The sequence below is a fragment of the Lygodium microphyllum genome, chromosome 3, assembly GCF_053477565.2.
Source record: "Lygodium microphyllum isolate KBCC chromosome 3, Lygodium_microphyllum_v1.1.10, whole genome shotgun sequence".
Lineage (NCBI taxonomy): Eukaryota > Viridiplantae > Streptophyta > Polypodiopsida > Schizaeales > Lygodiaceae > Lygodium > Lygodium microphyllum.
The window spans coordinates 78,912,887-79,057,065 of NC_141137.1; the positions used below are offsets into that span (position 1 = coordinate 78,912,887).

At 39.6% G+C, this 144,179-nt stretch overlaps 1 protein-coding gene across 2 annotated transcripts; it reads right to left on the reverse strand.

The window, feature by feature from the left end:
* Positions 1 to 5,348: 5,348 nt before the first annotated feature.
* On the reverse strand, positions 5,349 to 107,917 carry LOC148038540 (MADS-box protein GGM13-like). Of its 2 annotated transcripts, none has more exons than XM_087673251.1 (9): positions 106,466 to 107,917; positions 106,116 to 106,349; positions 85,473 to 85,632; positions 85,254 to 85,318; positions 85,032 to 85,131; positions 37,349 to 37,390; positions 37,219 to 37,260; positions 36,950 to 37,122; positions 5,349 to 6,234 (listed from the first exon to the last, which is right to left on the reverse strand). In XM_087673251.1, exons 2-9 carry the CDS (start codon positions 106,295 to 106,297, stop codon positions 6,006 to 6,008), a joined length of 993 nt encoding a protein of 330 aa, XP_087529377.1. In that variant the 5' UTR covers positions 106,298 to 106,349; positions 106,466 to 107,917; the 3' UTR covers positions 5,349 to 6,005. The 2 variants fall into 2 exon arrangements, with proteins under 2 accessions (XP_087529377.1, XP_087529372.1); XM_087673246.1 differs by having other exon boundaries at positions 5,354 to 6,240; positions 106,466 to 107,889.
* Between the last annotated feature and the right edge of the window lie 36,262 nt (positions 107,918 to 144,179).

Consider the following 144,179-nt stretch of genomic DNA (forward strand, 5'->3'; position numbering starts at 1 on the left):
CCTTACAAGCTCATCCATGTGCGCATTTGAGCATACCATCAATGATTGTCTTGTTATTCTAGTTGTCTAGAATACTCAAGTGCTACACATGAGTATTTGTGTTGTGGAAGCTTCAATTACCTTGGACTAAAAGGCATGTCCTTAAAAAACGTATTTGTTACCACTAGTGCAACCCCTTGCTAAAATTGCCTAATAGAACGTGGTGTGGATTACTCGCTACTTTCCACTTCCATCCATCATAGAATTCTCTCTCAGGTCCATCCTAAGCTAGTAGTGGCTCTCTTCTTGTGTGGTAGAGACCAAGCTCCCAAACATCTAGTTAGTAAACAAGTGTTAAGAGTATCAAATAGCCATAATTTTGTGTATGGTTCCTATGATTATTTGTGGTGCACATTGTCTTTACAATGTGCTAAGTGTTTTAAAGACTCATGCTAGCTTTGCCTCTGTTGCTTCTCACATGGAAAAATCTAGCCCTTTGAAGGTTGCACTTAGATATACACATGACCTAGCCATCTATATGGAGCTCCTATTAAAGCTAAATATTCATTCTAACCTACCCAAGCCTAGGTGATATCAAACACCATGACCTTAGTTTTACCAAGGTCTCTATTTGTGCAAAAGACATGTAAAGAACTTAGGTGCTATTGGCAACCTTCTGGTGAATTTCGGATGAGAACATGCTATCAGCATATAATAGGATATGTACGAACACTATATATGCCACATAGTGAAGGTAAGAATAGGAAACCTTCATTTACCCCATTACTTATTCACATTTTATGATATGCCTTTTCGTGCATGTACTTTTCCTATCACCAACTCTTAAAATGGCATATATGCTCCATTATATATCATCTGGTATTCCCATGTTCTAGTCTTGTCATAGGCCTTATCGGGGTATCATGTGAAAGGCTTAGGAAGTCTACAAAACAATAGTAGATCCTCTTACCTTGTGCACTTCTCTTATATGAGAGTTCTAAGTGTAAGTAGAAGATCCAAAATGGTGAAGACTCTCCTAAAGCTAGCTTGTCTTGGAGCTCTGTCTTTTTTTTCCTTTGCGCAAAGACAATAACGTTCTTGAATAGAGCCATAGATTTCTACAATAGATTTCCAATCATAATTGTTTGGTAGTTCATGAGAGAGAGAGAGAGAGGGGGGGGGGGGGGGGGGTAGGTAGTGGTAGTGGTGGCGGCAGCGGCCATTGGAAAAATGCATATGCTATGTATATTGCAAGCCACTTCACACAACCATTTCAATTGATAATTTTATAATTTTTATCAAACATTTGACATAGAGATTCAAAATAACCATGCCATGTAGGCATGGTGATAGGGTTAAGAGTGGCCTTAATTATATAATTATTTGGAATAGGTATAGGTGTGAACCATGGACAGAATATGATAGAAGATATGGATCTAGATATAAATACAAATAACTAGAGTTCTATATAGATTGAAAAAAAAACAATATTTTAGTGCACAATGATGATAATGCACTAGTACTAATTTCAACAAAAAAAGTACCAATAAAAACTAGTTATCTATACTTGTCCATGGAATCCCATGTAATATAATAATGATTATCAAACAACTCGTTATTCGTCATGGAAATGTAAGATAATGATGATTGTGAGATTAATGATGATGATCAACCTATGATGAAGATAATGACAACAACAATGCCACGTGTGGAACTGGATAACATTGTCCTATGGATTAAACACTAACCCTTTTGACACATTATTATTAGCTAGGAAAGGAGACAAAATGGTCAACTTGTATATCCTTAAGATGAATGGCTCGAGCTAACAAATGTGTGCAAAAGCACGAGTCCACATATATCATGTCACCATCCGAGTTAAGGACTTGAAAAATAGGTGGGAAAGCCCAAAACCTTTTCAATAATGTAATCTCGAATTTACAAAGTAGTCCAAGCATAAATCCCCTATGTTGATGAAAGCCAAGCTCTCTCTGAATTTGCATCTTAAAGGGATAAGAAGGTGGCTAGATGAAAGGGATCAGGATAAGCTAAGGTTTTACAGTCCGAATGAGATTGACGACAAGTGGCAGCCGGCTGATAAAGAGGAGTGGTTGGTGGAAACCATGAGAAGGAAGCAGGACGATTGGCCTTCTTCGGATAGATGCAAGCGTGTGACTTTGGCAACCCCCTCGAGGCTCGAGGTTGTTCAAAATGAGAAAGGGAAGAGAAAAGGGGATCGTGCCAAAACCAGGGATTTCCCTTTGAAACTATAGATAGATTATTGGGAGCGAATATCTCCAAGAACTTGGAAGAGGAGGGTTCGTATGGTGTGGAAGAGCACTCCCTCGTAAGGCAACTGAATATTCTGCTGTACAGAACCCTTGCGAGTAGATTTCCTACTCAGAAGTTGTGCATCTCCCCAATGGATGCTTCTGTGTAGCAGCGACGCGGAAACAAAATCTTCATCTCCTCTGGAGCTGCCATGAGGTTCGCCCAACTCAGGAGATGGGTTGAAGCCGCAAAGATTCATGGTGGCGCCAATGCCCAAACCACCCTTTTTTGGAAATTTAGGCAAGCTAAACCAAGGTTCTTCAGCACTGTGGAATGTAATGAAAGCAGCTATAATTGGGTGGAATAGGATGTTTTATCCACTGGGATAGTTCTAAATGTTAACAAGAGTTTCTGGTCACCCTAAAAGGGGTAGGAAAGAAGAATTGCCTATTTAAGGCAGGACAAGACTTACATCCCACTCCCTAGAGCTAGAGAGATGCAATTATTATCATTATTTCAGAACATATTACTGCATTATTCTAGAAAGGTTTAAATCCCTCTAAAATGTGCAATATATCTCTATACATAAGCATTTTGTTCTCATATTTTATATTATTGAAATTTTTTACTTTTATTATTGAAAATTTTTACCAAGATACCCCTGCTTTTTGATAAAATTCCCATCATACCCCTTACATTTGATCCAAACTCCCAATATAACGCCTCAAATTTTACCCAAATTCTCAATATGACTCACCATTACAAAAATTGTTTAATACATAATATTCTGAAAGTTATCATGAGGATGATTGTGCTTCATAATTATCCTAAATGAGATATACAAGCTTATTATTTATGGAGACAAATGCCACTATTCTTAGGCTCATTTGATGGCGATTAGTAAGAAACTCAAAGATAGGTCCTCTCTACAGGAATTAGCTGTCTAGGCAAATTTCAAATCAGTCTGAAAAATAATTAAAAAATCCAAGATGCCTTGGCAACTTTTGAGCTTTCACGAGTATTCTAGATATTGCCATAAATTATTGGATATTGTGGTAATTGTCGCTTTATATTACTATACTCATGCTCTCCCTCGATGGTTTGATAAGAAGAAAGATTTTGCGGCAAGCTTCAAAGAAGTTTCTAGGCACCCATCAAGCATCCCTCTCATTTTGTTCTCTCAATTTGTGAGCCCCACTTGTTTCTAGCTATTGTTTCTAGCTAGTCATAACCAAATCCTTAGAGGCCTACACTTATGTCGTTTAACAGGGGAAAAGCTATATGTGTTGTTTTAAGAAACACTTTAACAAACTTTTCATTGGGTAACTTGAACCAAGACCTATCTTCTGCAAACCCTTTCCCCACCGTCACAAGATGGAACAGAGAAATGTTCACAAAAAAACAGAGCTTTAGTGTCCATAAAACTTGTAAAATCTAGGAAAGAACTTACAAATTATCGAGGTTGAAGTTTTTTGTCTGGGCTCTAAAGCATGTGTTCAATGAACACACTAAATTAAAAAACCTCGTGAACAATCAAACATCGATCAATGTAAATGGTGGAGCAGAATGGCCTTTGTTACAAAAGGCACTTTCTGGAATGGAAGAAAGTAATTGATATATCTAGTAACCAATATATATGGTCTCCACATCAATCATCATCATAGATGTTGAATCCTATTTCATTTCGATCTATGTGAACAAGCTGGCACATTTCTAGATAGAGACAAAAGACTGACACTACCATTTGAATACTTTTATGATTTCGGTGCTGTGGCAAAACCCATGGAAGCCTGCTCATTAAAAGAACATGATTGATGTTTTAGCCGAACAGATAATCTCTCACCTAAAGCATGAACAAAAGCAAGTGTTTCTTGTTTATACACATGCATCGATCTCTTACTAAATCACAACAGAAGTTTTCATCACATGAACTTGCAAGAGCATCACCCCCTGCATGGTACATACGGTATATCCCATTCCATGGCATTGGCTGTGTTCTTGAAATAAATCTTATCAAGAGTGGATGTAAGATCAGCATGTTCCTGAAATAAATCTTACTGATAGTGGATGTAAGATGAGCATAGTGTGAAGGTGATAGGACGACAATCATTAAAAAGCTCATGCATTCCCTTTAACCAAGTCCCCCTTTTCCATAAGTTCGGCTATGATTGTGTTTACCACAATTTTCCATCCTGAAGAAATGTCTTCTTATAGTAGTAATCTGCATATGTCATGCAATTTCAGACTGCAAAAGGACTTCCTTTATCTAATCTCATTTTGGTAGCTTTTAACTCAATCAATGTAAATTCCAAGTCTAATGCTGCAACTACATTTGTCTGGCAGTAAATTCTTACCAAATACGGATTAAAGGGATACTCTCCACATACATATCCAGCTTCTTTGGCAGATGTCTTTCAGAAATTGCCCAGTATGGATTCATCATTACCATGTTCCAACATGTGACGTTCCATGGTTGTCTAATGACCAGCATTGCTACATGTGATTTTTGTATGGAAGAGTTTTGAAAGACATTTCAGAGAAATAGGCCATGTTCATTCTTGGTTTCAAACTTGCCCATTTTTACCATTTTGTGCACCTTCCTCCTAAGAAGTACAGGTTAAGCATAGCATCGTCAATCAGATTCAAGCTGCCACAGCAATCATTGCTGGCTGATTCCTGTAGCCACTATACCTGGGCCCACTACAGAACCAATAACACACGTGCATGTGCATCTGTACATGCAATAGAAGACAGATATACACGAGCAGGGCAAGTACAGGAAGCTGTTTATAGTAGTTTTTTGAGCAGCAAGACATATATGTCAATAAAGTGCAGGAAATGGTGAAGATACACATAGGACAGGCAAAAATAGTAGGCAAAAATGTCACAAGATTCACAAGACAAACCATGTTCAACAACTCCACAAGACAAACCATGTTCAACAACTCCACATCAATAGATCCAACCATACACCTACACACTTGCATATTCACAAACCTCAGAAATTACATGGAAAACTTGACAGGACAAACCATGTTCAACAACTCCACATCAATATATCCAACCATACACCTGCACACTTGCATATTCACAAACCTCAGAAATTACATGGAAAACTTTGACACATCGGAGTGTAGGTCTAAACAGACATTGAAGTTTAATATATCACATTAGAAGACTTGAAAGAGTTTCCTATGGCTTGATGGTATAAAAAACTTTGGGTCTGTAGAATTTGAACTATATTCTCTCTACAACAAGGATTGGGGTGACATCATAAATTTATTTCATCGGAGAATTCCAACCATTGAATACATGACTGTTTGGCAATTTTGAGCTCTAACCACAAGAAAAAACCCTATCTAAGTCAGCTGTGATAGCCATCCAAGGGGGAGTGAAATAGGGTTTAGTACCTTTCATCAAACTTGTGTTAGGCAAGGGCAAAGTGAAAGTGGTTATACCATTGAATACATGACTCTGCAATTTTGAGCTCCAACCACAAGAAAAAACCCTTTCTAAGTCAGCTGCAATAGCCATCCATGGGAGAGTGAAATAGGGTTTAGTACCTTTCATCAAACTTGTGTTAGGCAAGGACGAAGTGGAAGTGGTTACACCTATGACTGATAGAAGGAACTTGACATTATATGGAGTAAAACTAGGAAATCTCATGTGGAAAGGAAAGAAAAAATTCTAAAACTGATGAAGCTGATGAAAACAAGGTGCTGAGGTAAATGAGTAGGGGATACTCATGGAAGATATCATGAAATTGTTGTGGTAATGGTAGGTACAAATTTCCTTCTGCAAGGATGGCCGCCATCACTAATGGGGATCTCGTTATTGCTGTTATGGTTGTAATACTGACTGCCTCTCCTTGCAGTAGCTTCATTCACCTCCACGTTGTTGGCATGTGGCGATGATGACCTTCCACTACTGCTGCTGCTGCCTGTCGGGGGAGGCATTGGAGGTGGCGGGCAAAACTGTGGTTCACTGAACCTGCACTTCATTATATTCTGAAATATGATAATCTTAAAATGGACAAATGGAGAAAACACCAACAGAGTACCATTACTAGATAAACAAGCACTACAAAACAAATTTTCATGGAATAATTTCTGCCACATAACTGTATGGCACCAATCGATGAAAGACACACTCTTTTAGCCCTCTAAAACTTCAAGGCAACATTTACAAAGTGATCTTGAAGTAGAACACGGCTATAATATTAAGTGGCCTTCTACCAAAAGCCAGATCTCTTTTGAAGTTCCAATTCTGAATGTAACTGCGTCTTGCAAACCTTTTACAAAGAAAGCTGCTAGAGTAAGCCAGACAGGAGCAGCCCTAACTGTAAATGATCCTTGCCTAAACATGGGTCAATGTTCTTGACTTACAGCATATACACGTTGTTCTAGAACTATTTATGCATTTTTCAACATGTAATGAGACTGCAAATGCTTCTGATCTGAAAATAGACCAGTGTTCTTGACTAACATCTACAAATAAGGCTCTATGTGTCTGTACATGTAATGATCTGATGTCCCATAGTTGTCCTGGATACTCAAGCCAAGTAATGCAATTACTAACAAGAGGCATTTCAATAGGTTAAACTTCACAACTTGGTCAAACCTAATGTGGCATGTCTTGGACCCTCACACCTTGTGGGACCTCATCCAAGTGTTGGAACCCCAGCCTGGGACCCGATGGTCAATTATCGTTGCATTGGAAACCTAACTTGACCTACAATGGCCCTCATACAAGGTAGTCTGCTCTTGGAAGAGCAGAAACACCATAGCTATTATCAAGCTAATACAAGGTCTCATGCCCCATTTAACTCACACTCCTAGTCTCCCTTAAGGATAGACAGGATGTGACCTTGCATTCTCCTCCTTTTGGCCAAATCCACTTTTCCAACTAATGCATTGGTCCAAAGAATTGTGGAGTAGCGCCTCTCTCTATTCAAATGTCTGTGACATTGATCCAGATTCAAACTCTTACTCCTCCTACCACTTGAACATCTTTAGATTCTAGCAGCACACACTCTAGTTTGCATTCGCTTTTCCGCTGCACATTCCTATGCTTCCTAACCTACATCTTATGTCAGATGGGAGAGGATCGAGGTGCAGCTGAAGTGCAGTAGACAGTGTGAGAGTGAGAGACAGAGTTGAGCACGACACCCAATGCAATAGTACTGAATAGAGTGTAAGCTGAAAGTACAAATGATAACCCTTATACCTTAGAGTTATAAGGGGCTGTTCACACCCGAACACAGTAAGTGCCCGTAAGTGTGCACCACAAGCACATACAAAATAGTACACATAATCTGGGGCAAAAAACCTCTCCTACCGAGAGTAAAAAGTGCCCCAGTGTCCTAGTGATCACCCGCACACTCCCATATGAGCGTAGGCGTAAGTAAGGCGTGTGAGATACCCAACAAACCCCCCTGGAGTGAAGAGTGATCAAGTGTACAAGGATCATCCGCCACCAAAGGGCGTCAAATTCAAAGCATCGCGAAATGCTTCAAATTTGTCTCGTGGAAGAGCTTTGGTGAAGATGTCTGCCACATTGCTGGTGGTAGGACAGTAGACAAGGCTGATATCACCTGCATGTAGCCTCTCTCTGACAAAGTGGTAGTGAATCTCTATGTGTTTCGTGCGAGCATGAAACACAGGGTTCCGTGCCACTGCAATGGCACTCTGACTGTCAGTATATAAAGGAGTAGGCTCCGTAACAGATACATCCAAATCAGCAAGTAAGCGTCTAAGCCATACGCACTCAACTGCAGTAGTGAAGGCTGCCTTGTACTCAGCTTCACATGACGACGTGGCAACAGTGGATTGTTTCTTGCTAAGCCAAGAAATGCATGACGAGCCAAGAAAGAAACAATTGCCACTAGTGGAGTGACGAGTATCAAAATCACCAGCCCAATCAGAGTCACTGTAAGCATGTAACTGCAGTGGTCCCCCCTTGGCATAAAGCAATCCAAGAGCTCTAGTACCCTGCAAGTAACGAAACACACGCTTCACAGCTTGCCAATGCGACATACGAGGCTGATGCATGTACCTGCTCAAAACTGAAACGGCAAACTGTATGTCTGGCCGAGTGTGGCATAGATAGATGAGACATCCCACTGCTGGAGCATAAGTATGGATATCAAACAAATCACTGTCATCATGTAATGACAGTTTGAGCCCAGGTTCCATGGGTGTACAAACTGGCTTGCAATCCTGTAAGCCAAACTTCTCAAGAAGTTGCCCAATGTACCTTGACTGACATAATCCAATGCCTCTAGCATCATGTACAAACTGGATGCCCAAGTAATAGTGCAAAATACCCAAGTCAGACATGTCAAAAGTTTGCTGTAAATTATTTTTGAATGCTGAAATCTGATCAGCACGTGTTCCAGTGAGCAAAAGGTCGTCTACATATAGACACAAAATCAGCATGGATCCCCCCTCTTTATGTACATAAAGGGTAGACTCAGATGGGCTGTTTACAAACCCCTGACTAAGCAAGAAGGCATCTATCTTTGCGTACCAAGCTCGTGGAGCTTGTTTCAAACCATATAGAGCTTTTTTCAGCTTGCATACTAAATTTTCTGAGCCTTCAACTGCAAAACCAATGGGCTGCTGTACATACACTTCTTCCTGAAGTTCCCCATGTAAGAATGCAGTCTTTATATCCAGCTGATGCACTTTCCAACCAAAATGTGCAGCCAAGGCAATCATAGACCGAATGGTCGTCATACGGGAGGTAGGAGCAAAGGTCTCCTCATAGTCAATGCCCTTTTTCTGTGCGTAGCCTTTAGCTACCAGCCGTGCCTTGTACTTATCTATGGATCCATCTGCGTTCCTTTTCAATTTGTAGACCCATTTCGTACCAATGGCACGCTTGCCAACTGGCAAAGACACCAAATCCCAAGTATGATTCTTATGAATAGAATCCAATTCAGCTTGCATGGCTGCCATCCAATGCACACTATGTCGTGCATCCTCAAAACATTCAGGCTCCTCATTATCATGAGTACATGCTGCCATAACAAACTCCATGGAATGTGCTGAATCATGCAGTCGAGTTTGCCTTCGAGTACGACCAGCCAAGGGTGTTTCCAAATGACTATCTCTCATAGTCTGCGTGTACCATCTAGGCACCTGTCTTGCTTCCTGACTGTGTACAAGTTCCTGCTGAATTTCAGTTTCAGCAATGTGCTGATTTACTGCATGTTCCATAGGAGCAGCTGGCTGAACATTAGGTTCATTTGCTGAAGTACCAGCTGAATCACCAAATGTGATGGGCAGCAGCCCTTCAAAGACATCACGGGCAGCCTGATATGTATCAAAACCAGCCAAGGATAATTCTGATTTTTCATCAAATACAACATCCCTGCTGACAAAAACCTTCTTGGTCACGGGATCATAGAGTCTGTAGCCTTTGCTTTCGCTGCTATATCCCATAAAGATGCATTTTACAGCCTTGTTGTCCAACTTCTTTCGAAGTACCTGTGGAATATGGGCATATGCAAGACACCCAAAAGTACGGAAGTGGCCAACAGAAGGTTTGCGGCTGTGCCAAGCCTCAAAAGGTGTGACGGTTTTCAAGGCCTTGGTAGGGCATCTGTTCAAAATGTGGCAAGCGCACATGACGGCTTCCATCCAAAAACTATGAGGCAAACTCTTTGCCTTCAGCATACATCTGGCCATCTCCATGAGTGACCGATTTTTCCTCTCTGCTACCCCATTCTGCTGTGGAGTATATGCAGTAGTGCACTGATGGATAATGCCCTTCTTCTGCAAATAAGAATTCAGCATAGAGGACATGTATTCCCCCCCTCGGTCCGAACGGAGAGTCTTAATCTTGCAACCAGACAGAGTTTCCACAAGTGCACTGAAAGCCAAAAATGCATCATACACTTCTGACTTCTTTTTCAAGCAGTAGACCCAGCACAAACGTGTAAAGTCATCAATAAATGTTACAAAATAGTAACAACCACCCAATGACTGTGTCTGCATGGGCCCACAAACATCCGAATGCACAAGCTGCAATCTGGCTGTTGCTCTAAAAGCAACATCACGGGGAAAAGAGAAACGATGCATTTTGCCCAAAATGCAACCCTCGCATAAATGCTCAGGAGGTCTCTCCAAGAGAGGTAATCCATCCAACATCTGAGTACGCTGTAATAGCATCAAGCTGCCATAGTTTACATGCCCCAAACGAGCATGCCATAACTCTGCCTCTAACATAGCAGGAGTAAGAGTGGATGTCAAATATGCAGACTGATCTACCGAAAGAGCATCCAACTCATATAACCCATGACACAAAGAACCTGTCAAGACCAATGTCATGTGTTCCTTGTCACGGACCATGCAACGGTCATCATCAAAGGTGACCTGCAAACCACAACGTGCCATAGAAGAAATGGAAAGCAGATTCTTCTTAATGCCAGGCACATACAAAGCATCCTGTAGGCGGAGAATAGAGCCATCAATGGCTGTAAGCTGAATCTCCCCAATACCACGAACAGGGTATGATGCATTATTAGCACACTGAACAGACTTCCCAACGGGAGGTGCACCAAGAGAAGCAAACAAATCTCTACGAGATGTGATATGCCGTGAAGCACCACTGTCAAAGAACCAAGTGTCAGCATCTTCTGTAGAGCTAAATGCTCTATCAGCCCAAGAGACATCATAACTGCAAGTGTAAAAACAATAGTCCCTGTCTGCAACAAAGGACGCGGACTCACTAGCAGTGGAAGGAGCTGCAGAAACTGACATCCCTGACTCCTTCTTCTTCTCTTTGGCGATGCGCTTCCTGCACTCAGTGATGTAGTGGCCAGGCTTCTTGCAGTAATGGCATTTTCCTTTCTTGGCTTGCGTGCCCCCCTGTTTCTGACTTGTCTGTGAAGTGTTACTACTACCAGAACTCTGCGAAGCATTTTTCCCTTGGCTGTTTTTACCCTTCTGCCTTGACATAAAAGCCTGCTCAGAGGCTATACCATCCACACCACTGTTCCGTCTAGTTTGTTCCTCCTCTAGAAGCAAACTGACAAGCTGAATGAAAGTGATGGGCTCTTTCGAAATCCTCATAGTGAGGTTCAAGGCAGTATGAAAAGCCAAGTAAGAGGGAGGCAGTGAATTCAATGTCGTAGAAATCAGTTGCGCATCTGAGTAGTACTCGTCCACATTCATGAGTTGCTCCCGCAAGTCCTGAATTTTGTTGAGATAATCCTGTATAGAATCACCCTCATTCATCTTTAGAGTCTCTAGCTCTTTCTTCAAGAAAGAGATGCAAGTCTCATTCTTTCCTGCAAACATCTGCTCCAATATCAACCAAGCTTCTTGTGAAGAAGCTGCTGAGCGAATATGAGGAATGATAGAACGCTGAACTGCCAATGCAATCAGCGACATAGCCTGTGCATCCCGTGTATCCCAAGTTTTCTGAGCTGCAGTTCTTGGGGGAAGTGGCTGAGCGGGCTGAGGTGGAGGGGGCTGAGGTTGCCCTCTTGCACGTCCTCCTGGAGGAGGAGTAGCGGGAGCCACAACTCCCGGTCGTGCTTCCTCTCCACTGACATAATCCCACAAATTTTTTGCCACTAATACATTCTTCATCATGAAAGACCAAAGGGAATAATTGTTCCCGTCCAATCGGTCTTCCTTGGACACATAGGTGAATACATCTCCTCCCTGATTTGCCATTATTTCCCAAAAGGCAATAGAGCAATGTCAATGCAGTACGGGCTGGAAATCTGCAAATTTCCAGAAATTGCAGCAAACACAAGTCTGCAATTAATGTGCAAAGGGTACTCTGTCAAAAAAACTGTCACTGATGCACGCTTCCCAAGGTGCAATTAGTGCTCAGCAGCACTAGAACATCAAAAGCCCCAAAATTTTCTGCCCAAAATTTCTGTCACAAATGTCTGTTACAAAAGCCCCAAAATGTGCATTCAATGTGTCACAGACAGACACAGCATGTTTCCCAATGTGCAAACAGTGCAGTGCAACACTGTCATGAATAAATCCCCAAAATTTTGCCAAAATCTCTGTCAAAAACAGTCGGTCTGTGACTGTATCAGCAGTTTAAATGCATCTGTCCTCCAAATACACAAAAGCCCCAAAAATTTCTGACCATTCAGTCAGAAATTTGCATGAAATTTACTTTTCCAGTAGATCTGTGCCAACCGCGTGTGAACCGCCGCTTCCAGAATTTTATTCTGGGCTGGAATAACAATAATTTTGAAAATTTTACCTGGGCGTGAAGCACGTCGCGAGCTGCTGACGTGACACAGGCAGGCGGGCAGGCGGGAGCAGGTCGTCAGACGGGCTGACCAGTCGCGATGGGCAGGCGGGCTGCACGTGGTCAAAAACGGCGGGCAGGACTGTCGAAGACTGCGCTGTCGAACAGCGCGCGTGCTGACGTGACGTGTCGCTGGTCGCTGGTCGTCAGGCGGGCTGCGACTCTGACGCAGGTTGGAGAGCAGTTCGTGGTCACGAGCGCAGGGCAAGCTCGTTTGCAGGAAACGGGCCCTGGCGGATTGAGGCGGTGGTGCTGCTCGCGAGCTGCTGACGGACGACTACAACTGCAGACGTGGACGACTGTTGACGGGCAGGACTGAGCTGCAAGTGACGTGGCTGCTGACGAAGGTACAGGCTGCACGTGCTGTACCAGACAGGTACTGACGAGCTGTCAGTGCTGACGCAAGTCCTCGGGAACCGAACAGAGCTGCTGACCAGCTCTGATACCAAATGTCAAATGGGAGAGGATCGAGGTGCAGCTGAAGTGCAGTAGACAGTGTGAGAGTGAGAGACAGAGTTGAGCATGACACCCAATGCAATAGTACTGAATAGAGTGTAAGCTGAAAGTACAAATGATAACCCTTATACCTTAGAGTTATAAGGGGCTGTTCACACCCGAACACAGTAAGTGCCCGTAAGTGTGCACCACAAGCACATACAAAATAGTACACATAATCTGGGGGAAAAAACCTCTCCTACCGAGAGTAAAAAGTGCCCCAGTGTCCTAGTGATCACCCGCACACTCCCATATGAGCGTAGGCGTAAGTAAGGCGTGTGAGATACCCAACACTAATGTGGCATGTCTTGGACCCTCACACCTTGTGGGACCTCATCCAAGTGTTGGAACCCCAGCCTGGGACCCGATGGTCAATTATCGTTGCATTGGAAACCTAACTTGACCTACAATGGCCCTCATACAAGGTAGTCTGCTCTTGGAAGAGCAGAAACACCATAGCTATTATCAAGCTAATACAAGGTCTCATGCCCCATTTAACTCACACTCCTAGTCTCCCTTAAGGATAGACAGGATGTGACCTTGCATTCTCCTCCTTTTGGCCAAATCCACTTTTCCAACTAATGCATTGGTCCAAAGAATTGTGGAGTAGCGCCTCTCTCTATTCAAATGTCTGTGACATTGATCCAGATTCAAACTCTTACTCCTCCTACCACTTGAACATCTTTAGATTCTAGCAGCACACACTCTAGTTTGCATTCGCTTTTCCGCTGCACATTCCTATGCTTCCTAACCTACATCTTGAGGTTGCCTACCCTTGGTAGTAGGAAAACTTAATCTAAAACTGACAGCACCAAAAGTTTCTTCATTGAAGTAGAGGTAACCCCAAACTTCCCTAGGCCTTAGACCCTCCTATAAGTGAATATCGATCCTTACTTTGGGCTTAGACCTAGCGGCGAACATGGGGGATGACTAGGCCCCTTGCATCAAATGCTTGGATGCTACCTTCACCACATTTGTTAAAAGCTATGAACAGTTGGCTTTAGGCCTCCTCGACGAGTCGTTAGCAAGGGATGTACACTCCTTGCCTTGCACTCGGGAGGAATATGAATTCATGTTTGTCAAAATTCATGTGGTGGCTGAGGACTTGATTGCCAACATTTCTTGAGAGCAAGCTATCAAACAGAACTACACATAAGCCATGCCAGTACCTTCAGTGACATCGCATAATATTGTTATCCAGCAGATTTCAGCTGAAAACCATTGATATTTGATGTAAATGTATAGTCTTATATCCATGGTAAAAACTATACCAACTACAATGATCAATACATTGAATAGTGACCTTGTGGCAAACATATTATTAGCAAGTAGTGCCTTGGATGCAAGCTAAATACATCTGAGACGACCTATATATATGAGTTTTTCAACACTAGAGGAGTGGAAGTGCTACCTTCCCCTTGAGCATCAAGTGGTACTCTGGACCTCTCACTTTGCTGAACCTAAAGGCGCCTGATCTAAAGTCAACTCAAGCTGAAATGCATCAAGATAAAGTTGCAATAGGTGGGGATGGTCCACCAAGTCACCCTCTTGAATCCATTTCACATCCATCAGTGAATAATTCTGAAACTTCACCAAGTAGTGCTTTGATTGAATTTCATTAGATGCATCCTTTGGCACTTCTCTTAGTAGGCTCACATGAAAAGTATTATGTATCTTCCAATGTTGAGGTAATTTCAGCCTATATACAACATCATTTAGCTTTTCCAACACTTGGAAGGGCCCATAGTAGCATGCATTCAGCTTAGGACACCCTCTGTTGAGCTAAAATATGCATTACTTGCTGATTAGCCTCTTAAACAGCCCCAAAACACACTAAAAATGCTATTTTAGGGTAAAACGGGGAGCAGTTCGAGAGAGTTCAGTGGAAACCCTAAAACGGGGAGCAGTTCGAGAAAGTTTAGTGGAAACCCTAATTTTTGGGGCACCCTTCCACATCTATAAATAGACAGGCTGCCCCCATTCAACAATCATCCTTGTTTGCAGGTTACACCAGCCCACACACCCTCTGCTGCTGTTGGCGCCCAATTTCCAGCCTGCAGCCCACCTCCATCTGCTGTCTAGCCATCATCGATTGCAGCCACATCATCTTCAGCCTATCCATTGCTGTAGGCGACAGCTCTCAGCTGCTGGCGACTGCTCCAAACTGTCCTAGACTGCTATTCAGCCTGCTGTCCATCATCTCCAGGGTTAGCCAACCTGCGTTATGGCATTGCAGGCCCTGACACTCTCAAACATTGTTTCAGCCTGCTGTTTATAGCGGGCTGTGCACAGTTTCCAGCCCCCGATCGATCGTACACTGCTGCGTTTACCAATTTCCAGCCTCCAGACTGCTGCGTTTTGGTGACTAGCCTGCTACCATTCACTATTCAGCGCTCCTACACTCCAACTGGTGGTCACAGACTTGGGATCCGTCTTCGGTGGACGTCACACTCCGACATTGCTCTGCCTTTGAGCACATTGTACACTCTTACATTCATTTACAGCATTCATTCACTTCAGAGTTGTGTTCTCTCTCTCCCTTCTTCTGTTTGTGTTTGAGTTTTGAGTTTTGTGTTTAGGGTTTGAGTTTTTCCCTCTATGTCTGTGTCTGTGTCTTTGTGTTTCTATCGTGGTCGTACACTCTGTGTGTCCTCAGTGCAAACCCTAGCAGTCTTCTTAACACCCTCCACAATCAACACCTTTGAGTAGGTGGGCTCGAGGCACTTGTGTGCAAGCTAGTGTAATTGCATTTTGTTGAATTTGTGATCAGCTGAGTGCTACAGCAAGCATGTGTTTAGATAGTGAGATGGGATCAAGCAAGATGATGCCTCTCATTGTGAAAAAGTCAAGTGTTGGAAGCAATGGAATGCCTAATCTTCGACAAAGCACCCAGCATGGGCAGAAAGCTGAAAGAGGAAATTGGACAAGAGGTGGGTCCTTCTAGGGCTCTTAATACTGAGGGCCAGTAAGAGGGAGAGGAATTTAATGACCAATTTAAAGATTAGTTGAGCATAGTAACTAAAATATTTGTGCAATTGACAAAAGATCCTCAGCTTGTGTACTTTTTGAACCCCTTAAAACAGGGCAGCAAAGGCAAAAAGAGAATTACATCTTCGAGTGCTTCGAGATAGCAAGATGCACCAAAGAAAGAGCCAATGCAATAGCATGATGTTCCAAATGAGGATAATGAGCATAAGCAAAATGATGCGAGTGGGGCAATTGAAGCATATGCAAAGCCGACTTGAAGTGCCAATCCAATGCTTTTTGGACAACAAGGCATGCATGCTAATGTAAGTCAATGTACCTTGTTGGTGGTTCAGTTTTCCAAGCAATGGGTAGTAATGCTTCAGCCATGGGGATGCAAGAACTGAATGTGTTTGGTATGCAACCATCTATGCATTGGTATGTAGGGTCCAATGTATCTAGGTATGGCAAGTGGAATACAAAATCCTATGTATAGTATCGTTGGCATGATGCCTAGGGCACAAGGTGGGATGTTTGGCAATGCATATCCGTGTTTGGGACTCATGGTATTAATGCTAATCATCCATATGCTTTGTATAGTGTTGGTCATGTGGGAAATGTAGCCAACGTACCATTTTTGCCAACAATGTGAAAGGTCCAAGGATCTATGTGATCCAAAGGGAAAAAGGCATAGACTCACTATTCAATGTACTAATGACTACCAGTTGGAATGCAAATGTGTATGGCTTGCACCTAGGCTTTGAAATTGTACATTTGCAAGGCCACTAGTATATATGGAATTTATGGAATGTACATTTGGATATGATATACATTTGCAAGGCATGCATGAGACACATGCATAGTATGCAATGTACCTTTACACACGTGATGCAACAAAAGTACATTTGTATGATACATGTGGTTTGCAACAAGTAACATATGCCTTGCATTAGTATCATGTGGTACATCTTTACTATGAGACATTGGTAATGCACAATTTATGCATTACTTTGCCTTGGTGGTTAGAGCAGTGTTGGGATTTCACATGTGGATGCATGCCTTGTGGTTCTGATAGTGGTTATGATACATGAGTGTGGATTGTAACTAGTTTAAGTGGTTGGAATTTCAGACATGCAGAGGGCATGAGCATGGTTAAGGAAGAGGTACACATGTCTTTTGATAGTTATGCCAACATATACTTCTAGTAGTAGCAACATATACTTTTGATAAAAAAGTGCAATCAAGAGTAATTGCAAGGATTTCAAGGGTGACACTTTTGACAAATTGTAGTGTAATTGAGGTCAATTGCAAGGATTTCAAGGGGGTTCTACCATGAGGACGTGAAATTTTGATACTTTGCTTACCACTTGATCAAGTGTTAATCAAATGTACAAATGTGAGGTGCACATTTGTACATTTGATTATTTCTAGTAGTAGCAACATATACTTTTGATAAAAAAGTGCAATCAATAGTAATTGCAAGGATTTCAAGGGTGATACTTTTGACAAATTGTAGTGTAATTGAGGTCAATTGCAAGGATTTCAAGGGGGTTCTACCAGGAGGACATGAAATTTTAACACTTTGCTTACCACTTGATCAAGTGTTAATCAAATGTACAAATGTGAGGTGCACATGTGATGTGCAAGTTAGTTATTTCACAATGATGGAACAAGAACCCTTAGAAGTCAGTGGGGGTGTGAAGGAAAAAGGTTGTAATAAGTTATATTAGTCAAGTACTAGGTTGTACCTGGTGACAAAATTTTCCCTAAATCATTTTATTAGTCATTAATGTCAATGGTGACATTAAAAACTAGGCATTGATTAATTAATTAATTGCCAGTTTAAGGATTAATAAATGTTCAGGATTGCTTGGATGGCAAATTGGCCCAGCCAATTTAATTGTTGGTTGGTAAAATTATTGTTCTCACCAAGAATTAATAATTAAATTGATTTTTAGGATTAACATTCTAAAAATTAATTTAATTGGGCTGAAATTTTGCTCAAAATTGTAGGGAAAGGATCTTAGAGGTTGTTGGAGCCTCATTCCATCATTGTGGAGGTTAGGAGAGAAGGAGAGAGAGGGAAAGCTAAAACTTTACTTTTCCAGCCATTGGTGATTAGCCCAGCCATTGGAGGCTATGAAAGGGCTGACCCTAGTTGATTAGAAGGCCATCGGAGATACATGGCTGTCCTTGTAGGTTGTCTACAGGTAGGTGACAGAAAGTTTGGGGTCCACAAGGGCATGTGACTCCATGTGGGGCTCCTATTGATGATGGGCTGCAATCAATCAACCATTCACACAAGGTTATGAAATTTCTCTCTCCAGCTTTCTCTCTATTTTCTTAGATAATTCATAGCTTTGCTTGAGATCTCATGCAAATTCAGTCCCAAGAGGGTGCAATCAAAGAATTTCTACTACCAATGCCATAAATTAGGGTTTACCAGCCACCTTGGGAAGAGTGCTCTTTATTTAGGGCCTAGTAGTTGAAATCCAGCAACTGAAATATGGAGATTTCAGAGATTTCAAGAGGCCAACAAGCCAACAATAAAGTTTGGGGTAGAATTTATCACACAAGGGGTAGGCCAATTCCCCAAGCGAACCAAACGGCAAATTGGGTTGAGGGTTTGCTAGCTATTATGGACAACAATATGTATTAAAGATTGAAGGAGATCAACTATATCTCAGTGCACTTCAACCTTTAGCAATACAAGTTAAAGAAATACCAAAAGGGGCACAATTGGGAGGCCAACCAAGTGTCCAATGTCCAAGATTAAGTGGTAAGATTTGCATTTCCACTTTATGCGAGTTTAATGCTTGTTGTAATTAGTGTTAAATCAGGTTATCTACCACCCTATCCAAGAAGAAAGGCTAGTTTCGGTGTGTGCCTAATCAATATTTAATGTGCTAAGTCCTTTGAACGTGAAAGTTGTTAAACTTTCACTTACCCTTAATCTAGCATTAAATGTTTAATTCTTGCCTAGACCTCATAACACCACGGGTCATTTCAATGGTCCATTTAATGCTCTTTCCCAAAATTGATACCATGCACCAAGAAGTACATGTCCAACATAACTTATCAAAACTTTTGCCAATGTTGTCCAATGCATTTCTTAGGATTTGGATTGTCATCATACCTTAACTGACTTGCACTTTGGACCCATACTTCACTTATCTTCATAGGCTCGCCTCCTCCTTTTTCAATGTCAACACGATGGGATGAGAATGTTGCTTGATTCTCTCTCAACCATCACATGGTGAGAGGGGGCAGTATCATCCTCTCAATACTCACAAGATCTTGGTCATTATATTGATCTACTCACACCTTTGTGTCACCATTCCTTTGCATTGTCACCAAAATGAGTATAATCGGATCCAAGTCTAGGTTGTGGTCGCTAGGCGTGATCAGACTACACCAACTCTACGCGATAGTAGAGTCCTAACATGCTTAGATTTGACATAGTGATATGCTAACAATGCAGAGGTAAAAATCACAGCATATCGAAAAGAACCTACCTAATGACATTGTACAGAAAACAAATTGCTCATATATTCCAATAGCTTAGTTGATATAATTCATACAAGACATCACGATCTCTCATGGAGACAACAATGAGAAATGACAAGACTCAGACAATTCAATACATTCAAAGGTTTAACTACTTAGAAATACAATGCATAAGCTAGATGACCATGGCTGCAATCGTAGTGTGAGAATGAAGCTAACTATGAGTGTATGGAGTGTATATATGGGGGTAAATTGGCACTGTGCTCGTGCCAATAGATAACCAAGGATGCAATCCTTATCACTTCCTCTCTAACCCTTTTACAGCTTTTGTTGCCTAGGGTGCCTTTAAGTCCCTATGCCACTATCTTCGGCTAGACTTCCACCTTTCATTACTGCATCGTTGCCATTTATTCTTCAATGGCTCTAGTGTCTTCCGCAATGGGCGCATCCCAGGGTGCTGCTAATTGTGTTCGTGTTGGGGCTAGGCCGGGATTGTGTGTAGCCAATAGTGGCGGATCCGGAGAAAGGGGCAAAGCTAGAGGAGGAGGTGGCCAAGATTGGGCAAGGTGAGGATTGGGAGGTGCTGATGGTAGGGGCAAAGGCGGATTGTAGTTAAGATGGTGTTGCTAGAGTCAAAAGATCCATGCAATTCTGGTGCAGAGGCTAGGGAATATGGTGAAAGAAGAGTTCTACAGCCAGGATTTCTACATAGTAGGCACCCATCCAAATAGCTAATTGAAGTTTATTCCACTCCACTCATACCACTATGATCTGCTACTCCAATTTTCCAATCCGATCAGTTTGACGGGTAGCAACATCCTCAAGTGAGTAAATGCACATGATGCGCTTGGAAGATAGGGCCTCTACTTGTGTCAACCTACTTTTGAGTTGCTCCACCTCAAACTGCAGCTTGATGTCAAGGCGAGGTGCCATGATCTTGTGCTACTTCGGATCTTTTTGATCCAAAGCGGGCTTCTTTTGCACTAGGCCTTCGGTAAAGGATGCTCGAGCTCGAGTGCCAAAACCTATTGGGGCAGGAGGTGGTGGACTGGATTAAATGAAGAACCAACACCCCACTACATTATCCGGTCCAAGGTTTTTCAAGCAGATGGTGGGATGTGCTCCCACAGCTACTTTGCCTCCATGTTGGCATCAACCAGTAGTTGGAGATGATCATTCTGGAGCACTTCAACTTGTTCCGAGGTAATATCCCATTGTCACGCAAGAGTTTTTAAGTGTTCCACGAGCGAAAGCAATTTGGGGTCCTTAAGAGGAAGTGCCAGTTGAGAAGGCCAAGAGACTTGAGTAGGGCTTCTTTGCACTGCTTCATCATCACTAAGGGAAACAAGCTACTCTTTCATGGCTTCTTTCCTTTTGCCTCATAATGTTGGCATCGCAGTGGTGCTGCCTACTAGTGCCTTGGTTGTTCACAAGGCATGCTCTTTCCCCTCTTGATTTCGATCTCCGAGGATCAAGATAGACTTTAGGCCCATTCTACCATGAGTTGCAGTATCTGTGGCAACCGGATTGGGAGTCTGGAGTGCTGTTGCCTTGCCAAGCTTTGCAGGCACATCTTGGGGAACTTGTGCCTCTTGCTAGAGTTTAGCCGTCGAGCCTATCATGGGAGGAGATGGTAGGGGCTGAGGAAGAGGGAGGACCTATCCCAAGAGTAGTGGCCGTCGGCCTGGAAAGGGCAATCAGCATCACCTGTGTCGAAGACTAGGACTGTGCATCTGCATCTTGATCATCATTTTGAGGTGGCAGGGGTAGGATTTAGAAACACAGATGCATCAAGGCAGTTCCCCTAGAATCGTTGCACCACTTCATCCCACGCTTTACACACCTCTGCCTAGAGGGACTCTTGCAGAGTGATGGGGATGGAGTCGTCAACATTAGTGGCCACTGCCACTTGTCCGCATTGGAATATGGACTCCATTTGCACTCACACGACTTGTTTCCAAATGGAGTCTGCAAAGTCCATGTGAGCCTCCTAGCTCTTGGGTGTAAAACCCCTTAATCTCCGTGTGTATAAAGATATACGGGTGTGAACACACCCTTATTTGTACCCTAACATATAAATACATTTTATTCTTTGTGTACTGCTTGCTGGTACACTCATCTTGGGATTCTCTCACTCTCACTCTCACTCTCACTCTCAACACTGCTACTCCTCCATTTCTGTCTCACATTCCATTGCACACTCCTCCCAACAAACTGATATCAGAGCTACAGCAAGTGTGCATGCTTCCCTAAGGACAGTGTGAGTCAGTTCAGTGTGCGCATGCGAAGGAGTCAGCTCGTTCACTTTTTCAGTCAGTCAAGGGGTAGTAGGTGTTCGTCTTGACCAGGCCACAGGTCAGGTTGGTCAGTCGCAATTTCGCAGGCCAGCGTGGCAACAGGCATGGGCAACAAGTCAGCAGACGACACGTCAGTTTTGACCAAGCAAGGCAGGCAGCACGTCAGTTTTGACTAGACGACAGCATTTCCAGGCAGGTAACAGCCTAGCAGAGGCCAATTGACAGCAGGTGACTGCTGACAACAGGTCAACGGCTGCCTTTTCATCATGTTTCAAGCATTTTTTCATCAGTTTTTTTTTTTAAATTTTTGCAAACAGGACCCTTGCTCACTGACAGGGTTTTGCGCACGTAGGCACAATTCTCTAATTTTTGCAGATTTGTGCCCGAGAATTTGGGGCTTTTAGATTTTATGCTATTCATGCATAATAGTGACATTGGACCCAGAGATTGCAGAAATTGTGAACATTGGCCTTGAAAATTTTGGGGCTTTTAATGTACCAGTGAAATTTTTCTCAGTTGAGTCGAATTTACTAACATTGGTACACATTTGGACTCGGGAAATTTGGGGCTTTTGCAAAATTCTGCAAAATTTTGCTAAATTTTCCTGTTTTATGCTCTTGTGAACACATGTATTAATGCAATTGGAGCAGATTGGTCGGTGAAATTTTGGGGCTTTTACTGAAATTTGTGAATTTTGGCAATATTGATATGTGGAATGCACATTGGGGACATGGCTGAAGCAATCTTGGTGCTGTAAGGAGTGAAATTCGAGTTTATTATCTCCCACTTGTGAGACTTTGAAGAAATTGCAGAGAATTTTGGTGTTTTAGTGTATCAAAAGCACTTTTTTGCACATATGTATGCAGTACACATGTTCGGCAGTTCCATTAAGTTGATGTATTGCTGAATATTCACGGTGCAGCAGCCTCAGTGATCATTTGCAGATCTCGGATTGTTGCAAATGTATTTTTGGTGATATTGCTGAAGTGGGAGTCACCTTACAATTGTGTTTTTTTTTTTTGCAAGTAAAATGTGGCTGATTATATTACTCAAAAAAACTGATTATAACATAGTGCTCATGCTCAACAGACTAGCTGGAGCTGATGCAAAGTCACCAATACATCATGTATACAAGCCTCTCAATGCGGTCTCGAGAGGATGGGGGCAAGAAGCCATTTTGGGGCGGGGGGGGGGGGGGGGGGGGGGGTTTGGTATATCGCCAACTGGGCCTGCCTGCCTGCATCACAAAGAATAGACCCTGGCCACCCCAAGTGTACATGAAGTGACCTCGGACCTCGTGACGAGCCCTGGACTCGCCATGCACCTGGTCCCATCAGCCGCGGAGGGAGTGGATGATGGAGGTCTAGAGCTCTGCCAAGGTCGCATGTGCTGAAAGTCTCTCTCCGCCGAAAGCCTCCTGGCACCGCGCCTTCCAGATATGCCATCCAGTAGACTTCCTATGATCTCCCATACCTCGGAGTGGTCTACTATGGGCTCCAGTACCTGGCGGATAAGTAGAGCCTCCAAACCAACCACTGCGCACGACCCTGCCTCGATAATGAATATCGTATCCTACATCCCGGCCTCATACAAAAGGTGATGCCCTGGCTGACTGCCTGCCAACAGAAAGCTCCCCATGAGATACATCCAAGGCTGGGTGCTATACGGCGAAGGATGCGGCATGCTCCTCTCCACACGAGTTGTGCCTCCTCACATGACCAAAGGCAGTGCTTTGGGGTTTTCAGAGGCTGTTGTGTGCAGCGCTTACAATCTCCCTCCTCCTGCATCTGGGCAAGCCAACTTCCCACCGCCAAACCTCCATGTGCCACCAGCCATAAGAAGTACGACACCCTCCTCGGCCTCCAGCTATCCCATAGGCGGCGCCAGAAGGTCCGTCGTCGGAAGGGCTCCGTGATGCTATCCTCCGCCCAGTGCCTGCTACGTGACGGTATCCAATCCATATGCTCCTGCATCAGTACATGTCTGCCAATCCTGGTAGTGTACTCTAGGAACCTGGGTGGCTTCTTGGCGACCACAGAGCCTAGCCATAGCCACTCTCCTGGATCCCACTCTAGCTCATCAAGTGGTCTGCCCTTCCAAATCCAAAGGCACCACTCCCTGAGCTCCTTTCAAAAAACATAGGGATCCAGTCGCCATGTCTTCCCCTGAAGGCCCACCACCCAAATCCTCCTCCACGAAAGGGCAGCAATCCCCTCATCTTGCTGCACTCTCTCAAGGGCCAAATGTCCTCCCTCCTGAACGACGAAGAAAGTCCCCTGTGGGGCGCCACCCACTCTACCTGCCGTGAAAACCTAGTTGCCCATATCTCCCCGGGCTCTATCAGCTCTCGTATTGGGGGAGCAAGCCACTCCGGAGGTATTGTTGCGTCTATCTCCCTTCTCCTCAACTCCACTCCTCTCTAGTAGCCTAATACTCGCTGCAACACCTCCTCATCCGCCATCCTATACACCTCCTGCCATGTCTTGATGGTACGAGCCGGGCCCGCCTCCCACCCAGCCCACTAGATGTGGGGGCGTTCACCTGTCTGTGCCCCTTCTCGATCTTTGACTTGGGGATTCCAGATCACCGACTGACTGTCTATTTCCTCTTGGCAGCCTGGGGGGCTCTGGATTAGGGCCTTTCAGAGGCCCTTGCTCACGCGGAGTAAGCTGCGAAGGAAAGGTGATCTGGGAGGGGTGATCTAGGCAGACGTGAATATCCCTCAAGGACGGCCTCCACTCACCGCCAAGCCTTGGTCTACAGTCCTGAAGGCCCTCCTGCAGTAAGACCTTCCAGGTCTACCCACTTGGTGTGAGACCGCGGACAACTAGCTTGCCCAAGAGGGCCATACTTTGATACTCTGGGTCCATGATCCCAAGCCCTCTCTTTGACCTATGTCATATGATGGTTGCCCACGCCACCTTGGCCCTGGAATCCCTGGAACCATCAGACCCTGACCAAAGGAAATTCCGCACTAGGCGGCGAAGCCGCACTATACACGATGAGGAAAAGCACCAACACGCAGCGATGTACCAGGCCGTCGCTAGGAGGACTTGGTTAACCACCAGGGCTCGTCTAGCTAGTGAGAGCCGAATCGTGCTCCAGTAGGTTAGCTTCCTCCGAATAGAATCAAGGACACGAAGAAACTACTAGGCAAGAGTGATGTGGAGTCCCACCTGGAACCCTAGGTACCAGACGGTCCGCCCTCTGCTCACCCATCTAAATCCTAGGTGGATGCCCCACTCCGTGCTGGAGTCTAGGTCTGTGAGGAAACCAACCGACTTTCTCCACTTGATCTTCACTCCCGCTACAGAGCAGAACACGTCAAGAGCCAGCCTCACTCTCTCCAGCATCAACTCATCATCTTCTATATAGAGGGTTGTATCATTTGCGTACTCTGAGTCTAGCAACTCAGTCTCCTCTCTCACTGGAAGTCGGAGGCCGCGAAATCCACTCACACGTGACCTAAGGAAGTGAGGCATCGCCTCTGCAAAGAGTAGAAACAGATATGGGGCCAGGGGGCAGCCCTGTCGAACTGATCTCTCCAACCAAAACTTCTCCCCTCACCTTCCGCCTATGAGAACCCTGCTGGTGGCCGATCTCTATAGGGCGGAGACCCCACGAATCCAAGCCCGGGGGAGTCCCAACCTCACCATGGTGCCCTCTAGGAAATCCCAGTCCACCCTGTCATAAGCTTTCTCGAAATCCAAGAGTAGTATGACCAGTCTCTGCCCACTGTGTTGAGCCCACTCTGTCGCCTCAAACAAGGTAAATACATTGTCTAGTATGCTCCTATCCTAGACAAAGCCTTTGTGTGTGTCATGGATGATATCTGGAAGCACGAGGCGTAGTCGTCTACCAATCATCTTTGCCAGTGCCTTATAGGCCACTAACAATAAGGTGATCGGTCTCCACTGGGAGAGCTCCAACCGGTCTCCCCCTTTGGGGAGAAGACTGATGAGGCCTGCCAAGAGACTCCCTAGCATCTATTCTGAAGTGAAAATCTCCTGGAAGGCCCTCAGTAGGGGGTCCTTCACCACTTCCCGGTAGGTAGTGAAGAAGGCCTTAGAGAGGCCATCCTCCCCCATGCATTTTTGCCCATCCTATGTATGGAAAGCCTTCTCTAGTTCCTTCTCTGTGAAGGAGGCTAGGAGGGAGCGTTCCATCTCCTCTATGACCAGCGACGGGATGTGATCCCATACCTACTGTCTACATCTCTGTTCTCTAGCTAAAGCTATCTCCTACTGGAAAAGGCGCGTGTAATAGTCGGTGGAAATCTCCATCACCTCGTTTGGGCTAGTGTCACAAGACTGTGACAACTATTATCTTTTTGTTGATTTCTTTATTACATATTTTATTTGGTTTTTCTTTTTGGAAGGATTCCTCTTGAAATCTAAACGCCTGAGTTGCATGGCCAGTATGTGAAACGGACAGGAATGTTTAGTGAGTCAAGACTGGACAGTTAAGGTCCAGTACAAGTCTGGAAGAGACTGACGGCACTGTAGAGATTGACAAGCGTGGAAGAGACTTGTGAAAGTGTATATGGACAAGTGTATTGAAGAACTAGCCTGGAAGAGACTAGTTCAAAGTGAAGATAGACAAATCTCCAAGAGATTAGTCCATATGGGGTCATCAGTGGAGATTCACTTTCAGTTGAGCTACATTGCAAATTTGGATGTAGCCACAGTCTGCAAAGATGGTCAGAAGATTAGTGGGGATGCAATGGAAGCAACTCCTAAAATTTAGGGAATTACTATTGTTGGACCCCAGAATTTGTTCGCGTCATTATCTTCGTTTTTGCAGGAGGATTAATCCTCTGGTCTGTGCCGAGGTCAAATTTTGATCAGAGGATGGAGAATTTTAGACCAGAAGGCTAGAACGGGAAACACCTTCCAGTGCTGCCATTTGGCACAAATTTGTGCACTTACCTCTTTAAAGAGGGTTGACGTGCAGTTTTTTGGGTCTTTGGGGGCTCATTTGAAGAAGATGGAGGAACAGTTGCTGATGGAGAAGATTTGAGAGCTTGCCTACCTTGTCTATGATGCACAGAGGGTTGAGCTTGCTCCCTAGTCTCTCTCTCTCCCTGACAGTTTGGTTATGCTTCAGAATCAAAGGCCTTTCTGCTGATTTATGTACAGTTGTGTGGGAATATGCTGTTTTTGCATGAGGCAAGAGCCTCCTTTCTCCAGGAACAAGAGCAGTTGTTTGCTGCCTCCAGCAGGGACAGGTGAGGGTGGTAACCCCACCAGGTAAGTGTCTGAAACAGCACTAAATCAGTACAGATTCTGGACTGTTCAGAGGTTATTTCAGAGCCCAATTGATGTCAGAATCAAGGGGCACTTGGACAGATGATGTAGAACAGTACAGGGAACAATGAGCTGAAAACAGGTTTCAGAACAGGTCTGAACCAGTAATTACAGTGGGCTGAACAGTACAGGGAACAGTATGAGCTGAAAACAAGTTTCAGAACAGGTCTGAACCAGTAATTACAGCGGGCTAAAATGGTCATTTCTGCACTCCAACCAGAAGTTTCAGACTTGGGCACAGTTTCCCCTCCTGGTCAACTTGTTTTGGGTCAGTAATTGTACTGTTTTGCTGCCAAATTTCACCCAGAATAGGTGAAAGACAGCCCATTGTACTTTCTCTCTTTTTAAAAATAAAGAAATACCGCAAGGGGCGCCTGACTTAGGGGCCAATAGGGTGTCTATGTCACAACAGGAGCATTCTAGCTTCCTGTATGTCTTCTTGATTCTGTGTCTTTAAGTTCAGGTAAAGTGGGCGACGGTGAATTGGGTGAAAGCATTTATAAATTTTTGGTTGTACACTACCGCCCTTTCTAGTGAACAGGCTGGTTACATGGTTCCATTGCCGGGATCAAATCACTTTTTCCCTAAAGAGTGAGCCAGGGTTTGTTTGGGTGTAAGACACAGAATTGTGCATTATGGCTGATAGAAAGCAAGACACCAGAGAGGAAGCGTCTTCATCACAGGAGATCCCTGTTGTTCATGAGGTGGGAGAGTCTTCTAGACCTCCACAGTTTGTTACTCCTCCTGCTATGGTTGAGTCACAAGTTCTTACGGCTTCTTCTATGGATGAAGACATTTTCAAGACTCAGTTAGTTGCTGCTGTGAGTATGTTTACTCAAGTGATGCAGAATCCAAGGTTTTTGGCATTTTTGCAGCCCTCCTTTCCTTTACAGCAAGTTGGGCAATCTGCAAAGATTTCGGATCCAGTAGAGGTCCAGGATAAGAATAAGCATGCTGCAGATTCAGTGGAAACACCAAGGCAGCTTGCGGAGTCAATGGAGACTCCAAGTTTGGTTCCGACTGTCCAGGAACAGGTGGCGGAAACGCTAGTTACACAGGCATTGCCAGTTCAACTCGCCACTTTACAGCAGCCAAATGTTGGTTTAAATGGACAGGGAAATAGTTTTCAGGCTTTACCATAGGTTTTTCCACCGACTTCTGTACATCTTGGGTACTTTGGAGGTGGATCTGTATTTCAGAGTATGGCTGGTTATGCACCTGGAAACCAGATTTATATACCAGGAACAGTGTTTGGGGGTACACAGGGTTTTATGCCAAACCCCATGTATGGTAATATAGGCATGCATCCTGGATTTCAGGGTGTTCAGGGCAGTTTTGGCATGCCACAGGGCACTTTTGGTATGGCTGGTTATCAAAATCAGCAAGCAAGCATTGTGTCTACAAGCCCTGTAGTCAGTGGTCTAGCAACTCCCATGCCATCTGTTAGTGTTTCTATGTTACAGGCATATCCTACGGACCCTTTGATGGCTCATGAGAAGCCAAAGCCATACAAGGAAGGTGGTGCAGCCGTGCAGTTTGACATCTTTCGAGGATTTGAAGATAGGACTAAGGCTCTTTCTTTCTTACACCAGTTTGATGCCGCATTTGCAGGAGGGAACTTTACAGAGCCTTCTAAGGTCCGGAAAGCTGCCACTTTTCTTAAGGACAATGCTAGTCAGTGGTGGAGTACACTGTTGATGCAAGGACAGGCTCCTGCCACTTGGACTTACTTTAAGCAAGTATTTGCTTCTGCTTGGTTGAACAATGAATTTGAGATCGATGTTATGTCAACTTGGCACAATTTGGATGCATCTAAATGCAAGGATCTGGAAGACTATAACGAGAAGTTTTGGCAGGCTTTGCTTCCAGTCACTTCTTACAAGGTTGTGCCATTGACCGAGCATATAGAGGAATATTGCTGTGGGCTGCCTAAGGAACTCCGGAATTATTGTACAAAGACAAAGGTCACCACTTTGACTCAGTTAATTGAGAATGCCACCACAAGAAATGCATTATTGTTGGGACTGTCAAGTGGTTTTGGGGGCAGCATTAAACAGGACAAATCTGAGAAATTTTCAGCAAAGAAGCCATTTGGTAAACAGGTTTCTCAGATTTCTCAAAGCACAGGTAAACCTTGGCAGTTCAAGAAGAAGCCAGCCAAGTCCTTTGGACAGTAGTCAAAGGATCAAAAGAAACCTTTTGTGCGCAAGTCTCTTGAAGAGAGAAAGGCTTTAATGGCTGAGAGGAAGTGCTTTATCTGTTATCAGACTGGTCATATTGTGTCTAATTGTCCAAACAAGAATAAGAGATCAGCTGATGATGATAAAGAGGACAGGAAAGGAAAGAAGCCCAAACCTTCAGCAGGTTTAGTGCCAGATATGCTGGGAGACAAGCCACATTCGGATGCTAATGAGCTTTGCAGAGCTTGGGGTAAAGTTAGAGATCAACATGTACTCATTTTCTTTGATCCAGGAGCTAAGGCAAACTTTATCTCACCAGAGTTGGCTTCTACTTTGGGCATTAGAGCAGATGAGATGGGCTACACAGCAGAGGCAGGTTTGGCATGTCCTGGCCACTCAAAGTCTGTGACACCCATTCTTGGAAAGCTGCGTCTTCATATACAATCTTATGTTGATGCAGAAGAATTTTATATCATGCCACTTGAAGGCTATGATGTCTTGTTGGGAATGCCATGGATGTTCAGAAACCATGGTGTGTTGGATGCCTTTAACAAGACACTGACTTTGGAACATAGGGGAAACACTCATGTGCTTGATGTGAAGCTTAAAGGAGAGTTTGTACCTGTTGTATTGGCTTTTGCCATTACATCTATAATAAAGAATCATCTTTCTGCGTACTTGATTTTTGCACGTGATGTCAAGGATAATGATGAGTCAAAATTCTCTATGTTAAATAGAGACAGGTCTACTTTCTTGTATCAGTTCAATGATTGTTTTTGTGACTCATAACCATCACAGTTGCCACCAGAGAGGTCTGAAGATCATGCGATAGATTTGGTGCCAGGCAGTAGCCCACCAAATAGACCTCCGTATAGGGTTAGTGCAGCCCAATAGAAACAGATATTGAGCCAGGTGAATGAGCTGTTAGAGAAAGGGCTGATTCAGCCAAGTTCATCTCCCTTTTGCTCACCAGTGCTCTTAGTGCAGTAGAAGGATGGCTCTTGGCGCATGTGCATAGATTATCGAGCGTTGAACAAGAGTACCATCAAGAACAGGTTCCCCATTCCAAGAATTGACGACATCCTTGACCGTTTGGAAGGAGCATCAATTTTCAGCAGGATAGATTTGAAGAGTGGATACCATCAGATCAGGATTAAGCGAGAGGATGTGCATAAGACTACATTTAGGACCACGTTTGGTCTCTATGAGTTCTTGGTAATGCCATTTGGACTTACTAATGCTCTTGCTACGTTTAATCGAATGATGAACAGGATTTTTTGTCCATACAGGCAGTTTGTTGGTACATCCTTTGATGATATGCTTGTCTTTTCAAAGAATGAACAGGAGCATAGAGAACACTTGAAAGCAGTCTTTGATGAGCTTCGCAGTAATAGGTTGCTTATCAATGGCAAGAAGAGTGAGTTCTTCTTGGAAGAAATCCAGTTTCTGGGACACATAGTGTCAAAGGATGGTGTTCGAATGGATCCTGCTAAGGTTGAAGCAATTAGAACATGGCAAGATTTGAAGGCTGTCCATGATGTTAGAAGCTTCTTGGGTTTGTGTTCTTACTACAGGAGGTTCATTCGCAATTTTGCAGAGATTGCTTCACCTTTACATGCTTTACAGAAGAAAGGAGTCTCTTTCCAGTGGACACAGAAAGAGATTTCAGCTTTTAATCTTCTTAAAGAAAAGATGACTTCTAGTCTAGTGATCATTCTGCCAGATCTTAGGAAGTCATTTGTTGTCCAATGTGATGCCTGTGGCAATAGCATTGGTGCAGTGTCTTGCAAGGGTCAGAGAAGACTATGCAGGTCTATGAGAAAGAATTGTTGGCTATGATTCATGAGCTTTCTTGTTGGAAACACTACCTACTTGGGACAGATTTTGTTGTCCAGACAGATCATCAGACATTGCGTTATTTCTTAACTCAGACTAAGCTGTCAGAAAAGCATATGCGTTGGGCAAACTTTTTGTCAATGTTCCATTTTCAGATTGTGCATGTGGAAGGCAAAAAGAATGTTGTGGCTAATGCTTTGTCAAGGAAGCCACAAATTTCAACTATGTCAATTCCTTATCATCATGAGTTTGATGATATGAAGGAACAGTATGCTGATGATGAAGATTTTGCAAGGATCTTTGATCAGCTTGTTAATAGACAACATCATGAGCATTATCTTCTCAAGGATAGTTTCATGTTGATACATGGTAGACTATGTGTGACTATGCCATTGAGACGGAAAGTTATGACAGAGAGTCACTCTCCACCGTATGCAGGGCATCGTGGTATTGATGCAACAGTCAAAGCAATAGAGACATTCTTTTATTGGCCTACTTTGAGAAGAGACGTGGATACTTTTGTGCGGCAGTGTTTGGTTTGCCAGAAGGTCAAGTTTGACAAGAAAAAAAGCACCAAGGCTTTTACAGCCATTGCCTATTCCAGATAAACCATGGGAAAGCATAGCTATGGATTTTATCTTTGATCTTCCAAGGACACAGACAGGAAATGATGGGATATGGACTATTATTTGCAGGTTTAGCATACAGGCTCATTTCATTCCTGCCAGGAAGAAGATAAAACTAGATCAGATGGCACGTTTGTTTATGTGCAATGGCTTCAAGTATCATGGTATGCCACAGTCTATTGTCAGTGACCGTGATCCACGGATGACAAGTCTATTCTGGAGAGGCATCTTTGAGAACATAGGCACAACGCTTAAGTTCTCATCGTCATTTCATCCACAGACCGATGGACAATCAGAAGAGGCAAATTCTACTGTCTTGGATTTGCTTAAATGCTATGTGTCAGAGCACAAGTCAAAGTGGGAGCAGTATTTGCCTTTGGTCGAGTATGCATACAATAATACTGTGCATTCGTCAACAGGCAAAGCTCCTTTTGAAATTGTTGAAGGTGGTAAAAAGGTTCCTCCCATTTTGCATACAAAGGATAAGATCTTTCAGGCAGATCAGTATGTGCAGAGTATGGATGAAATGTATCACAAAGTTAAGCATGCCCTTGAAAGGACTCAAGCCAAGCAAAAGAAAGCTGTTGATCATCACCGTCGTGAATTGTTGTTTTCACTTGGTGATTGGGTACTGTTGCGGTTTGAAAAGGCACGCTTAAAGAAGCGGAAAGGCAAGGAAAGTCTTTTCACTAAGCTTAGTATGGGATACTATGGGCCTTTTCAAGTAACAGAGAAGATTAGTGATGTCAGCTATAGGCTGAAATTGCCTGACAATTGGAAGATTCATAATGCTTTCCATGTAAGTCTTCTTAGACCCTATGTGGGTGATGTGCCAGAAGATATGCCACTTGAGGAACAGCCCGAAGTTGAGGAACTTGATGAAATTCTTGTTCCAGAACAGGTATTGGCACACAAGGAAAGGAAAGTGAAAGGCAAGGTTGCTAGAAGGTATTGGGTTAAGTTCAAGAACTATCTAGCTATAGATGCTAAGTGGATGGACGAAGGTGAACTTGCAGAGTCACCTAATGTGTTGGAACTTTACCTTGAAGCATTTTGCTTGCAACCTACCTTGACCCCTTGTATTTCTAAGCTGAAATAGATTGTCAAAGTGACAATTGCTCAAGAAAGAAATTATGTACAGAAACAGATTTTGTACAGGTTAACACTTATTGTGTCCATATGGTTTTCTCAGTGCTAAAGAAGTAAGTATTGCTTGCAAGAATACAGTTTTTACTTCTATTGAATTGAATACATGTTGTAACAATGGTTACTCGATCGGGCATGTATTCTGTGAATTGACTCAGTGGGGATATCATTTTGATGTACCGGCCACTAGATCTCTAGTCAAGGTGATGTGGAGTCATCAAATGAGAATCTGCCACTATGGGGATATCATTGTAGTGTACCGGCCACTATATCTGGAAACAGTGATGTGGAGTCACATGATGATAGTCTGCCATGTTTCACAGTTAGAACATACATGTATTAACAGTGTGTTCAGTTCACAATGTTGACTGATAGCATGTATGTGTTGTACATATGCTGCCAAGTGTAAGTTCATTGGGTTAGCTGGAAGCATGCATGACATTCATGCAAACGAGGATGTTTGCGATTTCGAGAGGGAGGTATGTCAGAAGACTGTGACAACTAGAGATCGGTGCAAAATTTGACCTCGGCACAGACCAGAGAATTAATCCTCGTGCAAAAACGAAGATAATGACACGAACAGATTCTGGGGTCCAAAAATAGTAACTCCCTAAATTTTAGGAGCTGCTTCCATTGCATCCCCACTAGTCTTCTGACCATCTTTGCACACTATGGCTACATCTAAATTTGCAATGTAGCTCAACTGAAAGTGAATTTCCACTGATGACCCCACATGGACTAATCTCTTGGAGATTTGTCCATCTTCACTTTGAACTAGTCTCTTCTAGGCTAGTTCTTCAACACACTTGTCCATATACACTTTCACAAGTCTCTTCCAGGCTTGTCAATCTACAGTGCCATCAGTCTCTTCCAGACTTGTACTGGACCTTAACTATCCAGTCTTGACTCACTGGACATTCCTGTCCGTTTCACATACTGGCCATGCAACTCAGGCGTTTAGATTTCAAGAGGGATCCTTCCAAAAAGAAAAACCAAATAAAGTAGTAATAAAGAAATCAGCAAAAAGGTAATAGTTGTCACAGTCTTGTGACATAAACTCTACTTGTGTTGAGATATGTTAAGTGCACTTATTCATTTGGCTTACATTACGATAATGGTTTACTTTTCTAAGGATACACTAACTCTAATTTGGGCACGAGATCCTAACACCCAACATTCCCATGGTGGTTACATCTTCTCCCTAGGCATGCCTCCCATTGTATGGTCTATTCACAAATAAGAGATAGTAGTTGCCTCCACTGTTGAGACTGAGCATTAGGCTCTTTATGATAGCACCACACATGCCATCTAAGGAGCTTCCAAGCAGAGCTACGGTTTCAATGTAGCATATCAACTATTGTCTTCTACAACAACCAAAGTGCGATTGCACTAGCTGATAACTCCTTCATCCATTTGAGGACCAAGTATGGTGGTGTGCACTATCATTTGATTAGCGAGTAGGTCAAGATAGGCACCATCCACCTGGAGTTTGTGCCTTCATTAAACAACTTTGTCAATATTTTGATGAAGTTGTAGCACTTCTTCCAAAGATTGTCGTGGATTCTCACCTCTCCCTTCTATTTCAGCCTGATGGGGGTGGCGAGAGGGGATCCCCATAGCTTTCCCTTCCACCACCCAATGGTGAGAGGGGGCGGCTTCTTCTCTTCGTGCATTTAGGATTTTGGTCACCATTCCTTTAGTGATATTTGCACTTTGTATTAAACAACTTTGTCAATATTTTGATGAAGTTGTAGCACTTCTTCCAAAGATTATCGTGGATTCTCACCTCTCCCTTCTATTTCAGCCTGATGGGGGTGGCGAGAGGGGATCCCCATAGCTTTCCCTTCCACCACCCAATGGTGAGAGGGGGCGGCTTCTTCTCTTCGTGCATTTAGGATTTTGGTCACCATTCCTTTAGTGATATTTGCACTTTGTATTGTCATCAGTTTTGTACTTTGTATCATCATCCATTTGCACCTCAATGATCATGATTGTAAAAGGATGCTTGTGATATGTGAGTGATTCCCTTTCAAGGACACTATCCAAGTAGCACCATTGCATAGCATTGTGCTTGAGCATGGCACTTTGCATTACCCCATGCATTGGCAATCTTTTTTTGTGAACATGCATTTATGTATATTTACCTCTTTTTCTTCATTAGAGAGAGGTTGACTTGGATCCACCATACTTATGGCAGCTCGCATGGTAATCTCTATGGTAATTCCTCCTATGGTAGCATATGGCACACACCTCTATATTTTCCTCGTCACAAACACCCTAGAAAAGTGTTGGGATAGTCTTTTATTTTGTGATGCTAGGTCACACCATCCTTATTTTCCACCATGGACACAGTTTTTTTTTTAAAAGTTCAACACACTTTCATCACCTTTGTAGGTCCTAGTAGTGCCATTGGGCAGCCAACATGCACCCCTTGTCCAATGCCTTGGCCTCTCTGGGGTGGCCCTCTGGGCTCCCAAGGTAAGATAACCATCACCTCTATAGTCTTGGTAGGCCACTCAGCAACCAACATGTACCCTTCACCTGACGCCCTAGTTGCTTTAGAGTGGGACACCTCACAATACTATGGGCTAAGCTATGCTTTGTTATCCCTCCTTGGGATCCAGTTTTGGGCCTGAAAGGGCATGCTAACCTAAAAAGGTGCATTACAAACTGAAAACCTTAATTAGCTCCCTAAAACAGCCTCAAATTACCAAACTTTATTTCAAAAATTACCAAAGTTTGTGTGTCCTATAAGCCAACACCCAAACTTCCACATCTATAAATAGAAGGCTGCTTGGCCACTTCAGTCTATCCTTGCTTTGTAGATTGTTGGCACCCAGTCTCCATTATTGTCTACACCCCTCCCTTGGCAGATACTCCAGTATGTGGTGGAGCCTTCATTAGCCTGTGGTGCCCTTCCTGGCAGATGTTCCCTTCTCCACTCTGTTCAGGTTCTGTCCAGACCTGCATTTGCTGCAGCCAGTACCTGTCCTGTTTGTTTAGCTTGCACTATAACATCACCAGAAAGTTGACAAAAGCTGCAGCAGATTTCTGTGTTTACTGCAGCCTGCTGCTGCTCAGCATATTCAGCCCCTCCAGGGGCAGTCACTACCTGTCCACCTTGCATTTTCAGCTGCTTCCCTGGCATTTTACCTCTCTGCAGGCTGCCTTGCTGCCCCAGTCTCCGTCAGACAGTCAGATCTGCACTTGCAGCTGCCGATTGCTTTCAAAGGCTGCCCACTACATTTCAAGATCTATTCAGAGTATGATACTCTCTAATTCATCTCTGCCCCAATCCATTCTGAGATATAGAGGCTTGAGATTTTATATTTACTCTTGTACAGTGAGTTTACAACATTTAGCATTCGTTCACCTTTGCCTAGTCATACTCATTCAAGCTCTCATAGTGTGTATCATGCCTAGATTCATATGCAATGGTTGTTCCTATGTGATTGCTATGTAATCTTAGTAGATGCTATAAAATGAGGAAGGGTGAATACAAGTAGCCCCTGTGCATATGGAAGAGCTACACCAATAAGAGCACTGGACTGAAAAGGACAGGACAGAGATTTCACTAAGGAGACAGAAGAGAGATGATGGTGGCTGGAGAAGATGGCTGCATGGACCAGACAGGAAATGCAGAAGAATAGAAACACCTACTGCGGAGATCTGAAACCTCTACCTCACGTGCCTAGGATGGACACTGCTGTAATACACAAACGACTGACAGACAAAGACAGTGCCAGAGCTCCAATCATCCTTGTCATACTCTGGGTGCATACGCACGCACGCATGTGCGCGCACACACACACACAAGAAACAAGATGCCTGCTAACAGGCAAAGGGGATGCAATGAAACCATTAACACTATAAGTAGAATTTCATTACCCAGTACCACTAAAAGCATAAAATTCCAGTCAATCTCAAGCTCTAATGTTCTGTAGTAGCACTACAATCACAATCGTCCAGCGAATCTTAAGTTCCAATGTTCTGCTCTGATATTTCACACTTTAGGAGGTCGTCGAATGTTGAAGAAACTTATGCGAAGTAATATTTACCCTAATTGTAAGGTTGTCGATGCTGCAACATTGGCCGAGTGACGCAAGTTTGGCTGGCTAGGTTGCACTGCAAAAGGCCTGACAGAAGCAAGGGGTATTGTCATGTCAATATCCCTAGGGGGTTTCTCTTGTCTTGGAACTGTGGCATCCATGCTTTTCTGGAGCTCAGCAATCTGCCAATCCAAAATTTTGCAAACCATGCTTTTTCACAGAAGATGAAGAGGAATAGGAACAGACCAGCACACCCAGATTAATAAATCAATCCTCACCTGCTTCATCAACTTCCTGTTTTCCTCTCGCAAATTCTGTTCCTGCAAGTCAAATACGAGGAAGGATGATATCACGATCGGCGGTCCTGAGCTTAGCCATGCATTCTGAAAATCACTGCATGTTGATTACCTTCCGGTCTAATTCCTGAATCTGCTCCATCAGCAACTCATCCTGCGAGCAAAGCGAAGGTTACCCACGTCGTAAACAATCAACTCGTGTCATGCATGCAAAGGGTACAAGCACTACTTACGCAGTTTAGAATTGAGTCCAACACTAATACAAGTTCAACCATGTTAAGAGGGTAATCACCAACACTAACACGAGTTCACAACTATGTTAATAGAGGCTACTCCTAAGGTGTAGCTAGCTAATGCACCTCAAACCCAACAATGCTATACCTATTAAATACCCCATGAAATGATACATCTGCATAAATGTAAGCCTTCTCCATGGTTGGTTTTAGTTTGGTTTTTGCACTACAAAATCTTAGAAGTTGAAATGGTTGTGTTGTCATTGATCGCTTGACTTTGAAATTTCTTCGGCTAATTTCACATGGTTGAATATGTACCATCTTTGACAATGGCTTAAAAAGAATCAAATGACCAATCAAGGCATGATGGCCACACTTAAGAGGTGGTGAAGGAGAAGATAATCATGGTATTAGAATCGTGTGCCCAAACACAACCCATAAAATGCTGGTTTTTTTAAGTGTTACAATCATTATGTCTTACCTAATCAAGAACTGCAACACTCTTTTTTCCTTATGAGTAGGTGCTACACTTAAGTGGCTGCAATACAAGTATATGCTTAGGTTCCTATAGAAGTGGCTCTTAAATAAGCACACACATTTCTTTCATTGACTACAAAATTAAGTATACCTAATTCCACTTCAACAATTATCACAAACATGTTACCTATGTGCAATAATTAAGAAGCCTTGCACAATACATGAATTCATGCATGAGCATAGTGCTTTTTCAAAGGAGATTACCTCAATGCCCTACTAGTACTTATAAAAACCTCTAGCATATGAATGCAAAAAATAATGTGTCCTATTCTAAGTCTTTCTGGGAAGTGCATAGATATTTGAAAATATTGTAGCTTTGTGGCATTTGGCTCATCTGTCACACTACTTTTGTGGATGCAAGTTGTGCCATAAGACCGTTCATCTTGGAAATGAACGCTCCAAGGTCATCTCCTTGCTTATAGTCAACACTAAAGAATTCTATTTTGAGAGGGATCTTGAAGTGCTTGCCCCTTGCTTCGAATAGCTTCTCTAGCTTGTCCAACGTGGTGTTGTATGTGGTAAATTGATCTACATGATGAATAAGTGGCTCATTAAGATGTAGAATGATGATAGACTAGGCCTTCTCATCATCTTTCATCTCCACTAATCTAGATGGATCAATGGCTCATGTGCCTATGACAATAGACTAATAGCCATTTTCTGTCATCCTACTCTTGATAAGCACTTGCAATGGATGTAAGTGATCACCATTGAACTTATTGTTTGTTGGCTTAAACTTATCCTCTTGAGGAAGGTCTTACTGATTGCAATAAGTAATGGCAATATCTGTCAAGATTGTGGGAGAGAAGGAAGGAGTCTCACTTGAAGCTTTCTTGCTTGCACAGTGGGGGAATACACACAAGGGTGGAGGCTGAAAACAGTTTTCCTCTTCTTAGTTGTGTAAGCCAAAAGAACTCAAGTACAAAGAAATAGAAGAACCCTATGTATGGGTCTCAAACCAAACTCAACTAACTAAGGTGGCATACTAACTGAGCCACGAACTAGAGTAGATAAGAATAGCTATCATGTAGCTATTATTCATGGGCGGTGTACCAACCGCGTTTGCAACTGACAAGTCGGTGACATAAATACACAACAGTCACCCTGGCGTATCACGAGTGGAGCTCGATATCTCAACACTCCCCCTCGAGCTCAATCCCAATTCCTGCACACCAAGCAGGTCTCTGAACTTGCGCAGCTTCTCTGCGCCCAATGCCTTCGTGAATATGTCAGCTACCTGATCCTCTGTGCTGACATAAACTAGATCAATAAGGCCTAGTAAAACCCTCTCTCGCACATAGTGATAATGCACCTCAATGTGCTTTGTTCTAGCATGATAGACTGGGTTATTTGCCAAGTGTATACTACTCATGTTGTCACAATAAATGACAACTGGCCCATCTGTAGACTAATGCATATCATAAAGTAGCTTATGCAACCAAGCTACCTCACATGCAGCCATTGCCGCACCCCTGTACTCAGCCTCTGTGCTCGACAAGGCAACTGTAGGCTGTTTCTTGCTGCTCCAAGTGACTGCAGCACTCCCAAAAGAGAACACATATCCACTGGTAGATCGTCTATCAGAAATACTACCAGCCCAATCAGCATCAGTGTATCCATGCAACCGTATCTGAACCCCAATCTCATAAAATAGTCCATACTGCAATGTGGACTTCACATACTTGAGTATGCGTCTAGCCGCATCCAAATGTGGTTTCCTTGGAGCCTGCATAAACTAACTTACCAATCCAACAACATAGCTCAAATCTGGCCTGGTAATAGTCATATAAATCAAACTTCCTACTATGCATCTGTACATAGTAGGGTCTTCTAGAAGCTCACGTGCCTCTGTGCTCAGCTTCACATTCTGCTCCAAAGGAACTGAAATAGGCTTACAGCCTGTCATCCCATATTTGGACAACATGTCCAATCCATACTGCCTCTGAAAGAGCTGTATCCCACTTGGTGATCTAATCATCTCAATGCCCAAGAAATAACGCAGCTCTCCCAAATCCTTCATCTCAAACTTCTGCTTCAATAGCATTTTCACATGAAGGATATCTTCATCACTGTCACTTGTCATAATCAAATCATCAACATAAATGACAAGTAGCATAATACATTTCTCTGTTTTTCTCACATAAAGTGAGAAATCTGCCTTGGAAATCTGAAAGCCAATAGTGACAAGATACTGTCCTATCTTGTCAGACCATGCTCTAGGTGCTTGCTTCAAGCCATACAAGGCTTTCTTCAACCTACAAACAAACTCAGGATGAACAGCATGCACATAACCTGGTGGCTGCTCCATATAGACCTCTTCTTGCAAATCACCATACAAGAAGGCATTCTTTACATCCATTTGATGTAAAGACCATCCCTTTGATGCAGCCATAGCAATGACTGCTCTTACGGTTGCCATCCTTGCAACCGGACTGAATATTTCTTCATAGTCAATGCCATATGTTTGTGTATACCCCTTGACTACTAATCTTGCCTTGTATCTGTTCACAAAACCATCTGCATTGTGCTTCACCTTATAAACCCACTTACAGCCAATTGCATTTTTACCTTTAGGCAAAGGTATCGATTTCCATGTAGCATTTGCTTCCAAGGCATCCATTTCTTCATCCATGGCTTTCTCCCATTTTTCTTTTCCCATGGCTTGCTCAAAAGAAGTGGGTCCTGGTTCCTGTATCACTTTGACCATATATGCATAGTGAATGGCTGTAAATCCATCATATTTCAGCCTATCCACAGGATACCTAGCTCTCGTAGACCTGCGCAAAGTAGGTTCACTCCCAGGTGCTCTCAAAACATCCCTGGTCTTCCTTACTCCAGGTGTAACAATAGAAGGAATACCCAACTCATCATCAATGCTCTGTTCTGAGCCACTGGATTCACCATCCACATAAGAGTGACCTCCATTCACATCAAACATGGGCTGATCTACCTTCTCTTTTCCTTTTCGTGATACCTGCATACCACTATCTGCATTACTTTGAGAAGATTCTCCTGATCTCAATCTGCCTATGTCCATGGCGAAGAATGTGAACCACTGCTAGAGGACGCTCTAGGTCCACTAATATTTTGTGACTGCTGCTGTGAATTCTGTGCAGCATTACCATTTTGTGCATCTACATCATCAATCACATTTACTGGTTTATACCAGCTACTCATCTCATCAAAAACAACATCTCTGCTCACTGTAAACTTACGAGTAGAAGGGTTATAGCATCTATACCCTTTTTGCTGCAGAGAGTATTCAATAAAGATGCACTTCTCAGCTTTTGGATCTCCATTGGGTCATTCCATGTATACCTCTCCTCTGGAGTCATTCCATGTATTGCTGCAGTGGGAGTCCTGTTCATTATGTAGACTGCTGTAGCAACTGCTTTAGCCCAATAAAAATCTGGCAAGTCTTTTTCATTGAGCATGGTACGAGATACCTCTCCAATATGCCTGTTCTTCCTTTCTGCAATTCCATTTTGTTGTGGGATATGACTGCATGAATATTGCTGCTTTATGCCATGCTCCTGCAGGAACCTTACAAACTCATTTGAGAGGTACTCTCCCCCTCCATCTGACCTTAGGCATTTTATTTGCAGGCCTGTTTCTTTTTCAACCATAGCTTAAGGGTTTTGAAATGCCCAAAAACTTTACTTTTCTTTTTCATAAAATACACCCAAACTTTTCTGCTATAGTCATCAATAAAAGTGACAAAATAATGACAGCCTCCAAGATATGCAGCTTTAGTAGTCCACATATCAGAGTGGATTAATTCCAATGGCTTCTCACTCTCTTGAACATGTCTAGGAAATGGTTTCCTTGCCTATTTTCCAAACTGACAGGCTTCACATACCTTATGCATTTCTGCAACCTTGAATTTGGGCAATCCTGCAACAATGTTTTGGGCCTGCATTGATTTAAGTCACTGTACATTAACATGACCAATGCGTTTATGCCAGATATCAATATCTGCAACTACACCGGTCCCATGTGCAAACATTGCTGCACTCAATTCAGGCGTGTCTGCATCCAATGTAAACATTCTGCCCTTCTTCTTTCCTTTTGCTATCAAGCGACCTTTATTTTTCATATCCTCAACAAAGCATCCATGAGGATTAAATCTGACCTGCAAGCCCTGCTCAACCATTTGACCAACAGAAACCAGATTCTTGGTGATATTCGGGACATGAAATACATCGGACAGGTATTTCTTTTTCCCATCCTGCATAGACAAAGGAATTTTTCCAATCTGCACAATAGGATGTGCAGTATCATCACCAGTCTCCACAAATCCTGGTTTTTCCATTTTTCTTGCATCCTCCATCCATTCTGCATGACCTGTCATGTGGTTTGATGCACCTGAGTCAACATACCATACATCATTGCTTTCTTCTACACTTGTCACAGAATTGTTCATGTGCTGCACCATAAACAAGTGCTCATTTCTGTCATCACCCTATCTACTAAAAGATGCATAATTCCCTTGTTGCAGTTTTCCATTCATGATGTCATTCTGCTTTTTATAGCAGTCTTTAGCCATACGACCCATTTTACCACAGAAGTAGCATTCAACATTACTGTTTGCATTTTGGCCTCTTTGCCATCCACCACGACCTCTTTGGCTCCCCCTGCCTCTAGAGTTACCACGTCCTCCTCCATAGGACTGGTTTTCTTGAGTTTGCTGCATATTCTGATTTCTACCACGGCCTCCAAATCGGCCTCCTCTACCTCTACCTCTACCTCTTCCAGCATTTGAGTAGAAGACAGCTTCGTTTGAAGTTCCTCCTGAAGAAGATGCACCACCATTTCTCTGCTCCTCAGAGATTAGAAGAGCAATCAACTCCTCAAAGTCAGGAAATCTTTCACGAACTGAAATGGATGTTCGAAACTGTGCATAATCCTTTCCTAGACCATTCAAGGTCACAGAAACTAAATCATCATCTTCCACTGGCGACCCAATGGAAGCAAGTACATCTGCAATCTTCTTCACCTTCATGTGGTAGTCATTGATGCTCATATTTTCTCTCTGCACATTATGCAACTCTTGCTTGAGCTGCATTTTCCTGGCTTGCGTATTTGTGCTATACATTTTTTACAAAGTATCCCATGCCTCCTTTGGCATACTTGCATCTTGAATATGCACAATCATAGAGTCTGAAATGCTGATAGACAGCCAGTACATAACTTTCCTGGCTCTCTCATGCCATGCTTTAAATGCCTGTATTTGATGTTGATTGGGAACATCAGGAAGAACTGATTCTTCTTCATTTCCTGCAACAAATTCCCAATATCCTTTTCCCTTGAGAAAATTCGTCATTCTAAACTTCCATGCTTTGAAGTTGTTCTTGTCAAGCTTTTCAGTGACAATCTGTGAAAGAGAATCAGACGCCATTACAGAACACTGCAAAAAATCTTGTCACTGCAAAAAACACAGCTTCACCCTCACAAGGGCAAATCTGCAAAACTGGCGAAAGTGGTATTTGACCACACAGTCACTTCCTAGTGACGATTTTGCATAAACAGGAACCAAGGATGATTCTGTAACTCCCAATGTCTCTGTGCACAAGCATACGATGCAATTTCTACAGTAACTTTTCAACGACCTGTAGAACAGTGGCTGCACAGCATAAAACTGGGCCTTTTCCTGGGTGCGTGCAGAAAACTTCCGCCTCCAAAACAAGCCCCGAAATGGCCTCAAATCAAAAAAACAAGGTCGCCGAGGGCTAAAGCCCTCGCCCGCAGCATATACTGCCCTCTTGCTTCACCGCGAAGGGCATCTCAACCTGAGACAATGCACTCCTGCACTTTCCGGCTGTGCTACCTGCAGAGATCTGCTCCCAAAACAAAAAATGAAAGCAACATTGCTCCTCTTACCAGAACATCGCGAGCTTGGCTTGCTTTCTTGAGCTCCTTACCACAAACAAGGCTCTGATACCATGTCAAGATTGTGGGAGAGAAGGAAGGAGTCTCACTTGAAGCTTTCTTACTTGCACAATGGGGGAATACACACAAGGGTGGAGGCTGAAAACAGTTTTCCTCTTCTTAGTTGTATAAGCCAAAAGAACTCAAGTACAAAGAAATAGAAGAACCCTATGTATGGGTCTCAAACCAAACTCAACTAACTAAGGTGGCATACTAACTGAGCCACGAACTAGAGTAGATAAGGATAGCTATCATGTAGCTATTATTCATGGGCGGTGTACCAACTGCGTCTGCAACTGACAAGTTGGTGACATAAATACACAACGGTCACCCTGGCGTATCACGAGTGGAGCTCGATATCTCAACAATATCTAGTCCGCTTGCAAGAGAGACCCAAGTGGAAGCAATAAGAAAACTAACCAAGCTAATACATTGATAGTTTATATGATGAAAACATAATGATGTATAAAAATAATGGCAAATGATGCTATTGGTTCAAGACGTGGGAGACAATAAACTTAAACCATATACATGACTCGTACAGGTAGAGCCAAGGTAACAATGGAAATGATAATTATGGATTAAGTTAGAACATAATACAAGGGCCTAAAGTAGGTTCAAAGTATGCCAATTTCTAAGCAAAACCACCAAAGTATACAAGGACCTAAAGTAGGCTCAAAGTATGTTGATTTTTCAACCAGACCAACAAATAAAGGGCTTGACAAATAATACTGCAAAATACAATACTTGATAAAGCTATGATTCATCTACAATGAGCTCATATAGATATGGAGAAAGGCAAGATCCACTTCAAATGTTGCACTTAAACTATGTGTCCATCGTTAATGTGGATATAGATCTCCTCCTGAGTGCGAAGGAGCACTCTCTTGCTTAGTCAACCTTTTAAAGAGTGTGGAAGCACACCTTTATAGCTAATAAGCACACTAAACTAGCTAAAGAATGCTTGTTAGGAAAGAGAGAGTTAAAGAAGTTTGTGGTGAGACTAATGTGATTCTCTTTGATCCCAAAAATCTCTCCATGGTAAGCCTCCAAGTTTGGATGAGATCCTCAAGGAACCAATATAAGTGATTAGTTGCACTAATGGAAAGATTATTGTTAAAAGATTCAAGAGCTTCAATGGAGCATTAATGGCAACTCTTCAGAATTATTAGAGGTCAAGAGGAACAAGGAGAGTCTATGGAGAGACATGAGAGTACATGTCGATCCACCTAGATCGAGGACCATAATAGACTTCTTCGATTCCAACACTCCAATTAATTGCATATCTAACAATGCCATATCAATTATGCAATCAAACATGACATATAGGAGTCACTACGACCAAGCAAATCAACTTATGCAAATTAGCGACTTGTGGCCACTAGGACTTTACCCTAGAAGCTCATATCTTTATCATATTAGAGCCACTACCACTCATTGCCACAAGATATGCATGACTCTCTTTAGTGATCTATCCATCTTTGGTCACCCCATGAGGCAAATCCTCAATCGTAAGAGAGCAAAGTTGGCCCATTGATCAATACCATTTCATTTGCTTGCTAATCAACATTGTACATATTGTTTTCATTTTACAATGTTTTCCATGCCTCGGTCGTAGGATGTTACACTTGTAGTTCATATAACTATGAGTTTCACTAGTTAATGTATCCTCATTTTATTTTATTGCCTCTCACTGATTGGACAATACTAGTAGTTTTTTTCATTGTTTGGGTCTCATAAGCCATTTTGGTCTCTCTAGAGACCTTAATATGTCTTTCTCTCTCTCCCTCTCCATGCACACACCCACCCCGCCCCCCCCCCCCCCCCCCCCACCCATCTCTCTCATTCCACTTCTTTTATCTTCTTCTCTCTTACACCCTCATGCATCACCATCCCTCTCCATTATTGCATGTAATAAGAATCAAGCATTGCCATCCCTCCATTTTTTGCCTTTCTTACAACTCAAGAGTGATTTCCATAGTGATTTGCAATGCTTGAATGAAACTTTATCAAACCGTTTATGCCCAATTTAAAATGGTTTAATGTCTAGCATGAATAGTTGAATTTTAAATGAAATGATCATGCTCATCTTAATTTTAAGTTAAAATACTTTAAACGTACTTCCTTTTGAAGATTCAAAAGTTTGCATTCAATTTATTTTTAAAGCTATACAAGTCTATTGATGCCCCCTTTCTCTTTACCCTACATCTATATTTTAAGACTTTTGATGTAAGCAAGCCCAACTAACTCTTAATGCAAGTAGCTTTTACCCCTACAACCTTGAGTCTTTACTTGAGGCTACAGCTTAAGGGTAAAACTTTTGCCTAGTTTCTACCCCTACAACCTTGAGTCTTTACTTCAGGCTACAACTTAAGGGTAAAACTCTCAACTTTTGCCTAGGGTAGCATAAAGAGTTTTAACATAACACAATTTTAAATCCTCAAGGCTCCACCTTCAAAGCCAACCTTTCAAGTTTTCCGTATTATTAAACCTAACTCTATTTGTAAGGTTTAAGATTTAAGTCTACATTCTATGTCTAATCTAAAGCCAAAAGGCTTTACCTTAAGATGCATTAAGTGTTGCTTTATCAAATTTACACAACAATGATTGCACCTTAAAGATTGTCATAATCCTGAATATTAGAAAATAAGATGTACCTTAAAAATTACCTTAACCTAACATGCCTCATTAAGTCTATCTTTAGGCTATACATCAAATAATTAATCCTTAGGATATTTTTTAACTTGATTTGACAAGGTTTTACACTAAGGATTACCTTAGTCCAATCTATTATGTTGATTACTTGGCATGCCTAATATCAACTCAAAGGCTTTGCTTTTATGCAATCCCTAGGTATTAGTTTAAGTGGTGGACAAGGTTATGGGGAACCCTCACATGAAGATTGTGTGTCTCGAGAATCATTTTTTAAAGGTAAAAGTACTTTCACTCGAGCTAAAGTTTTGGTCACCTAAGGAGTTATCTTAATCCTAACTATTCATTCAAGCTTAAAGGGATAATATTGAACATTAATATCACCTTATTTTGAGGCAATACCATAAAGGACCTTTAGGCCTTTTCTACAACTACATCCTTAGAAATCTATTCTCTAGTTCCCTTATTAACCTTTATTTTTAAGTAGAACAACAAACCATAGGTTAACTCTACCAATGAACACACTCATTGCAATGAAGATACTAAAAAAGGAGGTGAATTTTAATATTTTACTTTAGTGAACACATAAGAACTCCAGAATAAACTTTCAAATCAAATGCTTATGAGTACAACAACTTTAAATTTGATTTTCAATCATTCCACTTAAACCTACAAAACAACATATCTCTTGTAGTACTTAGGAGGGATGCTTCTAATCTAGTCCTAGATGCATATTCCAAGAGTCAAAATCAATGTTGTGCAAGATACAACAATAAAAGGACATTAGCAAGAAAACATCATGCTTGTGAATCATTTCTTAAGGAACGCCCACCTTTGTGGCCCTCTTTTAACTCTATACTTAAAATGCCATGCAAGGTGAAGCAAACCAACAATTAGAAGAAAACTCAACATTGTGACTTTAAATGGTTGGATGAAGAATTCCCACGTAGATTCAAAGAGTTGGGACCATGCATGGCAAGTTCCCAACTATAGAACTATCCATACTTAAAATGCCATGCAAGGTGAAGCAAACCAACAATTAGAAGAAAACTCAACATCGTGATTTTAAATGGTTGGATGAAGAATTCCCATGCAGCTTCAAAGAGTTGGGACCATGCATGGCAAGTTCCAATTATATAACTATCCATAGCAAGTTCAATCTTGACCATCTCCCATAACATCTCTTATATGGTCTAAGGACCATGCAACACTACATCTTTGAGTAAAGCCTTAGGGTCACATTTGTAAATTGACCATCTACTTTCATATAATGTGAGCTCTATAAATATTTAAGGATTAATGTATTAGGCATTCTTCTATAAGTTATTATTAAATAGTAAGAGAAGAAAATTTGAATCCATGAAAATATTTCTTCTACATTAGGGGTCTTAAAATCCATCTAAGAATAATTGAAAAAACTCATATACAGAGGCTCAAACTCATGTGATATAGGGCATTCCTTGATCATGCCCATCCAAGGCATTCCTTAAATGTTTCAAAGATGGTACGAAAAAGTGTATGTAATGGGATATCAACCTTCTTCTCTAACAACACACATGTTGGCATTGCTTACACTTTATTACATGGAGACTTTTTTTTCTCATATTTGAATAAGATTAAAAAAAGGCACACAACATTTCTTAGATTTTTGAGGTGCTCATCAAATCAAGTTCACACATCACTACCATAGTATATGTAGAAAAACCCCCCTAGAATGATGGTGTGAACAAATATAGAGAAGTGGTGGATTGAATTTCGAAGGGCACTATGTTCAAAGATGTATGAAAATCTTCAAACTTATCATGAGAGATGACTTTTTTTAATAGATTTGTTAAATTTTCCTATATTTGGCAAAGTAGACCACACTCATCTCACCTATTGAGAGTCCCTCCCATACATAATGGTGATGCACTTCAATTTGTTGTGTGCGAGCATGGACTATTGGATTCTTTCCAAATGTTATCACTTGGCAACCAATTTTGATAGTGGGAGGAAGTGCTCTAGTATGGAAAAAATAGCAATAACATTGGATGAAGAAATGCCTTACATTTGGGTGATATCGTATCCAAAAAGTAATAGCCACATTGTATGGAAAAATACCATACTTCTGATAGTGGATGTATTTAGCAAACCAATGAATCATGAAAGCATTCAACTATGTTCTAGATGTATTTATTGATAAAGATACATTTTGGGAATGCTTCATAATAGGACATGTACAATCTATTACCTATATCAAGCCTATATCTTGTTCCTTAAAAGTATGATAGATTCTAGGGTCACGTATGGTTCAATCCAAAGAAACCAATCACAATTCTTTCACACTTCCTTAGATGTATATGCATGCATATGGAAAATCTATGGCAAAAATTATGCACTCCAACTAACTTGTGAAGGCTTCCCTCTACTCAGCTTCGCAAGTGGAAGTATCCATAGTAGTCCACTTTTTCTAGTTGATATATGTGAAGCACCAAGATCAAAGGAAAAATTGCTAGTGGGCACTCTACCATGGTAGATTATTGCCTAATTTGCATATAAAAACATGCAATATGGCTCAACACCATATGGATAGAACAAAGCATAATTGTATGTGCATGCAAGTAGTAAAAGGTTCATTTCAGAGCTTGTTAATGGTTTGAACTTGGGCTATACATAAATCTACTCGTACATGACATCCCAAACTATAGATTTGATTTGCCACTTACTACTAGTAGACACTGTCATCGTAACAAATTTCCTAACTTGAACAAAAAGCATGCAACTATGGATCAATACAATGAGGATACAACAATGCATAATCTTATGTGCCTGCGAGTAGCAAAAGTTTCACTTTAGAGCTTGTACAATGCTGCGAACTTGGCTATACATAAATCTGTTATTACAAACTACACATGCGGCCTAGTGTTATAGATATATATATATATATATATATATATATATAAGATGGCCAAAAAACCACTAATATAAGGATGCATGAAGCAGATCACATGGCTCATGAAGACCAAAATGCAAACCAGGTTTTGAAGAGTAACCACATGTTTACTTGCATCAAAATTAAATCTTTTTAGCAAATTTTGAATGTATTTATTATGCTATTATCAATGCTATCATTTTGCTATGTAAATTGTTGATCAAGTGGTAGTGCGACAACTCCAAATTCAACACCTCAAAAGAAAAGTGTAATTTAGTGATAAGGTTAAAATCTTAGCCTCATTTGGTCAAGTGAGTAACAAAACATCTATATAGAAGTTGACTAAAATGAGCGCCTTTTCTTTTCCTCACATTTTTAGCCTCATTCAACATAGCAAGTAACGAAAAGTCCATGTTGAAGTTGACGATTAATAGAGAGCCTTTGTTTTTCCTCCCATAGGACTTTTTCTCTATCAATCTATAGAAAAAACCACAAATCAACAAGTATGCATGTATATTCTCATATTAAGCTACAAATGTCTATTTAAGGCCATAAAGAGCCTTCTTCAATCTACATACTTTTGAATTGTCCTTCCAAGGACAAACTAGGAGGCTAAGAAACATATATTTCTCATGTACATTGCTATGAAGAGAAGCAGCCTTCTTGTTGAAATGATGTACATTCCAACAAATGCAACAAGACGGAGATGGGTCATCATACATGAAGTAGGTGCAAAGCTATCATAATAATGAATTCCCGTCTTATGGGGCATAACCTTTTGCAACAAGCTAATCCTTGTAGCAACCAATACTATTAGCCATCTCCCTCTTTAGCTTGTAGATCCACTTGGTAACAATGACTCGTGTTGTCTTTGAAGGCGAGTCAACCAACTCCCACATGTAATTCTTAGGTATGGAATCATAGCCATCTTGCATGGTATATACCAATTAGCACTCTTCTTCTTTAAATTTGGTTCCTCTTCATCACATATAGAAGTAATAAGAGTATGGTCCTAGCAAAAGAAGCATACAAAGAATGAATGGTATGCAAAGGACCACCAATTTACTATCCTTGGTAATTTACAAAGCCCCTTTGGAAGTATTTTTGACTTATCAATTATTCTATGCCTTCAAGCACTACCTCATCCAAATCTGCTACATCAACCGCATAACTAGTGGATAACATGTGTGGTTGCACAAGCAAAGAATGATCAATGAAAACATGCAAATGTTCCCCATCAAACTATCTAGTACCAAACAAAGAAAGGAGAATTTCAAATAGATCTTAAGAAAACAATTTTTTTTGCCTATTATATAAGGCAAAGGAATCCATTGCATTGTCAACAAATATCACATTCCCACTTGCACATACATTCTTCATAGAATGATTATGAAGCTTGTATAATTTATTTTCATTTTTGAAATTGTAACTTCATTGTTGTATCTCAAAAATTGTACTTTACAACCTGACTAGATTCTCTCAAGACCTTGAAGAGACAAATGGATGTAATGTAGGCTTCTCACATGGCTAGAGGATTGACAATGAACTATGGGAAGTCCAAGGTGATTTTGTTCATTATCACACAAGATTTACCCGATGGAGCATCAATTGTTTGTATGCAGAGTTGAAGTCATGATTTGGGATACATGGGTTACATATGGTTTCTCAGCCAAATAGTTTGACTTTCCCTACAATAAGATCACATGTGCACGGATCACAAAGGAGCTATCCAATTAGATAGTGTCGAGATTCATACAAATCCTTCATGGGTGCACCCTCCATAGCCCCTTAGCAAGAAGATGCCACATTATCAATGCCACATTTGCACATCACTAGAGGAGCTCATTGCTAGGTCAAGATACATGGTTATACACCTCTCCCAAAGGGCATGTGATACACAAGGCTATTTGACAAATACAAACATCATCACACCAATTCAAAATTGAAGATTGGTGGTACAAGTGCATGTTTGAGGATGTATGTGTTCACAAATAGAGGGAGATTTCACCTCCTTTTCTAATATGGTTTTCTGTCTCTCTACAAGATGGAGTATGATTATCAGAGATGCATGGGGCTATGCACTAAAGACATAAAGAGAACATTTTGAGGAGTATGCATCTCTGCAAGATGGAGTATGATTATTAGAGATGCATGGGGCTATGCACTAAAGACATAAAGAGAACATTTTCAGGGGTAGAGAAGGGTAGAGCTATGAGCCAATATATTCTTGAATATTTCTTCAATACTAGTTCTAGTGCAAGCTTGCCAAACATTGCCACATCAACACCATTGGCACATGATGCATGAGTCAAATCGGTCACAATTAATTGGGCAATTGCACTTTGTAAAGCACGGTGTCCATGTCCATCTAGTCCACCATCCCCCACTTCCTTACGTTTGAATGATTCAAGCCATCGTTTCTCACTATTGCAAATAACTCCTTTTAGTGGACTCATGTCTCGGATCACCCCATGACAGAGATCTTTGCCTTGAGGAGGGTACAACATTTCTTGTGAGTCTTACTGATCATGTTGGGATCTAATTGGTCTACTAGAGAATCATTGTAGGACCATTTTTGCACATGTGATAGTAGCCTATGCTTGTAGACTACATGATTGTAAGCATATGCTTATTTACTTACCTTTTACATTTTAATTGTTCTTTAATTGAGAAGACATAGTCAAATGTACTCATTACGTTGTCTCGTAGGCCATTCTAGCTTTGTAGAGACACAAGTACATACATTGTGTGTGCGTGTGTGTGTGCGTGCGTGTGTGCGTGCACGCGCACGCAATCAACATGCAAAGTGAGTGCAAAGTGCTAATTGATCTCTTGCATTGTGCACCTTAGTTGGTAAGCTAGAAAATATGGAGTGGTTACACTTGGATTCGCCATCTATAGCTTTCAATGGCTAGTCACCCAATATTTCACCTTCCATACAAAATTGGAGTTGCACATCTAGCCTTAAAAGGGCACATATGTGATAAGGTGGATTTATTTGGTTGAATATTGGAAACTAATTTATTCCAACTATTCAAAAATAGCTCCAAATTAGTAGGGAATGGCTAAAGTGTGCACCAAGTACTAATATGAGGAGTACTTATACTTGGATAGGCCAAGGGTTGCTTTTAAATGCCAATCACCTAATATTTTTTAGATAAAATATCTCAAAGAGTGTACCTAAAATAAAAGGTACCTATCATGAGGGTTTTAGATTGCTAATTCTATGAATAATCCATCTTCTTGAGATTGTGTCCTCTCTCTTACGAGATTAAGGTTGAAAGTGTGAGGGGAGAGTTTAAGTGTTGAGTGAATCTCTTTGATTCCTCTTCTTATCCTTCTTATTCTTCTCTCCCCCTCACATCATTGTATGACTATGTAATCATCTTTCTAATTTGTGAGTAGTCCATCTTCTTGAGATTGAGTCCTCTCTTATGAGCTTAAGATTGAGAGTGAGTGAGGGAGAGTTAAGTGTGGAGTGCTTCTCTTCAATTTCTCTTTTTCTCCTCCATATTCTTCTCTCTACTTCACATCATTGTGGTGCTTGTGAGCAAGGAGCAAGTATGGAGGAGGTGCTTAAAAGGGGCATTGGGTAAAGTTGAAATGAAAACAACACCAAAATGAAATGATGGAATGCATTAAGATAGCTTGTTTCTTTCTTCTCCATTCTAGAGCACCTCTAAGCTCATGTGAGATACAAGGGGAAGATCCAAGCTTTTATGAGGTGAGATATTGTGCTTTTATGGTACCCAACTCATGCTCCCCACCACATAAGGATTTATGTATGTGATCTCATAAGAACTATAAGCTCTATACTATATTATGTAGCTTAGCTTGCTTGAGGAGTTAGAAAAGGAGGATGAATTTTTTAAGTCGAAAGCCTAGTCTTGGAATAAGCCAAGTCAAGACATCAAAATAAGTGAAGGAGCTCAACAAGAGCTATGTTCCTAGCTAAAAGCTCTTCTCAATCATGGAAAGATAGGAAGAGGATGTAACATAATCTTAAATGAATTTATGCTATATTTCAATAAGAAAACACCACATGTAGTTCTTTTTCTTTTATATTCATTCTTTGATGTATTGAAATGGCAAATCTTGCACATCATGGGCATTTTTATTTTCTTTTCAACTCATTTCCTTGATACATAGAAGTGGAAAATGTTCTATATGATTGTATTTTTTGTATGAAGACATTTAGAAATGATAGTATTTTTGGTGTATAAAATTTAAACCTATCTTGAGAGCTAGTGCTTTGCACATTAAATGGAAATTATAGGGCTTTTTTTGGAGAGTTCGTCAAATTATTTGACGTTTGAACCGTGGGCATTATTGAATAAAGTTATGCGAATGCATTCCATTGCTTATATAAATGCTAAATCAAAGTTTACAAATTAATTATCTCTTCTTCACAACTCACAATATATCTTTGTAGACTTTTGGGCACTCGCACTTACAAAGGCACATTCTATTTATTGAATCAAAACTTACACCCACAAAAGTAGACTTGCAATGTCAAGCTTGTCATGTGAGACACACTTGCAACAATAGTTCTTGTATTTTAATTACTATGCTAAAATTTGGCTACAAACTCCAAATTGAGTGGGCCATATGGGTACTCAAAAGGTCCACACCCCCTATTTAGCAAGCCTACATATGCACAATTGCCAATTCCTTCAAAAGCATTCGTGAAAAAAGAACATTTAGAGAATATTTTCCATTTTCTCAAATTCATAGTTTATTGCCCAAAATATCATTTTTAAAGCTTTATTAGATATGAATCTATTTCACATGCACAAAACCTTGTTAACATTTATATAAGGTTCACAAACATTGATCTGAAAGCATGGCTACTAAAATATGAAAATAATAATTTTGGGATTTAGTGCATCTTGGTGCAACATGGTTGCATCTTGCACCGACATGCTCGTTGGCTAGAATAAAAATTTAACAAATAGACCATTGGGATTGAATGCATCTTGATATAGTATGCTTACATCCCCACCAACATGTCGACATGTTAGAATACAAATTTAAAGAAAACAATATGCACTAGGATTTGACGCAATTTGGTGTAGTGTGCTTCCATATTATAAGAACCACTTGTACACAATAATTCTCTTAAACATACAAAAGCATGTTTATGCTTGTACCCTATACTTATCAGGAAAAGTAATGCTTTAAAAAAAGCGTAATTCACACATTTTGTCTTCATGATTTGAGGTATCTAAGCTAGAATGCTTACCATATTTAAAGATAGTTTAATTCATACTTGGATATTAAGATTATAGTGTGGATATTAAATTAGACTACCTTTGTGATTTTAGAGTCACTTAGGATCATAATTAAACACCTTGATGATTGTGTTGATAGAGAAAAGGCACAATGGATCATGGAAGACTTCTACATATTAAGCAACACATGGACCTTCATTGCCATTGCTCTATCAGCACTTGATGGTTTTATCAACCTTCCTTTGATTTTCCTCAATGAATTGTGGGAGTTGTTTCCTAAAAAACTTTTTAGGGAGAGATTGTTTCACATGTCTAACATGTGTAAGGACCTAGTTCCCTTGAAGACTCTAGATTGCCAACATGTTCACCAATTGAGGTATTTCATATACAATTTGTGGGAATTGAAAAATCCATGCCCAAAAAAAAAAAATCACCATTGTAAACTACATAGTAAGTCTACATACACAATTTTTGAAATGGAAAGGTGCTAGAGGCCACATCAGTCAAAGCAAAGATGCAACATATGAAAGAGGAATGAGATATAGAAGACTCACTTGGCTCACTAACACGGCTTCAAGCAAAAAGGTAACATATGAAACAAGGAATGAGATATAGAAGACTTTCTTGGCTCATTAACTTAGGATGCCAATTCTACAAAAGCAAAAACAAAGATGATGTAGATGGGTCATCCAACACTTGAAGTCAAGGTTTTCTGGAAAGCATCAGCTTTATGTAATCACAAGATTAACAAATATCTTTTGTAATCACATATACTTGTACACTTGTAATCATATGCATTGGAACATGTCCATTTTTTATCATCATTCATCTACTTTTTGCTATTCGTATCTTTTTTAACCATTTGTTGTTGTAATGATCTACTTCAAGTTCCTTTTATGATATCCTATTTCAATGTTCCATTACAATAACATTTTCTCATAAGTTAAAAGTTAATAAACCATTTCAGTCACAATTTCAATCCAATATGATTTGATGATTTTGTGATACTCTAACTTTCTTGCTTTATCCCTATGTCACTCTTTATCACTTGCTCGGTTTTCCATTGGTTGCTAAATTTTCTATAAAGATTTACTTAGTAAACATGAAATAATACTTCAAGATGTCATTTATTAAGTAGAGATGCTAATTTTAAGTGCACCATTACATGTCTACTTGAAGAATAAATTCATTAGATAGAAGTATGAATTTAATTACCCTTTTAACATTAGCTATATATGTTGCTTTATAAACTTCACTTATGTGTTAATGAATAAAAATCAATAACTTGTTTAGTGTGAACTTAATTTTAATAAGGTTATTCAAATTAAATAATTTTTCTAAAAATTTAATGTTTCATTTTGAAAATTCTCATCCAGTGTGGCTATCATCAAATCAATTAAAAAATGCTTATGCTAATGCATCCTAAAACTATGAACTCACTATTACCTTTAACTCATCTTGAATGCAATTATCCTCTTTATTCTTTTTTGGATAATTAATTTGTATTTTCTTTTTAATTTTTCTATTGTACCCAAGTCTCTAATTGTAAATACAAGAAAGATAATGGATTGAGTTGTGTACACATAGATCCTTGTTTAATTAGGAAATCTTCTTTCTTTTGAAACATGCTTCTTTATGAGACATTACGATTTGTTCATCCTTGTTAAATTTAAAATAGTTATCTCAAGGAGTCCTATGAGAAATCGTATTATATCCCCCATTTTGTGCATATAACACATCTTAGGTTGTCTACTAGACATACCAGTAACCTATATATTCACTCATGTAAGATTTGTAAGGATGCTTGAAATACACCTTGAGCCAGTAACCTATATATTCACTCATGTAAGATTTCTAAGGATGCTTGAAATACACCTTGAGCTAGTAACCTATATATTCACTCATGTAAGATTTCTAAGGATGCTTGAAATACACCTTGAGTAACCTATATATTCACTCATGTAAGATTTCTAAGGATGCTTGAAATACACCTTGAGAAACTTACTTGATATTAGGTTTATAATGAAGCATGAGCTACTTATTTTTACATATGGGAGTCAATGCATATGAATGAAGGCAAATGTATGGACAATTTTCTCATAAAGATAAAAGTCATTATGGACTAAATAATTTATGTGGATGAGATAAAAATTGACAATTCACTTGTAAAATTGTTCTCAATGGACTATCTTAGAAATTTTCCTCTACTTTGAGACTTATGATAAATCATAATCCAGTTTTCTTTTGATACAAGTAGACTAATCTCGATAAAACATGCCCATCATGTCAAAATGAAAAGCTACATATTCTACTAGCAAGTAAAAATCTACAAATACTATTCAGGCAAAGAAGGTTCATAAAGATGAGAAGAAAATTGAGATAAAAAGATTTTAAACATTTTGTAAGGCAAGAGTTCATGTGATTAAGAATGTCCTAAACGGATTATAAAAGAGGCTAACAAAAAAGAGCCTAGTATGGTCTACAAGTGTATGATGCAGAATGAGAATTTAGTATGAAATGCAATTATGACCCTTTGCCACATGATTTCTACATGTCTATTATGGATTTAGATCTCTTACTTAAAACGGTGTTAGTAAGCACATTACTTCACAAATCAATTTGTTTGCTTCTCTAGATTCTACCCCTAATGATAGTACTATCAAGTGTGCCAATAGTTCTTCCTATCATATTAAAGAGCTTGGCAATAGACTAGTGCTAATGGCAATACTTTTCCACTTTTATATTTTTATATATACTAGATTGGCTTGATTCTTAAATTTGTGGATAGATCTATTATTCATGATCTCTCATGTGGTGAAACAATTCTTGGCATCTAGTTTGCTATGAAATAGGCCGTACAACCTTAACAACTAAGGATAATATATAGAAGATATGGTACATGTAATTGCACATTTTGAGGAGATGCAAAAATTTGGCATACACCTTTTGGTCATTTGAATCTTATTAGTTTGCTATGCCTACAATAATTTGACACGGTGTCTTCATTATCTACTCTTGAGACACCTATAAAAAATATTTGTGTGAGGGCTACATATTAGATAAAATGCAATGGGCTTTCTTTCCAAAATATGGTTCAATGAGATCTTTCTCAATCTATAGCTTGTACATAGTGATGTCTTGTGGTCCAATGTAATGACCTTTTGAAAATTACCTATACTTGGTGACTTTTAATGACGATTACTACATGTATGCATGGGTGTATTCTTCAAAAGCTTAATTCTTAAGTATTCTTATGCCTCAAAATGTTTGTAAATCTAGCTAACAAATCGTTAGAATCTAAATTGGGTACTCTTTATTTTAATCCAGCATGAGGGAGGGGAGAATGGGGAAGGGGAGAGTTATATGCCCAAAGCGTCTAATGCATTTCTTGTTGAAGGCAAGAGTATATATCTAAAGAGTTTAATGCATTTCATACTCTGTAGAAAGCATTTCTTACTGAAGGCAAGTGTACATATCTAAAGAGTTTAATGCATTTCTTGCTAAAGGCAACAATATTTTTTGTAAGTAAAGTGGCTGATTATATTACTAAAAAAAAAACTGATCACAACGGAATGCTCATGCTCGACAGACTAGCTAGAGTTGGTGCAACGGTCATAAATACATCATGTGTACAAGTTTCTCAAGGCGGTCTGGGGAGCGGATGGGGGCAAGAAGCCTTTTTTTTTTTTTGGGGGGGGGGGGGGGGGGGTGGAGGGGGGGGGAGGAAAGGGAGGATGTATTGCCATTTGGGGATGCCTACCTGCATCATGAAGGACAGGTCTTGGCCGCCCCAGGTGCGCATGAAGTGAAAACGAAGCTCCTGAGGAGCTCGAGACTCACCCTCCACCTCGTCCCATCAGTCGTGTAGGGAGTAGATGATGGAGGTCCAGAGCTTTGCCAAAGTCGCATGTACTGAAGGTCTCTCCCTTCCAAAAACCTCCTCACAACGCACCTTCCAAATGTGCCATCCACTAAGACTCCCTACGATCTCCCATGCCTCAGAGTGGCCTGCTATGGGCTCCAGTACTTGGTGGATGGGTAGAGCCTCCAAGCCGACCACTACACATGACCCAGTCTCAATGATGAAGATCAAGTCTTACATCCCAGCCTCATACAAAAGGTGACGGCCCTGGCTGACTGCCTACTAGCAAAAAGCTCCCCACGAGATACATCCAAGGCTAGGTGATAGATGGCGGAGAATGCGGCATGCTCCTCTCCACACAAGTTGTGCCACCTCACACAACCAAAGGCAGAATTTCCAAAAACTGTTGTGTGCAACATTTACACCCTCCATCCTTTTGCATCTAGGCTAGCCAACTCCCCACTGCTAGGCCTCGATGTGCCAACAGCCATAAGAAATACGATACCCTCCTCGGCCTCCAACTATCCCATAGGCAGCGCCAGAAAGTCTGACAAAAAGCATTCGTGATGCTGTGCTTTGCCCAATATTTGCTCCCGGGGAGTCCACTAGGGTTTACCGTATGGTACCACGTGAGTGGAAGGGAGGGGGATTATTTAAGGGAAGGAATGTAAATCTTATAAGGTAAGGTCCCATAAATAGGGGGTAGATAAGGGGTATTTTCATATATTTCTTGCACGCAGGTGACGCCTCCTTATTACTACTAGTGAATCCCCTGTGTATTTGCTACATGAAGTCGCCTAGTCCATGTCCTCCTACATTAGTACATGTTTGCCAATCCTGGCTGTGTACTCCATGAATCTCAGTGGCTTCTTAGCGACCGCAGTGACTAGCCATAGCCACTCTCCAGGGTCCCACTCCAGCTCATCAAGTGGCCTGCTCTCCCATATCCAGAGGCGCCACCTCTCGGGGAAGTTACTATATGTATATCCTCTACATCATGTGCGTTCAAGGCCTATTAATAAATATCCTTATCTGTGAATTTTTTCTGAATAAAACATAACTCTTTTCTATTCAATCTGTAAGTAACCCCTTTGTATTACACCCTTCTGTATGTAAAAAATGTATAAAAATTGTATTTTTAAAATACTTTATTTTGAACCCACGTGATGCACACATATTTATGAGTAACTTACCCGAGCGCCACCTCCGAAACTCCTCCCATAACACATAAGGGCCCAAATGCCATGTCTTCCCCTGAAGGCCAACCACCCGAATTCTGCTTCACCAAATGACAACTATCCCCGCATCCTGGCGCCCTCTGTCAAGGACCAGATGCCCCTCTCCTACACAGTGAAGAAAGTCCCATGTGGGGCGCTACGCACTCTACCTGCCACTTGTAGGGGGATACCTGTTGGTGAAAATCTAGCGGCCTATACCTCACCAGACTCTATCGGCTCTCGTATCATTACATCGATCTCCCTTCTCCTCAACTCAACTCCTCTCTGACAACTTGATGTCTGCTGTGCTGCAACACCTCTTGATCCACCATCTTGTACACCTCCCGCCATGTCCTAATGGTACGAGCAGGGGGGGTTTCAACCAGCCCAGTAGATGTGGGGGCGCTCACCAATCTGTACCCCATCCCAATCTTTGACCAGGGGTTTCTAGATCACTAGTTGGCAGTCTATCTCCTCCTGGCAACCTGGGGAGCTCTAAATTAGGGCCTTATGGAGGCCCTACCACACACGAAGTAGGCTATAGAGGAAGGAGAATATGGGGGGCGTGATCTGGGCCATCGTGAAGATCCATCTCAGGGACGGCCTGCAATCACCCCCAAGTCTCGATCTACACTCCTAAAGACCCTGCTGCAATAGGACCTTCCAAGTCTTCCCTCCTTGTGTGAGACCACGGACTACTAGCTTGCCCAAAAGGGCTAGGCTCTAATACTCTGGGTCTATGATCCTAAGCCCTCCCTCTGACCAATGCTGAATGATGGTTGCCCACGCCACCTTGGGCGCCCGAGAGTCCCTGGAACTGTCTAACCCAGCCTAGAGAAAATTCTGCACTAGGCGGCAAAGCTGAACTACACAAGACAAGGAAAAGCACCAACATGAGGCAATGTACCAAGCCATCGCTAGGAGAACCTGGTTGACCACTAGGGTACGGCTTGCTAGGGAAAGGCGGATAGTACTCCAATAAGTTAGCTTCCGCCGAATAGAGTCGAGGACTGGAAGAAACTGCTGGGCAGGAGTGATGTGGAGTTCTACTTGGAATCCTAGGTAACGAACAGTTTGCCCTCTGCACACCCATCAGAACCCCAAGTGGACACCCCACTCCATGTTAGAGTCCGGGTCCATAAGGAAACCAATTGACTTTTGCCAGTTGATTTTCACTCCCGAAGTCCCAGTCAACCTTGCATAGGCTTTCTCGAAGTCTAGGAATAGTACAACCAATCCTTTACCACTGTGTTGGGCCCCCTCGGTCGCCTCAAAGAAGTTAAAAGACATTGTCTAGGATGCTCCTATCCTGGACAAAACCTATATGTGTGTCATGAATGATGTCTGGAAGCACAGGGTGGAGTTGCCTACCAATCATCTTGGCCACTGGCTTATAGGCCACTGACAACAAGGTGATCGGTCTCCACTGGGATAGCTCCAACCAGTCTCCCCCTTTGGGGAGGATACTGATAAGACTTGCCAATAGACTCCTTGGCATCCATCCTGAGCTGAAAATCTCCTGAAAGGCCAGCAATAGGGAGTCCTTCACCACCTCCCAGTAGGTAGTGAGGAAGGCCTTAGAAAGACCAAGGTATTTCTACCCTTTCTGTGCATGGAAAGCCTCCTCTAGTTCCTTCTTTGTGAAGGGGTATAGGAGGGAGCGTCCCATCTCCTCTGTGACGAGGGATGGGATGTGGTCCCAGACTTTCTATCTACATCACTGTCCTCTGGTTGAGGTTGTCTCCTGTTGGAAAAGGTGTCTGTAGTAGTCAGTGGCAATCTCCATCACCTCATCTAGACTAGAGTGCATCCTCCCATACTAATCTTGGAGGCCGCGTGTCTGCTCTCCTGAGGTGCCAGGCTGATGCACCTGGAAAAACTCCCTGCACATTGTGTCCCCCTTCCATGCCCAAAAGGTTGCTAAGGTGCAGAAGGAAAACTTCGAGCGCCTGTCCTCTAGGCCGACGAGGGCTGCTCATGCGCGCACCTCTTGTGCGTGGAGAGTGGGATCTCGTGGTGCCTCCTAGAGTAGTCTTTGTGTGACTGTTAGGTCCCACCGGAGTGCTCACTCCTCCTCCTAGCTCTGCTTCCTGGCTTGTAGAGCTACCTCCTGGTAGATACTGCTCAACTTGGCTAGGACCTCTGCAACCTCCTCTACGATCCGGTCCCTCTTGTCCCACTCGCTAGTCCAGAGCTACTCAATCTGTTTCTTCGCCTCCTCCCTTCGACAAGATCGTGTGTCTAGGGCAGAGGCTAGGGCATCAAGTGTCAGGAGAACCGGGAAATGATCGAACAAAGTGGTGCCAACCAATTGCCCTACCTAGTCTCCGCAAGAGCATCTCCACTCCCCCACATAAAACTTGTCGAACCGCTCCAGCAAAACTCTGCCTTGTTGAGAAACCCTTCACCCACAGTTTGTGTTTTTGCATTTCTCCATTTTGTGTTTAGGGTTTACAGCCCCAAAAAGGGGTGCCATCCTAGACTGACTATGCCTATTTATAGGCCACACTCTCATTCATTCCTCACGGCTGATTCATTCACTCCATCACCTCTTCTCTCCAACCTCTCCACTACCCTCACACCCCTTCAGGAGGACATTGCGGTTCGTGGTTCGTGGCTGTCTTCATCATCTTCCTTGTGCTACAGCACCCTTGTTCCCTTGTATCACATTCACTCCATGATTCAGAACTTCAGCATTCCATTCATCAGAGTTTCTTCTCTCTTCTCTTCTTCTCTCCATGTTTACAAAGTTCACTCCGTTTTTCTCTCCGCAAACCCTACTGTCTCGCTGGTACGCCATCTTTTGACATGGTATAAGAGCTAGATCTGCTCAAATAATGGCAAAGATCCTCCACTCCAGTGAAGGCAAAGACTAGTGGCAGGTTTGGCATCCACACCCCTTTCACGGAGGGCATCATAGTCTTAGCTATCCCTTGCTATCATCTATAGTTTGGCACCTGTTTCTAGTCTTCCACCGCAGTTCGCAACTGTTTACAGCAAAGCGATTGTTGTTGATCACTCTCCATTTAGAAAACAATCTCGTTTTTGCAGATTTCACGTGTTCAACTTGCTGTCCACACCTCGTTCACGGAGGACATCTCAGCTGAAGCTGTCCATTGATGTCTCCATCAATTGGCGCCTGATTTCCAGCCCTCTTCACGGAGTTTCGAGCTGATTCCAGGCAGGCGACTTTTGTTCCTGTCCAAACCTGCTGCCGTATAGCTTGCCACGCCATCACAGTCCTGCTGCCTACGTTTTTAGTCTTTCTCTCTCCTACTGCCTGCGTTTTTAGTCTCTCTCTCTTGCAAGCTGTCATGCCTGCCTGCTGGCTTCTTTTTTAGTATTTCTCTCCTCTCACCTACGTTTTTCTACTGGTTGCAACCTCTTACTGCTGGTCATATCCTCCTCCCACTGGCAGCTCACTTCCAGCCCTTCCACTACCCTCCCACCCCTTGAGGCGGACATTGTGCTTCATGTTTCACACTATGCTTACACCCCTTGAGGCGAACATTGCGGTTCGTGGTTCATGGTGGCTGACCTCTTCCTTCTTCAACAAGCCACACTAGTATCCATGGCTTCTTTACCAATAGATGCCCAGACTACTAGGTGCTCCTACTGTGGCATCACCGGCCACACCACCCATGCTTGCCGACTTCGACCTTTGCTCTCCACCCCTTCGGAGTATATGCGTCTTCCACCAGGCACTCCCTGTGCCACCTCTCCTTTTTGGGCCAGAGAGATCATTTTGCATCCACTATCAGAGTACTATGCTCAAGGTAATAAGGCGCATCCAATGCCCACTAAGTCCTTTCGAGCACATGGACGATCGATTGGCGCTACGACCTCCTGGAGATCATCGCAATGCCAACAGCAGTCTTCTCCCACTTATTTTCCAGTACAATGGCTTCCATGACCTACAGATAATCGAGAGACAATGATTGTTTGATACCGTCTTCTCGTCAGTCTGCTCCTTCGAGAGACAGTGGCTACTCGACTCCTTCCTCTTCTTCGGCTACCCAATTCGCTCTAGTGAGAGACAATGATTGTTGCCCACCTCTTGCTCATTCTGAGCCCTACCCTTCCCCACCCTCAACTACTAAAGTTCAAGAGGCTACCTCTAGGAGCTCTTCGGCACCCCAAATACCTTCTTGGGCCCGATCAGCGACACTTCCTTCATCATCAGACATTTCGGAGTCCGTGATCCATCAGTTTTTGGATTCCCTATCTAGTTTAGAGGGGAATTCAAAGGGGGATGTTATTTCTTTGCCCTCAGAGGGGTCATCTACTTCTTCTACGCCTTCAGCGGCGGCCCCTTCACCTTCCACCTTAGAGGGGAAACCTACTCCACATGAAGCTCTTCACCCATCCTCTACTTTCTTAGGGTGGCTATCTTCGACCAGTCATCTCTTCTACTGATACCCAAGATCTTCAAGTACCACCTAGATCGGGACATGGAAGGTTCAACCGCGACTTGGTGACGAGGCCTTCGTATTTCTTCCTGCATGGCTACACGGAGCTAGTGGCTTCTCTCCCAAGGTTGTGTTTCGAGTTCTCCAGTTCACTCTGTCTACTGGTCTTTCCTGTAGGTTCTCTTTCCGGTGGAAATCTTGGATCTTAGGGATCCTCTACATCTTTTTCCTTCTCTTCTCTTCTTGCCACAGTCACTTGGTTGGCATGGAGTCACCTCCTGAGATCGAGTACGGGCATATCCTTATAGTTCTCAACACCACACAAAGTCTGACATTCCTCCTATGACCCACGAGGGACACTGTCCAAGTGGCACTTGTTGCATGAGCATTCTTCAACATGTAGCATTGCATCTCCACCTCACTCTTCTCTTGTTCCCCTTTTTGGGCCTGAGAGGGGGTGTTGAGAAACCCTTCACCTGCAGTTCGCATTTTTGCATTTTTGCATTTTGCGTTTAGGGTTTGCAGTCCCAAAAAGGGATGCCATCCTGGATTGACTATGCCTATTTATAGGCCACTTTCTCATTCATTCCTCACGGTTGATTCATTCAGTCCGTCACCTCTTCTCTCCAACCTCTCCACTACCCTTACACCCCTTCAAGAGGACATTGTGGTTCGTGGTTCGTGGCTGTCTTCATCATCTTCCTTGTGCTACGGCACCCTTGTTCCCTTATATCACATTCACTCCATGATTCAGAACTTCATCATTCAATTCATCAGAGTTTCTTCTCTCTTCTCTTCTCCTCTCCATGTTTGCCCCGTGTTCCTCCTTGCAAACCCTACTGTCTCGTTGGTACGTCATCTTTTAACACGCCTAGCCGCCTATATCCCCAAGAGAAGTCCAGCAACCTCTCCCTCCTATGGAAAGTTGGGTCTCTCCGAGTATCATGTGCTCCTACTTGCGAGTAGGAAGACCTCCAATGCCGCCGCCTCCTCCCCTGCCATACCTTGGTAGTCTCTGTCTTTGCCCTGATGGTCCTCTCAGGCCTCCAGGCTTTCCTCCAACAATCCAAGAGTCCACCTCTAGGAGTCCTACTGCGATCTCCACCCAGAACCTGCTACGTGCCCTAACCTCAAAAGGGGCATAGACATTAAGGACTCCACGGCACGAACCCCCAATATCCAATCTGATCCAAAAGGGGCATGCTCCTAGTAAGTGTGTGAACTGCTTGGGAATATCTTCCCTACCCGCTGGGCCTGGGCGGGAGTGAGCTTGCGCTCCTGCAGAAGTAAGATGTCGATCCGTCCAACGAGGACAAGTTGCAACTCCTACTAAACAATCAACTTCTTGGAACCACGTATCCCACTGTAGTGGAGGCTGTTCACATTCCAGGATGCAAGATGTAAACTCACAGGGAAACTTGTGACTGACCAAGCATGCATCTGTTCGGTGTGGAAGCTACTGAGAAAGAAGAAGAGCTATGGGGCATGCAGATACGCTTTGTTGCAGGCCTGGACGGTGAACTCCATTCCCCCATGGTGGCCCTTGGGTGGCATGGGGGTGATAGATGCTCCTGGTGGTACCACACTAGGGCATCTATTAGCCAACTTGAGAGGCGTGACTCTAAACACTGGTAGAAACGGACCGCTTGTGCTAGCGGCCACTCGATCACATCCATTGAAGCTTTCCACTATGGAGGAACTCGAAAGATAATGCTCATATGTGGGACCTCGGCACCATCCCACCAGTTAGTCCATCATGCAACCTGGCCACTGTTGGGGAAAAAGTGCAAATCCTACTTCTCCCATCCACTGGGAGATGTGGTCTGCCACACCTGACTCTTCACCTCCTCCTCTATTTGTGTCATCATCTAGTCTCGTGTATGAGAGGTTTGAAGGAAGAGAGCAGAGTTTGGTCCATTCGGTGGTGCTAGTAGATGGACTTTGCCGCTCCTTGACTTACATACCACAAAGATCCCCACCTCCAGAGATAGTGGAAGCTTTCTGCACTTCGCAACACTTAGGTAGGAACATAGACCATTGCGAAAGAACTCCTGTGGTAGCAACTGTGCTTGTCTCTCGCGAAAGTGTGACAAGCGGCAAGGACAGATGAGTTGGTGGTTGTGTGGGGAGGGGCAGGGTTAGGCTGCTGGTGAGTGAAGGATGTCGGCGTATGGGGCTCCTCACCTATGGGGAGGGAGGGTGATAGGTGGGAGGGTCACTTGTACTGGGTGGGGATCAAGGGGATTGATTGGCAAGGGAGATGGTACTGGGGAGGGGAAAAATCGAGGGATGGTGGGGTGATCGGAGACACGAGGCGAGTGTGGGGGGGGCCATTGGCTCTAGAGGGGAGGGGCTGTGGGCTAGGGTCGGGGGGGAGGTGTGTGTGTGAAGGAAATTGCTAGGGTTTACACTGAGGACACATAGATTATATGACCATGACAAAAACACAAAGAGACAGACACAGACACAGAGGGCAAAACCCAAAGCCTAAACACAAAACTCAAAAACTCAAACCCTAAATGCAAAACTCAAAACTCAAACACAAACAGAAGAAGGGAGAGAAAGAACACAACTTTGAATTGAATGAATGTTGTAAATGAATGTAAGAGTGTACAGTGTGCTCAAGGGCAGAGCAATGTCGGAGTGCGATGTTCACTGAAGACGGATCCCAAGTCTATGACCACTAGTCGGAGCGTAGGACTGGTGAATAGTGAATGGCAGTAGGCTGGTCACCAAAACGCAACAGTCTGAAGGCTGGAAATTGGTAAATGCAGCAGTATACTACCAATCGAAGGCTGGAAACTGTGCACAGTCTACTGTAAACAGCAGGTTGAAACAATGTTTGAGAGTTTTAGGGTCTGCAATGCTGAAAACACAAGCTGGCTAACCCTGGAGATGATGGATAGTAGACTGAACAGTAGTCTAGGACAGTTTGGAGCAGTCGCTAGTAGAGCTGAGAGCTCTCACCTACAACAATGGACAGGCTGAAGATAATATGGCTGCAGTCGATGATGGCTGGACAATAGATGGAGGTGGGCTGCAGGCTAGAAACTAGGCGCCAACAGCAGCAGAGGGTGTGTGGGTTAGTGTAACCTACAAACAAGGATAATCACTGAATGGGGAGAGCTTGTCTATTTATAGATATGGAAGGGCGTCCCAAAAATTAGGGTTTCCACTAAACTCTCTCGAACCACTCCCTATTTTAGGGTTTCCACTGAACTCTCTCGAACCGCTCCCCATTTTAGGGTTTTACTCTAAAAGAGCATTTTTAGTGTGTTTTGGGGTTGTTTAAGAGGCTAATCAGCAAGTAATGCATATTTTAGCTCAATACCCCCTCTCATGGGTAATGGTAGCCACATGAGGAACTAAAGGAGGTGGGACGGGAACACGGTGAGCAGAAGATGAAAATCCCTGCGTAGATGTAACCCAAGGAGAGTGTGAAGACACACCATAAGCTAAGGATGGAAACCCCTGCGTATGAGTGGTCATGGGAAATGTGAAGCTGAGGATAATGAGGAGGATGCCCAGCACAATCGACCCAAGAGTTATGGGTGTGCTCATGTGCTGAAAGGTGAGAGGCACTGTGTTAAAGGGTAGCATTCCCCCTAACGAAGTACCATGGTGCAAAGAGGTAGACAATGGGGTGGAGAAGGAAAAGGTGCTAGGAGCGGAGATGGAAGATCCAACCCCTAGGGTGTGATGCAGATGTGGAGTGTAATCCAAGGTTTTGGAAAGATGATGAGAGGTGTGATATAGAAGAGGGTGGGATGGGAGGAAAGTGAGAAGTGTGTGCGATATGCTCAAAAGAAACAGAAGCTGTAGATGTACATGAATTTCGTCTACTTCATGAGCCCCCTCTATTGAAGTTCACATACGCAAAGCCATCCGAATCTTGTACCTCAAAAGAAGAAACATGCGAGGGTTTTGATTCATGCAAAACAAAAGAATTGTACAAACCTAACATTAGACCTGGCTGAGATGCTGAAGATGAATCGCTAGACGTTTCGAATGCCGTATGTCCTCCATGATCGAAGAGGTGGCTAGCCTCACCAACCGGTCCAGACGTGGTAGCAAAACTGGTAGGAGGGGTGTAAACATCACCATACTTGTTGCGATAGTACTCCTCAAAGTCCTCCTCTGTCCTCATGTTAGTGAAATCTGGTGAAGGTGGAGTGTCGTCCTCTCCTCATCGAGTCCATAATGTTGTCTCAGGGCCTCCAATGATGGAGAAGCCTGATAAGACATCATAGGAATTGGAGAAGAAGGTGTTTGGGACATTGTGATTCGGTTATGAGTTGTATTGTGTGCCTCGCACAAAGACTAGCTCTCCACAATATCTGTAGGATACTCTTTATAAGAGCGCCGATGCTCTGATACCATGTGAAGGAAACTGCTAAGGTTTGCACCGAGGACACACAGAGTGTACAACCACGACAGAAACACAAAGAGAGAAACATAGACACAGAGGGAAAAACTCAAACCCTAAACACAAAACTCAAAAACTCAAACCCTAACGTGAGCACAGAAACTCAAACACAAACAAAAGAAGGAAGAGAGAGAACACAACTCTGAAGTGAATGAATGCTCTAAATGAATGTAAGAGTGTACAGTGTGCTCAAGGGCAGAGCAATGTCGGACTGTGATGTCCACCGAAGACAAATCCCAAGTCTGTGACCACCAATCGGAGTGTAGGACTACTGATAGTGAATGGCAGCAGGTTGGTCACCAAAACGCAGCATTTTGGAGGCTGTAAACTGGTAAATACAATAGTGTACCGCCGATCGGAGGCTGGAAACTGTGCAAAGTCAACTGTAGACAGCAGGTTGAAACAGTGTTTGAGTGTGTCAGGGCCTGGAATGCTGAAAATGCAAGCTGGCTGACCCTGGAGATGATGGACAACACGTTGAATAGTAGTCTGGGACAATCTGGAGCAGTTGCCAGCAGTTGAGAGCTGTCGCCTATAGCAATGGACAGGTTGAAGATAATGTGGCTGCAATCGACGATGGTTGGACAGCAGATAGAGGCGGGCTGCAGGCTGAAAACTGGGCGCCAACAGTAGCAGAGGATGTGTGGGCTGGTGTAACCTGCAAACAAGGATAATCGCTGAATGGGGACAACCTATCTATTTATAGATGTGGAAGGGCGCCCCAAAAATTAGGGTTTCTACCAAACTCTCTCGAACTACTCCCCGTTTTAGGGTTTCCACTGAACTCTCTCGAATCGCTCCCCGTTTTAGGGTTTTACTCTAAAAGAGCATTTTTAGTGTGTTTTGGGGCTGTTCAAGAGGCTAATCAACAAGTAATGCATATTTCAGCTCAACAGGGGGGGGACCGTGGGGAGGGGGGGGAAGGGGGGATGAATGTGGGGGCTCTCGGCCCTCACGTGAGGTAGCCTGTGAGACGCCTCTATGGAAAGTGGATGTGGAGGCATGTGGTCCTATTAGGTGGGATGAGGAGGGGAGGGTTGCAAGGTGCTCTGCCCAGGGGGCGATGCTTGCTCTCCTGCTCTCTACTATCATGGCTGTGTTTGAGGGGTTGACTATGGCCCCCCTTGCCGTCTCCCTCTCTATCATTTCTGGACCCATGTAAAATCGTGAGCGTCCACCTGTGAGCCTGTCGGCAAAGCCGCCTTGGCTCCGAAGCGTGTGCAATTTGCGGGGGCTCTCGGCCCTCACGTGAGGTAGCCTGTGAGACGCCTCTATGGAAAGTGGATGTGGAGGCATGTGGTCCTACTAGGTGGGATGAGGAGGGGAGGGTTGCAAGGTGCTCTACCCAGGGGGCGATGCTTGCTCTCCTGCTCTCTACTATCATGGCTGTGTTTGAGGGGTTGACTGTGGCCCCCCTTGCCGTCTCCCTCTCTATCATTTCTGGACCCATGTAAAATCGTGAGCGTCCACCTGTGAGCCTGTCGGCAAAGCCGCCTTGGCTCCGAAGCGTGTGCAATTTGCTAATTGATGCCCAAAGTCATGGAAATGTAGGCACTTCCCTAGAGCCCAATCACAATAACATGTTGCTTGAAAGAGTATCTGTCTGCCTCAATCTCCAGAAACTGTGGTATATTCTTTGTATCTTTCATTGCTACCCGTACCTTTGGGACTCATGTGGCTGTCATTGTGTCTGTGAAGGAGACGGGAAGGACAGTGCAAAAGAGCCATCCAAATTCCTCCACTAATTGGTGATACTCTACCGCTAGTCCGAGGAAGAGTAGGGTGATCGGATGTCTAAGAAACCTATTACGGAGCGTGAATGCGTCCACTATGAAGCCACTATACCATGGAACCATGTAGATGACCCCCTTCGTGGAAGCATAGGGTGAGGTATCCACTAGCTCACGCGCTACGTCTACTAAGGTGAGTCGTACCATGAGAACCGCCTCCGTGATCTACGCTGTGCCAATGCGCAGTGTGGAGTGAAGCCAATCCCAAAGCTAAGCCCTAGATGGGGAGTCTCCTATGACCTGACCAAAGATCATTCTTTCTTTCAGCTCCAGCTCTGTGGCATGGACGGCTAAGAGCTGTTCCTTAGAGAGGATGATGCACAAGGTGTTTGACTGGGGAGCACTCGTAGAATGCACCGGCATCGACCATAGGTTTCCATTGCACGTCCTTGTTGAGAACCTACCAATTATGCTAATGTGCTACCAAAGGGGGGGGAGGAGTTGCTAGTAGAGGAAGGGAGCAACTAGAGGGGGGACCCAATGGCAAGGAGGGGCAACTGTTGTTTTCTACACGGGTGGTGGGTCTGTCGAGACAGGGCCAAGGCCGCAGGGCGGAGGAGGCGGGGGCAGTGTGAGGGGGATCAAGGCGGGGGGACTAGCATAGGGCCTTGCCTGGCGAGGAGGGAACAATAGGGTGGGTGTGGGTAAGGCGGGGGTGGCTACACAAGGGGGCTAGGTGCGGAGGGTGGTAGCGCGAGGAGGTTGGGCGGAGAGGGAGGTGGCAGCACGAGGGGACATGCGCGCTTCTGAGACAGCATGCAGGGAGGAGCTACATCAGGAGCAGGTAGGGCAAGCGCGAGGGGGCAGGCAAAGCAGGCGAGGGGGAATAGGTGGGGCGGGGGCAGCAGGTGCGATGCGACGGGCAGGGTGCTTTTTAGCAAAAAAGTTTAAATCAAAGGCAACAATACTAAAGAGTTTAATTATTTCTAGCTAAATGCAAGATAAAACATCAATGTAGAATGTTGTATATACCTTGACAAAATGGTATAGCTAAGAGAAGGTATAGATCCCTCATGGAGATGTTACATCTTATTATCAACACTAAAGTTCTTCCATATGGTTTCCGGCTTGAGGATATTATGTGCACTAAACAAGTGTCCCGTGAGCACTTCATATGAGACTTTGGCATGGCAAAAATGTATATTTGACTTACTTGTGTGTTTTCTGTTATCTAGCTTATACATTTCTAGTTGTGTAGCATCACAAAAAGTTGAATGACAAGGCTGTGAAATGTATGCGTTTTGATTACAATTTTGCATGAAAAAGTTATAGCTTATATCATCCACAAACTAAGTGGTCTTCTCAAGTGTAATGTCACCTTTGTCAAAGATGGTACAAAGCCTTACTAATGTATCAAGGAGACACATGTATGCCTACAAGACATATGAAACTTTGTCTCTTTTCAATGGTAACCAATCAAATGTAGCACCGAATGGGTAGCTTTTCAGCCTATGTAGGTTCTAAGAATCCATAGATCAACCTATTTTTTATGTAGATGTGAATGATGCACTTCATGAGAGAGCTGAGATAGAGGAGTCTAAGACCATGTTGAATGGCCAATATAAACATTGTGTGATAGTAAATTAGATGCACATTAATGGAATGGCCCTTACTTTGGATCTCACTTTGTGCCTTACACATCAAATTATTGTGCACTACTTTGTTTCCACGATATGTGGTGATGCGAATGGGCCTATTTATTTCGAAGAGCCACAAAATTCAAGAAGATTGAATGGCTAATATATAATCTTAGTGCAATGCTAATGTCAAGCATGACACTTGGTTTTTGTTCAGCCTACCTCTTGCCAAAAGGCCATACTATTGAGTTGGTTTACAAGTGGAAACATAAGCCAAATGGTATTATTGATATCAATAAGACTAGACTTATGGGATAGGATTATGCTTAGAAAAAGGATATTGACTTTGCTAAGACATCTACTTCTACCTGCCATATAATAACAATTTGGAGCATTCGTGAATTAGCAACTCAAAATAGTTGAAAATAACATCACTTGGACATTCAAACTCATGTTGTGGATGGTGATTTTAATATTGTGGTTTTGTTTAAAAGGACAAGAAAACAAAGTGTGTGGATTGATGAAGGCATTGTGTGATCTACATCAAGCACCTTGAGCTTGCTATGAGAAAGTACATTTATACTTGATTGTATGTGATTTTTAGAATAGTCCAATTGAGAGCACCTTCTAGGTCAAACATAAGAGTGATGTATCTCTAATCATTGTGGTTTATTTTGATAATACGTTACTCATAGGTGCTAATGAGACACATAATATTGAATTTAAGGCTGATTTAAATTCGACTTTTGGCATGTCAAATTTAGACTTATTTCATCACTATTTGGGTATTTAGTTTAAGTAGTGTGATGGAGGCATTGCTTTGTGCTAAACAAATTATGTTGAAATATTGTTGTAGAGATTTTGCCTTAAAGACTACAAGCCTATTACTACTTGGATCCTATGGAGACAACCTTCACGATGTCAAATATTGCTTTGATGTCTTCCTCTATCAACAACCTCTTGAATGTTTTGACTTATGTATGTTTTACAAGATATGACATTCAATTTGTAGTCTTGTAGATAAGAAGTAGGTTTATGCATAACCTACTATAGTCATCTACCACCACCTTCATTGAGAGAGTGTGTTGGTAGTTTCAGTGTTCTATGCTCACTGTAAGCACATTAATATGCATTATCATTATCATAGGGAGAGACTATTTGCAGGAGATTTTAACTTGGTCTATGTATCAATACAAAATAACCTTGCAAATCTTTTCGCAAAGGCTGTGTCTGGTGAGAAGTTTGGGGCTTTTTGCAAACTTTAGGATTCTTTCCATTTGTGGGCTAATCATAGTTCACAAGGCTTAGCACTTTCCTATAGATGAGTGTCAACTCTTTTTCACCACATCACTCTAGAGGGAATTCGTTATCATACTTTGGAAATGATGTGTGTGAAAACACTTAGAACTGCTAGGACACTTTTTCCGTGTCACTACGAGGTATTGTCTCCTAACTTTATATATATATGCATATATACCCATTCACTCTAGGAAAAATATAGCCATGTAAATCTTCTATATTAATACTTCTCAATACATACTACAATAGATGGTGGGGATAGTGATGGGAGTTTTCAATGAAAATGCAAAAAAGAAGTTTAGTATAATCATCAATATTTTCTTTGTTATTATTTCCTCTATATTTTCTCTATTATTTATCATTGAAATAACCATTAGTATGTACAATGATACTAAATAGCTAAATATTCCAACATATATATTTGAATTTCAGTACTTTTTTAGAACATATACCAATGCATATTGCACCACCTATTTCAACGGATTTACCAACATCGTTAAATTTTACTTTAATTTTATCCTACAAGCAAAACTTTTCTCTACATACATTTTAAGAAAGGAGTGTACCGAGAGCAAGTGTGAGCGAAAGTGGTAAAAACACTATGGTAAGACCTCATTCCCTCCACACTTTTCATATTTTTTTGGTTTCTTTGCTTGCTTCTCTTTTAGACACTCTCTTTGCTCCAACTATTGTTGAAAAAAATCAAAGGTGTAGGGTTTGTTGTTTTTATATATATGCATGAGGTGTAGACCAGTCTTCTCACAACTAGGAAACTCCACATGGCAAAAATACCACAAATTTCAAAAGATGCCGAAATTTCTAGTGTTCATCAATCTCTCAAGGGACCCTAGAGATTGATGAACACCAGGAAATTTTAGTTGTTGTCCTCAATTAATCTTTAAATTGGTCACCAAATTTCTCTTCATCTTGCTAGTCATCAACTTCTAAATGTTTAAAAGAACTCACATGTTGGTTTAAGCCAACATTATTAGCTTGTTGTACGTACTATTAGCCTTGTCCAACATGAAGCCAAGCATGTTGCCCAACACTTTGCAAATTTTTAGATTGAGAGACATTATCCCTGCTTGATCCCATCTCACTACCTGAAGACACTATAGCAGCAATAATACAATTCCAGCACTAGAGCAAAGCTTCTGACCTTCAATCAGGTCCCACGGGTCCACCAATTTGAGGGATTTGATGGTATCCACACGATGTAACCTTGACACTAGCCTTTTTCCTTGAAGAGGGTGAAAATAACCTGATTAATTAACAATTAGAACAAATATAAAAAATTTACAAAACTTAAATGTACACTTTGCCATACAACCTTAGACATTGGACACCATGTTGGCCCCAAAATTGGTGCCCCTTTCGGTACTTCTTTAACTTACATTGCAATTGAATGTAGTACAACTGAGATTCCTTAATCTCCTCCACTAGTCCAAATGCCCCTTGCTGTCACAAATGATTAGCAAGCCTTCAAATCAATTTGCCCCTTGGTTTGCTTGGGGATTGGCCTTCACCTTGCTTTTTGAAAGGCAAATTTAGTCCCAAATCTGATATAGGTTAGTTGGCCTCTTGAATCCCCTTGAAATTCCTTAATTTTAGCTGCTAGAATTTAAGTCCTAGGCCCTCAATTATGAGCATGCACTTGAAGGAGGCTATTAAATCCTAATTTCTACTATAAATTAGAGTTTACAATAGATCGTGCCTTTTATATATGCATGGATGTAAACACGTCCTTAACACTTGACTTTATATATCTATCTCAAAAAATCTAAAAGAGGTACACTCTATTGGGACAACACCACATGCTTCCCTGAGGTTTGATCCAACTTCTAGTTTCACTAGCATGAACACCCCACACTACACGGTGAGATAGGCATATTCCCAAAATAGTGCACTTTCTTTTTCATTTTCAAGTACACTCAAAAACTCTGATCAACCAGCGACTTCACATGCCACCGTCACCCACTCAATCTACTCTCAACCTCCGCAATCTCTCATCCAATTTTGTGATGCTTTCTCTCCCCATCCAATCTCCATGAAGCCCCATCACCAACCCACATGGGAACCTTTCAACCACCCGAGCCCTCATCAACAAGTGTCAACAAGTGCCATGGGAATGACACTCAACTAGGAGGGGGGTAATGTTAACCCCGGTGTAAGAAAGAAAAAAGAAAATTAAAAAGACGTAAGGTAAAGTGGAAAAAGACAGTTTGTCGACTGAAGAAATACAAGAAAAAAATGCCAAAAGCGCAAGGGCAACCTTAAAAGTTCAGGGCAAGCACAAAAGAGGAAAGACACATTTTAAATATAAAAGTGCTCCCTAGATCTTCGTAAAAGAGCACCAGGCTCCCTCTCTTGTGCAATTTGTAAATGTAGATGAGCATGGGTAAAGGCACAATGCAAATGCGAAGGGATATAGGAAAAGAGGACCTCGGCTAAAATGATTAGGCATGTAAAAAAGGAATGGGTACCCAGGTTTTATATAAAAGGCAAAAAGTGAATGAAGAAGCTCATTCTAGTATGTGGCCAAAACTAGCTCTTCTCTTTTTCTTCTTCTTCTTCTTCTTGCTTGCTTGAGCTTATGCTTGAGAGAGCGAGTGTGAGGATATGTGTGTGTGTGTATAAGGGTGAGGGACCGTGGTGGAGAAACTCTCCTTCTTCTCTTCTCTTCTCTTCTCTTCTCTTGTCTCATGCGCGAAAATGGAGCATGGAGCTTGGAGCTTGAAGATTGAGTACCCTAGATCATGGAGTTACTGGAGTGCTTGAGAAAAGAGGCAACTTTTTTCTCGAGCATGGAGGTAAGCTCATTACACTAATAGGTGTGAGAGCATGTAGTATGGCTATGTGAGAGGTAGCCATTGCACTTGGCTTGAAACACTTGAAACAATAAGCAGTTTGTGAGTCTTGGTAGTCGAGCAAGAAGCTCCCATACTATTGTGTCCACACATCGTGTATTTCTCACTCTACTTCTCTCTACTACTGCTTATGTTTTTTATCTCTATTTTCCATCACCATTGTTGACCATTGCATCTCAGTTGTGTATCGCTCACTTTAAATATCTCTTTCTTTGATGTCTTAAAATACTTGAAAATGTTGAGATAACTTGAGAGATGGTTGGGAAATGAGAGAATGTTGTAGAGAGAAATTTCAAAGTTTCATCGTAATAAATGTTGAAAAAGCTCTTGATACATTGTTCAAAAAGCCATGAAAGCTATCATCTACAGCTTAGGACCACCAAAAATACTAAGCCCCCTCCCCTATATTATCACCTACACCAAAAGGACCTTGGGTTGCTGTCACATGCTCTTGGAGGGCTTGGAACTACTATCATATGTTGTAGGACTAATCCTTGGTGGCTATTGCAAATCATATCAATAGCCTCTTCTTGCTTTCTAAGAGCCTTCTTCTCTCTCACAAAGGCTGGAACAAACTTCTACTAGCCCTTAAAAACGTTTTTTCCACTTGCATGGATACAAGTTTTTCCAAGTGCAATCTTTTAATTTCATTTTTTTGCATGATCTATCTTATTAAATTAATTTTAAAATTTTATTTTAAAATTATTTTAATACTCAAAATTTTTAATTTTACTAACCAATAATTAAATTGGCTAGGCCAATGCGTTGTCATTGACATTAATGGCCAATAAATTGATCTAAGCCCATATCTGACACAGAGTACCACCTAGTACCTATCAAGTATAACTTATTACAACTTTTGCCTTTGGTACCACAACCGATATCTTAGGGTCTTGCGTTCCACACTTTGAAATAATTAACTTACATCTCACATGTGAAAGTGGTATTAGCATATTTGATTCACTTTTAATCAAATGCTAAACAAAGCAAAAAAAATTCGCATCCAAGTGACATGGATGATATTTCAATTGCTACTTCTCCCAAAGTAATAACCCTAGCAAAGAATCTCACTAATATTTATTGTCTCTACAATGACATTCATATTCTTTTTTACTTCATCAGCATTCAAGTGAAGCATCAATAACAACACATCTTGGATCAATAAAAAGATAATATTTCTCTTTACACAAATTTTGATTTGAGAAATTTTCATTTGCCTCTTTTCCTCTTTCTACCACAAGTCGACATTCATTTAAAGTTATCTTCTACTTTCACGAGGAGCAATCATTCATAAGAGTTCTAAGAAACAAAACTCTATTGTCTTGTTAACAACAAAGGATGAGTATGTTACTACCTCTCTTGCAGCAAAGAAGTGCCTCTAGATTATGTAGCTGCTTTAGGAGTTTGATTTCTTCTCCACCATATCTTTGTCACCCTCGTTTATGACCATTAGTCTTGTATCATAATCATAACCCCAAATTATCACCTACCAGAAAATCTTGAATGCATTGATCTTGAGTATCATTGTGTTAAAATTCTTTATGAAGGTGGCTATTTATAGTTAGAAAATATACCTAGTAATCAAAACTAGGCAACATTCTTACCAAAATCATATCACATGAAAAACTTCACCTCTCTTGTAATGGCCTAGATCTCTTACTAATGTTTGAACTTACACTCCATCTTGTTTACTAAAGAGGGCATGATCAATCAGCAAAAGTTTTAGTTATGTAGGTGCTTTTCAAAGTTTGTCATGTCTCTTATCTCTATTCAAGATGAAGGGGGGTTATTGGAAGATATTTCATATCCTATATACATAAGCTTTGATAAGAAACATTGCTTTCTAACAACCTTATCCGTTCCCTTTTTCTCCTATCACATAATTGATCCACTCATCTAGTAGTTTATGGATCCACTTATTTCCCACATACCAAGTTTTGTAAGACTCTAATATATATGAACAAATGAAAAAATGTACAACATTACAACAACAACAAATTATGCTTTCAGTCTTGCAATCTAGCATTTTCATATTTTTCTCTCACATTCCACTCTCTCTCAAAAAAATCAATCAAAAAATTACCCTTTTAACAATACAAATGTGTATGGTATAATTGATGAGGAGAGGCATCTATTGAGGAGTTAGCAAGTATACTAAATGGGCCATGTAAACTTTTATATATTAAAAATTTTCTAATCCTCACACTATTCTATGTGCTGATGTAAAATTTTACATATGATAATTTTTCTACTTATCTATCCAGTCATGCTCATTCTCACCCAAGATGGATCTTACACTTATGATTGTTGTGTACTTGTTATATCTAGTATACGTGATAAGGAAGAACCTACGAAGCACGATGTTCAAACAATTGGATGTCTTGAATGCAAGAGAAGTATGATATGATAATAAAAAATGGTATGTGGATCAATTTGCCTCTTGGGAAAAATATAGTTAGTACTACATACTTGATTGGACATGGTGTTTATAAAATTCCAACTAAGACTACTATATCTGTGAGTACGGTTGTTGACATAGTATTACAGATTATTGTCTTGTACAAAGTTTTAGCAATCTCATGATGCATGTATTGGTTTGTTGCAAACAAATTATGTTAAAACATTGTTGTGTAGATTCATGCTTGACAGCTACAAAAAGATTGTTATATCTATGGATAGGTCTACATCCTTAGCATTGATGATCTTGCAAATTTCATCGAGATTTTTCTCTATTAGTAGGATATGGGACAATACACACACACACATTACAAGTCTTTGAGCATCTAGTTTGCAATCTCATGAATAAGCAGATTTATGCATAAGCTCAGAAATAGGTATTAGTATGCAATAAAATATATTTTGTGCTACTTGAGTGGCGCCAAATACCAATGCCCATGCGAGCTCTCACATGGCTTCTCCTCATAACTCTATATGGTTAATGCAAACGTGAGACATTGGATTTTTAGCAAGCGCAATGCAACTTTGGTTGGAAAAGTAAGCTAGCTTGTACTTTAGGATTGGGACAATCAAGTTCTATTTATAATATTGAAAGTCCATTTGTGCACATCATTATATGATCACCACTCTTGGATATCAGGCCCAAAAATTGTGAGCAATGCTATTGGCCCTCCAAATGTCCAAGAATGTAACACTCTTCATCTTGCAGTCCTAAGTGCCACAAAATCCCCATTTATCACACTACTTCACATGCACCAAAATAACTAGTCATGTACTTGGCCTTAGTCATTACCATTGTTAGTTGCTTCTTGCTAGTTGAAGAGAAATTTCTTGAACCCAAATAGAAACAATAACTAAAAAGTTCCTTTTTAAAATTGCTCTCTCCTATCAAACCTAAATTCTAGAATTGTAAGTGATGTTATAGTTTAAGAATCCTCTTCAAGTATTTGAGCACCCGTATCCCAAATTTCTCATAATTCTCACGATGCTTGTTTGAGAACCTACTTAGAATGCCAATAGAAAAACGGATATATGGCTTGGCATTTATGGGAGTGCTGACCAACTTCCTACACCTCCCAATATCTACTACTATTGGTGATGCACCCTCAATGGATAACTTCATATTGATCTCCATCAATCCAATTGAAGATGCCAAATTCTTTCAAGATCACATCTACATACTTTTGCTAAGAGATGAAGATATTTCCTAATACCTTTTAGACTTCAATCCCCAAACAATAGTATACTAAGTGTAAGTTTGTCATTTGAAACTCGATGCTCAATATTGTTTTCAATTTCATGGACTATATCTTTGTATTCACTTGTAATAAGAAGATTCTCTACATATAGGATAATCACTACTCATACTCTAGGGGCTTGTCTTACCCATACAATGCCTTGTTCGACTTACAAGCATTATTCTCGATTTTTTTTAAAAATGGTTTGGTTGGGGGGGGGGGGGGGGGGGGGGGGGTTTCAAACCTTGGAGATTAAGCCTCCTCCTTGAGGTCAGATTCAAGAAAGCTGACTTGATGTTCCATTTGGTAAATTTTCCTCTTCTTATGAGAGTGACCATTGCAACTACTTTTATCAACAATGGTTATTCGAGTAGTTGGAGTGCAACAATTCTTGAAAATCAAACCTAATCTATGAAAATCCCTATACAACTAATCTACCTTTGTACTTTTCTAAAATCCCATTGTCTTGAGCCTTATACTTTACCTTCCACACTTTCTTACTGCTAGTAATCTCCTTCTTGGTTGGCCGATCCAATATCTCTCCCAAGAGCCATTTTTCATTACATTGTCATACTAATCTTGCTAGTCGATTTTCATGCTAAATTACAAGTTCTTTTTCCAATTTATTTGTATCCTTTACTTCTCACATAATCCTAGCGATCAAGGCCATGTTTGTTGTGTTAGCGAAAGCTTGAAGCCTTATTTTGCTCCTCTATTCGGTAAAATCTCGTTGTTCCTTTTTTCTTTTCCTCAAAAGAGATAGGCATAAGATTATTTCGGTCATGAGATGCTTCAACCATGGTAGTAATAGCTTTTCCAATGGTGTGATTCAAAGATGATGCTTCCTCCGAGAGGAGGGATAACTCAAGTGCATTCATAGTTAACTAGTTCATTTGATAATAATGTGGAAGGGCTTTTCTTTGTCCTGTTGCATAGGGCTACTCCCTCAATACAACACATCTCCCTATGATATTCTATGCCTCTTGATCATATAGTTTATAAACATGTTTCTCATCATTATAATCCAAGAAGATACATTTTGTGTTTTTAGGTGTAACTTGTTACTCTTCTCATCTAAAATATATACATATATAGCATTCACTTCCAAACATTCTAAAATGGAAAACAAACAATTTGTCTTACCAATGTGGGTCTCATGTGTTGTTTTCCCCTTGAGAGCCTTTGTATAGCTTCAATTCTAAATATAATCTATAGTGTTAACATTATAATCACAATTCCTTGGCCTTAAGTGTGTAGCTTGCTATTTCCACAATAGTTTGATTTCAATGTTCAACAATTTTATTCTTTTGAGGTATATGAGGTGTCATCAATTGATAATTGAGCTCTTTGCACTTACAAATCTTCAAACTTCGTTAAGTTGAACTCATTGCCACCATCTATTCTAAATTTCTTTACACTTTCCTTGTTTCATTTTCAATAAGTTAGAGCTATTCTTTAATGTTACCAAAGACTTATCACAAAGAAAGTTCATCCACATCTTCTTACTAAAGCCTTGGATCATCAACACAAAATAAGAAGATCCGATCAAGGCTTGGGTAGGCATCTTACCACACAGTTAGTCAATCTTTACTTTATTTTATCTTTCTCATGAAAATGCCTTACTTTGTTGCTTGTCCATCATACAAGCTTTACAATATTCCTTTATTTCTATTATTACAAGCAAGTGAATAACCATACTTTGCTTGTGGGTATCTTGTAATTCTGGAAATCCAATGTGGCCAAACCATTCAACCAAATTTTTTAAATATTCACTCTAGCAATGTATATAAGAGCATTTAGCTCATACAAATTGATCTTTCTCTCCACTTGGCTAACAAGATTATTAGCATTATCAATAATTTTTGCACTTGTCTTTGTGGATCTCACTTCATGGCCTATACCACTTATAAAAGAATTTGACAACAATTTTCTCTTAATCTTTGGAACATACAACATGAAAGCTTTCTAATTTCACCATTTACAGCAATAAAAGGAAATAAAATATGTGTCGTTAGAGAATCATTTTGCATTGTTGCCAACCATCATACTGATAGATTCTTATAGAGGTTGCATAGACTTACATGCCTTTCTTATTAGCCATGTGAAAAGTGCTACCACTATACAACACTCGTGAGTCAATCGTTGATACTTCTTGAGCCTAAGGGCGCACTTCCTCAATGGTGGCCATGAATAGCTTAACCTCTGCTTCATCATGTTGGATGTCTTTTTTATTTCATTGTTTAGGATACAATTCTTATTATCTATCTTCTTGATGCAACAATCTACAATTGTATATTTCTTCCTCTTATAAGAAAGCACTCTACAATTGAAACTTCATCTTGCCACTTCTTCTTTTCCCCTTTGCTTTTGGTGGCGGAACCACCTTCGAGAATACATAATCTCTAATGTGGCTTTCTTCTTTACTTCAAGCTATAATTCTTCAAATATATTCAATGCTAGATATCACTCCTTTTCATTTATTAAAGCCCTTGCATATTTTATACTCTTCAAAGCCCCTTTCATTTCATGTTTACACAAAGCACATTGAGATGCATTGCCATCATGGTTGGGAGCAACTCTTTATAGGGGTTATAAACTTGGTTTGTAGGTTAATAGAATGCAATATTCTAGAAATTTTCACAAAGGCTTTGCCTCATTCAAATTGCAAAGCTTTTCAAAAAGCTTTAGGCTTACTCCTATTTGTGGAGTGATCATAGTACATGTAGTCGTAACCTTACATATTTACTATCAACTATTCAGCTCATACTCCCAAGGGAGAGTTGTTACAAGATCCTAGTAGTGATGTGTGTGGGTACACTTAGGACTACTAGTACATTTGTTCCCTCAATGAGGCATTTTTTAGCTAGCTAACATTCATATAAGCCTGCTATGGGCATTTAACTGTAGCAAGGCCACGTGGTCAGTCATAGGTCTATAAATTTCTTTTTATTATCTTCAAATTACATTGGATAAACAATGTTTTCAAAGAATGCACGTGCAAGTTAGTGGTAAGAGAGTCAACGCCCTTAAGCAGGGACATGAGATTGAAACTTGGATAGAGCAAAGGCATTAATGTTTTTCTCAAAGGGGTTCTCTAATTTTCCATCGAAACAAAACTAGCTCTACATGACCACATAGATTAATATCTAATGATGGCCACATTTTCCCTATGCATTTGTATATAGTAGTCTAGGAATACTTCATTTTTTGCACTTAGCACACTTAGTCTTCTTGGTTGTGTGCTCGTGAGCTTCTTGTACTTGTCACTTAAGCACATGTGCATTCTTGTAATCCTAACCATAAATCCATGTTCAATTCAATCTTTTTGTCTACCATCAAATTTTGTTCACTAAGTTGCCAAGAAAAAGGATTTTATATCTATCTTTAGCAATGCATATAGCTTATCTGAAAGCCTAAATTTTGTATCACAATGCTAGTATCAATCACTATGTCTACTTAATAGTGATAACAAAAGGCTATGCTTCTAACTAGCTTTATCAAGGGGGCGAGGGAAAAACTAACAATAAGATGAGAGATGTCATAAAAAGAGATAGCAGCTATCCTCGTGGAATAGGACCATGCCAAAAGAGAATCGGACTACACCATAGGGTCTTGGTTTTAAAGAAAGACACCAATAGGTTAATAAAGTACAAGTACTATTAAAGGTTGAAGCAAGGCTTAATCATAAGGTTGACAAATGTTATCAATAGTTGGATAAGTAGCAAAAAATAACACCATGATAAATTGGTGGCAACTTCATTCAATACCAACTCTAGTTATAATGTTGAATCCTAGAACAAATAAAAAAAGAGCTACAGTTTGTATACTAAAGTCATAATCACTTGATAGTGATAGGTAAGCATAGAATGGCATTTTAACATGTTTGGCCAATTCTCTTTAAGATAAATCATATGAATAAACTAAACATATCATAAATGCTTCTTCCATGTGATACTCGTCAACCAAAGTTGAATCCAAAATGAGATACGTTTTTTCCAAATTTTTATACTTAATTGGAATTCTTACTTTAGGATTTATTAATCTTTAGGCTACTCAGATCAACTTCATCACCTCTAAGACAAGTCTACACACTGTCCAAGCATTTATAGCATGTAAAAAATCTATTCTTGTCTTTGAGCCATGCTTATAATTATGAAACCTGAGCCTCTTAAGTACTATATGGCATGTTCTAGCATGAAACCTTCTTGCATTATATCTCTTGTACAAGGAACTAATGGAGTCTAATCTCTAGGTAAGACCTTCTCATAAGTTTAAGCACTTATTTATTGTGTCATAGTCTTACCTTATGTATCTTGAATGGGGCTTGTTGAATATTTATTCCTTATTCATGTCCTACAAGAGTGAAGACTCTCTCCATTACCATGCATATAAATGTCAAAAGCCCATGTTATTGCCTTTGGCCTACACAAGGCCCTAGTTTATACTCTCAAAATATCAAATTTGTGAAGCATGAATGTCTCACTTATACACACACACCCCCATCTGCACTTGTTTTAATCACACATTCTTACGTATATTTGGGGTTGATTAATAGAAATGTACTACATGGTCTTTTCTAGTTACTAGTCAACAAAAATTGTAACTTCATACAGCAATAAGATTGTTCATATTATGACTTGGTTGGAGCTCACACCTTCCTATGGTGATGGTGCTAGCTCTTTCTTTGCCTGGCAAGAATGGATCAAAGTCATGTCAATGTTGACTCTCATTCATGGTAAATGATTGAGCATGTGAACAGCGAAGCACTCCAACTTCGAGCTAGTGTGAGATGGTTGATAAGTCTTTGAGTGCCTAGACTCTGTATATTTTACATTATTCTTTTGGTAATATGCTATACCCGGGCATTATTAAAGGTCGAAAAGCCGAAGCAGAGTGAGTCATTTTAGTGTGATAATTCTTAAGGTTTCTTGAGCAACTTATAAGCTTTCGTAACACTGATACTACACCTGGTGCAAGAAATAACATAAGGTTTTCATCGTAAACAAAGATTCTACGATAAGGAATGAATATATAGTAATTATGGTTGCAGACTGGAACAGTTATTTCCAACGGGAAAGCAGTACAGCTTTACTCTTAGCATAAGCTAAACCAAAACCACAAAGAAAATGATATGAGAAAGAGAGAGAGAGAGAGAGAGAACCTTGCGTCCCCTGACGCGGCACATGCTCAGTTCAAGCTGTTGTTCAAGCTGATGGAGTTCCTTCAAGCTCAGGCTGCCAATTTCTTCACCTCGGGAACGCCTACATGCACGCGCAATATACAGTCTCTCTCTCTCTCTCTCTCTCTCTCTCTCTCTCTCTCTCTCTCCACACAAAAGAATTCCATACTAATACATTGCTGATTAAAACCCCCGTCTACTTACTTGTATGAAGATTTGAGACGGTCCACCTGCTCTTTCAGACGCGCCACCTCGCCATGCCAATTGTACTGCAAGTTCAACACATACTCTCTTCATCAGCCAGCTTACGTACCGCGCACGTAACGAGTTAATCGGCCTCCCATGCAATAATCATATGCACGTGAATACGTGCGTGCCTATATTTCTGTATTTATATGTAGAGAAGGGGAATTCGCGACGCACTTCATCATCCTGCATGGGATCGTCCCCGTCCCCGTCAGAGTTATTCCTGCCATGGAAATCAGCTGCGGCGCCGGCGGCCGTCATCAGCGCCTGATCGTTTTCTCTGGCGCCGCTGTCCTGGTCCGCGCACTTCATATACCTCTCGATTATCCTCCCCATGCTAAAAAAGTATCCCAATTCAACACTTCAGCGCATCAGGCAAATCACAGAGATCTGAACTTGTTACCAGCACTACACCCGACCATTCCATCACTAACACTCCAAATTATCCAACCAATTCTATGGAGCTGTCGATCAGTCTCAACTTGTCCCGCCTACGAGCATTTTATTTTGGTAAGTAATACTAAGGTCTTTTAGGAACGGTCACTAACAGAAGATAACAATGTGCAATTTATCTCACGAGAGGCGGCTAGGCCTTGCCCTTCAATCTCGGAACCTGAGTTTACAATGCAACCCAAAAGACATGCCTGGAATCACTTTACATTCAAAATACATTCATTTGCGAAGTATACAATAAACATTATAAAACTAGTCTAGGAAAACCAACGAAAAGATTCGGTCAATAGGAACGAGAGAGAGATTACACTTCACCTTATTGATTCATTTTTTCATTGGAATTGCAGAAGTCCAGACTTGCAGTGTGCATGAAAATTAAAAAGGTTTAATGCCAAGAAAACTGCTATTTTCCACACACACACACACACACAAACCTTCAAACTTTGGGAGGAAACCTTCTGAAATTTTAAATGCAAGGGCCATTTTAGTTATAAGATGCCTACTAGAATTAAACCTGTAAAATCTAAGAAAAACCCTATAAACCATAAGATATTGAAATTTAAATACCTTCTGAAATTTTCAATGCAAGGGCCATTTTAGTTATAAGATGCCACTAGAATTAAACCTGTAAAATCTAAGAAAAACCCTATAAACCATAAGATATTGAAATTTTAAATGCTAGAGCCATTTTAGTTATAAGATGACTACTAGAATTAAACCTATAAAATCTAACAAAAATCCCACAAACCATAAGATAAAGATCTTTTAAAGGGCCATTTTAGTTATAACATGATTGAGAAACCTACAAACCATAAAGTGAAGGTTTTTTGTTTTGGCCCCTAAAAATGCTTTTCATAAACACTGGTTCACACACATGTACACACATGTACATGCATAGATGAATTCAGCCTTTATGAGTGTTGCCTTTTATGCACTACCATTGTACAAGTATGTAAGCTTCATTCTATTTATGTTTTCTCCCATTATGGCCTACATATACCACTATTTGAATGACTATAGTAAACATTTTCTTCAATTGAAATTTCAAGAGACAACAATGATATGTATCATATGCACATATAAAGTGCTAAAGAAACTTGGTAAGTCATGTTTCTTTAGAAAGCCATATGTTGGCTTTATATGGAAGCAAAGAAACCGCACGAGTCAAAACAACCACCACTTGAAATCTTTCGAAGAAAATGAAAACTTCTTCAAAGATGTTCTATTGAAAACTATGTTTTACGTATGCTTTGATACGTGCATCATACACATGCTGAAAATAATTGACATCGAATAAAGATTCTCACCATGAAAACCTAAAATGTCCACTTTTTTAAATGTGTCCTATCATGTAAGATTAAGATCATTTTAATTTTTGTGACCTATACATACATTGGGCTAACCTTTGCACAACATATTCTACATACAGTGTGGATAAAGCGGAGTGAAACTGCACATACAAAACACTTCAATTTAAAGGGCACTTTCTATAATAGCAAATACTAAACTTCCTCAAATATGTAGGGTGGATAAGGGGTTTCTTTATAGGGAAATTTTTCTTAATAGTGGATGCTCCAATAGGAAAAATAAGCTTTCCTACCCTTGAAATAGAAAATTTTACATCCTATTTATTTGCCAAAGTAGTTCATAATTAAAGAGCTCTATGTAATTGCTTATTTCACATATACATGACTATTTGAAAATGTACATGCATGAAAAGTAATAGTTTGATGAAAACAAATCTTCTATTCTTTGGGAAGAAATATACAAAATTTAAAGATGCATATATGCCTAGAATCGTGATGGTCTCACAATTATGCAAAATGGGGTATATTGTTGTTTACTTACTCGTATATAACTCATCTATGCTTTGGTCATACATATGATTTTCGATGAGGGTCTAATAAGTGATCCGCACTAAAGAAATATGTTTTAAAATTTTCATTTTAAAAATAGCCCATTATGGCCAAATAAACTAAAAAACTTGTGCTTAGCTTACATTCTATCTCTTTAGGTGCCACAAAATCTAATATGACCAAAGATTCTAGAAGGGCTTTAAAATCTTGAGAAAGTTACTATATGTCTATTCTCTACATCATGTGCATTCAAGGTGTATTTATAAATATCCTTATCTATGAATTTTTCTTGAATAAAACATAATCATTTTCTATTCAATCTGTAAATAATCCATAAACATTATACCCTTCTGTATGTAAAAATTGTATAAAAATGATATTTTAAGAATACCTTATTTTGAACCCACGTGATGCATAAATATATTCATGAGTAACTTACCTGATTTTAAAATGAAAGACAAAGGGTTCAAAAACACACAACATATATTTATAATTCCAATACATCTAATACGATTTGTCTGATCACATCTCATCCAAACTATTTGACTATTTTAAAGTGCATACGGGTTACTTTTTGGGGTAGTGATAGGTGTTAACTAAGCATCCTCTCCTACAACACACATGCACACACCCCAATCTCTAAATCACACACACTCTCTCTCTCTCTCTCTCTCTCTCTCTCTCTCTCTCTCTCTCTCTCTCTCTCTCTCTCTCTCTCTCCGAGGCAATGTATTATCTTCCTCTCTTTCCCTCACTAATTTCAAACTATAATTTCAAGCTTAAATTTCAAGCTCTCTACTCTCAAACTCTCGCTCCTCAAGTTCTCTACCCCCAAGCTCTCATTCACCCTATCTTCGCCATACCTCCACTCTAGCTCTACATCCTCTCTATCCTCACTCTCTCCATATGTGAACTCCTGGTATACAAACTCTAAACATTTGAATTGCGTTATTTTTAGTTTTCATTGGACATAGGTCCCCAACTATTTTTAGTCCAATTAGTACTGCACCAGTATCACATAGTACTAAAGGCTATTAGACATGACAACCATGCTTGTGAAGAACACAATAGTGTAATCTTTTTGTTTTGTTCTTTAGCCATTCCAAAGAATGTTCAAGAAAGAAAGCTACAAGTGGAAGGAAGCTGCAATCAATGTATTTCTCTCTCTTTCATCCTTTCATTTGGAAATGTGCATATGGTTTCTAACTTTATGTATTTATATTTTATTTAATCTATATTTATTTGTTTACTTTTAGTATTATTGTAATGGTTGCATGAAGAGTAGTACTATAATCCAGTTTAAATGCATGAAGAGTACTACTACAATCGGGTTTAAATGCATGTTTATCACAATAGCATGTAGTTGTATTTCAATTAGCTATGCTAATAAACATGCTTAAATGTGTACCAAAATCTTATAGTGCTTTGTTCTATATGCACAAGCTTGTAGTACTCTATTGCTTTGTGTCGAGGTCTATAGTATTCTATATGTGTTCTTTGTCTATGTATAGTTTACTACATATTGCTATTGTGTGCAAAATATGTTCTATGCAAAGTATTCCCCACAAAGTACTAGTATAGTAGGACTGCATTTAAACACACATTTAACTATGTGATTATAGTTCAATTGGCTCCATTCATAAATGCACTTATAAATGCAATAAAAATGTAATCGTCCACAACTTGGGCTTCCTACGAAACTACCCATACATGTACCAACAAGCCATGTGTGCTAAGGATGCATTTTTTGTGGTTATAGGTTATATTGGCTCTCTCTATTGCAAGCTTAGCTAAATCTATCTTTTAATGTAACTCTATTTTTACTTAGCATGCACAAGCTTTTTTGTAACTCAAGCCAAATCTAACTTCAAAATGTATGCACTTTTATGAATATATAATTCACAATTTTTTCCTACATCACTTTGTTGGTTTTGAGTTTCATTGTTGCATTTTGGCATGGTTGATGCGAATAATTAAAGAAAAAAAATTAGAGAGCTACTAGCTGAAAAATTGCAAGTCCAAATGAAGCTACAATTTTGCAACTAGCAAAGAATGCATGCTTTGAGTATCATATGCCAATACCACTCCAACTAATAACTATAACATCATTGACCATTAGGAAAAATTTGGACTAAAAAATGGACATTTTAAGGGATTTCGCTCTCCCTCCCCCCTAAAAAATAGGGCCACGATCAAAAAATTTACAAACTCACTCCAAATTTGTTGGACCTTAGATATTTAGAATGTACTCTTTGATATCTTTTCATTGAGGTGAATGTCATATCAAGTGGTCACACCAATTTGGAATCTTTTGAAATATGAAAAATCTTACGGCGTGCTACATAATAACAAAAAGAGCTTGAAAAGTGCATTCTAAACATCCAAGATCCAACAAATTTGGGGGGTCCCCATTCTAAACATCGAAGATTCAACAAATTTGGGAGGCCCATTTTTTAGGAGAGAGTGTGCATCAAACCCCCTAAAAGGCCCATTTTTTAGTTCAAATTTTGCTTAATGTTTCCATGGAAATGGTGGCTAAGGCAAAGCCAAAATTCTACATTTATGTATCATTGTCCAAGTATTGCTAGGAATTACATACAATTATTATGTGTAATTTCTTGAGAAAAAACTAGAAAATTCAAGAGTGATAGCTATCAAATCATTAATGGTGGTCCAAAAATCATTCTTATTGGGAAGCCCATCCCCAACTTATATATGATACATGGCTTAAAAGTTTTGTTCGTACTAAGTCAATTTGATTACCTCATTAGAGTAAGTTGCAATGTCCTTTGTTAAATCATTCGTAGATCACCACATATGGAACCCTCAAAATGACTACTTTGGCACATGGGATCTCTATTTCTTCCATGTTAGGAATTGAAGGTCTTCCTAAATTGACTTCAATGGATATCAATCTCATATTTTCCAACAACCTCGAAAAATGAGATAGCCATTCCAAGTTTGGATTTATGTCATAAGGATTCTTTAAGCTCTTGTCTTCATACTAACAATATCTATTTCTCCAATAGTTTAATTGTCATCTATAAAATCATTTGCTCATAGTTGATATTGTGATATTGATGCTTGCGAAACAACCAACTTCACCACGGATGATTTTGGCATCCTCACATCATTTGGATTTGTGAATTGTGATGAATCCTATAAACTAAGGTGCTAAACATAAGCATTGCATTACATATTCTAGTGAGCATATCTTATACATATTTTAAAGCATATTTATAGATGTAGCTAACAATGCATCTAACTATAAACATGACTTTCTACAAGCATTTCAATATAATTTTCATAATGAAATTAAACAACATATACAAAGAAAAGTTTAACAACAATTGAGTAATGATTCAAATATATAGAATACTTTAGTGTTCATGCTACATACGAAAAAAGGAAGGGTTTCTTATCTTAGTTACTGCCTATGTGTAGATGGAGCAGCATTTATACATCATCATCAAACCAATCCTCCTATGCATAGAACCTTTGCCTTTAGCAAGTTCATAGAAGGATGTATAGAGGGGGGATAAAGCCCGAAATAGCAACTTTGACTTGGAGAGGATTTTGTTGATGCCACATAGTACTCGTATATCATCTTCATGAGGGTCTCCTCATGGTCCTCCATGGCATTCACTTCTCAAAAATCAAGCCCCATGTGCACTATTGAGGCATACATGACTTTAATAATGCCTAGTTCCTAGCATCTACCTTTGTACTACTCTCTTTTTTGCCCCACATGCACCAATCAAGCATGCATGATGTTAATGCGGCCTCTTATCTAGTGAGTGGCTTTGTACTATTCTATTTTTTGTAATATTCTCTTTTGGTACTATTCAAGCCAAATGATGTACTATCTTTTTCTTGCAATTCAAGCCAAATGTTAGCTTCAAATATCTATATAGATGAAAATCAAAATTTGGGTTTTTTAAAAATATCATATGAATGAAATTGTGAAATTTATTGTTACATCTTTTTGGTGGCTGATGTGAATATTGTTACATGTTAATGTCATACAAGGATGTATATTGCTATATATTGTTACATTGTGAAATTTATTGTTACATCGTGATATATCATAGAGATATCATGCAAGGATACATAAAGGGGGATAGACTGCGAATTAGCAATTCAAAGTGTTTCATTGATGCCACATACTAATACATTATCTCCATGAGGGGCTCCTTGTGCTCCTCCATGAAATTCACTTCTCAAAGAGCGAGTCCCATGTGCACGAGTGAGGCATGTACGATGTTAATGATGCCTACTGCCTAGTGCATGCCTTTGTACCATTCTCTTTTTTGGCCCACATGCAGCAACAAGGCATGTACAATGCTAATATTGCCTCTTGTTTAGCACATGACTATGTACTATCTACCATGAGGACATGAAATTTTTGATTAAGATTTAATCAAATGTGCATGTGTAACTTGCACATGTGATGTGCAATTTAGTTATTTCACAATGTAAGGCCAAGGACCCTAAGATGTCAGTGGTTGTCAAAGAAAAAAGTTGTAATATTTTTTTATAGATACTAAGTAGTGCTTGGTGTCAAAAATTGGCAAAGTTCACCTAAATTAGCCTTAAAGTATCAATGTGGTGACACTAGGGATAGGGTATGAATGTTTTTTTGGAGTAAGAAGTAAAATTTAAATTAATGTTCTAAAAATTAATTTAATACTGTTCAAAAATGTTGAAAAATGGATTAAGAAGGCCACCACTTGGCAAAACTTGCCCATACAAGTGGAAAGAACGTTGTTGGAGGCTAACAGAGAGTCATTTCAACTTGAGGAGAGATTGAAGGAAGAGAGAAAGTTAGCCCAACTATAGGTACCTGCTATGGAAGTTGCTACAACCATTGAAAGGGGAATTTGAGCAAGTGACAACTGAGCAACAGTCCCCAAAAGCTAGGATAGTAGTGGAGCTCACATGCTAGTATTTTTGCCACTCCTTAGGGCATGTGGCAACATTGTGAGCCCCTCTTACAGGTTGATTTGCACTGAATCAGCCTCAAACAAAAAGGTAACAACTCACTTTTTTGTAAAACTCTATACTCTATGGAATACAACTTATAATTTGTGCCTTAAGATTAAGTTAATTATGTGGCTATAGTTTTTAATAGCAATTAACTCAAAATTTCAAGTCTCCATGTATCTCATCTAGAATTTGCATCATGGATAGTTTTCTCAACTTTTGAAATTTACTATTTGCATTGTCTCATATATTTTATATCATGGCGTGGAATTTCATATCTATAAATTACTTGTAGTTAGCAAACGTGAAACATTTGTGGGCACCTAGAGCATACACAAAGGTTATGAGTGTAAACAATTGTATCTTAATTTAAAGATAGTGGGTTCTTTGCAACCTTTTCTCACGATGAAACTTTGAAATCTCTCTCTTCTTAGCATTCTCTCTTATCCTCTCGCCATTTCTCATCTTCCCTCCACAAATTTCAATAGTTCCAACAATTGGAGTGGGCCAACAATTGGAGATGAAGATTCTGAAGAATCTTTTATATAAACCCTAACTTACAACATAAATTAAAGTTTGACAACCACCTTGAGAGATTTGCTCACACTTCCAAGACTAGGGTTTCAAATTCAACAACTGAAATTAAGGAACTTTAGGAAATTTAAGAGACCACCTAAACAATTTGATTTGGGAATGGATTTCTCACCTAAGGAGCATGATGAAGGCCAATTCTTTGAGCAAACCAAGGAAAAACTTGGCTCGAAAGCTTATTGACATTTATGATGATAAGAGACAATTAGAGAGTGAAAGAGACTTAAGAAATATCAGTGTATTCCATTCATATTCCGACACGAGATAAAGAAATGCCATAAAGGGCACCAATTTTGGGGCTAACAAGCTTTCCATTGTCCAAGATTAAGTGTCATTGGTGGTGATACTAGGAATAGGGTATAAATTAATTATTTAATGTCAATCCAAGGGCTAATGAATGCTTGGGAATACTTGGGTGATAAATTGGCCTTGCCAATTTAATTGTTGACTGGATAGAGTATAAAGAAGGCTATTGGAGGCTAAGAGAGGGTCAATCTAGATTGGGGTAAGACTAAAGGAAGAGAGAGAAATTCTACCCAACTATGAGGACATAGGAGGAGCCATTGGAAAGGGCATTTGCTAAAACCAACTTTCCCTCTTAGAGAGGGTGGTAAAACGTGATCAAGCACTTAATTACAACAATTCAAAAATAAACATAAACTAAAATGCATACTTTATCATAACATTCTTGGACATTGGACTCTCTATTGGCCACAAAACTAGTGTCCCTTGCAGTATTTCTTTCATTTGTATTACTATTGAATAGAGGACAATTGAGATTTCATTATCTCCCCCATTGATCCAAAAGCCCCTTGCTATCACAATCAATCAACAAGCAATTCGACCCAATTTTCCTTAATCTTCACCTAGGACTTGTATAAACTGGACTACAAAGTAGCCCAATATTACCCCAAATAAAATGAGATGGGCTAGCATATGAAATCTTTGATAATTCATTGAATTTCACGTGCTGATTTTAGTGAATGATGCCTTCATCTATTGGAACATGTCCCAGTTTGACTACTAAACCCTAATTCCTACAAAGAATTAAGATTTACATCAAAATTCTCATTGTTGTCTAACAAATCTGGTTACGAAACTCTTCAATTGGCAGAAAAATGCTGAGATACTTTGAGAATGGACTAGAGAAGGTGACAGATATTAAAATGAGCGAGAAAAACGAGCTTCCTTACGGAAGAAACCCCAAATCTGATTATTGCCTGGTCAAATCACTAATTAATGCTATTGCATGTTGCCCTGATGCCTCTCAAATGGCATTGCATGTTCATAATTTCTGTCCTTTGTAATTTTTGGAGCATTAAATACTATCATCTAATTCGTAAGGCCTCTTGATAGTTATCTCCTATAGCAAATGACTAATTTTTTGCCTTGAAACTAATCAACAGCACACACACACACACTCTCTCTCTCTCTCTCCCTCTCTCTCTCTCTCTCTCTCTCTCTCTCTCTCAATGGACTGAATGAGTCTCCCTCAACCCCAAATAGCCTTCTCAACCATTGCATGGGCATTTCTACTAAGTAGCAACCCTCTGATCTCATTTTCTAGCAATTTTCAACCAATTGATTAATTTAGAAAATGAATTTCAATCCATTTGATTCTACCCAAAACTAATTGTGGACATCCACAATTTGGTTGGGTAGGTCATTTTCAACTCCAAGTGGTCCCCGGCCTTAATTGATCCTTGGATTAAAATTAATTAATTAATTATTGCTTAGTCTCTAATATCACCGCTAACACTTAATGGCCAATTCATTATCCTGGGGCTAAATTTAAAAACAATTGATATCCAAACCCTAGCTAGCATAAGTTGTCACAACTTTTGCCTTAAGCATCCACTACTTCCTCAAGGCCCTTAATCTATTACCATGAAATAATTGCCATGTGCATCCCACATGTCTTAAAAATTTGATCAAATGTCCTAGTAAGAGCAAAGCATCTAAAAAATTTCACATCCTCATAACATTTGCTCCAAAAATTGCAAAGGAGAGCAAATTTCATGTACCCATAACATTTGCCTATTCATAAATGCTATCTTGAGAAGCTGGCGATAATAGTTTCGTCTCTCCCTAAAGCATATGACTAACATTTTGAATACTTGTAGGGATTGGATTGTAGTGAATTTGTCTCACATAATAGGGCAACAACAAATTTCAACATTTTCTCGCAATGAAACTCTCTCTCTCTCTCTCTCTCTCTCTCTCTCTCTCTCTCTCTCTCTCTCTCCAACCATTTCTCATCTTTCCTCAGCAAATTCTAGCAGTCTAACCATTGGAGCTGTAGATTTTGAAGAATCGTTGTTATGAAACGTAATTCACAATAGAAATTAGAGTTTGATAGATATCTCAAGAAGTATGCACAAATTTTTAGGCCTAGAGCATGAATTTTAGCAATTAAAATTAAGATATTTTAGAAAAATCAAGAGGCAAACCAACCAATAGTGATTTAGGATTAATTTTTTTATCCAATGAGCACAATGAAAGCCAATACCCTAAGTAATCTAAGGGGGAAACTGGTTTGAAGGCTTACTAGTCATTTATGTCAGGCTCCAAGTAATTATGATTAGCTAAGTGTTAATACTAAGAGCTCTATATCCCAACATCTCAAAGTATCGCACATGATGTATACATGTCCATATTGAGAGAGTCAAGCTCATCACTAGTACTCTATCCTTGACATGACAACTGAAACCAGCCTTCCTTCTTGGAATGGGCGGTGATAACCTGATTTAAGAGTTAATTATAGCAATAAATAAATGCACATAAAATGAAATACACACTTTACCATAACATTCGTGGACAGTAGACACCCTGTTGGCCCCAAAATTGCCGTCCTTTGCAGTATTTCTTTAGCTTTCATTCAATTGGAAGGAGTACAACTTGAGATCCTTCAATCTCCTCCTGCTAACCAATTTCTCTTGCTGTCATAAATGTCCAGCAAGCCTTTTGGGTCATTTGCCCCTTGTTTCACTCAAGACTTCTTGTCCAATTTAACCCTTGGCTGGCCAAATGCTGCCCCAAATCAATTTGGGATGAACTGGCTCCTGGAATTCCTTAATAATCTTCAATTATTATCTACTGATTTCAGTCCCTTGAGCCTTCAATCTCTGGCACGGATCCCAAGGTGGCTTACTAAACCCTAATTTCTGTTGTAAATTAGAATTTAATGCAAAAATTACAAATCAGCCCACCAAAAATGGCTGAGATCTCCTCCGAATGGCTGAGAATGGCTAAGCATAGGCTGAAGGAGATGAGAGAATGCTGTAGAGAGAGAAAATTATGAGATTTGTCGCAAAAAATTGATACTGCTGCTCTGCTATACCAGCCCCAAACGGATGCACCAACAACAACAGGAGCATCAAAGACTGTGATCTTTAGGAGAAAGTGCATCAGTAGCAATTGCCATCTTCCCAAGGTCAAGAATATGCAATCTCCATCACCAAAACGGTCTCCAATGGCTGGGAATTGGCCCCAAAAGCTAGCAACAACAGTCCAATGCCTCTTTCCAACAGCTCCAAAATGAAAAAACGAGATTTTCCCTCTCCCTTTAGCCCTATTTAGCCTTTCCCCACTTGCATTGGAAAGTTTTGTCAAGTGGCAGCTTTCTTAATACATTTTCAGCAATTTCCAATCATTTAATTAATTTTAAAAATTAATTTAGCCCTTAATCCATGCCCAGAAAATTGACCTTACCAATCCAAAAATTAATTGGCTAGGCCATTTGCAATCCAAAGTGGTCTCATGCATTAATTGACCCTTGGACAAGCATTAATCCATTAATTAATGCCTAGTCCCTAGTGTCACCACTGACACTTAATGGCTAATTAATGGTCCTAGGGACAAGCTGACACCAAAATTCACCTAGAATCTAACAAGTGTAACTTGTTACAACTTTTGCATTTGACACCCATCTTTTTCACAGGGTCCTTGGACCTTCAACTGTGAAAAAGTAGCTTACACCTCACACGCGCAACACATGTGCACCTTTTAATTGCACATTTGATTAATCCTTTAATCAAATGTCAATTAAACATAAGCAAAGCATCAAATTTCACATCCTCGTAACAACAACTATAGAGTCTAGTTGTCACTAGCATATGTGTGTGTGTGTGTGTGTGTGTGTGTGTGTAGATAAATAAGTCGGGCTAGTAAACTAACTTGTGTTAGTTAACTATGGTTTGTTTGTATAACCTAGTACTCTTATTAGTAGTGTGTGAGACTGAAGAAAAAAGAATGGTTGGAAAACAATGGAAGACGATGAAAGCATCTAGCTCCATCTCTACTTGCTCTATCTCTATTGCATTCAACAACCTTCTTCACACTTGAATGGGCAAGTTTCATCAACAACCTTCATGATTCATTTTCAAGTAATTTCAACATTATCAAATTAACTTTTAGAATATTAATTCTAAAAATTAACTTAATAATTATTTATTACTTGAAAAAAAATATAACCAACCAACAAATTTATTTGCTAGGCCAATAATGAACAACCCTTGAGCCATGGTCTCATATCCCTAATCCTCATAAAAATGGTTGTACATTTTTCATGATGGTTGTGATTTCATATGACTATGAAAAGGTCACTAAGGCTTCAATGCATAATTTAAACACCCAATCTCTTCTTACACATTTTGGTGTAGGAAAAGAAAGAAACACTCATCTAAAGGTCTCCAAAAGCACTCAATTCAATAACCTATCTTCACTGCCACCGGATCCATGTCACAACTCAAAGATTGAAAAAAGAAGGATGCAAGGCATTGACCTAGTCGAGTTGTTCAAAGTAATGGAAGAGAATGATTCATCCCTTGTCGACTACATAGTCTACCAAACTGAGAAATTACACTTACTTTCTACTGAGAATGATAATCTTATGAGTGATCAATTCACCATTTATTTGACTTTCTTACTCAAGAGCCAAGCATTTATCTCTAATTTCCATTGTTCTTTAACTCTTTCATTATCCTAAGAATGGTCCTCCATCTTCTTCCCTTCTAGTTCTCCCTTTAATCCATTTTGATATACTTAACCTAGTAAGATCCTTAATGGCACCATAAATTCTCAAGTAAAGAAACCCCCAATTCAAATTCTCCATCCTTTTCTATATATTATTTTCTCAAGCATTCTATATTATCATTAAGGAAACTTTTGCTAACTTCATTGGAGGACGATAACTTGGACACTCACCTAATACTACTTACATTGAGTGGATACCAAGTTGGAATAATGTAGTGGCTTCCTCAAAAAGGGGAAATTTCAAAGGTTATAGAAATGCTTGTGATCATACAAATGATTGTACTCCTCAAATGTCACCTTGTGATTATACAAATGATTGTACTCCTCAAATGTCACCTTGCATTGTCCCACCAACTACTAGGTATCAATGCTGATAGACTCGCCTTGTTTCACCTCATAACCCATGCCTATTCACAGAGTTCAAAACATGTATTGTGAGGTTGAAAACACGATAGACACTTGAACTAGAGACATGCATAATAGAGCGAAAATCTTCTATTACACTCTTAATTCATGTAATTTTCTTGAATCTAATGCTTGTGGAATCCCCTCTTCTACCTATTTCACCAGCATACCATCCTATATCTCTCCTCTTTACTTGAGCTCATCTAGCCTCCTATGTTTTACATTACAATCATAATCCTACTCTTTCCTATTTATAAGTTGCAAACTTGTTCCATAGCGACTTACTATTCTCTCAAACCATCTCTTGTGGCTTATCCCTACACTTTATTTCCACTCACTTGCTATTAGCACAATAGATACATTTTCTAAGTACTTCTTTTTACATATTATCATTCTGTCTACTTTTGACATAATGATTCTTTAGCTACCTCTCATCTATTCCTACTTGATCATCCTCCATGAATCTTACACATCTTGCCTTGCAACTCATCCTGTAGACCACCTCTTCATGAAACTTTATCTCCTCATCAACTAAAACCCTAACCTCATTTCCACACTAATATTTATTAGCACACTTCAAAACAAAGAACTAAGTGTAACTTCGGCAATTCCAAGGGAAAGCTTCCCCCCTACAATCACCAATTCACTCTTGCTTCTCTTATTGCCAATATACTTTATTGAAGATCTTTGTATTGTAGAAGAATTTCCCCCTACCCTCTGGACGGAGGGATATATTATAGACATAAATCATTATGGCCTCGCCCTTTTTTTATTCCTTTAAGGGTGAATATAAGGTTAGTCAATCATCCAAAGAAAAAGAGGAAGCTATTACCTATTTTCATCACTTTATTCTTCATAGTTGATACCATGAAAATATAAGTTGTGCCATGATAAATTCAATCTGACATTCATGCCAATGAGGAAAAGGCTCAGAAAAGACAAGTTACCCTTAATCCCTTGGAAATATGAGACTTCCCAGATCTAAGTTCCTTCTAGATCTATTTTCCCTTTTACTTCAATACATCAACTAGTAAGCATGTTGTTACTTACTTTCACAACTATAATATTACATAATGTGAGCATATAATGTCCATCAAATACTTGTATTTCATGAACACATGGTCTTTTAAGAAACAACCATTAATGAGCAAGGAAGAAAGAAACCTCCGTATTGGAGGCAAAGCTTATTATCGCATGTCCATAAGGCACATAATACAACTTGAATAGATATGAGAAGACATAAGAAGATTTATTCAAGACCAAATGTTCAAATAAACTATCAATGCTTGCATATTTAATCATAGATAGTCATGTAATGCAACATAATAGGTCGTTACACATTTTATGCTCTATTAAGCAACCAACTATGAATGTTATCAAGAAACACGGATCTAGAGCTAGTTAGCTATGGTGGACACTGATCATAGAACCGAAACATGATAAAGAGAAGAGATTGTAACTCAAGTGAATTAGGTTCCAAGATAGATTAGCTTGGACTCATAAACACAATCTTGAGTTACTCAAACTGAAAGTACCATTCCATTGAAATGAGTGTCAAGTACATGCATTTATAGCTTTTTGGATAGTACCACTTTTCCTCTCTGTGCTTATGGGATTTGGACATCTCCTCCTAGAGCTTCTAGAGTATACATCTTTGTCATCTCTCTCATACAAAGCCACTTATGGGAAAGCCTCTTTTGGACACACATATCAAGCATCATTTGCTATTCTCAACACCCCCCCCCCCCCCCTCAAATGATGAGTCTCTATCCTTGCTGGCTTTTGCCCCCCCTACATGATGACATGGCCCAGGAGACTAGCTCTTTGGCAGCCTAGTTAAGTTAAGGCTTGAAACTTTACATTTTGGTAAGGGTTTTTACATCCACTATGAGAAAAACATGATCCACCAAGGGAATACAAAAATTTCTTTATCTTCTACATGCTTCTTTGGCATTCTTGGTAACATCCTTCTTGGTCTTCATGCTCTTTTTCTTTGTTGTAATCATAGTCCCCTTTGTTGACACATGGTACTTCTCTTTTTGCTTTAATCTTCTTAGCATGATCTTTGTGATTGCATGGCTTTGACTTGACAAGCTCTTTTTGGTATTCATGACATAAATCTTGAGATACAAAGCTTTGGGATACATGATTTTTGGGAATTTATTTGGCTCAATAGATAGACAAGCATTTATAGAATCGAACTTGACATAGGATTTGACATCTGGCTTTTGTGCATAGTACAAGCCAATCATTTTTGATGCGGGAAGCTCTTACTGATTGGCGTTTTCTACTCAATGGCAGTGTCTAATTCCTTTTACAAAATGCTTTGACAAATATTGGAATGGATGTGCAGTGCTAGTCTCAATAGACATTTGATGACATAGATGCTCAATGAGTTTTTGCAAGGATTCAAGCACTTTTTATGTGCGTGTAAACAAGAGAATCAATTTGAGTGTGTATGAAAGTAAAGCTTAGTGTGAGAAATGATTGGTGTGAAGAGGCTTTAGTGATAAGGATTTTCAAACCTTAGATAAAATAAAAGGAAATGATAATGAGAGTAATCGTGATGAATAGAGATGGCCACCAACAAAAAGTACACAATTTCAAACAGGTCCAGATTCTAGCAACGACTGTGAAGAGAGCTCCTCCAACACCAAGTGATGATCTGTAGAGCTTTACATTCTCTCTTCTTTGTCTCCTCTTTAACTCATCTTCTCTTCTCTATCTCTGTTTTGCAAACAAAAGCATACCTTCTTGGCCATGCCTCCGCCTGTCAGAGCAACACGCTGCCTGCCTCCTGGCCTCTCATGCTTTCTCTGTTCCAAGCCAAAAGTTCTTCCGCAGCCTTACTACGTCCTTGTGTGCAGAGTATTCTACAGAGGAGCTAGACGCTACTTCAGAGGAGGAGGGATCTGATTCCATGGGAAGCTCCGATATGCCTTCTTTCTCTTTTGACCTTTCCTCTTGATGCCTTGATGACACATGAGCCATAGCTAAATCTGAAAATCCTCCTGTTCTAGATTCTTTGAATCCACATTAGACACTCAACCTTGAGGAAAATTGGTTTGCAAGGAAAACAACCAGTCCAGATCAATTGAGCTTGTGGCAAGCCTCGATGTCAAGATTGTAATGTAGAATTGGTATAGATAACTCTTCCTTGGACTCCCTTGATGACAAAGACGAAAGGCTGTAGATTTTTTCTAGGTAGTCGGCCTCTTCCTTGGCCACAGGTGGCCTAAGATATGGATATGGCACAGGGCCTTAAGATAGGTTCAACTCCTACTATCCATTTACATTAGAATACGACTAACTAATGACCCTAGAACTAGCTCGCCATGGCTCTGATACCATGTCAAGAAACACGGATATAAAGCTAGTTGGCTATGGTGGACACAGATCATCGAACCGAAACATGATAAAGAGAAGAGATTGTAACTCAAGTGAATTAGGTTCCAAGATAGATTAGCTTGGACTCATAAACACAATCTTGAGTGACTCAAACTGAAAGTACCATTCCATTGAAATGAGTGTCAAGCACATGCATTTATAGATTTTTGGATAGTACCACTTTTCCTCTCTGTGCTTATGGGATTTTGGACATCTCTTCCTAGAGCTTCTAGAGCATACATCTTTGTCATATCTATTATACAAAGCCACTTATAGGCAAGCCTCTTTTGGGCACACATATCAAGCATCATTTGCTATTCTCAACAAATGTTAGCATGTCTCATTTTAAAGTGGAGGATACAACTGGTTGAACAATGTGAGGATCTTGAGCCTTATTCTAGCACAAATTTGCTATCAATGATACAAAAGGCATACAAACAGGATCAAGCCAAATTATTTAGAGTGCCAAGGATACCAAGAATGATACTTATTCAAAAAATCCTAGTGATAATACAAGGCTCCCTTACACATTGATGGTATTGAACCATTATACATTGAAACATTATATGTACGCATACATGGCTTATGCATTAAGGATTTGTATGCATGAGTTATGGATCATGCATTGAGGGCTTAAACCACATGAGTAGCAATTCCATGTATTAAGGCTCACATTATAGGATTTTGTAGGCTTGATCTTTTGCAATTATGTTTTTTACAAGCTATTACATTAGCCTTTATATAATTAGTTGCTTACATGACTAAACATACATTTTATACCCATTACTTGAGTGTCTTCTTCTTCATGGTTTTCTTCTTCTTTCACACTTGCTAGGTAGACCTTCTATGACATTTTCCTGACATGACAAAAAATTCAATGTGTCTCATTCTTCTATAGAAGTCACAGACAATGTTTTTTTTTCCTTTGTACTTTTACTGACATAGAGAGTATGTTCTTCCTTTGAAGTGTGTGCTTCTTCTTTACCTTTGAGCTTTTGCTCTTCTTCTATGAGTGATGCTTTGATATCTACCAACTTTGTGGTGGAGACAGTACCAAATTCTAGATGAAGACTCGAATGCATGTCTTCTTCCATTTTTAAGTTAATCCCTACAAGTTGAGTTAGCAAACTTTCCATATAATTAAGGTGAGTTTCAAGGGATATATTAGCCTTCATATCCAACCTAAAAACTCAATCAACAATCCATATTCTGAGAATTTAGATTGGGCACCAAATAGTGTGTCCAATTGTTTCCAAGTGGCACGAGATATATCACACGTATCTACATGGTGCATATAACTATCATCAAGCTCAAGATTGATGATTGTTTGGGCCTTGTCATCATTCTTTTACTGTACTACTGCAAGAGCAGCATCTCTGGGTCTCTTCTCTTGGCCACTGGTTATTAACCAAAGTTCCTTCTTCATCAAAATCAACTTAATCCTTGTCTGCCAAGTGTAAAACCGTGTTTCTTTGAAGTGGCATGAAGATGAATCTTTCCCCATACTAGATGGCAAGATCAATAGCACATCAGCACCAAAGATCTCAGATCAGACCAACAAATGAGTTGCTTGGATGTGTCAAGAGACACAAGTGCCAAACAAGAAGCAAGTATCAAAAGATACTACGCTTATTAAGCTTGATATTGAACTTTGATGGTTGAATATTCCCCTCCTTACTGATTTGATATAGCAATCTTATTGGAACTTCAATGGTATAGTGGGTTAGAGTGACAGTGGGGTGATTGAACTAAGAAATGTGAGAAGATAGAATAAAATTTGTTAGGAGAGAGCCCATAGCATTACCTTCAAAAGCCCTAAGGTCGCAAGATGAATTGCAAAGCATACTATCAACGAGAGCTATGCGATCAATTAGGGTGCAATTTGAACAACGAACTGAAAAAGGCATAATGCTCGGCTACCAAGGGCTCAATATACAAGTGTGAGAAAATAGAAAGTTTACCCTTGAGCAAAGCAGGTCTCTAAAAGAAAACTTATTGAGATATGGCCTCGATGAGGAGATCTAAGTACTCCAACACAAGTAGGTTCTACTAGCTATGTACATAAAGAAGAGTAAAGTGAAGATGGAGTGAGGAGATGAAGTCATCTACTCATATTGAGAAACACAAATCCTTGAGCAAGGTTTAGCTATGGAGGACGGAAGTCAATCACAAGAAACATCATGACTCAAACTAGACACACTGACTGTTACTCAAGTGAATTAGGTTCCAAGATAAAATAGCTTGGACTCATAAACACAATGTTGAGTAGACATAGACAAGATTGAAAGTACAAAGTAATATAACTTTGCATTCAAATGATAGTTAAGTACATTGCTTTATAGTTCCATGATGATAGTACTTTTCCACACTGTGCTTTTGGGATACATGCATCTTCTCCTAGGCTGTTGCATATCCCTTGCCCTACTGCTCTATACAAAGAGGTTGTCTTAGGAGTGTGATTGCATAAATCTCAACAATCCAAACGTCAAACAAGAAAATTGTATCTTTTATTCCCCAGGAATTCCTAAACAAGGGGTATGTTAATTAGATGTTGAAGACACATGATATAGCTACTTTACAAAAAACTATATATCACAATATGGTTTCCCATGCTCAAACTATTGACTGCTATTGCTTCAGACACTCTCTACAAATGCTTGTCATATAGGACTATCACCTCATTATCATAGGCATGACTCTTGATTATTAGTAATTGGAGGTATTTTTTCGATTATTTTTACTTGTAGTTACTTGAAGCTCTAATCATGCTAAAAGAGTTGTCCAACTTTCATTAAGAGTTGGGTGATTTCTTGGTATGTGAGGGCTTGACAAACCGCTTTGTTTGAATATATATTCAAATACGAATAATGACAATTTAATTGAATTCATCATCTACAACAATAACATTATACTAAAAAACTCTATGAGTGCATGTCTAACATCTATCCAATAGTCCCACCATGCTTTTGCTTCTTGATTCTCTAATCGATGTACCTAAACATCAAAATTGTTCTCACTTGTAAAACAACACTTAATATCCATTCGAGCATGACTAATAACTATCCCCATTTACAATCGAAAAGTATATGTGTGATCAACCTCCGGCCCAAGAAGACAACCTTTTACGTCTGATTAGTAAGGACATGTGTGATCAACATATGGCACAAGACTAGGAAAGACCTAGAAGGGACCATGTGGTTTGACTTTAGTTTGTGTTGTATTCTCTCTTGCCCCGGTTCTAGTCGTTCATCATACCATGTGATGTTGCCAATACACACGAATTTCCAAATACGATGGCATATGTGCTCTCAGAAGAAGTATTGATGTATCACAATTCATGCTGGAACACAATGCTACAGTCAGAGTAACCTTTTACGCAGCCACTGATGCCAAATCGTGAGAACCTCGACTTACGATGATAGCTTGCAAAAAGCCTCATGCCTAGCATAAGTGGTTTACAATTTCAGAGCGCTCAAGTCTACTACTTGATAACATGAAATATGACTTCAAGGCCGGAACCTATAATTGTCTGCACAAGATTCCATTGACGAGCATGGATCCGACTGCGACCATGAATTCTGTTTTAGGATTGGGCGATTCAAGGTTACCTCCAAGATCATAGTATGATCAGATGGACAACAATCCGGATAAACGGGCAATGAAGTCTGTTAATAGTGGGAGAAACGTCTTACTAATTGCGGTCTGGAAGCAGTCTTCTGCTGTCTAAGCTTGTACGAGCAGTCGACTGCCGAATATTACCCAATTTGTAATGCGTAACTGAGGAAGGGCCGGGCTGTGTTTTTTGGCGCTGGAAGGCTAACTACAGGACATTAAACCTCATGTCGCAGAGGAAGATAATATAGTATGAACAATTAATACGATCAACAACGGAGTGGCGGGCGAGAAGGCGGCTCTGGGGATGTCTCCCTCCCTCTCTTCCCCCCCCCCCTCTCTCTCTCTCTCTCTCTCTCTCTCTCTCTCTCTGTCTGTGCATGTACTTAACACCCACAACTAAGGAACAAGACAGAATGATCGACATTCATGAGAGCAGTTCGATACACGAGTCACACACACACACACACACATACAGAATCAGTATTAAAAGGGTTACCTGGAGCTAGCGAATTCGAACAGCTTGCCGGTGCTGGAAAAGATAATGAGGCCTACCTCGGCGTCGCACAGCACTGACAGCTCATACGCCTTCTTCAGCAGCCCCCCTCTCCTCTTTGAGAACGTCACCTGCCGGCTTGTCGAATTCTCGATCCTCCTTATATGAATCTTCCCTCGCCCCATAATTCTCGTCTCTTCCTTTCGCTATGTTCTCTCTCCGGCCTCCGCTATTTAACTGCAGTAGCAATACGCCGGTAATTAGCCACTCGACCTTTCCCCTCTCTTCAAGCATGACCTGCTTTTATAAGCAGCACCACCATATCCCCCCTCTTCTCTCTCTCTGTCTCTCACCTTGGCTGCTGCGTTTGCTCCCGATGCTAACTGCAGGGAAATGCTTTCTGCCGCAAGTCAGCTCATCGTACAAGCTCTTGGTACTGCAGCAGAGACAAAAGTGGGAACGTCCGACAGTACATACGATCAAGCATTTTTGGGGAGGAGAGAGAGGGAGGGGGGAGGGAGGGTGAAAATATGACAGAGAAAGACAAGAAGGTCTATGGCATTGATGCGGCTGTGAGATAAGAGAATGATGCAGGTAGGTAGAGAGAGAAAGGAAGAAGAAGAAGAAGAAGAAGAGGGACGAGAGAGAAAAAAAAGTCAAGTGGACAAAGCACTCGCTATAATAAGAAAGCCGTTGTTTCCGCTATCAGAAGGGGAAGGCAGCGTCATCAAACGGGGCTTGTTTTTAGTAGGATGGTCCTGGTGTGTGTCAAAGAAATGAAATATTAATGACGATGATAGTGATGATGACGCCGATGACACTAGCATGAGAACAATCGCGAGGGGATGTGGCAGGGGTCCCTCAAATGATGGGGACGATTTGAGGACGATTCGCTGAGAAGAGAGCGAAAGGGGAGAGAATGGTGGGATACTTTGAGAGATGGCAAGAGCAGAGATATGCGGATGCAGTTAACGGGGTTGGCGGGAGCGAGGGATTATTATGGATAGATTATAGAATGTTGTTATTAGCAGGGGCTGATTGATGATAGATTTTGGGAGGGAGAGAGCCGCGGGGGGGGGGGGGGAGGGGCGGTGGGCGGGGGACGCTATATCTAGCAAGGGCTGAGTCCAGATAAAGATAAAGCTACCTACACAGGAGAGTGGTTAGGGGAGGCTTGATTATAGGGAGGTAGGACTGAGTGGTGGTAGAAGGAGGAAAGGGAGGAGAAGCAGCGGCGGCAGCGGCAGCAGCAGCGAAGGAAGAAGGACAGCAGGCGGTGACGTTGTCTGTCTGCCCGAAAGATGGGGCTCGGGAAAGAGCCTCGTGTTTGTGAGCCAGAAAGAACCCGAGAGAGAGAGAAAGAGAGGTCTGCGCGCGATCTATCTTTCCCAGTAATACAGACGACTTTAGGGCTTTTCCCCTCTTTCACACACTCGCTCGCTCTCGGCCTCTCTCTCTCTCTCTCTCTGTGCGATTGATGATAGATGGCTAGATCTAGGCTCCGCCGACAATGCCAAGCGTCAGCTTCTCCGCTCTCTTTCAGACTCTCTCTCTCAGGCTCTGTTACCAATGCCATCGACCCATGCATGCCTATCACATACCCTTCATGATCCATCCATCCCTCACGCATGGCAATGCTTTCCTAAAATGGGATCCGCCTGTAAAAGAACATCATAACCGAGCCTACAGTCCTCTCCTTTCCCTTTACAGCAAAGCACCGTTCCCTCTTCTGTCTCAATCCTTCTGCAGCTTGAGTGTGTGGGAACCGGCGCCGCATCGCAAGCGGTTAGCGGACGGTCGTCCCAGGCGACCATCGTTGTCACGATTCGCCCCTGTTCATACCAGGCCGCTGTTCGCACAGTTAGACTCACTAGTGCCATTGCCGAGTAGCTCGCCCCCTCACTTTCTTCTTCTCCTGACCGACCCGCATCATCACGACGGACTTACGAATCCTGGCTTTGATTATGGTCGTTCATGCATCGGTTGCAACGTCGCTTGTCTGAAGAACAGCTGCCCTAGTCAATTTTCTACACCGACACTGCAAGAAAACGGCAATCGTCTTTAGCTGTCTTATGCCAAGGTCTTTTCTTCTTCTTTTTCTAAAGGATAAAAACACATCGGAATATCTAGTATCTACAAGCTTTTTCTTGAAAATGCAGAATCGTGAGGTTTTTATTATTAAGTTTTAATGGTTGATGAGCAGCCATGAGCCAAAAACGCCAATGGTGTCCCCCCTCTAAGGGGTTTAAACAAGGCTTAGCACTCATCCTTAAACTTCCAAACTAGGGCTACCTACACTAACCTTCACCTCTTTTTCCAGCCAGAGCGCCATGTCCTTGTAGGTCCATAAGAACCTCCTCATTAATTTCTCCACCATGGACCAAGTGAGGAGCAAAGCCGTGATCAAGCTCTTAATTGGAATCTCAATTGGTGAGAGGAGAAATAGTTTAGATTTTAAAGCCCATAGATGAGAAAACTCAGTGTAGATTTCCAAGAGGTGTGTCATTGACTCGGTGGCCTCCACAGTGAATGCATTATCAGAAGACCCCTAATCATACGATTGGGTTGATTCTATGAAGCAAGAGGATCAATAAAGCTAGTAGCATTCACATGACTACTCAAAAGGATGGACCATATCGCTAGTCAGGATGGAAGACTTTGTACTCAAAGAGCTAGCAAGACCGGTGGGCGAGTCCTTATGGAATTGCATGGTGGTCGTCAAACTACAAAACGGCCTCCCCTAGTATCTTGATGAGGATGAAAGGTAAATGGGCTAACATTGCCCAATGGCCAAAATTACCACTTGGAAGAGGAGAGCAGTAACAATTTGGAAGGCAACCCCCTCACTCATGATAAATCTATATGAGATGGAGGGTGGTGTTTAAGAAACCCTTAGTGAAGGGAGGACTATCCAGATGGACCCGAATTCCCCTCTTGTGCCCCCTATGTAATAGAGCAAGGGAGAATGGGAAACACTTGTTTTGAGATTGTCTGTGGAAGGCAATGGGAAGATGGCTAAGAGCGTCTAATCTCCACTTCGAGTTTGGCTTCACAATTACTCTGTTTGTAGACCAAGGGACGTTGGATGATGCTAGCTGGTGGCTAATCAGCCTAGTTAGTGGAACTATCATGAGGTATATTTGGAACAGTAAGAATTCATGCACATTTGCGACACATGGCCATATGAGAAAAACTGAATTAACTAAAACCCAGCTTAAGCAAGAAGTGCTAATAGTTTTGGGACCCCTTAGGGAAATGTTATGCATTTATAAACTCTTCTACAAGGAGCTTAGGAATATGGCTTAAAACCCACTACATCGAAATAATGTTGTATTTTCTTTTTAACATCATGAATATATTCATACATTACAAAGAAAGATGTTGTATTTTCTTTCTAACATCATGAATATGTAGTCATGCATTACAAGAAAACATTTGCATCTTTTTTCATAAGGATCCCTATTCCAATTAGTCCAAAGGTGATGTTTTCCAAAGGTGCTTCGAAGGGGTTTCAACAAGGCTAAGTTCTCAGTCGTAAACTTACTAACTAGGGCTGCCTGCACTAACATGCACCTCTTTTTTCTTAAAATCCCTATTCTAAGGTGATGTTTTCCAAAAGGTGCTTCAAAACATCTACACAACCTAACATTTGCCTCTCTTTTCATAAGGATCCTAATTCTATTAGGCCAAAGGTGCTTTACAGCATCATTTTTCATAACGATATCCTAATTCTTTTAGCCAAAAGTGTTTCAAATCAATGGCTCATGCAGAATATTCCATAATTTGTTTCTCTCTTCATTCATCAATCCTTTATCCCAAAATAGATCCATTTGCATCTTGACAGCATCGAGTAGCTCCGTTGCATGAAACCAACCTTTCATATGGTTCCACAATATTCTTATGTCTTTGCATCTCCAAAATATGAGAAACCACATAGTTCTTATTAATCCTTTTAAATTTTTTGATTAGATTCTTAGTCAACAAGGGTTTTCTGATGTTTGAGGGGAGAGCTATCTCTAGTGCTTGGCCATAGCAAACTTTCTCATCTTCACGATCAACTTGCCTTTATGATTGAGAAGGGACTTCTAGGGCTAGAAGCAGCCAACTTCCATTTTTCTTTTGCAAAGTTGAGGTAACCCAATATTATTAATGGATGATTGTTTGCATAGTCCAAGGGGAAGGTCCAAATGTCTTGCAACAGTGCTATATCTCCGCTTCTGCATTAATAATCATGTTACTTAAGCGTCTTGCTCCATTGCTACACCAATTTATTCATGGTGGGAAATCCCCATATTTTGTTTTTGAATCCCATAATGAGGATTTAGTTTTCCCACATAAGCATCAGCTAACTTCCACCTAGAATAAGTGTGATTTTATTGCATGCTTGAGTATGATAGTCCATGGTACTAAGTAGCCATATTACATCTTCTATCGTGGATAACTTTAGCTATTGTTTTCCTTCAACAAATAGCTTGACCTTTGCCATGTTGCTTACTAGTCTATATGATGGCCTTAATTCCCTTCACCAGCTTGGACACTAAGTCAGAACTTGATAGGCATGCATCTCTCCATCAACCCTACAAGTTCTAGGACCAACTTTGTATCCTTTAAAAAGGAAGTGTTGAATATAAAGGAAGGTGACCCTTGGAAAGTAGCTCACGATACAGATACATGTCAGATAGATTGGTCACTATTTAGAATCAAGGACTTCGAGAAGGATCCTTACCTTTGGTTGTAGTACAATCCACCATCCTCCTTGATTGACCTATATCCTATCCAATCTAGCTACTCTCCATGACTCATCTCTATGCTTGTGCCAAGTACAATCCACCATCCTCCCTGATTAACCTATAGATAATCCAATCTAGCTAACCTCCATGACTCATCTCTATGCTTGTTGTGCCAAGTAAAAGACATTGCATCATTATTATCAATCATATGTTTGGCATTCACTAGATCATGACTATGACCCAACTTGTTCTAGCTCTCCCTTTCAGCCAACTTCATTGCATTGCATGCATGCACTCTATTAGACCTACATTTGGTCATATTCCAATCTCCAATTAAGATTGTAAATATCCTAAGAAATAAGAATCATCATCCTCTCCCAAAGTATTTCCTTTTTTGTTGAAGCAAGAGGGCAATATACTAACTAGACCTCCACCTCCATGCCACAAAAAATATGGTGACCCCAAGAACAACACCTTGCTCCTCACCCAACCTCATCTTTGGTCTATGTTATTTCCTAATAAATAGCAGGGATCCTCTTTTGCCTTGGCCTGCCAGTACAAAAAATCTAGTGTACTTAGGAATTAAAAAATCCATCACTAGTTGTACCTCTTGCAATGCTAAAACATTGAGCTTTCTTTTTATTATTAGATGCTTACATGCCATTTGCCTACCATTGGAACAAAGGCCTCTTTTATCACTGTGTTCCATGCAACGATATTGAGCTTGTTAGTTGTGCTAACCATAGTAAGGCTTTGAGTAAAGCTCGAAAAAGCATTTTCTGTCTTCATCTACAAGTGAGATGAAGATGTTTCTATCTACCAATGGAAGCCTTGCCAACTTCTTGACAAGACTTTGCCTTTCTATTTGAATTATTTACCGTTAATAACTTCTTTATATGGAGGTATGTTCTCCTTCCCCTCCTATGCATAATCCTTACTACTATCTTTGGCCAAATCTCTATTTTGTTGAGTTTTTTCTTTCGTTGATTGAACTCCTTGATGAATACCTACTAGTTGGACAACTTCTAACTTCCATGTAAATATTATTCAATGTCAAGCAAGAGTCACACTTAGCCTAATTGTTGTAGGAGATAAATTTAGCTTAATTACCTTGGGAATCTCCTCTTTGATGACTGTATCGGGGAGGAGGACCAACCAACTATCAACTTAGCAAGAGCCCAAACTTACATGAACACACCAAGTGAACATAGGTGTCCAATTTACTAATGCACCCAACAAGATTTGGACCCATATTGTGCCCAAGTATTTACCCTAGGAAATCACTTTTGGAACCTTGAATACAACTACTTTTTCTTCAGTTTGGAAAACCGTGGAAGTGGCTTGGCATGTGGCTCCAACCATGGGAACCATGTGGGCCAATGTATAGGTTGTGTCTATGGAAACCTTAGGTAATATTAGAAAGAATGTCTTATAAGGTTGGGTGCACACTTTGACGTAAAAAACTAGAATCGTGTATATGTTCACAATTTGAAAAATTATTAGATTAATTTTCATGTTCAACTAGCTAACACAACCATCAAAGGTCATATGTTTCAAACACATGGCTTGAATTGTCAATGTGACATTCGAAATTTCATTAAAAGTGTATATTTTTATTGATTGGTTTCTATAAATATCATATTTACGCATGGGTCCTTGGCATCCAAAAACTAACTGTCATGGATAATAAACCAATATCCATGTCTCATCATATGCTTGAACTTTCCAAGCTAGTCTGAAAGATGAAAGTTAATTTGTTCCTTTTTGGTGCTAGAAGTAGCTAAACAATGTGTGAATCTAGCTTAATTAAGCATGAAGGTATGAGATTCATGCAATGATATCTAGCTCCAAATTGCACACTCCCATGTATCCCAACTTGTTGACAACATTTGGAGCTGTTGATCACAACAATTGTCTCTTGTCCCAAATAACACACCCCCACAAGGTAAAAACTATTTATCCTAGCCTGACATGATGAGTTTGAGCTACTTCAAAATGTATGGTGAATTGTTATACTTTAGACTAAGAATAAGGCCAAGAAGCCTTGATGTTGAATATAAGGCTACTACAATGCATTGCCCTACTCAAGTTAAAGTACATAAACATGGCAACAAAAAAATAAGTAGCCTTTCAAGTAAGTAGTCATAAACTTGGATATGTGTTTGAGAAATCAAGCATGTATTGTTCTTAGTGCCGATATGATCCCTTCCCCTCTATTTCTCCCTCATAGTACCAAAATTACTAGATGTGCTAACCTATTATGGATATGAATCCTCGTATAAAAGAATGTTTCTTTATTATTCATCACCAAGAGATAAGAAATTGTATCTCTTTTTTATAGTACCTACTAGCTATTCTAACCTCTTATGGATATGAAACCTCATATGCAAAAATATTTCTTTATTACTCATCACGAAGAGATAAGAAATGGTATATTGACACATAATACATCATCTACTAGGGTCAATACAAGGAAATATGCATGTTGATGGGACAATATGTGTGTTTTTTGAACTAAAATAAAAATTACAAGTGTGTCTATCCAAGTATCTATATATGTATCTAGAGACCAATGTCTATTAGCACATAAATTGTGCAAATTAGACACGATTATAGCCACTCTCATAGTATTGCTTTAGATGTGCTATTTTATGGGACAAAGAAACATAAGGAGTTGTAATGTTATAAGCAACAACTTCCTAGCTTTTCTCAAGCCATTAATTTACATGGTGTCAATGAAACATAGTTCAAATCTAAGTTAGCAATTTGCTTGTCCCCCTCTACTTTTGTTTTCATAATCTTGTTGAAGATACATAGAATGGATGCACATAGAAGTATTAATTGCATCACAATCTATATAAGTAATTGGTGCTCAATTTGTACATAAAAGGTGAACATACATAATATATTCCACAAAGATAAACATCCATTTCTAAGTTTGAGCTTCAATTTTTTCTTAGTAGTATTTGTAAATCCTAAGCATAGCCTAGCCTAGACTACCCAAGTCTATGCTTAGCCTTAGCCAATAGCTATGCCTAGCCAAAATGTATGCATAACCTAGACTAGCATAGAACATCCTATGCATTTGTGTAGTGTAGTCTAAGCTTGAGCATCAGCTAGAGGCTAAGCTAAGCTTATATAGGCTATGCTAGGCTAAGCTAGGGCTTATTACTCCTTGCATTTCTCCCTTAAGGTGTCTTTCCAAACTTGTCTTGTTCTCTTTTGCAAAGGTACCTTAAGGAAAATATGTAAGAGGCAGAAATAAGTCCTAGCCTATGTTAGCCTATAAGTGTATATCTCCCCAACCTAGTAGCTATTTGTTTAGGCAGAGGTTAAACTTAGGCTTAGGCCACATTAGACTTAGGCTAGACATATTGCATGCTAGGCTTATGCCACATTAGACTTAGGCTTAGTCAAGGGCTAGTTCTAATGCAATGATAGGCTAGATTTATACATAGACTAGCTAGAGTTATGATTAGATCAAGCTAGGTTAGACTAACATATGGCTACACACATGGCTATAGGTGCAATCACCCTCATTGCTTACAAGTCTTGAATATACATAGTTGTTATAAGTGTGAAAAACTACAAAATTAATGCATTATTAGTTGCACTTGTACATGCATTCAACAATGCATTGTAGCACAAGTAAAATAGAATAAAGAATTGATAAACTTGCAAAACTATGAAAGAAAGAAGCAAGCATCCACATTGTTTAAGAAAGGTGTGAAACAAGAAGTAGAGAATGATAAGAATAAGAAAAAAAATGGAATATATATATATATATATATATATATATATATATATATATATAGTGTAGAGGAACCTCCCCCTCTTTCTAATTTGTACACACAAACCTTGTTTATTTGGAGATGGAAGAAATGGCCCCTCTCATGTCTCTCTTGTGTTTACAAAATTCTACTTGACATCCATCACGGTCTTCCCTCTCTTTTCTCCTTTGACAATTGCATTTAAAAAAAAAAAGGATATAAGTTTGTATTTTTGAATGACATATTGCAAAATATGCACCTATAGATACATTTATAACACATATATAACAATGGCTATAAGTGCTAGCTATCAACATATACATATGCCTATAAACATGAATATAGGCATGCATATGAGAGTGAGTCTACAACATGTGTTTATGGAGACTTTCTATTGTAGTGGTCATGTTGTGATGAGGTTTAAGATTGCATTAATTGATCTTTAGGTTCTTAAAAAAAAGGATGACTAGTTGTTAGACATTGAGTATATGACATGCATTTATGGAGGCATTCTGTTATAGTTTTGTCTTGTTGTGATAAGGTTTAAGATTGTGTTAATTGATCTTAAGGTTCGTAACAAAAATGATGACCAGTGGTTAGGCATTTGACATTAGGTTAACTACCAAGCCTCTATTAGAGTAGGTCTCTGAACTCCAAAACTACATTGTTTTTATGTGGATGACACGTTGCCAACCATTGCCTCTTACCTTGCTTCGCATTGGCTGAAGGAACATGTTACTTCTTGCTTTGACATCTGGGAGGGATCAAAATTGTTGATGTTCACATCACATCTCTTTATCCTTTATTATTTGCATTATGTGGAATGATCATAACCAACCTTTGTTACTTCTTACTTTGACATCTGGAAGGGATCAAAATTGTTGATGTTCACATCACATCCCTTTATCCTTTATTATTTGCACTATGTGGAATGACCATGACCAATGGGAGGGATCAAAATTGTTGATGTTCACATCACATGCCTTTATCCTTTATTATTTGCATTACGTGGAATGACCATAACCAACCTCAGAGTCTTGCCTTGCTTCTTATTGGTTGAAGAGAATCCAATCCGCCCCTGGCCCAGTAGTATTGCACCTCTAGAAATAAAAAGTCTGAAAGTTCTTCCTCTTGATGAACAGCACTTCACATCAGCTCAAAATTGGCCCACTCTATTGAGCTTTGGAAGCTTTACCACTTTCTAGTATCTACCTGGCCTTGTCTTGAATAGGAAAGACCAATTGAGACAGGTTCATTGCATTTATATGGGGATACATATACATTTGATCACATGTTCAAAAAGTGGTATTCAGTATGTACGATCAGGCATGGCTCAAAAGTAGTAATGCTGAAAGGGCTGTTACCGGTATGGGCGGCATTGTCAGGAAGGCTACTGTGGAAGGATACTGGGAGGGTTGAAAGGATGGCAGGATGCTGATTGGGGAAGGGGGGGGAGGAGGAGCCACGAGAAGCAGTAGGTGGTCAGAATCAGAGAGAGAGAGAGAGACCGTGCATGCAATCAAGCTATTGCAGGAGGTCGAGATATATCTGTAACGTAGCGTCCTCTCTCTCACGCGCGCGCGCGCACACACACACACACACTCTCTCTCTCTCTCTCTCGTCCTCGTCTGTCTCTCTATCTGCGTGTCTAATCAGAGCTGTGAGCGAACTTGCCAGAAGCTGCTAGTAGTGGGTTATGACTTGTTAGTATTGACACGGACAGGCTCTGCCCTACCAAAATCAGCAATGGCGATCTTTTTTGGTCTGTCTTGCCATGTTTGGCCGCCTCTTGTCTCTTGAATCTGCACATACAATGGCGATGGCCCTGGCCCTGTTCCTTCCTCCTTTTTTGGAGATGTAGGTGAGACGGGATTCAGACGTCTCCTCCCCCTCTGCCCTTTAGCCGTTCTTCCATCCTCTCCCTCGACGTCTTGCTCCATCCCGGCTACGTGGGTGCCTGGCGAGGCCAGCATTTAGTGGCCTCCGTACTCCTTTGCCATCTTCTTATTGCCTCTCCACATCATTATGGATGTGACTCTTTTACATTTTCCTCCTTTTTGCCTTCCTTTGCCTCCCTCAATTATATATCCCTTCTCACCGTGCGTCCTTTCCCCCCATTTCCCCCTTTTTTTTCTTTTTACATGGCCACATTAAATTTCTTGTATTAACAATACATGAATTGATTATGTGTTAACCTAAGTTTTCCCTTCTTCTTTTTTCCTTTTCTTTTTGGTGGTCTTGTCACCAAAAAACCCAGGTTTAATGTAAAATGAATCACAAAAATTTGTAAAACTACCTTCGAAAATTAAAGAAGAAGCTTTGCCACTGTCAAATTTCCTTAACGCTTAGCTACAAAAGTGGCAACTACACATACTTTGACTCAAAAATATCTATAGAATTTTGAGTTAAAGATTTTTGTGTTTACTACCACAAATGTCTTTCATGAACAATGGTTTTATGGTTTTTTTTTTTGTTTTTGTTTGGCCACGGCAAGGGGTGGGGGGCTCTTTGGCAACCAACTCAAGGTTTTGGCCATTTCACAAAGTCCACCTTGGCGAAGTAGCCAAGGCAAGGAGCCACCCTTTCACATCATTTTCCTTGACATCTCCTCACCACTCCTAAGGGCAACAAAATCCTTAACCCTGGATTCAACACACACCATCGCTTCCACTTGAACTAGTGAGTCTCTCTCCAGCATACCATGTTCTTTTTAGCAATTAGTCATACAAAGCAATTACTAGCATAAAAGTGCAAAGTCCCAACTACAAGGGGAATCAAAATTTGCTAGGGAGTGTTTGATGATCAAATTGGTCGTCAAAAAGTACTCTACTCATCTATGACTACCAACTGGCTCTTGTTTGGTTCCTATGGTACAACTTTTTTGAAGCCTCACATTAGTTTGAAAAAGTTGTATGTGATGATTGGGAAAACCAGAAAATGTGTGGCCAAATAGAAATTCCAATAGAAATTCTTGGTCATCAACAACTTCCGTATCGTTTTCTATTTTACACAGTACACTTGACATGATTGTTAAAGATACTTTGGTCATTTAATATTAAGATGATAATATTAGTGAATTAAGCTTCCAATTCTTACAAAATAAAAACATGGCGCTCAATGTTTTCACACTATTAACAAAAATAGCTCAACTTTAAACATTCTATTTGTAGCTGGACCTTCCCATACTTTTTCAAAGTTACTTTTTATTACATACTCATACACTCAATCATTAAACAGAATGGCTCTATCCAATGCATTTAAACTAATATATTCAATCCCTCAAGTATAATTTTATAATAGTTTTAAGTCTCTTTAATGTAGGAAATGCTCTTATAAATTTGATACTAGTCAAGTAACATTGCAGGGTTAAAAGTGTATTTTGAGAGGTTTCAAACATAAACCATATCTTCTCTAAGAGTGAGACATCTACAAAATCCTTTTCAAGTATACACCTATATGACCAAAATATAATCATAGAATATCAAAGTGAGCACATATGCACATTAAAGTGAACAAATATGAACGACAGTGAGACAATCCAAATACATACATGCATAAATTTTTGAGTGATAGGAATAAGTTGCAAATGTACTTGCTTTGGAATGAAAAAAAAGTTTGCATTGAATTTGTTAAGGTTATCTAGCATCATCTACAAATTAAGATGAAATGGCATGAGCGCAACCTAAATTATATATATATATATATATGTCATAGACGTACATGAATGATGAAATGAAAGGATTAGATAGCTTGCATACAAAATTGTCCAAAAACTAAATTGTCTAATGTTCAATCACACATTGTACAATGAGGTACCAATGCCTTGTATACTTATATTTCATGTTGCAATTGGTAATGAAAACCCTATGTGGGCCAAAAAGCATTGTTCTTTACATTGCTTTTAGGTAAACAATAAAATGAAAATGGACCTCTCTTGGCTTATTGGTCTTGACAATGCACGTTCTCATTCTTTTAAGAATCTTCTAATGTATTTGCATCTCATGGGCTATGAAATCCATGGTTTAGGCATGTAACAAACCTAAATAGAGGGGAAGAAAATGATTCAATTAAAGCATACATCTTCAAATTGATATAGTGTATTTCCTAGCTTTATCCAATACCAATTAACAATCACTCATCTATACACTTTTTATACCTCCAAATAACCCATAATCTCATCTATTCTTATAAAAACAAGATAAAATCATAAAGTTTCATGTGATTGGTTAGAAAACCAATGCTTGAAACTAGACATTGTTTCATACACATGGTCCTCCCGTGAAACTTCATGTGCCATTCATAGCATCAAGTGCCAAACAAATTATACACTTTTATTGACTACAAACATTCTTACAAGTGGATTGATTCATCAAAGTACTAGTTCTCCTCATATTTCTCAATGTTCAAAGATACTAGTTAAGCTATAGTTTATGGTGTACCCCATTTGTCTAGGTCCCAAAGTCTGACAACTAAGATAGTAATGGATCAAATAATGTGAAACTTTAAAGAATGGATGAGAACATGGTGTTTGTAAGTGTAAACCAATAATAGCAATGAGGATGACGATGATTGCCACCATCACAATGATGATAAATGACAACAATGACAATGTGATGACAACATCAATTGTAACAACAATGATAATTGTAATGGAAATGTCAACAACAATAACATATCTACAAGAATGACAGTGATAGTAACAATGACAACAACAACAATGATAACAAGGGACATGAAAGTGACAATATTAACAATGATGACAACAAATGTAGATAACAAAAACAATCAGTGTGAGAAGCAATGGTAGTGAGAATGGGCACAATAAGAAAAACAATAAAAGCAAGGTAAAGCAACAATGATTAAGATGATGATGAAAAGCAACAATGATTATGATGATGGTGAAAACCCGATGGCAATAATAATAACAAATGGAGAGTGACTCTAGTAAATTCTATTATCCTAGTTAAGTAGCTTTTCTTAATGTGTGTGGATGGTGCGCAGATCGGATGCTGTATGCGTACGTAATGAGTGCCAAAAGGTCCCCAAGAACAAAAGAACTCTACTTTTGCACAAAAAACAAGAGAGAAGACTTGTGCGACATGAAGCAAAAGACTAATTGGGTACAATCTCCCCCCATGCCTTGTTTGAGCGCTCCACAAAGCATGTATTCGATATATTATTTATCTCCAAGCTAAAAAAATACCCCAATTTACAATTAGCATGCTTTTGCTTTTGTGTTTGCTTTTTTTTTACTAAAGAATTAAAGAGGTTCGGCGTCCAAAGAGTCGGTCTATGCCCAAATACAATGTCCAATATCAAATATTTAAATCATGCTTCCATGCGCATATAAAATAATAAATAAATGTCAGGTGCTTCAATAAATAAGTGCATCAAAATAGATATTAGCGCAATGCTTAAGATGCGCGTCCATCAAAAATGATAATTTCTTCTAAATAACTTGAATACACGCTATCACCCAGTGCTTTCCAACGCCACCGCTGCCTACTCTACACATCAACTGAAGCATTCACAATTGTTAGAAAATAATAAAATTAAACCGACAAAAGTGAATACCTAGCAGTCTTCAGCTACAAAATAAATAAATTGGTTAGAACTCAATCCTAATCATAATTTATTACGAGTGCGCACTCTAAACTCATAAACGTCCATTAATTTAAATATGTATTTTGTGAAATCACTTGCTATGGAATCAACCACTTTCACATTAAATTAACAAAGACGCCCGAAAAGGACAGGCGTCCCCATCGCCTTTTCACATAAGGAATCCGCCTTGTGTATGAGCCCCGACAATAAATATAATTTTATGGAATCCACCGCAAAACCTCATGGAATCCATTGTGGAATATGCCTCCTAGCATCATACCCCCAGGGTGGGATAGCAATTGTCCTCAATTGTTATTAGCTCAATGTGGAGCCAACAGTGAGGGGTAAGCACTTAGGTCTCGAGCGTGCGTCCATGGGCCTCTTCAACATGATGATTTTTAAACTTACCAAATATCTAGAATATCTACGGCTAGTTCTAGTGGTCATAAAGTTAGTATCTAGAATAGTTTTAGGTTCAAGGATTTCAGTTTCTTCTTCTAGCAAAGGAGGGTTTTCATAGACAGGATGTATAGGTAATTGGCCTTTAAAAGGTCGTAAAAAACTAATATGAAAAGTGTTGTGGATTTTCGAGTGTTGTGGTAATTCTAGTTTAAATGCATTGTCATTGATTTTGTGAATGATCTTGAAAGGTTTATAAAATCTAGGAGCTAACTTTACAACAGGGTGTTTGTCAACACTTTGTAATCTTCGCTTTTCAATACATAAACAAACATAATCATCAACTTTGAAACTCATAGATTTTCTTTTTTTGTTGGCTTTTTTTGTGTATGATTGTTGGGCTTTCACAATCGTATCTTTAACTTCATAAAAAATAGTAGCATGCATGTTAACAATATCATCAGTAGCTTGAACTTTGTTTAACAATGATGTAACATGTGTAGGTAATCTATATCCATAAATAATTTCAAATGGTGCTTTTTGTGTAGCTATATGTGGTGTGTTACAATGTGTCGGAGAGTGACGTCCACCGGAGACGGATCCTAAGTGTGTGACCACTAGTCGGAGTGAAGGATTGAGAGGATGCAACAAAGGCAGGTCTCAGGAGGACCTGGAGCACCAAACGCAAGCTAGATAGATGACAAAGAGGGTGGGTAGCTGTAACTTGGTGTGGAGAAGCTGTCGCTTGATAGAGGAAGCTATCGCTTGATGATGGAGATGGGTTGTCAGTTGTCACTTACACACTGGAGTAAATGCAGTGTTAGAAGATGTGGCAGCAGTGTCGAGGGCTCGACGGCCTCATGTGTGTGGACTGATGGCTGAAATTTGCACTCAATTGTGTGAAACTTGTACAGACAGAATAAGGCTGAATGGGGATATGCCAACTAAAGTAAATGTAAATGTGTATCCCATGTTTGTGGTTTTGAAATTGTGTATGCACGCAAAAGATCTAAAATGGTACTGTTAGTAGCTTCTGTTTGCCCATTTGTTTCAGGATGAAATGTAGATTAAAAAACAATCTTTGTTTCTAAATTAGCAAACAAAGTAATCCAAAAATTATTGCAGAATCTAGAATCACAGTAAAAAATAATAACTTTTGGCAAATCATGATTAGTGAAAATAATTTTGAAAAACAATTGAGCAGCTTGAGATGCAGTTAACGTTTTCTTGCATGGAATAAAATATACTTGTTTGCTAAACCTATCGACAATAGTCCAAATCATATCATGATTATTTTTAGTGTTAGACAAACCAGTGATAAAATCCATTGAGATCTATTTCCATGGTCGTTCTGGAATTGGTAAAGGTATTAATAAACCATATTTTTTACCATGATGCCATTTAACTCTTTGGTAAATTAAACATTCAGATACAAAGTTAGATACATCAAATTCCAGGTGTGGCCAATAAAAATCTTCAATCAGTGTACGCAAAGTAGAAATAATTCCTCTATGGCCTTGGTATGGGGGACAATGAGTTTCATGCAAAACAAATGATCGAAATGGAACAGTTACACATAATCTTTTTTCATAGAACATAAATCCATCAGCATAAGACAATGAATCAATGGGAATCCAGTTATTTGCAACTAATTTATTCCAATTAGCTTGAAAACTAGGGTCTTGGTCGTAGGTATCTTTCATAGGGAGAAGAGAGTCAAAAGATATCACAGAGATATTATGAATAGTCGGTCTCCTACTTAAAGCATCAACAACAACATTCTCTTTTCCAGGTTGATATTGTATGAGTGGATGAAAACTTTGAATAAAAGCAACCCATTTAATGTGTCGGTTGGATATTTGTGGTTGACTAAGGAGGTGTTTAATGCTTTATTGGTCAGTTTTGATCATGAATTCAGATCCCATTAAATAGTGTTTTCATTGACGTAAAGCTTGTACTACTACTAGCAATTCCTTATCATAAGTAGAATACTTAAGTTTAGAGGGTTTAAGTTTGCAGCTAGAGTAGGCTATGGAATGGGAATCTTGCATAAGGATTACTCCTATTCCAAATCCACTAGCATCAGTGACTACTAGAAAAAATGGTATATTGAAGTCAGGTAATTGCAATACAGGAGCATGAGTTAAAGCATGTTTCAGTAAATCAAAGGACTTTTGTTGATTATCGGACCAATGATACACAATGCCTTTCTTTAATAATTTTGTCAAAGGTAATGCAAGCAATGAAAAATTTCTCACAAATTTTCTGTAAAAGCTAGCAAGACCTAAGAAAGAATGTAATTCGTGTACATTTTTAGGTATCGGCCAATTCAAAATTGCTTCTATCTTTTTAGAGTCAACTTTAATACCTTCAGATGAAACAATATGTCTTAGGTATTCAATTTGTCTTTGAAAAAATTCACTCTTTTCAGGATTAGCATATAATTGATTCACTTTCAATAATTTGAAAACCAAAGATAAATGTTCATAATACTCATTCTCGTTCTTACTAAAAACCAATATGCCATCAAAGAAAACAATGACACAATGTTGATGTTTCAAAAATATGTGATTCATCATACAACTGAATGTGGCTGGTGCATTAGTTAAACCAAAAGGCATAACAAGGAATTCATAGTGTCCAAATTGTGTTCTAAATGCAATTTTGAAAATATCAGATATGTCCAATCGTACTTGATGCTATCTAGATTTAAGATCTATCTTCCTAAATATTGCAGATCCTTGTAGTTTGTCCATAAGATCATCTACCCTAGGAATCAAATATCTATCCTTAACAATGATCTTATTTAGGGCAAGATAATCAATGCACATCCTATAAGTATTGTTTTTTTTCTTTACTAATAGGACAGGTGCACCAAATGGAGAACTACTTGGTCTAATGAGTCCTTAGGTTAACAATTCTTCAACTTGGACTTGAATTTCTTTCTACTCATTTTGGTTATGTCTATATGGTGCTTTACACGGTGGTTGTGACCCAGGAATTAGATTTATTTTGTGATCTTCGGAACGTATAGGCGGTAAGCTAGATGGTAAGTCACCAGCAAAACAATCTTGAAATTGTGAAAGAAATTGTGCGTGCCTAGGATGCATCTGATTTTCTTTAGCTTCAATTTCATTCACCCATATTAAGTAGGATTTGCTACCTTTTCATAATGCACGTTTAGCCTGTGTATGACTAAGCAATGGAAAATTATCGAAAGTGTGCATACCATGCAATGTGATTTGTTTCCCATTAGAATGAATATTCATTGAATGCATAGAATAATCTATATCGGGATTGTACTGATGACGCCAAGGCATTCCTAAAATAATGTCACTAGATTGTAAAGGCACAACTAAGAAATTTCTATGCTCAACATAGTCACCAATTTTAATTTCTAAGTCATGCACTTCTTGTGTTCCATTGTATCTAGTGCTTAAGAATGCAGCCTTGATGCAATAATGAGTAGAAATAGTATGTAAATTCAATTCTTTGACCAATTTTTCAGAAATAAAGTCGTGTGTGCTCCCATCATCATGTAAAATAGTCTTTTCTTTACCATGCACAAGACATTTCATCGTTAATAAAGAATGAGGATTTGGCATACTTGGTAACGTATCTGAAGTAGTATTGTTATCATCATTGTTTTCCGTAAAATCTAGCATTTCTTCATATTCTTCATCTTCTGTCGCTAGATGTCCAGGTTGATGACATTTGTAACAGACTATGGGTTTGGCTTTAGACACATTATTGGTAATAGCTGGAAGTTTAGGAATGTTGGAATTTGGCTGTAAAGATGGCTTAGGGTTTGGATTTGTGTTTGATGGTAAAGCAGGGGGTCGTGTCTAAGATTTACGGAATGAAGATGGAAGGAAACAACTTTGATTGAATCTTCAAAAATTTGAATTGAATTGTTTTGAACCAAAGTTACCATTAGTTTTGAAATTATGTGGTCGCTTCTCTCGTCCTCGAATTTTGTCTTCAGTATCATGGGCCAAGGAAATTGCATCTTCAAGAGTCGTCAGCTTGAACATGTTCACCTCCGCATAAAAATGTCCAAGTAAGCTAGACATAAACTTGCGTTTATGGGTTGTCTCAAGTACATCTTCAGCCATTCGTAGTTGCAATAAAGCATTCCAAAAATGCTCGGTATACTGTGAAATAGGCTCACGATCCCTCTGTTGGCAGAAGATCCCATTGTTTGATTGCTTTTTCGTAGAATTGGGGTGGAAGGAAATTCTGCAAATTTTTTTTTTTGGAAAGTCTCCCAAGTAGTAGGACAATCAATGCTTTTGCGGACAACAGTCCACCATAGGGATGCTCTGTCCACTAGATGATTAATGACACACTTAATTTTGTCTTTCTCAGTATACTGTTCTTCATGGAAGTAATCATCAAATTGACTAAAAAAAGAAAGTATAGTCTTTCCATCATGTGACCCATTGAAAGTACGAAATTTGAAATTTCTTTTACTTATCTTTGTTTCTTTCAGAATAGATTGCGCTTCAAGTGTTGCATCGATCGTACGTCGTATAAGATCTTGAGATTGCTGTCCATCTTGGTCGACGGTAGATCATTGCAGATTGGCCAATTGAGCTTGCAAAGTTTGACGTGCTCTTCGTTCCTCTTGAAGCTGCATCATAATTAGATCAAGTTTTTGCTCCATCGTTGGTTCCGGTAAATCACCTTCGGCCATAAAATCTTCCATGGTTTGATCGAACATCCTGCAAAATTCCAAAAGACTTCACACACTCGAAATTTTGTTAGCGGGATGAGCGTAGCTCAAAGTCGGGTTTACAAGGCTTACTTCTTTTTTTAAAAAAAATGGCTTTTTGTAGTATTTCTTCTTTGCGGATGCTGAATTTGATATCACGGCCATCTTCCAAGAAGATACTCGTGTGTGTAGATTGCGTATAGCAATCTGTTTGCTGGAATTGAACTCTATTAGTCCACAAGTGTGAACAGGGGCTTGCAGAAGGTTGAAGACGAGTTGGTGTTTAATCCAATGGGAACTACTGCTATGAGAAGATTTAAAGAAGATATTTTTTTAAAGCTTTAGAGAAGCTTAAAGCCTTTAAGCTTTGAAAAATCTTAATTGTTAAATTTTTTGACCCAGGACGGCGGCATGCCCTCTCAGCACAAGATTGGTCTCCAAATATTGAAAATGTCCTCACGCAGCGTTTCGAAAAATTTAAGAGGCTATGTTTTTTAAATAAATCTTATTAAGCTTTTAACTCAAGCTTAATCTTCTCTGTTCTTTGTAACACAGAGACTTACAAAAGATCTTCAGAGGTGGTCCTCCGCTTGTTGGGAGAGGTCATTTGCGATCCAACAACGTAGCACGGGGTTCTTCACTGCCAGGAACATGCTAGTATTGATGGATTGCCATGAGACTGACTCTAGAGCTCGATCGTTCTAGGAGCTTTGCCTTCACACAAGATCGTAAGCGATTGGAAGCCCTCGATCTCAGTTTCGCTCTGATTCCACTAGTGCACAAATCGGATGCTGTATGTGTACGTAGCGAGTATTGAAAGGTTCCCAAGAACAAAAGAACTCTACTTTTGCACAAAAAACAAGAGAGAAGACTTGCATGACATGAAGCAAAAGACTAATTGGGTACAATCTCCCCCCATGCCTTGTGTGAGTGATCCACAAAGCATGTATTTGATATATTATTCATCTCCAAGCTTAAAAATAAGCCCAATTTACAATTAGCACACTTTTGCTTTTGTGTTTGCTTTTGTTCCACTAAAGAATTAAAGCGGTTCGACGCCCAAAGAGTTGGGATGTGCCCAAATACAATGTCCAATATCAAATATTTAAATCGTGCGTCCATGCGCATACAAAATAATAAATAAATATCAGGCGCTTCAATAAATAAGCACATCAAAATAAATATTGCGCGCCCATCAAAAATGATAATTTCTTCTAAATAACTTGAATACACACTATCGCCCAGTGCTTCCCAACACCACCATTGCCTGCTCTACACATCAATTGAAGCATTCACAATTGCTAGAAAATAATAAAATTAAACCCACAAAAGTGAATACCTAGCAGTCTTCAGCTACAAAATAAATAAATTGGTTAGAACTCAATCCTAACCTTAATTTATTACGAGTGTGCACTTTAAACTCATAAACATCCATTAATTTAAATATGTATTTTGCGGAATCACCTGCTATGGAATCACCCACTTGCACTTTAAATTGACAAGACGCCCAAAAAGGATAGGCATCCCCATCAACTTTTCGCACAAGGAATCCACCTTGTGTATGAGCCCTGGTAATAAATATAATTTTATGGAATCCACTGCAAAACCTCATGGAATCCATCGTGGAATATGCTTCCTGGCATCAATGGAGGAGTAGAGGAGACTAGGAACCATGTTTCCACTTTAATGTTGATTCAAATTATGGAGATCAGAAATGGAAAGTAAGAGTAGTTAAATGACATGAGAAATTTCTAATAGAAAGTTGTTAGAAATGTGAAAGGACTAGAGGGTAGAATGCATTCTTATCATCCAAGTTGTAGCGCTCACTTTAGAGCTGCATTAGACATAAAAGATTACACATTTTAATTATTCCTGAATAATGGGCTTATCTATGAGAAATGATTAAATGACAACAAAGGAGTTGCTAATGATCAACTAATGATGCTCCATAGGGTAATATGTTGTTATTAATGGGAGAAAAGTTCTAACTATTAGTCTCTCTTCTTATGCTATCTCTTAGCTAACTTTGGAAGCTAAATAAAATTACATTATCTAGGACCTATGAAGTTTGAAGACTCAATTGAGTTTTTGTAACAAACATGGGTGATATAAAAAAAAGAGATGTTAAGACTAATTACTATAAGAAATGAAGGATATTTTGATGCTAAATTTTGATGCAATTGGGAAAAGTTTCATGTCACTAGTAATACCCTTGGTATAAGCATTGGATTAAAGTTGGAAAGCATGTTGGTATATATTGAGGAGCATATCAATAAAAACTTGAATGAACTAACAAAATATACCAATGAGCATATCAATGTACATGTAATGCAAATTTTGGCATTGATAGAAAAAATTCACCTATGGTTGAAAGTTTCCCTTCTCTACTTATTTTCTCTACTTATTTTCTCTACACTCTCATTCGAGACAAGTGCATAAACCCTAGCCCATTTTTTCACATTCTGTTATTAGGAATATATATATATGAGTTTTTTTTCTATTTTTTAATCATGAAAATAGATATAGATGTAGATATACATACATACATATGCATGCATGCATGTATGTATGTAATATGTGCACACACACACACACACACACACACACACACACACACACACACACACACACACACACACACACACACACACACACACACACACACACACACACACACACACACACACACACACACACACACACACACACACACACACACACACACACACACACAGAACCCCTTTTTCCTTAGAAAATTAGGCTTGATGTAGTAATGTAGTTTGATTTAATGATTGCATGTGTCCTAAAGCACATACTATTTGAGCGAGATTATGTGTGTGTAGAGGGATCACCTATAGATGTTCAACTTCAAGCTCCTCAAGCCTACATCGAGAATGTGACCTATTTGTCACCATATTTTCTCTTATTAAAGGATGTATAATGAAACATTTCAATATGTAAATGAGTACGAAGACTAAAATTAAATAGTACGAAGGATTTAGATTGAAGATGGAAAGTTAGTAAAATAATAAATTAGTAGGATATTTAACACATCAGGTATGTTATCTAGTAAGTTAGCAGAGAGTAAGGATATTATTTGGGAGACTAGTAGTTAGTAAGGTATGGTTATTAGGTATTAGAATAGTATGTTGTTAGTAGATTGGTAGGTAGTGTTAGTGGTTAGTAGATTTAGGAATACTCGCATTTAGTAGATTAGTTCTACTAGTAGATTAATAGATTAGTAAGTAGATTGGTACATCATTAGTAATCAATTTAGGGTTTATGATATTAGTAGTGCTTCATTGATACATTATTAGTGGTGGCAAGTTACTGAGTTTAGGGTTTATTAGATTAATAGCAATACATGTAGAAATTATAGTAATATAAGTAGTGGTAAGTTAGTGAGTTAGGGTTTATTCGGTTAAAAGCAATACAACTAGTTTAGTATATTAGTAATAGTATTAGCAGTAACAATAGCAATAGCAGTAGCAAAACAATAGTAGATTAGTAGGTTATAAGTATAGTTGTAAATTAATAGGGTTAGATTTGTAGATTAGAAGGTTATTTGGTGATTAGTAGATTAGCAAATCCATAATAGTAACATCTTAATAAGGTGGTAAGTAGGTTTAAATAACATATTTAAGTTCTTGTTCCTAGTAGTATTAGATTAGTATGCTTAGGCTAGTAGTAGTAGTATCAATAGTAGTAGTAACAGTAGTAGTGATAATAGTAGGACGAGGAGGAGGAGGAGTAATAGTAGAAGCAATAGTAGTAGTAGTTAAGTACTAGATAAGTAGAAATAATTGTAGTAGACTAGTAGGTTACTAGTATATTAGAAAATTAATAGAAGTAGATTCATAAATTAGAAGGTTATTATTGATTAGTAGATTAGCAAATCCCCACAATAATAACATCTTAAGATAAGTTGGTAAGTATGTTAGCAATAACATGTTTAGGCTCTTGTTTCTAATAGTGCTAGGCTAGTATGCTTAGGTTAGGCCTCACTAGATGAGCAGTATGCTTATGTGCAAGCTAGGTTGATCCAACTTTCTACCATACCTATCGCTTAGACAAGTTATGAGATTTTCATCTAGATAAGACCAAAAACTCCTGACAAAAACTTTATTCAAAGGACATTATCAAGTATCTAAGGCAAATATCACAATCTATCTCAAATATTACCCAAGGGTTGATAGTTCATCCCACATTACATTGTATGCCTATCCTTACCCTTAGACTAGCCAAGTCTAGCTTAGGTTGGCTTTGTAAGGTTATTACATCAAAAGGTGAAAGAGGAAGAGCAATGAGAGAGAGAGAGAGAGAGAGAGAGAGAGAGAGAGAGAGAGAGAGAGAGAGAGAGAGAGAGAGAGAGAGAGAGAGAGAGAGAGAGAGAGAGAGAGAGAGAGAGAGAGAGAGAGAGAGAGAGAGAGAGGTCACTAGAGATTGGTCTATTAATTTTAATTGGTTTAGATTGTAAGTAAATATTTACTTAAATTCATAGGACTATAATGTGCAAATGGAGGCTCATTTGGTAGTGTACATTGTCATTAGGCCAATCCTCTTGTATGGAGGTTTGTCATGTATGATAAGCAAGTTCTTATAAGGAGCTATTGAGAGAAGTCCCAACTTGGGGGGGCCTCTTCTTGGGCCACATACTACTCGTAGGTTGTCTTCACAAGGGGGTCCTCATGCCCCATGACACTCGCTCCTTGGATTGTGAGTTGTTTGTGCAATAGTAACATGCAAGTATATCGATAATTTGTAATGTATGTATTATACTATGCTACCATCATATTATATCCCACATATTACACTTCTATGTGTGAACTTTTGCAATGTATTATGTCTATTGTTATGTGTTATGTCATGCGTATTAGACAAACAAGGACTCCATGTTGATAGGATAGCAGACATGGATAGTAGGGATAAGGCCTTGGAAGGGGCTAGATACATGCTAATTTTCTTTTTCTCTACACTTATCGGTATATTTGTCTTGGTAGAATTCTCTACACACATTGGTATATGTGCTAGTATAGTTCTCTACACAAATCATATGCATCGATATGTGCATTATTATATTATAGCACATATATTGATGCTTATTCTAATGATTTTCTAATAGTCATAATGGTGCACTTGTTTTGATGCACATATTGACATGCATTGTGATCATGGGGCCTAACATTTTCAAACCCTTTGCTTGTATTTTTGTTTGAGATTTTGCCAATATATTCTTCAATTGTTATACTACATCTTACGTTAAAGGTAAAGATAAAAGCATATGGTAGAAGAAAAAAATTTAAATTAGCAAGAAAAGGACATGGTTTAGATTTTTCTTCATTTGCCAATAAGAGGTAATTACTTCTCAAAGCCTATGAGAAACAAAAATTATGTTGACCACCTTTATCCAAGGATATTCTAAAGTATACAATGTAAGAATATCCTTGAATAATATTATTCCATATGGTTCATAAAATAAGGTTGGGTTATGTTGGAATATGTAAAAGTTTGAGAATTGTTTGTTTTGTTTAGGGAGATGTGATAAATTTGACTTATTGATTTATGACATAATCAAAACAATATATTTTCATATGATTTATACAAATAGATATTAATAATTGTACAAATACTCTAAGTATGAATGTCCTCTTTTCTATAAAGTTAGAATCCACTGAGTTTTCCATTGCCTTCTAAAAGCTTGTCTACTTAGTAATAAGAGAGACTGATAAGCAAAATAGAACAAAATCCCCTAGAGAAAAAAGGTGTAAGCTTGTTTCAAGCATTTTTTGCTTAAAAGAACATTAAACAAAGTTGTGAGCCCTTTGTTTGATCAAATTAGATAATCATATTAAGTGTTTTTTCTTGAAGGTGTCATTACTTAAAGTATATGATCGTATTTTGTGAAATTTTAAAATTTTATTAAGTGTTAATGCTATAGTAAATCTTACAAATGCATAATCTCTCTATTAAAAAAAAAATAGAGAGTGTATTGTCTTATGCTTGGCGCAATAGCTAAACAAACTCTAGTTATGCTAGTTAGATAAAGGGACATCTTGCTCATAATGCATGTTATTACTTCAGTAATCATCAGTTATAACAAGTGTATAGCTATAATCATATTAAGTGTTTTTTCTTGAAGCTATCATTACTTAAAGTATGTGGCCGTATTTTGTGAAATTTTTAAAATTTTATTAAGTGTTAATGCTACAGTAAATCTAAAAAATGCATAATCTCTCTATTTAAAAAAAAATAGAGAGTGTAATGTCTTATGCTTGGCAATAACTAAACAAACTCTAATTATGCTATTTAGATAAAAGGACATCTTGCTCATAATGCATATTATTACTTCAGTAATCATAAGTTATAGCAAGTGTATAGCTATATGAAAGGGTTCTGGTATATTTTTGGTTTACTTAGTTTGAAGAGTCGAGTGAGCAAAGGAGTATTTCACATGGTATATTGAGGAATATGTAGTAAGAACTTGGTGTATAAGCTATATAAATTATGTATTGACCATAAGTATATAATTTTTAAGGATTTCACACACACACACACACACACACACACACACACACACACACACACACACACACACACACACACACACACACACACACACACACACACACACACACACACACACACACACACACACACACACACACACACACACACACACACACACACACACACACACACACACACACACACACACACACACACACACACACACACACACACACACACACACACACACACACACACACACACACACACACACACACACACACACCATTATATGAATATATGTTATTCCAACTATTTAATATGTCAAACTTGTGCAAGCTTATGCTCAAATGAATATATTAACAAATAGAATACTAGTTAAGTGTACTCTCATTTTTCTAAGTATATGCATGTATAATATTCATACAAAAGTTTGAAAATCATGTGGATTTCACATAGATTTCATAAATTCAAATGGTATCAACTTAACATACTTAGAAAGAAGGTTTATTTAACCCCATAAAAAACTTGACCTTGGATATTGTTGCAAGTTTTCATATATTTGAACCCACATGATATATCTATGAATTTTCATATGATAAGGTATATATGTGTTGGAAACAAACTTCTTAGCTTGGGTGGGGCTTACTTTACCTTGTTGCACAACCATTCAAAGCTCATCAAGGAATGACTTGGAAAAATATATCAATAGTATCCACTCAATATCTAGGTGTGATTGTGATTTCCTAAAGGTTTACATTCAATTACTCTTAGTAGCTCCAAAATATCTTCATTTATGGGATGGTACGTATGTTCAAAGTTCTATGCCCTTGACTTTGGCCCCAACCCCAACTAAAAGAGAGAAGATGAAAGACATCACATCACAAAAGCAAAGGACAAAAATGTGTGAAATGTTCTCGCTTTGTTTGGATATTCTAGTCACCCTACACTAACCACTTGTGAAAGAAGCTCCATGTTCCTATGACTCTCACCACCTTTAGGCAAACCTTTTACCATCTTTGATGTGATTTATTTCCACATTTTTTATGTGAATTCTTCTTTAAAAACCCTCTATCTAAAATGAAACATTTCTTTGAATGTGACTTTCCTTTTTGGGTACTATGGAATGTTAAGAAGGGAAAAATGAACTTCTACTAGTTTATAATTTTGAGCCTAGTGACTTCTGAACAGGGACCTAGCTACTTTCACTTAAGCAACCCATGTTTTCAATGTTATAACATTCTCAGATCACCATGGAAAAACTATTTCTTACCTCTCTCTCTAAGTTCAAACTAATTCACTCCTTTATAGATGTATTGCTTGCCTCTCTCTCTAAGTTCGTATTCATTTGCTCCTTTATAGATGTTTCTAATATATCCTTTTTCCCTTCCTCCCTAGGAACACTCCATTCCAGTTAAGACTTCTAGGTTCACACTTTATCCTATGTCATATCACATCCCTTCTAAGGTATGCAAACAATTATTATTATTTGGTTTTATACTATAACAAAAAATCTAACACTCCTTTAGAGCCATATTTTACTAGCCTAGTCAATCTATACCAAGTGATGTCAAGGCTTATAAGATACTATATAGGGTCTAAGCCTAGTCAACTTACAAAATAAGAGAGAATTTTGTAGTTCCTAAGAAATATCTATAGGTAAGATTCATCTTCACTAAAGGTAAATAAGAGACCTGATTTTGTGGTTTCTAAGAAATACCTATGATCAATTTAAAGGAGTCATTCTCATTATAGGGGGAGAGTAATAAATAAGCAATGGGGCTAGTAAACAATATAATATGTTGTTGCATAGCATATACAAATTCTAATGCAAAGATTGAAAAACCTCAAAGACCTTATTCACCAAGTAGCACATCTTTATAGAAATTATCATTTGTACTCAAGTTTTATGCTTTTCACCTTATTTTGATGTGGAACTACATGGCATTGTCACTTTTTATCTTTGAGCTATTCATCCATCTACAATTTACAAATGTTTTCATTGTCACACTTAGCATGATTCTCTATAGCATTTGAGTTATCAACAAGTATTTAATGTTGGATACTTTGTTGGAGATTTAATGTTGCAAATCTTTGTTTAATGTGCAAGCTTTACAGGCTCTCTAAAAGAACAAGACTTGTGTAGATCATATTGCAAACCATCTAAACTTCTCTACGAAATAAGGGAGGTGGTTGTAGAGTATATGCAAAAATATGAGTTTCTTTTTAAATAATGTGAGAGAAATGTATTCGTATGAAATAAAATTAAGCCACGTAGACTATAACTTAAATGAGTAGGCAATTTTCTAAAGAATTACTCACTTTGGAGACACCACACATCTTAATGAAGAATCACATAGGATTTGGAATGTGATATGCTAAAACATGAGCTTATATAGAGTTAACATATTACTGTATAATGTGCAATTTTATAACCTCATCAAGCTTTTTTCATAGATCATATAAATTTATTTAGCTCTTCCTCAAATACTAGGTGGTTGGATGAAGTGAGCATTCAAATTTCTATGGCTCTTCCTCAATTCGGAGTGGAAACACGTGAGAGAGAAGCAAGAAATATGATGGAAGGAGTAAGAGAGAGAGAGAGAGAGAGAGAGAGAGAGAGAGAAGATGTGGGAAGTCCAATAGTCATAGTATGTGACTGGCCTTCCCTTTATTTAAACGTCAGTGAAAGAATAAAGAATAAAGTGACAATGATGGGCATCTGCCACCTGCAATATAGGTGTGTGGGTACTTTTAGTGTAGTAATACATGGGCGGCTAGGCACAAGCACATTTATCTCCAACAACCTCTCACTTAAAGGTGAATGGCCCCTAGTGTGAGGAGAGAACAAGAAAAGAAGTGACAAAGTACAAATGTACATAAGTACAACAGGATGAGGAAAGACATCATCTCATCCAATGCCCATCAACTTCCTAATGAAGGAAAAACACTTTGTTGAAAGACTTTCTGTGAGCAGATCTACAAGATTTTGAGATATTGACAATGTCAATGGACTTGTTCTCAACAATGACCTCCTTGATAAAGTGGTAACACACCTTAATGTGTTTTGTCTTCACATGGAAGATTGGATCCTTGGCTAATTGGATGGCACTTATAGAATCTGAATGCAGTGTAGGGACCACATCAGTATCATCGGTTGCAACATACTTGGCCTTGGTAGTAGAGAGGGCCGTGCATTTCTATACCATGGACATCTAAGAAACATCGCTCTAGCAAAGATGAAGACATAGCCAAAGGTGAACTTCCTACTATCTGTATGTCCTGCTACATAATCAGAGTTAGTGTACCCCATGACTCCTATTTCCTAGCCACCATAAAATATACACATAGCTATTGTGCTCTTTAGGTACCTCATGATACCCTTAATGGCATCTCGATGCCCTCTGCTAGGTGTAGCTATACAACATGCCACAACTCCATTGCAAATGCTATGTCAGGATGAGTGGCTATCATGGCATAAATCAAACTGCCCATGACGGATGCATAAGGGATCTTGGCCATCATTGGCCTTTTGCTCTTCAAATTGCGAACAATCAGCTTCTAACTTCACATGAGAAGGTAGAGGACAACCAATAGGATTACAGTCCTACATATGAAATTGCTCAAGGACTTTTTGGATATATACTCCTTCTATGACATATAAAGGAGCCCCTTAGAGTGATCATGTGTGATTTGCATCTCAAGAATGTGTAAGGCCTACGCCATATCCTTAATCTCAAAGCTCTTCTTGAGCTGATTTTTAAGGAATCCATCTCATCATGAACTCTTCCAATGATAAGCATATCATCCACGTAGAGTACCAAAATTATAAGGCTATAATTATAAGTCTTCTTTGTGTATAAACATGTATCCATAGCACTACGGCTACCTTGTGAATACATAAAAGAATCAAAAGTGTGGCACCATTCCCTTGGTACCTGCTTAAGGCCATAAAGACTGTTTCTTAACTTGCACACCAGGTGTTCCCTACCTTTTTCTTCAAAGTCCTTATGCTGTTGCATATAGATCTCATCATGCAAGTCCCCATATGAAAAGGTTTTCTTTACATCCACCTGAGCAACCAATGCTAGTACCAAGCATAGGGTCATCATTTTGACCAGAGGAGAAAAGACTTCATGGAAGTCAACACCATATTCTTGCTTGAAACCCTTAGTTACCAATCTGGCTGTATAAGCAGGCTTGGGGCATCTAGGGATGCTTTTCAGCTTGCATACCCACTTGCATGGTAGTGCCTTCTTGCCACTAGGAAAAGGAACCAAATCCCATGTATGGTTAGTCCGTAAGGAGTCAAACTCTGACTACACAGCCCTATTCCATGAGTGACTATCATCTCTATGCATGGCCTCATCATTAGAGAGAGGTGGTGCACTTGCATCTGTCACCATAATATAATCCATGGAAGGTGTAAAGAACTCAACTGATATCTAGTTCTAGTAGAGCATCTCAAAGTAAGTTGATCTTACATAGCAGGTGGGGCTTGGGTCACTAGAGCATCAATTGCTTTGTAGGTTATCTAGCTAATTGTACAAGAGGACGAGGCTCCTCTTGAAAGATCACCCTACATACCTCAACTACCTACTCAAGCTACTTATGCATCTTTTCCTCTTTACATAGCAGGTGGGGCTTGGGTCACTAGAGCATCAATTGCTTTGTAGGTTATCTAGCTAATTGTACAAGAGGACGAGGCTCCTCTTGAAAGATCACCCTACATACCTCAACTACCTACTCAAGCTACTTATGCATCTTTTCCTCATGGAAAACTACATCATGGTTGTGGATAACCTTGTGAGCCTATGAATCCCATAGGCAATATCCCGTCTCAATCCATCCCTATAACCAATAAAGATGCATTTCATGGAATTAGGATCCATCTTATTGCAGTTGTCTTTGGAAACATGGCAAAATGACTCACAATCAAAGATGTGCAAATGAGCATATGATAGAGATTTCCTAGTCTAGACTTTCTCTAAAACTTGGTAATCAATAGCAACGCAAAGGGACCAATTAATCAAGTGTATGACAGTAGTAACTATCTTAGCCCAAAATTGTTATGGTGAGCTTACCTAGCTAAGCATAATACAGACTCTCTCTTGAATCATCATATTCATGCATTGAGCAATACCATTTTGGGGAGGGATATAATAGGTGGTCAACTAACGCTTAATACCCCGCTCATCTCAAAACTATTCAAAAGCTTTCAAGACATACTCACTCCCATTATTAGATCTTAGATATTTATACCCAAACTGGTTTGCAACAAGAGCAAACCAATGTTAAAAGGTAGACAAGACATCAATTTTTTGCTTAATAGGGTAAGCCCAAGCGTTATGTAAGTAATCATTGATGAATGTGACAAATTACTTCACACCACCTAGTGACTAATAGGGCATGGGACCATATTATCTGAATGAACAAGCGCCAAAGACTCACCCATGCGCTTCATGCCGGATTTCTTATGTATACTACGTATGTACCTACCATATAAACAATGATCACAAGACTCAAAATACTTATAGACTAGAGGTAGAAAATACTACAAGCTAGCAAGCATTTTTATTCATTTTAAAGACATGTACCCAAGGTGATGATATCAAAGAGATACATGTGAAACTACAGCCATAGCCAAAACATGGTCAACTAACCCAACTACAAGCAAATGATAGAGGGTATTAGCACCACATGCAATAACAAGATTCCCATGGAAAATCTTCCATAAGGAATCACCAAAAGAGAGCATAACATGCATCATCCAAGGTACCAGTAGAGATAAGGCTGTTTGTGAGAGCCGGTATGTGATGTACATCATGAAGAGTGAACATGCTGCCTAAACCAAATGCAATTCGATATCACCATTACTGATGATCTCTAATGCCAAGTCATTACCCAAATGGATAGATCTAGTCATACTATGATAGGAGTGAAACCACTCTCTATGAGGGGTTACATGAAAGAAAACCCCTGAATCTATCAACCAACACTAAGTATATCCTAACAAAGTATAAGTCAGCTATGAAGCATCCAAAGAAGACGTTGCCAAGATAAGATCATCATATACATTAGGATACACCACATTAATCTCCTCAATCTTGATACTAGACTTGCTAGGCACAAGCTAGGCACAATGCTATGATTCTCATTTTTATCCTACATTTTACCCTTTCCCTTTTCATTGCTCTTGTGTTTGCGTATTTTATACACTATGGCCAAATATGACTTGCTTTTCTACAATAATGATAAGTAAGAATGGACTTACGAACACACAACATATTGCAAGACTGTCCATGTGTCCTAGATTGAGACTTGCTAGAGTCTCTACTATGACTATTTCCATCTTGCTATCTGCCTCTCATAGTCAATGCATGGGACATATGGGAAGCATCCACATTCTTTTTGTTCACCTCTTCAACCACCCAAGAGGGCACTCTCAACATCCTGCAATTTTAGCCCATCCTTAGTAATAGAGAGCCATATGGAAAATGTTCCATGACTCAGGTAGAGTACCAAGTAAAAATAAAGGATGAAAAGTATCCTTAATCTCTTACTATGAAGCTAAATGGCTGATGATGGAGTGAAACTCATTTAAGTGTGCAGACATAGACGTCTCTTCCTTCATGTGAAGGTCCATCAATTATTTCAGCCAATACATTTGAGATGTAGGACTCTACTTGTCATAAATATTCTTAATCTATATCTAAAGCTCATATATAGTCTGATTTTCAGTCACAACATTGTAGTGAACTTTCTTAGAGATTGATAAATGATTGTAGGCTTGCATAGCTCATCCACTTCATCCCAAAACCTATTGCAATGTTTTTTGGGATTGGTACGCTCATTTTTGAGTGGTCTGACATGCAATTTCTGCACTAAAACATGCCATATCCGATGCTTTCAATAGCTGTATTTGGTCCATCTAGTTTCTTAATATTGAAGATAGCCTTATTGTGAGAAACAATAGTCATAATGAGACAAAGAAAGTACAAAGAAAGGCAGGACAGGTTGTTGTAATACCCTACAAATTAGCCCCAAAACCACATTTAAATCAAGTGGAAAATAGGACATAATGCCAAAGTAATGAGCTATCCACAAAACTATAAGCAAAAGACTATCAAGTCCAGGTGACTGCCCTCAAATAGAATGCATACAATTGAAATGATAAGCTACTATAATAAACTATAGCAATATGCCAACAACTAACTATGAACAACCAAGAAGGAAGAAGCTAGGGACAACCGAGATTGAAGACTGTCACAATTGCAATGTAACAGAAAAACCATACGTGCAATAGGCATAGATGTCATACACAAGTTAGGTCTAAAGGGTAAATGAAGAGAATTGCCAAATGCATAATCCATTGAGTAAAAGCTCAATACGTAACCCATAAGCATATAAATACTACTGATAATACCTTGACAAACATAAGTACTAGATCCAAGCCAAGAGATCAAATTTGCAAATGATAGGGTAACTGCATCTAATAAATATCAAGAGAGCATGTATATGTCACAATGAGTCTCACTGTCTCATTGTGATAAGCTCAAGCTCAACTGCATAAACCAAATGCTTTGTAGTGCATCCAAGTGTTAATGTGGCTCATAAAGCTAAGTAGCTCCCATTGAAGCAAAATTCAAATTCCAAATGAGCAAGCAAAGCTCAAAACATCATGTGAATGACATTCGAGTATCCAAGATACATGAAGCATAAGGTGAAGAGTATAAAACCCAATAGATTCTTCAAACCGGTAACTCCATACGCCACTAAAGTAATCAAGGCATATAACCACAACCAATATCAATGTAACAAAGCTCAAATTTCAGCTCAAAATTATATCATATCATATCGAGAAGTATATATGACAATCGAAGTAGCAGTATATCAACTGAGTATCTCCTAAAGCATCAATGAGCATTATACATAAGCTTTTCATTGATAATAAATGCTTGTTGTCCTATTATTATAACACTAAAATGATAGTGAAATTTGAGCTATTTCAAGCTCAAATCAGTCCCAAAAGCATAACCATACCATTCGAGCATCAAAATAGCATCCCTGAAGAAGCATCAAACATGCATTATGGAATACTATTTGTTGCAAAAAAAAATAGTTCCATTATGTGTGAAACAAAGAGCAAAAAAGTGCACATAATCAACTTTATGAGTGCCTAAATTTGTAGATCTTATCAACTCTTCATTTAGCTATAGAACACCTAAAATCGACATTGTATGCAAAAGTTATGGCCAAAATATGACATTTTTGTTACATTGGTATAACCATCCATGACTTCTACATCATGCTCTATATCCACTCAAAATGGATAATATGGATGCTCCTCAGCTCAATAAGTACTCAGCAAGACTTAGTTAAGCCGTGGGAAGCTTCTCAACAAGCATAGAGCAAGATGGAACAAGCCAGAAGAAGAAAAGACTCAATGCATACCTCAAGAGAGAAAAAATGGTTGCCACGAAACCTTGAGTTGAAGCTTTGAATCCAAGCTGAAGAAAAGGAACAAGAAGCTCCTTGAATGGTTGGGTTTGATACTAGTTGAAGGGAGTGAGCTAGGGTGGAAGCATGTGAGCAGAAGCAAGAGCTACAGTGGAGAGAGAGAGAGAGAGAGAGAGAGAGAGAGAGAGAGAGAGAGAGAGAGAGAGAGAGAGAGAGAGAGAGAGAGAGAGAGAGAGTCTAATAGTCACAATGTGTGACCGGCCTTCCCTTTATTTAGATGTCACTAAAAGAATAAAGAATAAAGTGATAGCGATAGGCATTCACCGCCTTCAATGTACAGGTGTGCGGATATCGTTTGTGTAGTAATACATGAGCGGCTAGGCACATACACCTTTACCCCCAACACATACTTCATCCAACTATGGTGCTTGTAACACAATGTAAACAATTGATCCAAAGACTCCCATACAGATGCCTTCACATTTCTTGTAAGACTATCTACTTCATGGTTTTCACAACATTATGAACTAGTCTCCACAACCTATATTTTACTCTTGAAAGACATCTTGATTATTTACCTTATGACTTCTCTCTAAACAAGCTTATATCCCAAATATGGTTTCAATAAAACTAAGATATCAAAGTCCTAATTATGAAAACTATGGATTCTATGGTCTAAGTACATAGTGATCTCCCCATGTGGAAGAGGGCTTCACTAAACTAAGGCAACTGCCATGATTGTGAGATAGCATTGTTGCCTTCATAAGGATTGTAGCCACTATAGGCTACAAGAACATGATGGGAAATGAGGATGAGTGCATTGACTCTGTATGTTGTGAGAGGATTGTGGTGACTCTATATGTGACATTGATTCTGATAAGGACTATCATACCATGTTGACAATTTGTTGTGTGGTCTTAGAATCCATGCCAACCATGAAATGGTATATCTCCTCATCTGTCATGTGACAACTCATGTCGATAAGTATTGTAGAGTCCTACACAAACAAAAAAATTAGTGTATTTATTTTTTTTTTCCCTCTTTTACCTCTTTAGCTCTCCCATATTCCCTCTCTTGCTCTTTCAATATCCCTTCTCACTTTCAGTTTTTGATTTAGACATGGTGTTGCAACAAAGGATCATAGATTTGACTCATATGTGCCTAACAATTTTCAAATTTTATCTACCATGCGTCAGTGACTAAGCCGTCCATTCTACTTTGTTAAAATCTTATCTATCCCTTGCTTAGACTAGCCTAAGACTCTCTCCCTCTCTCTTTCTTTAGTGTTACATTTCCATCTATCCATGACCATAGACAAAGAGTGCGTCTAGTCCATATGAGCTTACCCCTATGACAACAAATAAGTTACATTTGATGTACTTGGGCTTTGGTCAGTTACTTTAAGCTTTTTTGCTTACTTATAGATATTGAAGCTTCATTTGAAACTTATACTCTCAGATGTATTTGTGATGGCTTCTTAGATGCTTTGATGTATATGTCTTGAGATTTTCTTACTCACTTTGCATTTTGAATTCGATTCAAAAGGAAGAAACTTGTACTTACTTAGTAGAGATTAGTATTTTCAGATAGTACGACTCTTGGTTTAGGTATATGCTCTCTTGTTGTATGCTATTGGATACAGTTACCTCTACTTGTGGGTTGATCTAATTTCGTATGCTTTGGACATTGATACTCACCTTTGTTAGTAGTTTATCAATGATGTATATGCTTACGCAATGTATAGCTTACTAACAATTTGAGTTTGTGATAGTCTTTGGTATACAACTATCTTTATTTCAATATTGCTATAATTACAATTTTTAGCATTATCTTAGAGAGTAAACACTGTACTTTGGCACTCTATTGCTTATACTTGGTGGACATCTCCATAATTTGGTATTTTCTCCTATTTTGCCTTTGTTTTGGATGAGTTATAGGGGCTGATTTGCAGTCATTTATAGTAGCCCATTCTCTGGGATTTTACATTGATATATTGTCATTATGACCGATTCTTTGAATGGTTTTGCTATTTCTAATATTGATGGCTTAAATTTTTCCTATTGGAAGATGCAGATATGGCAAGTATTGGTTCAAAAGAAGTAAGATAGGCCTTTGACAACCAAGAATGTAAAGCCCAAAGGCATTGATTAGGATACTTGGGATGAGTTGGATGAGCTATGTAAATCCACTATTATATTATCATTGTCAAAACAAGTTTATCTCAATGCTATGGCACCTAAGGATAATGCTTGATAGCTATGAGAGAAGATATGTAATATTTATGGTAAGAAAGTCGTGTTTCACAAATATATTGGTTGAAAACAACTCATGGACCTTTGCATGAAGGAAGGGACTATATATCCAAGCATTTGAATGAGTTATATTTGATTCTCAATCATTTGACTTAGCAGGACATTGAGTTTAAGGATAATCTTTCACCCTTGTTCTTGCTTCTTGTAATACTTCCTAAGTCATGGGACACTTTCCATACTACTATTTGTGCTAATATACCTAAGAATTCTTTGAATCTCAAGGATGTTGAGGGTGCCTTACTCATTACAAATGAGATAAACAAAAAGAATGTGGATGTAACCCATACTTCTCATGCATTGATTGTTAAGGGAAGATATGAGGGTGGTAAGAGTGGTAATGACCATCATGGTAGAGACTCACAGAGGTCTCAGTATCACGGGGAGTCTCATAATAAGTCCTATGGTTGTAAGGCCTCTCTTACATATCATAACTATGGAAAGTAAGACTATATTAGGATATAGTTCCATAAGATGCGTGATGATAAGCACGATGAGAAAGGCACGGGAAAAGTGCAAAATAAGTCATTTGATGATCGCAACATTGTTCCTACTAAGTCTAGTGTAAATATTAAACAGATAAATATAGTGCACCTTGAGTCTGATAATGATTACATCTTGGAAGCTTCTTCTCTTAATATTAGTCAGTTGATTGGTGCCTCTTTCACTTTTTCTCAATGTTGGCTACTTAATTTAGGGGGCTTCTTTCCATGTTATCCCACATAGGGATTAGTTTTATTCCTATCGTACCATGATAGGTTCTATGAGACTAGAAAATGACTTGGCATTGAATATAATTGGTGATATAGTTTGCTTCAAGTAGAACTTTTATTTTACACGATATATATCATGTTTCAACTTTGACCAAAGGCTTACTCTTTGCTAGGTAGTGGGATGGTGCAAGAGATAATGTATCTTTTGGTGATTCCATATGGAAGATTACTCATGGGAATCTTGTCTTTGCTCAAGGTGCCAAGGCTGGTAGTCTTCTCTATCCCTTGCTTGCCTATTTTGCTAATTCCACATGGAATATTACTTGTGGGAATCATCTTTGCTTGAGGTGCCAAGGTTGGCAACCTCTATCCCTTGCTTGTATTTGGGTCTATTGACCATGTTTTGGCTATGGTGGGTGGCTGACATACTGCATGTATCTTTACGGCATCATCACCTTGACTAAAAATGTTTGTAATATCTTCCATTCCTTGACTACAGATTTTTTGATTTATGTAATCATTGTCTTTATGGGTGGCAAGCAGGCACATAGTTCTCATAAAAAGTCTAGCATTACATGCATGGTTGAACCTCTAGCTCTTGTTCATTTTGATATATGTGGTCCCATGCCTTGTCAATCACTAGGTAGCACAAAGTACTTTGTGAAGTTCATTGATGATTATTCACATAAGATCTAGACATATCCCATAAAGCAAAAGTTGAATGTATTGGCTAACTTTTAACATTGGCTTGCTCTTATTGAGAACTAATTTGAATATAGGTTGAAATGCTTAAGTTTAGATAATGGAGGTGAATATGTCTCTAATAATTTGATTAATTTTGTAATGACTGGGGTATTAAGT

Coding starts and splice junctions, on each gene's coding strand:
- LOC148038540 (XM_087673246.1), bottom strand. CDS start 106,297: ATGGGGCGAGGGAAGATTCATATAAGGAGGATCGAGAATTCGACAAGC. Junction 85,319..85,472: donor ATCCCATGCAGGATGATGAA/GTGCGTCGCGAA, acceptor TTGAACTTGCAG/TACAATTGGCATGGCGAGGT. Junction 37,261..37,348: donor TTCAGGAATTAGACCGGAAG/GTAATCAACATG, acceptor TTTGACTTGCAG/GAACAGAATTTGCGAGAGGA.